Source organism: Nicotiana tabacum, chromosome 18 (assembly GCF_000715075.1).
Source record: "Nicotiana tabacum cultivar K326 chromosome 18, ASM71507v2, whole genome shotgun sequence".
In the NCBI taxonomy this organism is placed as follows: Eukaryota; Viridiplantae; Streptophyta; class Magnoliopsida; order Solanales; family Solanaceae; genus Nicotiana; species Nicotiana tabacum.
In genome coordinates this window covers 102888170-103032348 of record NC_134097.1, presented here as the reverse complement: position 1 = coordinate 103032348, position 144179 = coordinate 102888170, and the positions used below count along the sequence as shown (strand labels likewise).

The 144179-nt window shown below is 40.4% G+C and overlaps 3 protein-coding genes and 1 long non-coding RNA gene across 8 annotated transcripts; 3 read left to right on the top strand and 1 right to left on the bottom strand.

Annotated features, from left to right (window-relative positions):
- The first annotated feature begins 80984 nt into the window (after window positions 1-80984).
- On the top strand, window positions 80985-83160 carry LOC107784001 (uncharacterized). The gene is made up of 3 exons (XM_016605047.2): window positions 80985-81176; window positions 81581-81907; window positions 82626-83160. Exons 1-3 carry the CDS (start codon window positions 81101-81103, stop codon window positions 82778-82780), a joined length of 558 nt encoding a protein of 185 aa, XP_016460533.1. The 5' UTR covers window positions 80985-81100; the 3' UTR covers window positions 82781-83160.
- Window positions 83161-90185: 7025 nt separating this feature from the next.
- Window positions 90186-99162, top strand: LOC142172953 (uncharacterized). Its single transcript, XR_012702219.1, has 2 exons — window positions 90186-90779; window positions 98103-99162. It is a non-coding gene; the product is annotated as an uncharacterized LOC142172953 (long non-coding RNA).
- Window positions 99163-99574: 412 nt separating this feature from the next.
- On the top strand, window positions 99575-118907 carry LOC107784000 (uncharacterized). 5 transcript variants are annotated; one of them, XM_016605044.2, is made up of 5 exons: window positions 99575-100076; window positions 101329-101504; window positions 117230-117345; window positions 117591-117773; window positions 118189-118907. In XM_016605044.2, exons 3-5 carry the CDS (start codon window positions 117279-117281, stop codon window positions 118656-118658), a joined length of 720 nt encoding a protein of 239 aa, XP_016460530.1. In that variant the 5' UTR covers window positions 99575-100076; window positions 101329-101504; window positions 117230-117278; the 3' UTR covers window positions 118659-118907. The 5 variants fall into 5 exon arrangements, with proteins under 5 accessions (XP_016460530.1, XP_016460528.1, XP_016460527.1 ...); XM_016605042.2 differs by having other exon boundaries at window positions 101284-101504; window positions 117250-117345; XM_016605041.2 differs by having other exon boundaries at window positions 101284-101504.
- Window positions 118908-119883: 976 nt separating this feature from the next.
- On the bottom strand, window positions 119884-121249 carry LOC107783999 (actin-depolymerizing factor 7). Its single transcript, XM_016605039.2, has 3 exons — window positions 121110-121249; window positions 120304-120563; window positions 119884-120178 (listed from the first exon to the last, which is right to left on the bottom strand). Exons 1-3 carry the CDS (start codon window positions 121110-121112, stop codon window positions 120028-120030), a joined length of 414 nt encoding a protein of 137 aa, XP_016460525.1. The 5' UTR covers window positions 121113-121249; the 3' UTR covers window positions 119884-120027.
- Between the last annotated feature and the right edge of the window lie 22930 nt (window positions 121250-144179).

Sequence of the window (144179 nt, the reverse complement as noted above, 5' to 3'; positions counted from 1 at the left end):
TAGTCCCAATAATTAAATTTAACTGAGACTTTTTGATCAGGATGAGTATATTCTCGATTCTTAAGGGTACTCATACCCCATTCATCTGCAGGTATAACCTTTTTGATAATAATTTTTGAAAAACTATAAGTTTTCTTGATATCAGATCCATGTTAGTAAAAAACCTTAGAAGCTAAGTTTAACACTATTTTTTTAATGAATATCATTAGGAAGAAGACTACTGTTAAAATTAGTAGAAAAGAAGAATATGACTTGCCTCAACAATTAGATCTACTTAATAAGTGGACTATACTATTAGTAAAGCCTAAGGTAATATACTAGTTAGGAACATTCGAAATAATAGGTTTAAAACAAGTAGTTAAAACTATTGAAGAGACGATCACCGTAGATAGTGATCATGCTACGTTGAGGTTATTATCTGAAAGTGATTTAACCCCTTGTAGGGAATCACATAGATTTATACATATAGGCTTAATACAAGTCTCCTTTAAGACACTTACTTTAAGAGGCTTACCTGAAAGCTTTATAGCAGCTCTCAGAGATGGCAGAAATCAGAACTGGAAAAAGTCTCTTATAGGGACTGTGCAAACCAGTTTGGCTTATGGCCCTGTTTACTTTAATGCTTACCCCAATTTGCAGATTTCTCTTAATGATGAGAATTCTTTAAATGCTTTAATACTTAGTATTAAATTGCATGGTTATGACTATTTGCCTGGTACAGAAGTTATATGTATATGTTATAGGATTTATTATAAACAATTGTATACTTTGAATCCTATGTGAAAAATCATGGATTTTAAAAATGAAATTATTCTTATAGAAACCAACTTTGGTAAATCCAAAGTAACTACCAGAAGGCCTATTAAATGGGATGAAATAGATTTCCCTAAAGAATGAGTCATAGAGGAAGTTGTTGCACCTCAAAACAGTGGTAATACTGAGGTTACAAAAATAGAACAAACCATATATGGCACTGTTAAGATCAGGTTCAATGAACCAATACAAACTGATAATATCAGTTTATCATCTAGATTCACTAGATCAAACTCCTCATACATTTCTCCGATTGATTATGTGGTAGATTTTCTATCTAGAGCATCCACATCACAAATTAGAGAAAGTAATAGAATAAATGATATTTGCATCGGCAGTAATAATATCGTCAAGATTAATACAGATCTTGAACCAACTGCTTCCGAAATGGATTTTTCAAATGGTGTTAATAATGGGTGAAAACCAAATAGATTTTAGTCCGAGTTCACCGGCAAGAAAAATAATTTTAGAAGAATTTCTTAAACCCAGATGGGCTGTTTTCAGAAAATGGTTTCATGAAAACATGACTCCTGAATTGATACAATTCTTTAGACATGACTTTTATACAGACATTAGCAAGAAAAATAAAATTATTGCTTTTGTTTCATGGTTTATGTCTAAGCATGTTTATAACTATATTTCTGTGCTAGAAAGAGATTATACGCTCACAAATTGAAATATTGTCAATTCTATTTTTTCACCCCAACAATCTTTTCATATAGGGAAAAGGATAAAATTATGTATTGCACTGCTTTTTCAAAAATATTTGAAAATGAAGTTGCTGCAATAACTGCAAAGAATTTGAATACTATGCTTACTTAGAACAATTATACTAACATGTAATGTGAGTATTCTGGGTGAACAGGTCATTAAAATCCATGAGAAATTGGACAAGCTTATAGTTGAAGTCCAAAAATCCAACAAAAGGATACTAAAGGTAAAAAGAAGATTGCTATTACCAGTATCCAACCACCTCCTGAGGTAAAAGACTTTAAATTAAAAAGTCTGGATGACGTAAGTCTAGAAAATATTGAAGAACTTCTTGTTAAGAAGTTAGGTGAATTTAGAGTTAGTCCTCTAATTTAGAGCAGGCATCTACTAGAAATCTGAAAGTAGATGACGAGATTAATAAAATCTCTGAAAAATATGCTCGAAAACCCTATGAAAGAATGTTTTACTATACTAGGCCAACACCCCAAGATGTTCTGATAAAAGAACAAGATAATGACCATTACCACCAAGGTTATAGTGGGTTAGATATCTATGAATGGAACATAGATGGTCTTGCCGAAAAGCAAATTTATACGATAGTACATAGAATTCTTATGTACAGTACTATCTGTAAAGTTAATAAGAATACAGATAGGGCAATTGCAGAAATGATTATTGCCGGATTTACTGGTCAACTGAAAGGCTGGTGGGATAATTATCTCACCCAAGACCAGCGCTTTCAAATAATGCATGCAACCAAGACTGAAGATGATAAGATTGTTCAAAACTCAGTCTATTCTTTAGTCATGAATATCATTGAACACTTTTCTGGAAGATGGTCTGATAATAGTGAGACCATTAGGACAATGCTCCAGAATTTGAGGTGTAAAACCCTCACATCTTTTAGATGATATAAAGATGTTTTCTTATCTAGAGTGATGGAATTGCCGCCCTTATTTACTGAAAGGATTCGAAAAGTCCTTAGAGGCACATGAATGAGTATTGATTATAATAATTACTCATATGGTAAACTATTTAGTGTATGCACTCAGGAAGGTTTAGCTCTGTGTAATGAGATTAAGCTAAACCAACTAATCAAGAAACATTGTCTCACTGAGAGACAACAATTAGGTGAATTTTGTGAACAATTCGCCATTGATGTACCATCCAGAAGAAAGAAATCCCGTAAAAAGGATTTCAAAAGAAAAAAGGGTTCGCTGGAAAAATAACACAAAAAGACCCGAAAAAGAAAGGCTTTTCATAAAGCCAGAAAGGGTTTTATTAAATCAAAAAACCCTCAGGCCTGTTATAAATGTGGTAGAGTAGGCCATTATGCAAGAGATTCCAAGATCAAAGAACTGGATTTAGATGATCATATCAAAGATTCTTTATGTAAGATTCTTCTGAATTCTTCTCCAGAAATATCTGATACAGATGAAGGAACTCCATCAACAAGTGAATACCTAAGGGTCCTTCATGAAGAAAGTTATACTTCATCTTCTGAAGAAGAGCAAGAGTCCTGTAACAAGGGACAATGCACAAATCATTGTTGTAATATCGACGATGAACTTTTAAATATCTACTCTCAATTTAGGGATTTAAAGTGAATGTTTTGTCTAATGACAATTTGATTGATTTACTAAGGGTTACTAAAGACCCTGAATTAAGGTCCCAGCTAATAGATAAAATTCCTACAAATCCAGAGGTAGGAACAGAGGTGGAAGAAATTCCATCTCAGAAAGGACCTTACACCATGTCTGAAATCAGAAAGATGGTGAAAAATAAGTCCCAGCCTAAAAGGCTTGCTACTATCCAAGATTTAAATACTGAGATAAGTTATCTCAAAAAAGAAATCTCGGAATTAAAAGCTTCAAACGTAGCTTTAGATGAAAGAATTTTCAGATTAGAAAATTCTGAGGGGATTAATACAGATCTCGGTGTTAAGATTACTGAGATAGATAATATCCCTAGTTCTTCATAAGAAAAGACTGGTAGTACTTTATTGGTAGTAATGGATTTTCCTGAAGATGAATTTTTAGAAAAATTACAATATTTTATCGCTCAATTGTTTTTAATAAAAATAACTCTTTTAATTGATTACAATTTCAAAAAGAGTTTGTCGCTCTATTTGATAGTGTAGCAGATCTAAATTGTGTAAAAGAAGGGGTTATACCCTCTAGATATTTTCATAAAATCACTCATCGTTTAAAAAATGCTAGTGGTGGTGCAATGGGTATTTCATATAAATTGCCCAAAGCTTATATTTGCCAACAAGACACATGCATTCCTGAGAGTTTTATTTTGGTAAAAGATATTCAACAAGAAGTAATACTTGGAGTCCCATTTTTTATAAAATTAATGCCTTTTTTATATTAGGATACAAAGAGTTTTACTTGTACTTATAATGGTAAGAGTATCACTTTTGTCACAACCCGGATTTCCCACCATCGGGTGTCGTGATGGCTCCTACTATCGGAGCTAGGCAAGCCAAATATTTAAAACACTTTTCCTGCTTTCTTTCAAACAATATAATAAACGAGACAAAATTTAAGCGGAAGACTTTAAATCTAAAGCAACTGAAAACCAAAAGTGCGGAAGTTTAATACACATCACTACCCAAGGTCTGGTGTCACTAGCTCACGGACTACTACAGAATGCTACAAACAATGTATGAAAGGAAATACATCATGTTTGTCGGATACAAGATGAACAAACGAAAACATGGAAAGGGGCTTCGGCTTGCGAACGCTAGCTAGGCTACCTCGAGAGTCCCTCGACTGAAAATAGCTCCCAGAAGTCCTACTGCTGTGGTCCGTAAGCTGCTCCCTGATCTGTGCACAAAAATGCACAGAGTGTAGAATCAGCACAACCGACCCCATGTGCTGGTAAGTGCCTGGCCTAACCCCGGCGAAGTAGTGACGAGGCTAAACAGGACCTACCACAATTAATTTGTACAGATATATATACAAGTGCAAGAAAACAATAACAAGATAATACAAGGTAAAGCTAGGAGGGGACATGCTATCGGGGAGTAACAGATAAAAATGAAATATCGGAAATAAACAGAAGAAACTCCAGTTCCCATGATATATATATATAGTGGACGGCGTGGCATACGATCCCATAATATCATATATAAGTGGATGGTGTGCCACACGATCCCATAATATCATATATAAATGGACGGCGTGCCACACGATCCCATAATATCATATATAAGTGGACGGCATGCCACACGATCCCATAATATCATATAAAAGTGGACGGCGTGCCACACGGTCCCATAATATCATATATAAGTGGACGGCGTGCCACACGATCCCATAGTATCATATATAAGTGGACGGTGTGCCACACGATCCCATATTATAATTCGAAACATCTGATTTTGTAAGGAGAGTCCCATTAGGAGAAATCAACAACATATCACTCTAACCCGGCAAGGGTACAACTAACAACCCAAAATATCCCGATAAGGGAGAGTATATATATCGGTCTACACATCCCGGCAGGGAGTAATCACAACACATTCTCTTTTTAAATCCCTTCTTCCTCAACTAACACATTCATGTTCGAGCTAACGCTCCAAAAGTACACCAATCACAATTTTACCTCAACCGTTCACATTATATGAAACTCATCAAATAAACAAGGAGATTGTGTCACGTTATTCGAATTAAAAGCAATTAAGACTCACGGTCATGATAGACTCCGGTGCATAGATAACCGTCACCGAGCCTATACACCGTACTCCACATTAGCAAGTAGCAAATAACATTCTAATCCTATTCCCTCAAGCCAAATCTAGAACAAACACTTACCTCGAATGCTCCAAACTTAACTCACGCTTCTAGTATAGCTTTAGCTCTTGATTCTACCATCAATCCGCTCGAATCTAGTCATAAGTTACTTAATCACATTAAAAATTACTAACCACTCCCCATGCATGAAAATAAATTTTATAAGGTTTTTCCCAAAATGGTCAAAAACACCCCCCGTACCCACGTGGTCGAAACTTGAGGTTCGGACCAAAACCCGGTTACCCATTCTCCCACAAATCCAAATATATGATTTGATTTGAAATTGGACCTCAAATTGAGGTCCAACTTCTCAATTTGTAGAAAACCTATGTTCTATCCAAAACACCCAATTTCCCCCATGAAAATCTTTGATTTGAAATTGAAATCATGTTAAAAGATGTCAAGGAATAAAGAAATTAAGTTAGAAATCACTTACCAATCATTTTGGAGAAGAAAAGTTGTTTGAAAAATCGCCTCTTAGGTTTTGGGTTTTTGAAAAGTGGATAAAATGACTGAAAATCCCGAATTTATATATATATGCTGGGGGCTGGCGCGGACCGCGCAGAAATGCACCGCGACCACATGGCTGATAGCGTGGACCGCGCGGAAATGTACCGTGGCCGTGCCGAGGGAGGGAAGAAGTGGGCTCTCTGAACCCACCCAGCGCGGACCGCACTGATTTGGTGCGCGGCCGCGCTGGTCGACCTGGCTATCGACCCTATGAACCCCCACCACGCGGACCGCACAGAAAAGCACAGCGGCCGCGTGGCTACCAGCGCGGACCACGCGGAAATGGCCGCGCTGGACCTGCAACACCTGAACCTGCATTTTTTTTTAAGTCTAAGACCTCCCGGGCCCCACTCAAAACTCACTCGAGCCCTCGGGGCTCCAAATCAAACACATATATGATCTTAAAAACATCTACGGTCTCATTTGTGCGATCAAATCGACAAAATAACATCATATACATAGAATCAAGCCTCAAAACACATGATTTTCTTTCAACTTTCATAAAACTCAAATTCCTTATTTTAAGTCCGAAACATGTCATATGATGTCCGTTTTTAGCCAAACTTTACAGATAGTGCTTAAAACATATTTAAGACTCGTATCGGGCGTCGAAACCAAAATATGAGCCCGATACCACAGTTTTCTGATCAATTTCCTTCTTTATTTTCCTTAATTAATTTCAGAAAACAATTTCACACAAAATTTCATTTCTCGGGCTTGGGACCTCGGAATTTAATTCCGGGCACACGCCCAAGTCCCATATTTTTCTACGGACCCTCCGGGACTATCGAATCACAGGTCCGGGTCCATTTACCCAAAATATTGACCGAAGTCAATATTATGCATATTAATATCAAAATCCATCAAATATTTCACATAATTCACATATCCTAACATAAAAACTTTCTGGCTACGCGCCCGAACTACGCACGTAAAACGAGGCAACTAAAAGCGAGGTTTTCAAGGCCTCGGAAGCGCGGAACAAGGAAGAACTACGGTGATGACCCTTTGGGTCGTCACATTCTCCACCTCTAAAACAACCGTTCATACTCGAACGGACAAAAGAAAGAAGTACCTGAGTTGGGAAATAGATGAGGATAATGGCCCCGCATATCGGACTCGGACTCCCAGGTCAATGCCTCAGGAGGCTGACCTCTCCACTAAACAGGCACCGAAGGAAAACTCTTCGACCTCAACTGTCGAACCTGCCGGTCTAGAATAGCCACCGGCTCCTCCTCATATGACATATCCTTGTCCAATTGGACAGTGCTGAAATCTAACACGTGCGATGGATCTCCGCGATACTTCCGGAGCATAGATACATGAAACACGGGATACACAGCTGACAAGCTCGGTGGCAAGGCAAGTCTATAAGCCACCTCTCCCACACGATCAAGAATCTCAAATGGACCGATGAACCTTGGGCTGAGCTTGCCCTTCTTCCCAAATCTCATCACGCCCTTCATAGGCGATACACGGAGCAATACCCGCTCCCCAGCCATGAAAGCAACATCTCTGACCTTGCGGACTGCATAAATCTTTTGTCTGGACTGAGCTGTACGAAGTCTATCCCGAATAATCCTGACCTTGTCCAAGGCCTCCTGAACCAGATCCGTACGCAATAATCGAGCCTCTCCAAGCTCAAACCATCCAACCGGAGACCGACATCGCCTACCATACAACGCCTCATACGAAGCCATCTGAATGCTGGACTGGTAGCTGTTGTTGTAGGCGAACTCTGCTAAAGGCAAAAACTAGTCTCACGAGCCTCCAAAATCAATGACATAGGCTCGGAGCATGTCCTCAAGAATCTGAATAGTCCTCTCGGACTGACCGTCCGTCTGGGGATGAAATGTTGTACTCAACTCAACCTGGGTGCCCAACTCTCGCTGAACCGCTCTCCAGAAATACGAGGTAAACTGCGTACCCCGATCCAAAATGATAGATAGCGGCACCCCATGAAGGCGAACAATCTCCCTGATATAAATCTCGGCTAACCTTTCAGACGAATAGGTGGCTGCAACGGGAACAAAATGCGCTGATTTGGTCAGCCTATCAACAATGACCCAAACTGCATCAAACTTCTTCCGAGTCATCGGAAGCCTAGTAACGAAATCCATCGTAATCCTCACCCACTTCCACTCGGGAAGTGCAATCCTTGGGAAGTCCCACTTAACCTGCTGACAATTCAAACACCGAGCCACATGCGCAATGATGTCTTTCTTCATCTTGAACCACCAATAGTGCTGCCTCAAATCCTGATACATCTTCACGGCGCCTGGGTGAATAGAATACCGAGAATTGTGGGCCTCCGCTAAGATCAACTCTCGAATCCCATCAACATTGGGCACACAAACTCGCCCCTACAATCTTAATACGCCATCATCATCTAAGGTTACTTTCTTGGCACCTCCACACTGCATCGTGTCTCTCAAGACACATAAACGGGGATCATCGAATTGCCGATCACGGATACGCTCCAATAATGAAGAGCGAGCGACCGTGCAAGCTAATACTCGACTAGGCTCAGAAATGTCCAACCTCACAAACTGATTGGCCAAAGCCTGAACATCCAAAGCAAGCGGTCTCTCACCGACCAAAATATAAGCAAGACTGCCCATACTGGCTGACTTCCTACTCAAGGCATCAGCCACCACATTGGCCTTTCCCAGGTGATATAAGATAGTGATGTCATAATCTTTCAACAATTCCAACCACCTCCTCTGCCTCAAATTCAACTCCTTTTCCTTGAACAAATACTGAAGACTCCTATGATCCGTGAACACCTCACACGCCACACCATACAGATAGTGCCTCCAAATCTTCAATGCGTGAACAATGGCTACCAACTCCAAATCATGCACTAGATAGTTCTTCTCATGAACCTTTAACTGCCTCGAAGCATAGGCAATGACCTTGCCATCCTGCATCAACACTGCACCAAGTCCAATACGAGATGCATCACAATATACTGTATAGGGCCCTGAACTTGTGGGCAAAACCAACACCGGTGTCGTGGTCAGAGTTGCCTTGAGCCTCTGAAAGCTTACCTTACACTCATCTTACCATCTGAACTGGGCACCTTTCTGGGTCAATCTGGTCATAAGGGCTGCAATGGATGAAAACCCCTCCACAAACCGACGGTAGTAACCTGCTAACCCTAGGAAACTCCAAATCTCCGTAGCTGAAGCTGGTCGAGGCTAGTTCTTGACTGCCTCTATCTTCTTCGCGTCTACCTGAATACCTGCTGTTGATACGACGTGACCCAGGAATGCGACCGAACCCAGCCAAAACTCGCACTTCGAGAACTTAGCATACAACTGAATACCCTTCAGGGTCTGAAGAACCGCGCTGAGGTGCTGCTCATGCTCCTCCTGACTGCGGGAGTATATAAGAATATCGTCAATGAAGACTATCACGAACAAGTCCAAATAAGGTATGAACACTCGGTTCATCAACTCCATGAACTCTGCTGGGGCATTAGTCAATCCAAATGACATGACCAAAAACTCATAGTGCCCATACCGAGTGCGAAATGCTGTCTTAGGGACATCAGACGCCCTAATCCTCAGCTGGTGGTAGCCAAATCTCAAATATATCTTTGAAAACACCCTCGCACCCTGAAGCTGGTCGAATAAATCGTAGATCTTCAGCAGTGGGTACTTGTTCTTAATCGTCACATTGTTCAATTGCCGGTAATCAATGCACATCTTCATCGAACCATCCTTTTTCTTCACAAATAGCACCGGTGCGCCCCAAGGAGAAACATTGGGTCTAATGAAACCCTTCTCAAGCAAATCCTGAAGCTGACCCTTTAACTCTTTCAATTCTGGCGGCGCCATACGATACGGCAGAATGGAAATGGGCTGAGTGCCCAGAGCAAGATCAATACAAAAATCAATATCCATGTCGAGCGGCATGACCGGCAGGTCTGAAGGGAAGACCTCGAGAAACTCCCGAACAATAGGAACAGAATCAATAGACGGGACCTCAACGCTGGAGTCGCGAACATAAGCTAGATAAGCTAGACACCCCTTCTCGACCATGCATCGAGCCTTCACATAAGAAATAACGCTACAAGAAGAATGACCAGGAGTCCTTCTCCATTCTAAACGGGGCAAATCCGGTAAGGCTAAGGTCACGGTCTTGGCATGACAATCCAAGATCGTATGATACGGGGACTACCAATCCATCCCTAATATGACGTCGAAATCCACCATATCCAAGAGCAACAAGTCAACACGGGTCTCAAGACCCCTGAATACCACAACACATGAACGATAAACCCGGTCCACCACTATAGAATCCCCCACAGGCGTAGACACATATACAGGAATACTCAAGGCCTCACTAGACATAACCAAATAGGGTGCAAAATAGGACGACACATATGAATACATAGATCCGGGATCAAATAGCACAGAAGCATCCCTATCACAGACCAGAATAGTACATGTCATCACAACATCTGATGACTTAGCCTCTGACCTGGCTGGCAAGGCATAACAACGGGGCTGGGCCCCACCTCCCTGAATCTGCTGCTGGCTAACCCCTACCTCTAGCGGTCTTAGCTCCACATCTAAGACCTCTACCTCAACCTCTATGTCCTCTACCCCCGCCTCTAGCTGGCTGGGCAGGCTGTGGGGCAATTGGTGCCTGGATCATCGGGCGAGGACCCTGCTGCTGCGAGCTGCTGGAAGCTCGAGGGCAATATCTGGCAATGTGACTCACATCGCCGCAAGTATAACAAGCCCTCGGCTGCTGAGAAAAATGAAGTGGTGGTGCACTGATAGGTGCTGATGGTGAACTGAAGAGCTGCTGGTCAGAATACTGTGGCTGAGAACCACGACCACCTGGTGTACCATGAAAAGCCTGGAGAGCTGACTGAAAGGGCCTCGAAGGATGGCCTCTACTATAAAAATCCCTACCTCCAGACGAGGTACCACTGAATCTACCAGAATAACGTGGCCTCTTATCAGACCCATGACCACTTCCCTGAGCAAGTGCCATCTCTATCCGGCGGGCACCATCTGCCGCCTCCTAAAATGAAATCTCACTACCGGCACTCATGGCCATCTGAACATGGATCGGCTGGGCCAACCCATCAATAAACCTCCACACCTTCTCTCTATCGGTGGGGAGTATCACAATGGCATGACGAGCAAGATCAATGAACCGGGTCTCATACTGGGTGACCGTCTTAGGACCCTTCTGGAGATGCTCAAACTGCATGCGAAGAGCATCTCGCTGAGTAACTGGAAGAAACGTCCCTAGAAATAACTCTGAAAATTGATCCCAGGTCAATGATGGCGACCCTGCTGGACTGGCTAAACAGAAATCCCTCCACCAAGTCTTGGCGGATCCTGCCAGGCAAAAAGTGGCGAAGTCGACCCCATTGGTCTCTACAATGCCCATAGTCCGTAGAACCTCATGATAGCTGAATATGAAATCCTGAGCATCCTCTGAGGGGGTGCCACTATATGTGGTTGTGAAGAGCTTGGTGAAACGATCAAGCCTCCACAAAGCATCCACGGACATAGCCGCACCATCGCTGGACTGAGCCGCAATACCTGGCTGGGCTGCCACAGCTTGCTGAACTGCCACGGCTGGCTGAACTGCTGGAACCTGAGCCTGAGGAGCTACCGGCTCTGGAGTACGAGTATCGGGAGTCTGAACTCCTCCCCTAGCCTGAGATGTGGCTGGAGCTATGGGAAGCAAACCCGCTCTAGAAATTCCCTCCATAAAGCCTACCAATCGGACCAAAGCATCCTGAAGCACTCAAGTGGCTATGAAACCCTCTAGGACCTAAGCTGGGCCCACCGGAGCTGCTGGAGATGGGACCCCTTCGTCGTAGTCCACATGAGGCTCCACCTCTAGGACTGCCGCTCGGGGCTGAGCTCTACCCCGGCCTCGGCCTCGCCCCCTGCCCCTGATAGGAGCTGCTGCTGGGGGCTCGGGCTGCTGCGCGGTAGAAGAAGAAGCACGTGTCCTCGCTATCTGCGAAAGAACAGAGTGGAAAGACAATCAATACTTGAGAAACAGAATCGCACGACAAGAATGAACAAGGTGAAGTTTTCCTAACTCAGTAGCCTCTGCGGGATAAATAAAGGCGTCGCCGTACCGATCCCTCAGATTCTACCGAGCTGTCCGTGAGTTGTGAGACCTAAGTAACCCAGGGCTCTGATACCAACTTGTCACGATCCGAATTTCCCACCATCGGGTGTCGTGATGGCGCCTACTATCGGAGCTAGGCAAGCCAAATATTTAAAACACCTTTCCTGCTTTCTTTCAAACAATATAATAAATGAGACAAAATTTAAGCGGAAGACTTTAAATCTAAAGCAACTGAAAACCAAAAGTGCGGATGTTTAAAACGCATCACTACCCAAGGTCTGGTGTCACTAGCTCACGGACTACTACAGAATGCTACAAACAATGTCTGAAAGGAAATACATCATGTTTGTCGGATACAAGATGAACAAATGAAAACATGGAAAGGGGCTTCGGCCTGCGAACGCCAGCAAGTCTACCTAGAGAGTCCCTCGGCTGAAAATAGCTCCCAGAAGTCCTACTGCTATGGTCCGTAAGCTGCTCTCTGATATGTGCACAAAAATGCACAGAGTGTAGCATCAGCACAACCGACCCCATATGCTGGTAAGTGCCTGGCCTAACCCCGGCGAAGTAGTGACGAGGCTAAACAGGACCTACCACAATTAACTTGTACATATATATATACAAGTGCAAGCAAACAATATCAAGATAATACAAGGTAAAGCTAGGAGGGGACATGCTATCGGGGAGTAACAGATAAAAATGAAATATTGGAAATAAACAGAAGAAACTCCGGTTCCCATGATAAATATATATATATATATAGTTGATATATATATATATATATAGTGGACGGCGTGCCACACGATCCCATATTATCATATATAAGTGGACGGCGTGCCACACGATCCCATAATATCATATATAAAAGTGGACGGCGTGCCACACGATCCCATAATATCATATATAAGTGGACGGCGTGCCACACGATCCCATAGTATCATATATAAGTGGACGGCGTACCACACGATCCCATAATATAATTCGAAACATCTGATTTTGTAAGGAGAGTCCCATTAGGAGAAATCAACAACATAGCACTCTAACCCGGCAAGGGTACAACTAACAACCCAAAATATCCCGACAAGGGAGAGTATATATATCGGTCTACACATCCCGACAGGGAGTAATCACAACACATTCTCTTTTTAAGTCCCTTCTTCCTTAACTAACACATTAATGTTCGAGCTAACGCTCCAAAAGTACACCAATAACAATTTTACCTCAACCATTCACATTATATGAAACTCATCAAATAAACAAGGAGATTGTGTCACGTTATTCGAATTAAAAGCAATTTAGACTCACGGTCATGCTAGACTCCGGTGCATAGATAACTGTCACCATGCCTATACACCGTACTCCACATTAGCAAGTAGCAAATAACATCCTAATCCAATTCCCTCAAGCCAAAACTAGAACAAACACTTACCTCGAATGCTCCAAACTCAACTCATGCTTCTAGTATAGCTTTACCTCTTGATTCCACTACCAATCCGCTCGAATCTAGTCATAAGTTACTTAATCACATTAATAATTACTAAATGAACCACTCCCCATGCATGAAAAATAAATTTTACAAGTTTTTTCCCAAAATGGTCAAAAACACCCCCTGGACCCACGTGGTCAAAACTCGAGGTTCAGACCAAAACCCGGTTACCCATTCTCCCACGAATCCAAATATATGATTTGTTTTGAAATCGGACCTCAAAATGAGGTCCAACTTCTCAATTTGTAAAAAAACCTAGTTTCTATCCAAAACACCTAATTTCCCCCATGAAAATCTTTTATTTGAATTTGAAATCATGTTAAAAGATGTCAAGGAATAAAGAAATTAAGTTAGAAATCACTTACCAATCGTTTTGGAGAAGATAAGTTGTTTGGAAAATCGCCTCTTAGGTTTTGGGTTTTTGAAAAGTGGATAAAATGACTGAAAATCCCGAATTTATATATATATGCTGGGGGCTAGCGCAGACGGCGCAAAAAAATACACCGCGGCCGTGTGGCTGCCAGCGCGGACCGCACTGATTTGGTGCGAGGCCGCTCTGGTCGACCTGGCTACCGACCCTCTGAACCCCCACCATGCGAACCGTACAGAAAAGCACTGCGGCCGCGTGGCTGCAAGCGCGGACCGCGCAGAAATGGCCGCGGCCGCGCCGGGCCTGCAACACCTGAACCTGCATTTTTTTTTAAGTCTAAGACCTCCCGGACCCTACTCAAAACTCACCCGAGCCCTCGGGGATTCAAACCAAACACACATATGATCTTAAAAACATCTTACGGTCTCATTTGTCTGATCAAATCGCCAAAATAACATCATATACATAGAATCAAGCCTCAAAACACATGATTTTCTTTCAACTTTCATAAAACTCAAATTCCCCAATTTAAGTCCAAAACTTGTCATATGACGTCCGTTTTTAGCCAAACTTTACAGATAGTGCTTAAAACATATTTAAGACTCGTACCGGGCATCGGAACCAAAATACGAGCCCGATACCACAGTTTTCTGATCAATTTCCTTCTTCATTTTCCTTAATTAATTTCAGAAAACAATTTCACACAAAATTACATTTCTCGGGCTTGGGACCTCGGAATTTAATTTCGAGCACACGCCCAAGTCCCATATTTTTCTACGGACCCTCCGGGACCGTCAAATCACAGGTCCGGGTCCGTTTACCCAAAATATTGACCGAAGTCAATATTATGCATATTAATATCAAAATTCATCAAATGTTTCACCTAATTCACATATCCTAACATAAAAACTTTCCGGCTACGCGCCCGAACTGTTCACGCAAAACGAGGCAACTAAAAGTGAGGTTTTCAAGGCCTTGGAAGCGCAGAGCAAGGAAGAACTACGGTGATGACCCTTTGGTTCGTCACAACTTTTGAGTTTATAACTAAGCCAGTTCAAAGATTTTTGAATGAGACTATTTCAAATAATATTTCTTCAAAAGTCAATAAAATTGAATTTTTGAAAAATGAGATTTGTTCCATTACTATAGAACATGATTTAAATAATCCCAAGCTAGTAGAAAAGATTAATTTTCTCAAAAATCAATTTGCTGCTTCTATATGTGGTGACCTTCCGAATCAGTTTTGGAATAGAAAGAAGTATATTATAAGTCTTCCTTATGAAGAAGACTTTTCTGAAGATAATATCCCTACAAAGGCTCGACCTTGTCAAATGAACTCCGATTATTTGGAGTTATGCAAGAAGGAAATTGATTCCTTAAAGTAGAAGGGTTTAATTAGACCTTCAAAGTCCAAATGGTCTTGTACTGCTTTTTATGTTAATACGCATGCGGAACAGGAACGAGGAGTTCCTAGATTAGTTATAAATTATAAACCCCTTAATAAGGTGTTAAAATGGATTAGATACCCTATCCCCAATAAAAAGAATTTACTAGATAGACTTCATGATGCCATTATATTTTCAAAATTTGATTTAAAATCAGGTTATTGGCAGATTTAGATATCTGAATCAGATAGATACAAAACTGCTTTTAATGTGCCAATGGGCCAATATGAATGGAATGTTATGCCCTTTGGTTTGAAAAATGCCCCCTCTGAATTTCAAAAAATTATGAATGATATTTTCCTTCCTTATACGGATTTCATAATTGTTTGTATTGATGATATTCTAGTATTTTCAAAAAATATAGAATCTCATTTCAATATCTTGATCTATTTAAAAAGATTATTATACAAAATGGTTTAGTAATATCAGAACCAAAGATGATGATTTTCCAAACTTCTATTAGATATTTGGATCATAACATTGAAAAGGTTAGAATAATTCCCATTAATAGAAGTATTGAGTTTGCCTCTAAGTTTACTGATATTATTACTGATAAAACTCATCTTCAGAGATTTTTAGGAAGGTTAAATTATATCTCACCTTTTATAAAGGATCTGGCTAAGGATACTGCTCTTCTTTATGAAAGATTAAATAAGAATCCTAAGTCTTGGACTGACAGTCATACTGAACCAGTCAAGAGAATTAAACAAAAGGTTAATAACCGTACCTTTTTAACTCTCACCAATCCTAGTTGGGCAGTTGTAGAAGCAGATACCTCTGATATTGGTTATGGAGGAATATTGAAACAATGTTCTCCAATAGATAAACAAGAATATCTTGTTCAGTTTTATTCTGGTAAGTGGAATAGTTCCCAGAAGAATTATGCAACTCTAGCTAAGGAAATCCTTACTATTATCCAATGTGTTATAAAATTTCAGATTGATTTATATAATCAAAATTTTTTGATTAAAACTGATTGCCAAGCTGCAAAGTTTATCTTTAATAAAGATTTTAAACATGATGTATCTAAACAAATATTTGCAAGGTGGCAAGCTTTATTAGCCCCTTTTGATTTTGAGATAATATATAAAAAAGGGTCTGATATACCCTTCCTGACTTTCTTACAAGAGAATATCTTAACTCATAATTCTTTATTTTATTCTACAAATTATAAGGCCTACATATAGACCTCCTCGAGGAAGAGGACGAGTAAGGGCTTCTATTGAAAACAGGGGGAATAATATTCTCGCACAAATGGGAAGCCAAAAATTAATTGTTGCTAATATAGCAGAAGGTAATACAAATAATCCTTTATATAAGGAATTCATGGATTTTATACAATCCAAGAAAAGTGAGGGTACATCATCTAATGTACCGACCTATTCCTCAGTTATTTTAGAGGATAGCAATGAAAACCTTGAGGTTTATAACCGAAAGGATACAAAAGAGTTATTTATTCTTTTGGAACAATCCGACCTTAAATGGAAGGAAAACCCATGGCAATTAATGACCAGATACTTTGATTCAGCGTCATACGCTACTCCTTCTTATAAATACAGGATGCACTATGAGATTATACTCTCAAAAACAGGATCAACTTAAATTCAGCATTTTTATCCTGCCAATACGAAGAAAACTTATAGTTTTTCAAAAATTATTAACAAAAAGTTTATACCTGCAGATGAATGGGGTATGAGTACCCTTAAGGATCGAGAATATACTAATCTTGATCAGAAAGTCTCAGTTAAATTTAATTATTGGGACTATGTTGAAAATTTTAATAAAACTTTCCTCTATGAGAATCCTAATAGGAAACACTCATGGTTTATTAAGCTATGTTCTAATATGAACAGTCAGCAAATTCCAAATTGGTTCTTTAAATGGTGGAAATCATATGGTCCATCATTAGAAATACTTCCTCCTCTATTTAAGAGTTTATATACTCAATGGGTAGATATATCTCCCAATATTATTTCATTACAAAAAGATAATATCTTTTACGATGAAATTGCCGCCATGTATTTTTTCATAGAATTTTCTATCCCTTGGATTATGAAATGGGATGTAAAAGTTGGTTATACAAACGAATGAGTTCCTTGCCTCCAAAGAATTGTTTATAACAAATTCTGGACAAAGTTAGTACAAACGATCCAGCAGGGAAAAATTTTTGGGGAAAAATTGATTCAACAAATCAAAGACTGTCACGACCCAATTCCCGAACCAAGTCGTGATGTCGCCTCTCGTGAAGACAATGCCAGCCAGACCAAAATGGGACACCTCTTTAAGCAGTTAATTATCATAAACAGTAATAAACATAATATAATATCCAAATATTGTGAAAACTTTAACGATAACAACAGTGGAAACCATCCCGACACAGCCAAAATCGGGGTGTCACAAGTCATGAGCTACTACAGAGTCTACTATAGGTCTACAAAGTACGGAATTAGATATAACAGTCTGAAGAAAACATAAATGATTGAGGATACGAGGGACAAGGGGCTACGGATGTCAACAGCTACCTCGTAACTCCAAATCACTGCTTAGCCTGGATGGAATCAGCGCTCAGGTGCGAACTCTGCTATACCTGAATCCGCACACACGATGCAGGGAGTAATGTGACTACTCAGACTCAGCGAGTAATAATTATAAATAATGGCTGAAAGTATGAAAACATGTAAAGGCACAAAGCAATACATATCAAGCAGTAAAAATCACTTAAAGCAGTAAATAAGTGAAGAAATCAAATGATATTCCTTTTTAAAATAGGTAATTTAACAGGTAAATAACAAGTGGAAATCCGCCCCTCGGGCACAGTATCAATCGCTCAGTATAGTATCAGCCCCTCGGGCTCACTCTCAGAATATTATCAGCCCCTCGGGCCCACTCTCATAATAGTATCATCCCCTCGGGCTACCTCACAATCACTCATATCACCCCCTCGAGCATAGCATCAATCACTCCGAACAATGGGTACCCGCGCTCACTATGGTATGCAGACTCCGGAGGGGCCCCTTACGACCCAAACGCTATATCAAGCCACCTCGTGGCATCATCACTCGGCACTCGGCCTCACATCACTCAAGACACCTCGTGGCATATAGAGTATCTCAGTCCCTCGGCCTCGTATCACTCAACATATCCTCACATATGGCCCTCGGCCTCACTCAGTCCAAAATCATCACAAGCCCCTTGGGCATTAGTAAAACAGTAGTTCTCAGCCCAAAACATGATGTAGAAATATCATTTAAGTTTCAAATCTGAGTAAAAGGGGCTGAGTTTGTAAAACAGTAGATATCAATAGGACTGAGTGCAATAATAAGTCAAGCAGTGAGGAAACAATGATAAAAATCCCCGAAGGGTTCAAATAGTTGGCACGAAGCCCAAATATGGCAATAAGCCCAAATCATGATGATAACAAATGAATTTCAGTCAAATATTCGGTAAAATCATCAATCGGGATGGACCAAGTCAGAATCTGCAATGGTCAAAAACACCCCCAGACCCACATGGTCGAAACTCGAGGTTCGGACCAAAATCCGGTTACCCATTCTCCCACGAATCCAAATATATGATTTATTTTGAAATCGGACCTCAAATTGAGGTCCAACTTCTCAATTTGTAAAAAAAAACCTAATTTCTATCCAAAACACCTAATTTCCCCCATGAAAATCTTTTATTTGAATTTGAAATCATGTTAAAAGATGTCAAGGAATAAAGAAATTAAGTTAGAAATCACTTACCAATCGTTTTGGAGAAGATAAGTTGTTTGGAAAATCGCGTCTTAGGTTTTGGGTTTTTGAAAAGTGGATAAAATGACTGAAAATCCCGAATTTATATATATATGCTGGGGGCTGGCGCGGACGGCGCAAAAAAATACACAGCGGCCTTGTGGCTGCCAGCGCGGACCGCACTGATTTGGTGCGAGGCCGCGCTGGTCGACCTGGCTACCGACCCTCTGAACCCCCACCATGCGAACCGTACAGAAAAGCACTGCGGCCGCGTGGCTGCAAGCGCAGACCGCGCGGAAATGGCCGCGGCCGCGCCGGGCCTGCAACACCTGAACCTGCATTTTTTTTAAGTCTAAGACCTCCCGGGCCCTACTCAAAACTCACCTAAGCCCTCGGGGATTCAAACCAAACACACATATGATCTTAAAAACATCTTACGGTCTCATTTGTGCGATCAAATCGCCAAAATAACATCATATACATAGAATCAAGCCTCAAAACACATGATTTTCTTTCAACTTTCATAAAACTCAAATTCCCCATTTTAAGTCCGAAAACATGTCATATGACGTCCGTTTTTAGCCAAACTTTACAGATAGTGCTTAAAACATATTTAAGACTCGTACCGGGCATCGGAACCAAAATACGAGCCCGATACCACAGTTTTCTGATCAATTTCCTTCTTCATTTTCCTTAATTAATTTCAGAAAACAATTTCACACAAAATTTCATTTCTCGGGCTTGGGACCTCGGAATTTAATTCCGAGCACACGCCCAAGTCCCATATTTTTCTACGGACCCTCCGGGACCGTCGAATCACAAGTCCGGGTCCGTTTACCCAAAATATTGACCGAAGTCAATATTATGCATATTAATATCAAAATTCATCAAATTTTTCACCTAATTCACATATCCTAACATAAAAACTTTCCGGCTACGCGCCCGAACTGTGCACGCAAGACGAGGCAACTAAAAGTGAGGTTTTCAAGGCCTTGGAAGCGCATAACAAGGAAGAACTACGGTGATGACCCTTTTGTTCGTCACAACTTTTGAGTTTATAACTAAGCCAGTTCAAAGATTTTTGAATGAGACTATTTCAAATAATATTTCTTCAAAAGTCAATAAAATTGAATTTTTGAAAAATGAGATTTGTTCCATTACTATAGAACATGATTTAAATAATCCCAAGCTAGTAGAAAAGATTAATTTTCTCAAAAATCAATTTGCTGCTTCTATATGTGGTGACCTTCCGAATCAGTTTTGGAATAGAAAGAAGTATATTATAAGTCTTCCTTATGAAGAAGACTTTTCTGAAGATAATATCCCTACAAAGGCTCGACCTTGTCAAATGAACTCCGATTATTTGGAGTTATGCAAGAAGGAAATTGATTCCTTAAAGTAGAAGGGTTTAATTAGACCTTCAAAGTCCAAATGGTCTTGTACTGCTTTTTATGTTAATACGCATGCGGAACAGGAACGAGGAGTTCCTAGATTAGTTATAAATTATAAACCCCTTAATAAGGTGTTAAAATGGATTAGATACCCTATCCCCAATAAAAAGAATTTACTAGATAGACTTCATGATGCCATTATATTTTCAAAATTTGATTTAAAATCAGGTTATTGGCAGATTTAGATATCTGAATCAGATAGATACAAAACTGCTTTTAATGTGCCAATGGGCCAATATGAATGGAATGTTATGCCCTTTGGTTTGAAAAATGCCCCCTCTGAATTTCAAAAAATTATGAATGATATTTTCCTTCCTTATACGGATTTCATAATTGTTTGTATTGATGATATTCTAGTATTTTCAAAAAATATAGAATCTCATTTCAATATCTTGATCTATTTAAAAAGATTATTATACAAAATGGTTTAGTTATATCAAAACCAAAGATGATGATTTTCCAAACTTCTATTAGATATTTGGATCATAACATTGAAAAGGTTAGAATAATTCCCATTAATAGAAGTATTGAGTTTGCCTCTAAGTTTACTGATATTATTACTGATAAAACTCATCTTCAGAGATTTTTAGGAAGGTTAAATTATATCTCACCTTTTATAAAGGATCTGGCTAAGGATACTGCTCTTCTTTATGAAAGATTAAATAAGAATCCTAAGTCTTGGACTGACAGTCATACTGAACCAGTCAAGAGAATTAAACAAAAGGTTAATAACCGTACCTTTTTAACTCTCACCAATCCTAGTTGGGCAGTTGTAGAAGCAGATACCTCTGATATTGGTTATGGAGGAATATTGAAACAATGTTCTCCAATAGATAAACAAGAATATCTTGTTCAGTTTTATTCTGGTAAGTGGAATAGTTCCCAGAAGAATTATGCAACTCTAGCTAAGGAAATCCTTACTATTATCCAATGTGTTATAAAATTTCAGATTGATTTATATAATCAAAATTTTTTGATTAAAACTGATTGCCAAGCTGCAAAGTTTATCTTTAATAAAGATTTTAAACATGATGTATCTAAACAAATATTTGCAAGGTGGCAAGCTTTATTAGCCCCTTTTGATTTTGAGATAATATATAAAAAAGGGTCTGATATACCCTTCCTGACTTTCTTACAAGAGAATATCTGAACTCATAATTCTTTATTTTATTCTACAAATTATAAGGCCTACATATAGACCTCCTCGAGGAAGAGGACGAGGAAGGGCTTCTGTTGAAAATAGGGGGAATAATATTCTCGCACAAATGGGAAGCCAAAAATTAATTGTTGCTAATATAGCAGAAGGTAATACCAATAATCCTTTATATAAGGAATTCATGGATTTTATACAATCCAAGAAAAGTGAGGGTACATCATCTAATGTACCGACCTATTCCTCAGTTATTTTAGAGGATAGCAATGAAAACCTTGAGGTTTATAACCGAAAGGATACAAAAGAGTTATTTATTCTTTTGGAACAATCCGACCTTAAATGGAAGGAAAACCCATGGCAATTAATGACCAGATACTTTGATTCAGCGTCATACGCTACTCCTTCTTATAAATACAGGATGCACTATGAGATTATACTCTCAAAAACAGGATCAACTGAAATTCAGCATTTTTATCCTGCCAATACCAAGAAAACTTATAGTTTTTCAAAAATTATTAACAAAAAGGTTATACCTGCAGATGAATGGGGTATGAGTACCCTTAAGGATCGAGAATATACTAATCTTGATCAGAAAGTCTCAGTTAAATTTAATTATTGGGACTATGTTGAAAATTTTAATAAAACTTTCCTCTATGAGAATCCTAATAGGAAACACTCATGGTTTATTAAGCTATGTTCTAATATGAACAGTCAGCAAATTCCAAATTGGTTCTTTAAATGGTGGAAATCATATGGTCCATCATTAGAAATACTTCCTCCTCTATTTAAGAGTTTATATACTCAATGGGTAGATATATCTCCCAATATTATTTCATTACAAAAAGATAATATCTTTTACGATGAAATTGCCGCCATGTATTTTTTCATAGAATTTTCTAACCCTTGGATTATGAAATGGGATGTAAAAGTTGGTTATACAAACGAATGAGTTCCTTGCCTCCAAAGAATTGTTTATAACAAATTCTGGACAAAGTTAGTACAAACGATCCAGCAGGGAAAATTATTTGGGGAAGAATTGATTCAACAAATCAAAGACTGTCACGACCCAATTCCCGAACCAAGTCGTGATGTCGCCTCTCGTGAAGACAAGGCCAGCCAGACCAAAATGGGACACCTCTTTAAGCAGTTAATTATCATAAACAGTAATAAACATAATATAATATCCAAATGTTGTGAAAACTTTAACGATAACAACAGTGGAAACCATCCCGACACAGCCCAAACCGGGGTGTCACAAGTCATGAGCTACTACAAAATCTACTATAGGTCTACAAAGTACGGAATTAGATACAACAGTCTGAAGAAAACATAAATGATTGAGGATACGAGGGACAAGGGGCTACGAACGTCAACAGCTAGCTCGTAACTCCAAATCACTACTTAGCCTGGATAGAATCAGCGCTCAGGTGCGAACTCTGCTATACCTGAATCTGCACACACGATGCAAGGAGTAATGTGACTACTCAGACTCAGCGAGTAATAATTATAAATAATGGCTGAAAGTATGAAAACACGTAAAGGCACAAAGTAATACATATCAAGCAGTAAAAATTACTTAAAGCAGTAAATAAGTGAAGAAATCAAATGATATTCCTTTTTAAAATAGGTAATTTAACAGGTAAATAACAAGTGGAAATCCGCCCCTCGGGCACAGTATCAATCGCTCAGTATAGTATCAGCCCCTCGGGCTCACTCTCAGAATTGTATCAGCCCCTTGGGCCCACTCTCATAATAGTATCATCCCCTCGGGCTACCTCACAATCACTCATATTACCCCCTCGAGCATAGCATCAATCACTCAGAACAATGGGTACCCGCGCTCACTATGGTATGCAGACTCCGGAGGGGCCCCTTACGACCCAAACGCTATATCAAGCCACCTCGTGACATCATCACTCGGCACTCGGCCTCACATCACTCAAGACACCTCGTGGCATATAGAGTATCTCAGTCCCTCGGCCTCGTATCACTCAACATATCCTCACATATGGCCCTCGGCCTCACTCAGTCCAAAATCATCACAAGCCCCTTGGGCATTAGTAAAACAGTAGTTCTCAGCCCAAAACATGATGTGGAAATATCATTTAAGTTTCAAATCTGAGTAAAAGTGGCTGAGTTTGTAAAACAGTAGATATCAATAGGACTGAGTTCAATAATAAGTCAAGCAGTGAGGAAACAATGATAAAAATCCCCGAAGTGTTCAAATAGTTGGCACGAAGCCCAAATATGGCAATAAGCCCAAATCATGATGATAACAATTGAATTTCAGTCAAATATTCGGTAAAATCATCAATCGGGATGGGCCAAGTCACAATCTCCAGTAGTGAAAGACCCCACGCTCATCATCTATCGTATATCTTGCCTCAATAAAGCACTACGATGTGCAATCCGGGGTTTCAAACCCTCAGGACATCATTTACAACCATTACTCACCTCGAACTGGCTAATTCTATAGCTCGCGATGCCTTTGCCCCTCGAATTGGCCTCCACGCGCGTCAAATCTATCCAAAATCAGAACGAATACATCACAATATGCTAAGGGAACAAAGCCCAAGCGAAAACATTCGAAAAATATCAAAAATCTTGAAATTAGCAAAATCCGAGCCCCGAGCCCACATCTCAGAATCGGGTAAAATTTACATTTTCAGAATCCTCATACCCTCACGAGTCTAACCATACCAAAATTATCCAATTCTGATACCATTTGGTCCTTCAAATCATCATTTTACATTTTTCAAAGGTTTAACAATTTTCTTCCCAAATTCCATCTCAAATCACGAATTAAATGATAAATTCAGTGATAGATTCATGTATTCTAGCTATATCTAAGTTAAAATCACTTACCCCGATGAATTTCTTGAAAAACCTTCGAAATATTGCCAAAATCCGAGCTCTCTAGGTTAAAATATTAAATAAAACCCAAGACCTCGTATTTATAGGTACCCCTCAGGTTTTAGCTACCGCGGGCTGCACCAAAATGACCGCGGCCGCGCCCGGCATTGTGCGGTCCGCACGATGCCTACCACGCCCGCGCCCGCTTTTGTGCGGTCCACGCGACGCCTACCGCGGACGCGCCCACTCTTGTGTGGTTCGCACGACGCCTACCGCGGCCGCGCCCGCTCTTGTGCGGTCCGCATAGAACTCAAAGCGGGCGCACTTATTTTTGTGCAGACCGCGTGAGTGAGTTCTGGGGCTTGCAACCCCTGTAGACCTGCTACAACTATGATTTTTGCACTAAAACATCCCGGAACCTACCCGGAACTCCCAGAACTTTGAACCAATTGCACTAACACATCCCATGACATCGTTCAAACTTGCTCAAAACTTCGGAACGCTCACAACAACATCAAATCTCCAATTTAACATAGGATTCAAGCCTAAGAACTCCAAGAACTCTTAAATTATGCTTTCGATCAAAAGATCTATCAAATCTCGTCCGAATGGCCTGAAATTTTGCACACACATCCCAAATTACACAATGAAGCTACTGCAACTCTCGGAATTCTATTCCGACCCATATATCAAAATCTCGCCTATCAACCGGAATTTGCCGAAATATCAATTTCGCCAATTCAAGCCTATGTCTTCTCTACAACTCCGAAACCCATTCTGATCGCGCTCCTAGGTCACAAATCACCTTGCGAAGCTAACCGAACCATCAGAACTCACTTCTGAGCCTTTTAACACATAAGTCAACACCCGGTTGAGTTTTCCAACTTAAGCCTTCTTAAAAGAGACTAAGTGTCTCATTTCTTACCAAATCCTCTCCGAACTCGAACTAATAAACTCAATCACATAAAACATGGATAATGAAGCGTAAAGAAACTGAAATGGGGGAAACAGAGCGGTAACTCATGAGATGACTGGCCGGGTCGTCACATCCTCCCCAACTTAAACAAACGTTCGTCCTCGAATGAGGCAAGAAACATACCTGAAGCATCAAACAGATGAGGATATCTGCTCCGTATCTCCCGCTCGGTCTCCTAGGTAGCCTCCTCCATGGGCCGACCTCTCTACTGCACTTTCACTGAAGTTATATCCTTTGACCTCAACTTTCGAACGTGGCGACCCAAAATAGCTACTGGCTCCACATCAAAGGTCAAATAATTATCCAATTGAACCGTGCTGAAGTCCAAAACATGAGACGGATCCCCAATATACTTCCGGAGCATAGAAACATGAAATACCGGATGCACACTCGATAGGCTAGGTGGCAAAGCAAGATCATAAGCCACCTCCCCAATCCTCCGAAGCACCTCAAAAGGCCCAAGGAACCGAGGACTCAACTTGCCTTTATTCCCAAACCTCATAACACCATTCATGGGCGAAACCTTTAGCAAGACCTTCTCACCGACCATGTAGGACACATCTCGAACCTTCCGGTCTGCATAACTCTTCTGACGCGACTGCGTTGTACGAAGCCTCTCCTAAATCACCTTCACCTTCTCTAAGGCATCCTGAACCAAATCTGTCCCTAATAGTCTAGCCTCGCCGGGCTCGAACCAACCAACTGGAGATCTACACCGCCTCCCGTACAAAGCCTCATATGGAGCAATCTGAATACTCGACAGGTAGCTGTTGTTGTAAGCAAACTCTGCAAGTGGTAGAAACTTATCCCATGAACCTCCAAAGTCAATAACACAAGCACGCAACATGTCCTCCAATATCTGAATAGTACGCTCAGACTGTCTGTCCGTCTGAGGATGAAACGCTGTACTCAACTCTACCTGAGTACCCAACTCTCTCTGCACGGCTCTCCAAAACTGCGAAGTAAACTGAGTACCTCTATCTGAGATGATGGAGACCGGAACACCATGCAACCGAACAATCTCCCGGATATAGCTCACTGCCAACCGCTCTGAAGAATAGGTAGTACACACAGGGATGAAGTGCGCAGACTGGTCAACCGATCCACAATCACCCAAATAACATCGAACTTCTTCAAAGTCCGAGGAAGACCACTCACAAAATCCATGGTGACCCTCTCCCACTTCCACTCGGGAATAACCATCTGCTGAAGCAAGCCACCCGGTCTCTAATGATCATATTTCACATGCTGACAATTGAGACACCGAGCTACAAATCCCACAATATCTTTCTTCATTCTTCCCCACCAATAGTGCTGCCTCAAATCCTGATACATCTTCGCGACACCCGGATGAATGGAATATCGTGAGTTATGGGCCTCCTCCAGAATCAAATCTCTAAGCCCATCCACATTGGGCACACAAATCCGGCGCTGCATCCTCAACACACCATCATCACCGACGGTCACATCTCTGGCATCATCATGCTGGACTCTGTCCTTAAGGACAAGCAAATGCGAATCATCATACTGGCGCTTTCTAATACGATCATATAAGGGAGACCGAGAAACCACACATGCCAACACCTGACTGGGCTCCGAAATAGCCAATCTCACAAACCGATTGGACAAGGCCTGAACATCAACTGCAAGGGGTCTCTCCCTAACTGGAATATATGCCAAACTCCCCATACTCACTGCCTTTTGGCTCAATGCATCGGCCACCATGTTGGCCTTTCCTGGATGGTACAAAATAGTGATATCATAATCCTTAAGCAAATCCAACCATCTCCGCTGCCTCAAATTAAGATCTTTTTGCTTGAACAAATGCTGAAGACTGTAATGATTAGTGAACACCTCACAAGATACGCCATACAAGTAATGCCTCCAAATCTTCAATACATGAACTATGGCAGCCAACTCCAAATCATGAACGGGGTAGTTCTTCTCATGGGGCTTCAACTGACGAGAAGCATAAGCAATAACTCTACCCTCCTACATCAACACACAACCAATCCCAACTCTCGAAGCATCACAATACACAGTATATGAACCTGAAGTTGATGGCAAAACCAACACTGGAGCTGTGGTCAAGACTGTCTTGAGCTTCTGAAAGCTCTCCTCACACTCGTCCGACCATACAATGGAGCACCCTTCTGAGTAAACTTGGTCAAGGGCGATGCAATGGATGAAAATCCCTGAACAAACCGGCGATAATAACCTGCCAACCCAAGAAAGCTACGAATATCTATGGCTGAGGACGGTCTAGGCCAACTCTGAACAACCTCTATCTTTTTTGGGTCAACCTGAATACCGTCACTGGACACCACGTGTCCCAAGAAAGCCACTGTACTCAGCCAAAAATTACACTTGGAGAACTTCGCATAAAGCTTCTCCTCCCTCAATCTCTGCAACACAACTCTCAAATGCTCCGCGTGCTCTTCCTGACTACGCAAGTACACTAGGATATCATCAATGAATACTATCACGAACGAATCAAGATAAGGCCAAAACACACTGTTCATCAAATGCATGAATGCTGTTGGGGCATTGGTTAGCCCGAAAGACATAACAAGAAACTTATAATGACTATATCTGGTCCTGAAAGTAGTCTTAAGAATATCTGAATCCCTGATCTTCAACTGGTGATAACCTGAACGGAGACCAATCTTGGAGAATACCCTCGCTCCCTGAAGCTGATCAAATAAATCATCAATGCGAGGCAAAGGATACTTGTTCTTAATTGTTACTTTGTTTAATTTCCTATAATCAATGCACATTCTCATCGTGCCATCTTTCTTCTTCACAAATAAAACCGGTTCACCCCAAGGGGACACACTAGGCCGAATGAACCCCTTATCTAGGAGTTCCTGAAGCTGTTCTTTCAATTCTTTCAACTCTACTGGTGCCATACGATATGGCGGAATAGAAATGGGCTGAGTGCCTGGCACCATGTCAATACCAAAATCAATGTCCCTATCCGGTGGCATGCCCGACAGGTCTACAGGAAACACATCGGGAAATCCCTCACAACTGGGACAAAATCGATACTAGGAGTCTCAGCTACAACATCCCTTACAAATGCTAGATATGAAAGGCAATCCTTCCCAACCATATGCTGGGCCTTCAAGAAAGAGATCACTCTACTAGGGATATAATCAATCATACCACGCCACTCGATCCGCGATACACTCGACATAGCCAAAGTGACTGTCTTAACATGACAGTCTAGAATAGCACGACATGGAGATAGCCAATCCATGCCCAAGATGACATCAAAATCCACCATGCTCAATAGCAATAGATCCACTCGGGTCTCCAGACCCCCAATAGTCACCACACATGACTAGTATACACGGTCTACAACAACAGTATTGCCCACTGGGGTAGATACATGAACATATAAAGCAAGAAACTCACGGGGCATACCCAAATAATGAGTAAAGTATGATGACACATAAGAAAAGGTGGAACCGGGATCAAATAATACAAAGGCATCTCTGTGGCAGACTGAAACAATACCTGTAATGACAGCATCCAAAGCAATGGCGTCGGATCTGCCCGGGAGTTCATAGAAAGGGGCCTGACCGCCCCCTGATCGACCTCCCCCTCTGGGGCGACCCCTGGCTGCCTGACCTCCACCCATAGCTGGCTGGGCGGATGGTGAAGTAACTGGAGAAGAAGTCGAGGGTTGACCCCTCTGCTGGGACGAACTAGCAACATGACGAAGACACTGCCTCCACATATGTCCAAACTCTCCACACTCAAAACAACTCCCAGCTGCTGGAGAAGGGGACTAAAGGGAACCCCTCGCACCGGAGTGAGCAGCTGATGTACTCAGCATAGAAGAACCCTGAGCTGATGGGGCACGAGATGAACTCTGGGGTAGAAGGGCACTAAGTGATGACTGGCCCCGATGAGATCCATGATGACCATGACCTGAAGATGCCCCACGATACTCTGGGCGGGCTGACTGAGCAGGCTTGAAAGAACGGCCTCTACCACGCTGAAACTGGCCCCTCAAAGAAGCACCACTATAACTGCCTGATCCTTGAGGCTTCTTGGCCTCCCTCTCCTCTTGATCCTGACGACGAACCGTCTCAATCTCGCGAGAGATATTGACCACCTCCTTGAATGTAGCACCCAACACCCTCTCTCGGGTCACAAGAATATGGAGGTGATAGTTAAGGCCATCAACAAATCTCCTGATCCTCTCATGATCTGTCGGAACCATCCAAATGGTATGACGAGCCAATTCAGAAAACCTCGGCTCATACAGTGATACAGTCATATCCCCTTGTCGCAACCACTCAAACTGTCTACGCAGCTACTCTCTTCGGGACTGCGGCACATACTTTTCCAAGAAGAGAGTGGAGAACTGCTGCCAAGTAAGGGGCGTTGCTCCAACTGGCCTACGCCTCTTATACGCCTCCTACAATGTAAAGGCAGCCCCAGTAAACTGAAAGGTGGTAAATGCCACACCACTAGTCTTAAGAACCCCTATTGTATGGAGCATCCGCTGACACTTATCAAGAAAACCCTGGGCATCCTCACCCTCGGCACCACTGAATGACGGAGGCTGGAGTCTACCAAACCTCTCAAGACGATGTTGCTCATCATCCGGCATAACTGGCACAACAAACTCTTGAGTTGGTGCAACCGGCTGAGCTGGAGGAACCCCTGGTATCTGTAGTCCCTGCACTACCTGCTCAGGTGTGCGAGCAGTGGGGGTCTTATTGCCTCCCCCAGCCTGTGAAGTAGTTGCCGCTATAGTAGATAAAACTGCCTGAGCCAGACCAGTGCAAACTAATAAGATCTGTGCCAAGGTCTATTGAAGACCCGGAACCATGATAGGCACAGCTGGTGCTTGAACTGGTGTTGCAGTAGCATCCATAGCTGGAGCCTGATCCGGAGCCGGGGCAGCTGGTGGGTCAACAGGTGCTGCCCTCGCTGCTTTGCCTCTTCCACGTCCACGACCGCGTCCACAGCCTCTGATGGCCTCGGTGGGTGGCACTGGTGGTCGTCCACCTCATCCGGTAGAGCGAGTCCTCGCCATCTGCGAGAGAATCGAATAACAGAAGTTCAGCATTAGGATCAACAAGTTCGCACGACAGGAGTTTCAACAATATGCAGTTTTTCCTAAAGGTTCTACAACCTCTCGAGGATAAATACAGACGTCTCTGTACCGATCCGCTAGACTCTACTAAACCTGCTCATGACTTGTGAGACCTATGTAACCTAGGCTCTGATACCAACTTGTCACGACCCAATTCCCGAACTAAGTCGTGATGGCGCCTCTCGTGAAGACAAGTCCAGCCAGACCAAAATGGCACACCTCTTTAAGCAGTTAATTATCATAAACAGTAATAAACATAATATAATATCCATAGGTTGCAAAAACTTTAGCGATAACAACAGTGGAAACCATCCCGACACAGCCCAAACCTGGGTGTCACAAGTCATGAGCTACTACAGAATCTGCTATAGGTCTACAAAGTATGGAATCCGATACAACAGTCTGAAGAAAACATAAATGATAGAGGATAAGAGGGACAAGGGGCTGCGGACGTCAACAGCTACCTTATAACTCCAAATCACTGCCTAGCCTGGACGAAATCAGCGCTCAGGTGCGAACTTTGCTATACCTGAATCTGCACACACGGTGCAGGGAGTAATGTGAGTACTCCGACTCAGTGAGTAATAATTATAAATAATGGCTGAAAGTATGAAAATACGTAAAGGCACAAAGCAATTCCATATCAAGCAGTAAAAATCACTTAAAGCAGTAAATCAGTAAAGAAATCAAATGATATTCCTTTTTATAACAGGTAAGTTAACAGGTAAATAACAAGTGGAAATCCGCCCCTCGGGCATAGTATCAATCGCTTAGCATAGTATCAGCCCCTCGAGCTCACTCTCAGAACAGTATCAGCCCCTCGAGCTCACTCTCACAATAGTATCAACCCCTCGGGCTACCTCACAATCACTCATAACAGCCCCTCGGGCATAACATCAATCACTCAGAACAATGGGTACCCGTGCTCACTGTGGGTGTGCAGACTCTGGAGGGGCCCCTTACGGCCCAAGCGCTATATTAAGCCACCTCGTGGCATCATCACTCGGCACTCGGCCTCACATCACTCAAGCCACCTCGTGGCATATAAAGTATCTCAGGCCCTCGATCTCATATCACTCAGCATATCCTCATATATATGGCCCTCGGCCTCACTCAGTCCAAAATCATCACAAAGCCCCTTGGGCATTAGTAAAACAGTAGTTCTCAACCCAAAACATGATGTAGAAATATCATTTAAGTTTCAAATCTGAGTAAAAGTGGTTGAGTTTGTAAAATAGTAGATATCAATAGGACTGAGTTCAATAATAAGTCAAGCAGTGAGGAAACAGTGATGAAAATCCCCGAAGGGTTCAAATAGTTGGCACGAAGCCCAAATATGGCAATCAGCCCAAATCATGATGATAACAATTGAATTTCAGTCAAATATTCGGTAAAATCATCAATCGGGATGGACCAAGTCACAATCCCCAGTAGTGAAAGACCCCACGCTCATCATCCATCGCATATCTTGCCTCAATATAGCACTACGATGTGCAATCCGGTGTTTCAAACCCTCAAGACATCATCTACAACCATTACTCACCTCGAACTGGCTAATTTTCTAGCTTGCGACGCCTTAGCCCCTCGAATTGTCCTCCACGCGCGTCGAATATATCCAAAATGAGAACGAATACGTCATAATATGATAAGGGAACAAAGCCCAAGCGAAAACATTCGAAAAATATCAAAAATCTCGAAATTAGCAAAACCCGAACTCCAGGCCCACATCTCGGAATCGGGTAAAATTTACATTTTCAAAATCCTCATACCCTCACGAGTCTAACCATACCAAAATTATCCAATTCCGATACCATTTGGTCCTTCAAATCATCATCATTTTTGAAAGGTTTCACAATTTTCTTCCCAAATTCCATCTCAAATCATGAATTAAATGATGAATTCAGTGATAGATTCATGTATTCTATCCAGATCGGAGTTAAAATCACTTACCCCGATGAATTTCTTGAAAAACATTCGAAAAATCGCCAAAATCCGAGCTCTCTAGGTTAAAATATTAAATAAAACCTAAGACCTCGTATTTATAGGTACCCCTCAGGTTTCAGCTACCACGGTCGCGCCCACTTTTGTGTGGTCCGCCCGATGCCTACCGCGGCCGCGCCCGCTTTTGTGCGGTTCGCGCGACGCCTATCGCGGATGCGCCCACTCTTGTGTGGTTCGCACAATGCCTACCACGGCCGCGCCCGCTCTTGTGCGGTCCGCACAGAACTCAACGCGGGCGCACTTATTTTTGTGCTGACCGAGTGAGTGAGTTCCGGGGCCTGCAACCCCTGTAGACCTGCTACAGCTATGATTTTGCCATTAAAACATCCCGGAACCTACCCAGAACTCCCAGATCTTCGAACCAATTGCACCAACAGATCCCATGACATCGTTCAAACTTGCTCAAAACTTCGGAACGCTCACAACAACATCAAATCACCAATTTAACATAGGATTCAAGCCTAAGAACTCCAAGAACTCTTAAATTATGCTTTCGATCAAAAGGTCTATCAAATCTCGTCCAAATGGCCTGAAATTTTGCACACACATCCCAAATTACACAATGAAGCTACTGCAACTCTCGAAATTCTCTTCCGGCCCCTATATCAAAATCTCGCCTATCAACCGGAATTTGCCGAAATATCAATTTCGCCAATTCAAGCCTAAATCTTCTCTACAACTCCAAAACCCATTCCGAACGCGCTCTTAGGTCACAATCACCTCTCGAAGCTAACCGAACCATCGGAACTCACTTCCGAGCCTTCTAACATATAAGTCAACACCCGATTGACTTTTCCAACTTAAGCCTTCTTAAAAGATACTAAGTGTCTCATTTCTTACCAAATCCTTTCTTAACTCGAACTAATCAACTCGATCACATAAAACACGGATAACGAAGCATAAAGAAGCTAAAATGGGGGAAACGGAGCGGTAACTCATGAGACAACTGGCCGGGTCGTCACAAAGACAAAATTGAAGAATATGTCAAACAAGAAAGGACGAATATCAATGAAGGAGAAATCAGAACTTTCCAACAAGTCACCAAAAAGCTCCAAATGAAGAAGGGATCCATATCCAAAAAAGAAATCCTCGCTTCATACTTCGAGGAGATAAAGAAAGATCGTGCACAAAATTTTGAAGCAAAAATAGGGGATGATATATCTATGACCTCACTAGCAACTACTTTAGATGAAGAAGCATGCACAGTAGGAGAAGCTTAAAGCATTACAAACACAGAAGTAAATATGGAAGAAATTGAGGACTTCCTTGCAAAACTGAAATAAATCACAGAAGAATCTTCTGCGAAGAAAAACGACAAAGGAAAAGATAACGCATGAAGATAAGAAGGCCCCACCAATGGATTATTGGGGTAATAAGACGAAACTTTAATAAAGTAAAGGGTCCCTCTATTATCGGAAAGAATCTACTTTTATTATAGAGCATCTTCTTTTTTATCTTGTCGGCCACACTTGTAATTATTTTGTTGGCCAATTTTACTTTTTAGTTTTGTTTGTTTGTAGACCGATCCATTATATAAGGATCATTTTTCCATTCTCTAGAGGCAGACGTTAGCCAACATTAGAACTCTCTGCCTTCTCTCTAATTTATCTCTCTACTTGTAAAAAAACCCTTCTGTAATAATTTTTCCAAGTTTGAAATAAAATCAAAAAGGTCGCTTGGCCACAACTAAGGTAAGTGTTAAACTTGGTTTTCAAAGGTTATTTACTATACATGCTTCGTAATTAGGAGTTTACTGTGTCAACCCGATGGGGTTTTGGGTTAAGAACTATATAGACCATGCAGTTACCAATCTCGACAGTAGACCTTGGTTAGGCCAACCTAACCGGTGGGGCTCGTAAACCCGTTTTAGGCAGGTGGCCGTTGTAGGGTTGTGAGGAGCCTCGTGGTTTAAGGTTTACTGTAGAGTTTAGTAGTTGGCCAGGACTGGTGTTCTTTTAATTCATTTCCTGAGCCCCATGTCGAAAGCTATATATATATATATATATATATATATATATATATATATATATATATATATATGTATATATATGTACATATATATGTATATGTATATATATGTACATATATATGTATATGTATATATATATCTGTCACGACCCGAATTTCCCACCCTCGGGGTCGTGATGGCACCTACTAATAGGAGCTAGGCAAACCAACTTAAATTACCTTCCGTTTAACACACATTCTTTTCCATAATTATCAACATGTAATAAAGGCAACATAATTAAAAAATTCAAACGGAAGTCTTAACTTATATAAAAACTGAATAGAAATGCGGAAAGTTTAACATAATCTTCTACCCAAGATTGGTGTCACAATGCTCCCGAACTTCTAAGATTTACTAAATACAATCGTCTGAAAGAAAATTATAAACTGTTTGTTTCGGTATAAAAGATAACAAACTGAATAAAGAGAGAGAGAGACTCCGGTCCTGCGGATGTTAGCAAGGCTACCTCAGTGTCTCTGGACTGAAGTCAGCTCCCGATCAAATCCTACTGCTGAGGTCCAAATGTTGCTCCTGGATCTGTGCAAAAAGATGCATAGAGTGTAGCATCAGCACAACCGACCCCATGTGCTGGTAAGTGTCTGGCCTAACCCCGGCGAAAGAGTGACGAGACTAGACAAGACCTACCAAAAACAACCTGTGCAGATCTATGCAATAAAAGGAAATATATAGAATTTAAATAGCTAAGAGGGGGGAGCATGCTATGGGGAGCTAGTAGTTTCAAATAGAAATCCTCAATAACAGAAGGAGTAACAAAGCCAGAATGTCAACAAGAATCAAAAGTCAACAATTTGTACGGCATCAACCTTCGTGCTTTTACTCTCGTCCTCACCAAAACAATACACGGCATCACCCTTCGTGCTTTACTCTCTTCCTCACCCAAACAACAATCACAAGGCAAACAGGTTAAGGAAATCTATAACCTCGAAGTAAATCAAATAAGAACAAGTAAGAAAAGAAACAACATAACTCGGATATCAACAAAGAATCAGAAAGCAGCAAATACACGGCATCACCCTTCGTGCTTTATGCTCTCATCCTCACCAAAGCAATCATATAAATGAAATATGCACGGCAACACCCTTCGTGCTTTTACTCTCTTTCATCACCATATAATCAACAAAATCAGCACGGAATGGTACATCGTGCGGCACGGCATCACCCTTCGTGATTTACACTTTTTCCTCACAATAGCAAACAATGCACGACATCACCCTTCATGCTTTATCACTCTTCCTCACCCAAGCAACAACCACAAACAAGGGGCAAGGGAGTAGACAAATAATGATAGAAATCCCGGCAAGGGAATACAAATAAACAGTTAACTCCTAGCAAGGGAGCACAATTAAGCAGTTAAAAAACCCGGCAAGGGAACAATATCAATAATCTCAGCATCCCGGCAAGGGAGATAGTCAACAAAGCAACAAGCAACCCGACAAGGTAGCAATTCAATAATTCTTTCTCTTTCTTTCACTTTTACCTCTTATCTTACTTTACCACCTGAGCCAATGCTCCAAAGGGGTTCAATCATTTCATATACTTTCACACTTTATGATATACTCGAGCCAATGCTCCAACAATGTACAAATCATAATTCTTCCTCAAACTCTTCACCTTATATGAAATTTATCAATTTAACAAGGAAGAGGTATCACAAAATCCGAATAAACACGAATAAGACTCATGGTCATGCTAGACTCTGGTGTATAGATACTCGTCACCATGCCTATACACTGTACTCAACAATTAGCAAATAGCAAACAACACTCTAATCCTATTCCCTCAAGCCAAAGTTAGAACAAACACTTACCTCGGTCCAAAGAATAGCAATCAACCCTCAAATACCGCCTTTCCTTTATAATCCGACTCCGAAACAACGATATCTAGGCATAATTAATTCAATAATATCAATAAAGACTCGATAACAAAATCTCATAGCTTAGATATGAAGTTCCTAGCATTCTTCAAAAAATACCAAAATTCGACCCTGGGCCTACATGGTCCAAACACGAGGTTCGGACCAAATTCATATCACCCATTCATCCATCGCCCAAATATATAATTTGTTTTCAAATTCGACCCCAAAACGAGGTCCAAGTCAAGAAAAAGTAAAAAGCCCTAACTCTACCCCACTCCCCCAATTTCTACCCTAAATTACATGTTTTAATCCAAGAAATTCAATAGATGTTGATGAAAATGGAAGAGAATAAGTTAAAGATTACTAACCCAAGAGTTTATGGTGAAAGAATGCTTTAAAGATCGCCCTAGAACTTTGGAGAAGAAAGAGTTTGTGAAACTTTGTAAGAATCCTGTAAGGCTACTATTCTGGATTTTAAAATTTAACTGGGCGAATTTGGCCTATGCGATCGCGGACAAAGGAGTGCGATCGCATAGAGTAAATGGGACAGGGCTCTGCGATCGCGAATGACACTATGTGATCGCATAAAGGAAATAGTGAAGGCTGGCTAACACACTGGCAGAGGAAATAATGCGATCGCGTAGAGCAAAATATAGGACCTCTCAGGCCAACACTATGCGATCGCATAGAACAAACTAAAACCCTGAAAATTTACACTATGCGATCGCGGACATAGATATGCGATCGCATAGTACAAAAGACAGGACACCAGCAGACAACAGTTCTGCAATTTTTCTAAGTCTAAAACCATTCCGAAACACACCCGAGCCCTCGGGGCTCCTAACCAAACACATGCACTAACTCAACAACATCATACGAACTTATCCGTGCGATCAAATCGCCTAAATAACTTCAAAAATAATGAATCAAACCTCAAAATCAAGAGTTTTTCTCAAACTTCATAAAGTTTCAAATTTCGGAATTCAAGTCCGAATCACGTCAAACGACGTCCGATTTCAACCAAATTTCACAGAAAGCGCTTAAACCACATATAAGACCTGTACCGGGCGCCGGAACCAAAATACGGGCCCGATAGCAATGCTTTCTAATTCATTTTTATTTCAAATTTTTATATTAAATTTCAGAAAATAATTTCTTTTAAAAATTCATTTCTCGGGCTCGGGACCTCGGATTTCGATTCCGGGCATACGCCCGAGTCCTATATTTTTCTACGGATCCCCCGGGACCGTCAAATCACGGGTCCGGGTCCGTTTACCGAATATGTTGACCAAAGTCAATTTTAACTATTTTAAAGCCACAATTTATCAAATTTCACATAATTTAACACATAAGCTTTTCCGGCTACGCGCCCGGACTGCGCACGCAATTCGAGGCAACTAAAGGTGAGGTTTTCAAGGCCTTGGAAGCATGGAAAAAGGGAGAAAACCGGTGATGACCCTTTGGATCGTCACATTCTCCACCTCTAAAATAACCGTTCGTCCTCAAATGGACATAAGAAGGAAGTACCTGAGTCGAGGAAAAGGTGAGGATAACGATCCAACATATCGGACTCGGACTCCCAGGTCGATGCCTCAGGAGGCTTACCTCTCCACTAAACATGAACCGAAGGAAAACTCTTCGACCTCAGGTGGCGAACCTGCCGGTCTAGAATAGCTATCGGCTTCTCCTCATAAGCTAAGTCCATGTCCAACTAGACAGTGCTGAAATATAACATGTGGGATGGATCGTCGTGATATTTCCGAAGCATGGACACATGAAACACTGGATGTACGACTGATAAGCTCGGTGGCAATGCAAGTCTATAAGCCACCTCTCCCACTCGATCAAGAATCTCAAATGGACCAATGAACCTAGTGCTAAGCTTGCCCTTCTTCCCAAATCTCATCACGCCCGTCATAGGCGACACTCGGAGCAATACCCGCTCACCAACCATGAAAGCCACATCTTGAATCCTTCGATCTGCATAGCTCTTTTGCTTGGACTGAGCTGTACGAAGTCTATCCTGAATGATCCTGACCTTGTCCAAAGCCTCCTGAACCAAATCTGTACTTAACAACCGAGCCTCTCCCGCTCAAACCATCCAACCGGAGATCGACATCGCCTACCATACAATGCCTCATAAGGAGCCATCTGGATACTCGACTGGTAGCTGTTGTTGTAGGCAAACTCTGCTAAAGGCAAGAACTGATCCCACGAACCTCCAAAGTCAATGACACAAGATCGGAGCATATCCTCCAATATCTGAATAGTCCGCTCGGACTGCCCGTCCGTCTGAGGATGAAATGTTGTACTCAACTCAACCTGGGTGCCTAACTCTCACTAGACTGCTTTCTAGAAATGCGAGGTAAACTGCGTATCTCGGTGCAAAATGATAGATACCGGCACACCATGAAGACGAACAATCTCCCGGATATAGATCTCAGCTAACCTCTCGGATTAATAGGAGACTACCATAGGAATGAAATGCGCTGACTTGGTCAGCCTATCAACAATGACCAAAACTGCGTCGAACTTCCTCCGAGTCTGCGGAGCCCAACAATGAAGTCCATAGTGATCTGCTCCCACATCCACTCGGGAAGCTCAATCCTCTTAAATAAACCACTAGGCCTCTGATGCTCATACTTAACCTGATGACACTTCAAACATCGAGTCACATAGGCAACGATATCCTTCTTCATTCTACGCCACCAATAATGTTGTCGCAAGTCCAGATATATTTTTGCGGCGCCCGGATGAATAGAGTACCGGGAGCTATGGGCCTCCTCTAAAATCAACTCTCGAAGCCCATCCACATTAGGCACACAAACTCGACCCTGCAATCTCAAAACTCCATCAGTATCTAAGGTGACCTGCTTGGCACCTCCACGCTATATCGTGTCCCTAAGGACACATAAATGGGGATCATCAAACTGCCGATCATGGATACACTCTAATAACAAAGAACGGGCGACCGTGCTAGATAATACTCTACTAGGCTCAGATATATCCAACCTCACTAACTAATTGGCCAAATCCTGAACGTTCAAAGCAAGCAGTCTCTCGCCGACCGGAATATAAGCAAGACTGCCCATACTGCTGACTTCCTACTCAAGGCATCGGCCACCACATTGGCCTTTCCTGGGTGATTTAGGATAGTGATGTCATAATCTTTCAACAACTCCAACCATCTCCTCTACCTCAAATTCAACTCCTTTTGCTTGAACAAATACTGAAGACTCTTATGATCCGTGAACACCTCACACGCCACGCCATACAGATAGTGCCTCCAAATTTTCAATGCATGAACAATGGCTGCCAACTCCAAATCATGCACTAGATAGTTATTCTCATGAACCTTCAACTGCCTCGAAGCATAGGCAATGACCTTGCCATCCTGCATTAGCATTGCACCAAGACCAATACGAGATGCATCACAATAGACTATATAAGGCCCTGAACCTGTGGGCAAAACCAATACCGGTGTGGTAGTCAGAGTTGTCTTGAGCTTCTGAAAGCTCGCCTCACACTCGTCCGACCATCTGAATTGGGCACCCTTCTAGGTCAACCTGGTCATCGGGGCTGCAATAGATGAGAACCCCTCCATGAACCGACGATAGTAACCTACTAACCCCAAGAAACTCCGAATCTCTGTGGCTGATGCTGGTCTAGGCCAGTTAATGACTGCCTCAATGTTCTTTGGATCAACCTGAATACCCTCTGTTGATACAACATGACCCAGGAATGCAACTGAACTCAACCAGAACTCACACTTCAAGAACTTAGTATATAACTGACTATCCCTCAAGGTTTGAAGAACCACTCTAAGATGTTGCTCGTGCTCCTCCCGGCTGCGGGAATATATCAAAATATCATCAATGAAGACTATTACGAACAAGTCCAAATAAGGCCTGAACACTCGATTCATCAAATCTATAAAGGCTGCTGGGGCATTCGTCAACCCAAATGACATAACCAAGAACTCATAATGCTCGTACCAAGTGCGGAATGCTGTCTTAGGGACATCGGATGCCCTAATCCTCAACTGATGGTAGCCAGATCTCAAGTCAATCTTTGAAAATACCTTGGCACCCTAAAGTTGATCGAACAAATCATCAATCCTAGGCAGTGGATACTTATTCTTAATTGCAACCTTGTTCAATTGCCGGTAATTAATGCACATTCTCATCGAGCCATCCTTTTTCTTTACAAACAAAACCGGCGCACCCCAAGGCGATATGCTGGGTCTAATGAAAGCCTTCTCAAGCAAGTCTTGAAACTGCTCTTTCAACTCTGGCGGGGCCATGCGATATGGCGGATTATAAATGGGCTGAGTGCCCGAAGCCAAATTGATGCAAAAATCAATATCCCTATCGGGTGGCATCCCTGGCAAGTCTGATGGGAAAACCTCAGGAAACTCACAAACCACGGGCACAGAATCAATAGAGGGAATCTCAGCACTAGAATCACGAACATAAGCCAAGTAGGCCAAACACCCCTTCTCGACCATACGCCGAGCCTTCACATACGAAATAACACTGCGAGTAGAATGACTAGGAGTCCCTCTCCACTCTAAATGGGGCAAATCCGGTAAGGCTAAAGTCACAGTCTTGGCATGACAATCCAAGATCACATGATATGGGGACAACCAATCCATCCATAATATAACGTCGAAATCCACCATATCTAAGAGCAACAAATCAACACGGGTCTCAAGTCCCCTAAACACCACAACACAGAAACGATGAACCCGATCAACAACTATAGAATCACCCACTAGTGTAGATACATACACATGATTACTCAAGGCCTCAGTAGGCATAACCAGGTAGGGTGCAAAATAGGACGACACATATGAATACGTAGATCCAGGGTCAAATAGCACTGAAGCATCTCTATCACAGACTAAAATAGTACATGTAATAACAGCATCGGATGACTCAGCCTCTGGCCTGGCTGGCAAAGAATAACATCGGGGATGGGCCCCACCTACCTGAATCACATCCCTGGGGCGATCGTCTGCTGGCTGAACCCTACCTCTGGCGATCTGAGCTCCACCACTATGACCTCTACCTCCACCTCTATGTCCTCTACCCCCACCTCTAACTGGCTAGGTAGGCTGTGGAGCAACTAGTGCCTGAATCATAGGACGAGGACTCTGCTGCTGAGAACTACCCGAAGCTCGAGGGCAAAACCTAGCAATGTGACCCATATCACCACAAGTGTAACAAGCCCTCGGCTGCTAAAACTGCTGACCCTGTCGCCCTGAATGACCACCTCGGAAACTCTGAAGCGGCGGTGCATTGATGGGAGTTGGTGGTGCACTGAAGGACTACTGATCCAAATAATGCGTCTGAGAACCACGACCACCTGAGATACCATGTGATACCTGGAGAGTTGACTGAAAGGGCCTAGGAGGATGGCCTCTACCATACAAATCTCTACCCCCAGACGAGGTACCACTGAATATGCCTGAATGACGGGGCCTCTTATCCGACCCATGATCACCTCCCTGTGCCAGAACCATCTCAACTCTGCGGGCCACATTGGCCGCCTCCTGAAATGTGATCTTGCTCCCAGCCTCCTTGGCCATCTGAAGAGGAATCGGCAGAATAAGACCATCAATAAACCTTCTCACCCTCTCTCTCTCGGTGGGAAGTATGATGAGAGCATGGCGAGCTAAATCGATGAACCTGGTCTCATACTAGGTAACAGTCATGGAACCCTGCTGGAGGCGCTCAAACTGCCTCTGATAGGCCTCTCTCTGAGTAATGGGAAGAAACTTCTCTAGAAACAACATTATAAACTTCTCCTAAGTCAAAGATGGCGATCCGGCTAGTCTCGCTAAGCAATAATCCCTCCACCAAGTCTTGGCGGATCCAGACAACCGAAATCTAGCAAAATCAATCCCATTGGTCTCAACAATACCCATGTTTCTGAGAACCTCGTGGCAGCTATCTAGATAATCCTGGGGATCCTCAGTAGATGCACCGGCAAAAGTAGAAGTGAAGAGCTTGGTGAACCTATCCAGTCTCCACAAATCATCGGCGGATATAGCCGCTCCATCGCCGGTCTGAGCTATGGCACCCGAATGAACTACCCCAACTGGCTGACCCGCTGGAGTCTGAATCTGGGGAGCTACCTGCTCTGGAGTGCGTGTAGCAGGAGTCTGAGCCCCTCCTCCAGCCTAAAAAGTGGCTGGTGCTACAGGAAGCAAACCTGTATGGGTGACTCTCTCCATAAGGCCCACCAATCGAACCAGGGCGTCCTAAAGAACTGGGGTGGCAATGAAACCCTCTGGGACCTAAGCTGGGCCCGCCGGAGCTGCTGGAGCTAGAACCTCCTCATCATAATCAACATGAGGCTCCACCTTTGGAACTGTTGCTCGGGGCTGAGCTCTGCCCTTGCCTCGGCCTCTAGCATGGCCTCGCCCTCTGCCCCTAATAGGAGCTGCTGCTGAAGGCTAGGGCTGCTGCGCGGTCGATGAGGAAGTGCGTGTCCTCGCCATCTGTGAAAGAACAGAGTAGAAATTTAATCAGTATTGGGGAAACAGGACCGCATGACAAGAAAGAACAGATGTGAAGTTTTTCTAACTCAGTAGCCTCTGCGGGATAAATACAGACGTCTCCGTACCGATCCCTCAGACTCTATCGAGCTTGTCCGTGAGTTGTGAGACCTAAGTAAACTTGTTCTCTAACACCAACTTGTCACGACCCGGATTTCCCACCCTCGGGGTCGTGATCGCGCCTACTAATTGGAGCTAGGCAAGCCAACTTAAATTACCTTCCGTTTAACACACATTCTTTTCCATATTATCAACATATAATAAAGGCAACATAATTAAAAATTTCAAGCGGAAGTCTTAACTTATATAAAAACTGAATAGAAATGAGGAAAGTTTAACATAATCCTCTACCCAAGATTGGTGTCACAATGCTCACGAACTTCTAAGATTTACTAAATACAATCGTCTGAAAGAAAATTATAAACTATTTGTTTCGGTACAAAAGATAACAAACTGAATAAAGAGAGAGAGAGACTCCGGGCCTGCGGACGTCAGCAAGGCTACCTCGGTGTCTCTAGACTGAAGTCAGCTCCCGATCAAATCCTACTGCTGAGGTCCAAAAGTTGCTCCTGGATCTATGCAAAAAGATACACAGAGTGTAGCATCAGCACAACCGACCCCATGTGCTGGTAAGTGCCTGGCCTAACCCCGGCGAAGTAGTGACGAGGCTAGATAGGACCTACCAAAAACAACCTATGCAGATATATGCAATAAAAGGAAATATATAGAATTTAAACAGCTAAGAGGGGGGAGCATGCTATGGGGAGCTAACAGTTTCAAATAGAAATCCTCAATAACAGAAAGGAGTAACAAATCCAGAATGTCAACAAGAATCAAAAGTCAACAATTTGCACGGCATCACCCTTCGTGCTTTTACTCTCGTCCTCACCAAAACAATACACTGCATCACCCTTGGTGCTTTACGCTCTTCCTCACCCAAACAACAATCACAAGGCAAATAGGGTAAGGAAATCTATAACCTCGAAGTAAATTAAATAAGAACAAGTAATGAAAGAAACAACATAACTCGAATATCAGCAAAGAATCAGAAAGCAACAAATACACGGCATCACCCTTCATGCTTTACGCTCTCGTCCTCACCAAAGCAATCATATAAATGAAATATGCACAGCATCACCCTTCGTGCTTTTACTCTCTTACCTCACCATATAATCAATAAAATCAGCACAGAATGGTACATCGTGCGGCACAGTATCACCCTTCGTGCTTTACACTCTTTCCTCACAATAGGAAACAATGCACGGAATCACTTTTCGTGATTTATCACTCTTCCTCACCCAAGCAACAATCACAAACAAGGGGCAAGGGAGTAGACAAATAATGATAGAAATCCCGGCAAGGGAATACAAATAAACAGCTAACTCCCGACAAAGGAGCACAATTAAGCAGTTAAAAAATCCGGCAAGGGAACAATATCAATAATCTCATCATCCCGGCAAGGGAGATAGTCAACAAAGCAACAAGCATCCCGACAATGGAGCAATTCAATAATTCTTTCTTTTTCTTTCACTTTTACCTCTTATCCCACTTTACCACCTGAGCCAATGCTCCAAAGGGGTTCAATCATTTCATATACTTTCACACTTTATGATATACTCGAGCCAATGCAACAACAATGTACAAATCATAATTCTTCCTCAAACTCTTCACCTTATATGAAATTTATCAATTTAACAAGGGAGAGGTATCACAAAATCCAAATAAACACGAATAAGACTCACGGTCATGCTAGACTCCGGTGTATAGATACTCGTCACCATGCCTATACACCGTACTCAACAATTATCAAATAGCAAACAACACTCTAATACTATTCCCTCAAGCCAAAGTTAGAACAAACACTTATCTCGGTCCAAAGAATAACAATCAACCCTGAAATACTGCCTTTCCTTTATAATCCGACTCCGAAACAACGATATCGAGGCATAATTAATTCAATAATATCAATAAAGACTCGATAACAAAATCCCATAGCTTAGATATGAAGTTCCTAGCATCATTCATCCATGAGCCTGAATATATAATTTATTTTCAAATTCGACCCCAAAACAAGGTCCAAGTCAAGAAAAAGTAAAAAGCCTTAACTCTACCTAACTCCCCCAATTTCTACCCTAAATTACATATTTTAGGCCAAGAAATTCAATAGATGTTGATGAAAATGGAAGAGAATAAGTTAAAGATTACTAACCCAAGAGTTTATGGTGAAAGAATGCTTCAAAGATCGCCCTAGAACTTTGGAGAAGAAAGAGTTTGTGAAATTTTGTAAGAATCCCGTAAGGCTACTATTCTGGATTTTAAAATTTAACTGGGCGAATTTGGCCCATGCGATCGCGGACAAAGGAGTGTGATCGCATAGAGTAAATGGGACAGGGCTCTGCGATCGCGAATGACACTATGCGAACGCATAAAGGAAATAGTGAAGGCTGGCTAACACACTGCGATCGCAGAGCAAATAATGCGATCGCGTTGAGCAAAATATAGGACCTCTCAGGCTAATACTATGCGATCGCGGGAGGAACTATGCGATCGCATAGAACAAACTAAAACCCTAAAAATTTACACTATGCGATCGCGGACATAGCTATGCGATCGCATAGTACAAAAGACTGGACACCAGCAGACATCAGTTCTGCAATTTTTCTAAGTCTAAAACCATTCTGAAACACACCCGAGCCCTCAGGGCTCCTAACCAAACACATGCACTAACTCAATAACATCATACGAACTTATCCGTGCGATCAAATCGCCTAAATAACTTCAAAAACAATGAATCAAACCTCAAAATCAAGAGTTTTTCTCAAACTTCATCAAGTTTCAAATTTAGGAATTCAAGTCTGAATCGCGTCGAAGAACGTCCGATTTCAACCAAATTTCACAGAAAGCACTTAAACGACATATAAGAGCTGTACCGGGCACCGGAACTAAAATACGGGCCCGATAGAAATGCTTTCTAATTCATTTTTATTTCAAATTTTCATATTAAATTTCAGAAAACAATTTCTTTTAAAAATTCATTTCTCAGGCTAGGGACCTCGGATTTCAATTCCGGTCATACGCCCGAGTCCCATATTTTTCTACGGACCCCCCGGGACTTTCAAATCACGGGTCCGGGTCCGTTTACCCAAAATATTGACGAAAGTCAACTTTAACCATTTTAAAGCCACAATTTATCAAATTTCACATAATTTAACACATAAGCTTTTCCGGCTAAGAGCCCGGACTGTGAACGCATATCGAGGAAACTAAAGGTGAGGTTTTCAAGGCCTCTGAAGCACGGAAAAAGGGAGAAAATCGGTGATGACCCTTTGGGTCGTCACAACATCTATATGTATATATATATATATATATATATATATATATATATATACATATAGATAGATATATAGATATAGATATAGATATATAGATACATATAGATATATATATATATACATATAGATATATATATACATATACATAGATATGCATATATATATATGTATATGGATATGGATAGGGCTGAACGCCACATCTATATGTATATGGATAGGGTTGCACGCCACATCGATATATATATTGGATCGGGCTGAACGCCAAAGCGATATATGGATCGGACTGCATGCCGCTGCTAAAATTAGACTTGAGGTGTGCCATAAGCAAAATTAGATAACCCATCGCCCTCGGATAATTAGTACTAACTCTTTAAAATCGAGGTGTGCCATCAATTAAACTTTCCATGGCCCTCACAAACCTTGTGATTAATTTGGAATTTCGTAGTTGCTTTAGGCGAGCTATTTTAAATTAATTTTCTTTTATTTTATTAAATCCGGGTGCACATTTCATGTGACCCAATTTCAAACAACGTTAAATAGAACATGTCGCGAACCACGGGTGCATTTCATGTGGCATGGTTCAAGGGATGTTTTAAATAACGTTGAATCTTCCTAAAAATAATTAAAAGCGGTTAATAAAGTTAAAATACACCATAGGCTAAAACATGTAATAAATCGGATAATAGGCCAATTAGTAATAGTTTAAGAGACCGTGCTAGAACCACGGAACCCAAAAATACATAACACCTTCTCCCAGATTTACAGAATTCCTTACTTAGAATTTTTGGTTCACAGACTTCAAAAGGAAAGTCGAATTTCCTCGATTTGGGATTTAAAATAAATTGGTGACTTGGAACACCAATTAAATTATTCCAAGTGGCGACTATGAATTAAATAAAATAATTCCATTTCGAATAATGTCATTTAAAATGAAAAAACTCCCTTATATCCCCCCTCGGGGTGTAGGAAAAAGGAGGTGTGATAACAACAATTGAGTCTGCCTTAGTACTCAACAAGAAAATCTAGGTATATCTAGAGAAATCATCAATTGGGGTCAAGAAATAACTCTTACCATCACACGGAGGTACTTTGTAGGGACCCCAAACATCAGCATGCACAAGATTAAAAGGATGAACAGAACATGTATTACTGAGAGTAAAAGGTAATTTTGATTGTTTGGCAAGTGGACACATAGTACACAGACGATATTTCAGTTGTACAACTTTTAAGCCATTAATAGTTTTCAAGACTTTCAAAAGAGAATGGACTAATTTTTATGCCACAAAAAAGTATCGTCACAAGTCTTATTCATTATATAACTACTAGGTTTATTACTTGAACTATTTACAAGTGAATGATGCAGACATTTATCCCCTTTATTCACTGGCTGGTGTGAGGAAGATGATAGACCATTTGCTTGTAGAATGTAGAGACCATGCCCTTCTCTGCCAATTCCTATCAACTTCCCACTAAAGAGCTACTGAAATAAACAGAAGTCAGGGAAGAATGCAGACAAGCAACTTGTCTCCTTAGTGATTTTGGAAAAAGACAATTGATTGTACTTAAACTCTAGAACATACAAGACATTGTGAACTGTTCTATTGTGATGACCCGCCCGGTCGTCTTAATAATTAACGTCCCGATCCCCTATTAACTGCTTTTTTCAAGTTTATTTCTGCTAATGTAATTTGCCGGGATGTTCGGTTTTGAGTTTCGGAGAGTTTTGGGACACTTAGTTCCTAAATGAGAGCTAAAGTGTTGGAAAGTTGACGTAGTCGGAACAATGTGAATATGGCCTCGGAATGGAAATCCAATGGTTCCTTTAGCTCCGTTCGGTAATTTTGGGGTTAGGAGCGTGTTCGGATTGTGTTTTGGAGGTCCGTAGCTAAATTAGGCTTCAAATGCCGAAAGTTGAATTTTGGAAGTTTCTGGTTTGGTAGTAAGATTTTGATCCGAGGGTCAGAATGGAATTCCGAGAGTTGCAGTAGTTCCGTTATGTCATTTTGGATGTGTGTGCAAAATTTCAGGTCATTCGAAAGTGGTTTGTTTGGATTTTTTATCAAAAGCAGATTTTGGGAGATTTTTGAAACTTAGGCTTGAATCCGATATGTTTTGATTGATTTGGTGTTTTTTGAAGTGTTTTGAAGTTTGGTAAAAGTTTGAAGGTTTTAGGATATGTTGATGCCTTTGGTTGAGGTCCCGGAGGCCTCGGGTGATTTTGGATGGTTAACGGGAAGTTTGAGGAAATGTTGCAGCTACCTTTCGTTGCTGCTTCTGGTATTTTCGCATCTACGGTTTGGGGACCGCAGATGCGGAACCGCAGAAGCGAAATTTTGGCCATCTCTCCAGGAACCGCAGATGCGGTATATTTTTTGCAGAAGCGGTACCACACCTACGAGTAAAGGCCGCAGATGCAGTGTTTGGCCTTTAGGTAGAAAGTCACAGATGCGACATTTGTTTCGCAGAAGCAGGACCGCAGATGCGGTCCCATGAATGCAAATGCGGAAATCGCTGGGCAGAACATATAAATAGTTGCCTTCTTGAATTTTAGGGATTCTTTCACCATTTTCATCCGGGTTTGAAGCTTTTGAGAGAGATTCTTAAGGAAAATAAAGGGAAATCACTTGGAGGTAACATCCTTGACTTCATATCTCGTTTTTATGTGATTAAAGACCTAATTAGTAGTGAGAAATTTGGGGAAAAAAAGGTTAATTAGGGCTTGAGTTTAAGAGGCTTTTAAATGAGGATTTGAGGGGTCAGTTGGACCCCGATTTCAGTGTTCTTGTTATGTATGGACTCGTGAGAGTACGAGGTTTCTGAAAATGTAAATTTCACCTGATTCTGAGACGTGGGTCCGAGGGGCATTTTGGTCATTTTACATAATTTAGCGTATTAGCTTAGAATTTAATTGTAGAATCAGTTTTTTAAAGTGTTATTTACATTATGAAATTGAATTGAATAGATTTGGGCCATTTGGAGTCAAGTACTCATGGCAAGAGCGTGGTTTCAGGTTGATTTTAAGCTGGTTCAGGTAAGTGACTTGCCTAACCTTGTGGGGGGGACCTTCCCCTTAGGATTTGCATATTTGGTAATTGAAATGCCATGTACGTGAGGTGACGAGTGCGTACTTGTGCTAATTATTGGAAATCCAGTTTTCTTAAGTAATTACTAGTATGTTTCCTTTCCTGTTGCTATTTCTTGCACTATTAAGCCTGTTGTTATCTTAGGGAAGCATGTTTAAGTGACTTAATTTGCTTTATTTGATTCAACCTTGCCTTACTTGAATTCTGTCAACATGCTAGGCTAGAATCACTTATTGCCTTAATATGAAATTTTGCCATTTTTGTATATCTTCCTGCTACTGCTGTGTTTTTATTTTGGGACTATGGATGTGGGATTCCGGTAGCTCCCCCTTGTCTGTTTACTTGGGACTGCGAGTTAGATTCTCGGTAGATCCCCTTGCAAATTTACTTTGGGACTACGAGTTAGATTCACGGTAGATCCCCCTGCATATTTACTTTGGGACTACGGGTTAGATTCCTAGTAGATACCCCTACAAAGTTCTATGGAACTACGGGAATGCACCCGGTAGATTTCCCCAGTACTGGTATTTACATTTGGGACTACGGAACGAGATTCCAGTAGATCCCCGTGCACTATGAGTTGGACTATGGGATGGGATCCCGGGAGATCTTTCGGACATATGTATATGATGGACTACGGGGCGGTATCCCGGGAGATTCACTGGATATGTAAGGATGGGACTATAGGACGGTATCCTGGGAGATCCCCGATTGCTACTATTGGTGCTGAGCTGTATTTCCTTTCCATGTTACCTTGTTTTGTATTGTTGTTGATGTTCTGTTCATTCTGTGTTATTTTACTGCTATACTTATTTATGTTGTTCCGTTCTATACTGTTGATCTTTATATTTTATTTAACCTCAGTAGGGCCCTGATCTTCCTCATCACCACCCAACCGAGGTTTGACTTGGCACTTACTGAGTACCGTAGTAGTGTACTCATGCCTCTTCAGCACATGTTTTTCATGTGCAGATCCAGGTACCGCTGATCAGGTCTATTATCCTTGAGGGAGGCGACCACTCTAGAGACTTCGAGGTACATCTGTCGTGTCCACAGACCAAAAAGTCCCTTTCTATTCATGCTTTTAGTATTTAGCCCTTCTGTACATTCCTGTTCTTGTTAGACATTCCGGAGTTAGAGCTATGTAGTATTGATCTTAGCTTGTGATTCATGGGTTTCTAGGTCTTGGATTTTTGTTTGGTATTGAGAGTTAAACATGGTGTATGCCGAGTGGCACATTTAAACACTTTTACTTCTTTATTTTTGTTTTAAATTGTTTACTTTCGCAAATTTTGGTTTTTCTTCCGCAAATTAGGCTTACCTAGTCGTAGAGACTAGGTGCCGTCACAACAGTTCGCGGAGGGTGAACCGAGGTCATGACAAGTTGGTATCAGAGCTCTAGGTTCATAAAAGTCATGGATCACAAGTCGGTTTATTAGAGTCTCGCTGATCGGTACGGAGACGTCTATACTTATCTACGCGAGGCTATGTAACCATTAGGAAAAATTCCACTTCATTTGATTTCCTTGTCGTGCGATATTTTGACATCACCATTCTATACTTCTGTCTTCTATTCTCTCACAGATGGTGAGGACACGTGCTACTCGGGATGATCAGGCACCTGCGCCCCCTACTGCAGCCGTCATAGGCCAGGGCCGGGGTAGAGGCCGAGGACGCGCACGTGGTGCAGCCAGAGCACCTGCGCGAGCTAGCGCCGAGGTACCACCAGCGGATCCAGCCGGAGTCCAGGCACCTGACACGCCTATTGCTTCTACCACTCCAGCTCTTCAGGAGACTTTGGTACAGTTCATGAGCATGTACACCACTTTGGATCAGGCAGGGTTGTTTCCCCTTGCTGCAGCTACATCTCAGGCCGGGGGAGGACCACAAACTCCTGCCACCCGCACTCCTAAGCAGCGAGTGCATGTTGAGTAGGTCCCTGAGATTATTCTTGTACCGCCTGCAATGCGAGCTCAGCCCGAGGACAGGGCTGCTACTTCCGAGGATGAGTAGTTAAGGCTTGAGAGGTTCAGGTAGTACAAGCCTCCTTTATTTAGTGGTCTAGCATCGGAGAATGCTCTGGGATTTCTTGATGAGTTTTATCACGTTCTCCGTACCATGGGCATCTCAGGATCGAGTGGGGTTTCTTTCACTACATTCCAGCTTCGAGGAGCCGCTTAAGGGTGGTGGCGCACCTATGAGCTAGACAGTCCAGATGAGGCTGCTTCACTGACTTGGGCCCGGTTTTCAGATCTGTTCCTGAATGAGTTTGTTCCTCAGAGCCTCAGGGACGCATGGCGTGCAGAGTTTGAGCATTGGCGCTAGGGTGTTATCACTGTTTCAGAGTATGTTGTCCGTTACACCAGCTTGGCTAGACATATACCAGCCTTGGTTTCTATTTTTCGTGAGAGAGTTCGCCTATTTATTGAGGGCCTTATTCCTAACATCAGATCTAGCATGGATCGTGAGTTAGAGATAGATATTTCTTACCAGCAGGTGGTGAGCATTGCTAGGATGATTGAGGGTATGCATGCTAGGGAGAAAGAGGAGAGGGAGGCAAAGAGGTCTCGAGAGTCAGGCCATTATTCTGGTGCCCGTACCCCAGCTGCAGGTCGTCATGGCAGGGGTTATATGAGTCGCCCTATTCATTCGGCTCTTCCAACATCCAGTGGTATTCTAGCTCTCCTAGACCCCAGGAGCCTTATTATGCACTATCGGTATCTAGCGCGCCTCCTGCGCGGGGTGCTTTTAGAGGTCAGTCCAGCAGACCTGGACTGATCTAGTCACAACCACCACACCCTCCCAAAGCTTTTTTTGAGTGTGGAGACACACATCATATGGTGAGGGATTGCCCCAAACTTGGGAGGGATCCACCTCCACAGACTTCTTAGCCACAGCGTGCCCCGCAGAGTTCTCAAGCTATGGTTACCGCTCTAGTTGCTACCCCACCTGCTCAGTCAGCTAGAGGTGGAGGTCGGGAAAGTATAGGTCTCCCTAGAGGGGGAGGCCAGGCTAGATACTATGCCCTTCCTACTCGTACCGAGATTGTTGCCTCCGATTCTGTCATCACAGGTATTATATTGGTTTGCCACAAAGATGCATCAGTTCTATTCGATCCAGGCTCTACTTACTCTTATGTGTCTTCTTATTTTGCTCCGCATTTGGGTGTATCTCGGGATTCTTTGAGTTCTCTTGTTTATGTTTCTACTCATGTGGGAGATTCTCTCGTTGTGGACCGTGTTTATCAGTCGTGTTTGGTTGCTCTTAGTGGCTTTGAGACCAGAGCCGATTTATTGTTACTCAGTATGGTTGACTTCGATATTATCTTGGGCATGGATTGGTTGTCGCCCCATCATGCTATTCTTTATTGTCATGCCAAAACCGTGATGGTGACTACGCCAGGTGTACCGCATGTTGAGTGGAGGGGTACTTTAGATCACACTCCCAGTAGAGTTATTTCTTTTCTTAAAGATTAGCATATGGTTGAGAAAGGGTGTGATGCATATTTAGCTTATGTGAGAGATGTCAGTATTGATACCCATTCAGTTGATTCAGTTCTAGTAGTACGGGATTTTTCCGATGTGTTTCCAGATGACCTTCTAGGCATGCCTCCTGATAGAGATATTTATTTTGGCATTGATCTGTTGCCGGGCACTCGGCCCATTTTTATCCCCCCGTATCGTATGGCTCCTCCTGAGTTGAAGGAGTTGAAGGATCAGTTACAGGAATTGCTTGATGAGGGTTTTATTCAGCCCAGTGTATCATCTTGGGGGTGCTCCTATCTTGTTTGTGAAGAAAAGGGATGGTTCTATGCGTATGTGTATTGATTATCGTCAGTTGAACAAGGTTACAGTGATGAACTGTTATCCTTTGCCTCATATTTATGATCTGTTTGACCAGCTTCAGGGAGCACAGGTGTTTTCTAAGATTGACTTGCGCTCAGGTTACCATCAGTTGAAGATTCGGGAGCCAGATATCTCGATGACTGCTTTCAGGACTCGGTATGGTCATTACATGTTCCTTGTTATGTCATTTGGGCTGACCAATGCCCCAACAGCCTTTATGCATTTGATGCACGGTGTGTTTCGGCCGTATCTTGACTCATTTGTCACTGTCATTATTGATGATATTCTGGTGTATTCCCGGAGTCGGGAAGATCATGAGTAGCACCTGAGGACTGTGCTTCAGACTTTAAGAGAGAAGAAGTTATATGCTAAATTCTCGAAATGTGAGTTTTGGTTGGATTCAGTGGCATTCTTAGGCCACGTGGTATCGAGTGAGGGTATTCAGGTGGATCCTAAGAAGATAGAGGCAATGCAGAGTTAGCCCAGACCATCCTCAGCTACAGAGATCCACAGTTTCCTTGGTTTGGCGAGTTACTACCGTCATTTTCTGGAGGGGTTTTCATCAATTGCATCCCCTATGACAAGGTTTTCCCAGAACGGTACTCTGTTTCAGTGGATGGAGGAGTGTGAGGCGAGCTTTCAGAAGCTCAAGACAGCTTTCACCACAACCCCAATTTTGATACTGCCTATAGGTTTGGGGTTTTATATGGTCTACTGTGATTCCTCGAGGGTTGGCCTCAGTGCGGTGTTGATGTAGGATGGTAGGGTGATTGCCTACACATCTAGATAGTTGAAGATACATGAGAAGAACTACCCTGTTCACGACCTTGAGTTAGCTGCCATTGTTCACGCCCTGAAGATTTGGCACCATTACTTATACGGTGTGCCTTGTGAGATTTATACTAACCATTAGAGCTTGCAGCACTTGTTCAAGCAAAAGGATTTAAATTTGCGCCAGAGAAGGTGGTTAGAGTTGCTAAAGGACTATGATATCACTATTTTGTATCACCCAGGCAAGGCCAATGTGGTGGCCGATGCTTTGAGTCATCGGGCAGAGAGTATGGGGACTTTGGCTTATTTACCAGCATCAGAGAAGCCTATAGCGGTGGATATTCAGGCCTTAGCCAGCCAATTTGTGAGATTGGATCTTTCGGAGCCAAGTCGGGTTCTATCTTGCGTGGTTTCTCGGTCTTCCTTATTTGATCGTATCAGGGAGCGGCAGTATGATGACCCTCATTTGCTTGTCCTTAAGGACAAGGTTCAGCACGGTGATGCTAGGGATGTGGCTATTGGTGATGATGGGGTATTGAGGATGCAGGGTCGGATTTGTGTACCCAATGTCGATGGGCTTCAAGAGTTGATTCTAGAGGAGGCCCATAGTTCGCAGTATTTCATTCATCCGGGTGCCGTGAAGATGTATCAGGATTTGAGACAGCACTATAGGTGGAGGCGAATAAAGAAAGATATAGTTAGATTCGTAGCTCGGTGTCTCAACTATCAGTAGGTGAAGTATGAGCACCAGAGACCGGGTGGGTTGCTTCGGCAGATAGAGATTCCGGAGTGGAAGTGGGAGTGGATCACTATGGACTTTGTAGTTGGGCTCCCACAAACTTTGAGGAAGTTTGAGGCCATTTGGGTGATTGTGGATCGGTTGACTAAATCCGCTCATTTTATTCCTGTGTGTACTACTTATTCTTCGGAGCGGTTGGCAGAGATTTATATCTGGGAGATTGTTCGTCTGTATGGTATTCCAGTTTCGATCATTTCAGATAGAGGTACCCAGTTCACATCATAGTTCTGGAGAGCCGTTCAGCATGAGTTAGGTACTCGGGTAAAGTTGAGTATAGCATTTCACCCTCAGAAGGACGGACAGTTCGAGCGCACTATTCAAATTCTTGAGGATATGCTCTGTGCATTGTGATTGACTTTGGAGGGTCTTGGGATCAGTTTTTACCATTGGTGGAGTGTGCTTACAACAACAGCTACCGGTCCAACATTCAGATGGCACCATATAAGGCTTTATATGGTAGGCGGTGCAGATCTCCGGTAGGTTGGTTTGAGCCGGGTAAGGTCAGACTACTGGGCACAGACTTGGATCAGGATGCTTTGGAGAAGGTTAAGGGGATTCAGGATAGACTCCGTACGGCCCAATCCATACAGAAGAGTTATGCGGATCGGAAGGTTCGTGATGTTTCCTATATGGTTGGAGAGCGGGTTCTGCTTTGCGTTTCACCTATGAAAGGCGTCATGAGATTCGGTAAGAAAGGAAAGTTGAGTCCGAGATTTATTGGCCCTTTTGAGATATTGAGGCGTGTTGGGGAGGTTGCTTATGAGCTTGCCTTACCTCCCAGCTTGGACGGAGTTCACCCGATATTCCATGTTTTAATACTCCGGAGGTATTATAAGGATCCGTCACACATGTTGGATTTCAGTTTAGTCCAGTTGGACAAGGATCTATCTTATGTTGAGGAGCCAGTGGCAATATTGGACAGGCAGATTAGAAAGCTGAGGTCAAAGAACATTACTTCGGTAAAGGTTCAGTGGCAATGTCAGCCGGTCGAGGAGGTAACGTGGAAGACCGAGCAGGGTATGCGCAGCCGTTACCCTCATCTTTTCACTACTTCAGGTATGTCTCTACGCTTGTTCGAGGATGAACGAATGTTTAAGTATAGGAGGATGTGACGACCCGACCGGTCATCTTGAGAATTAACACCCCAATCCCCTATTAACTATTTTCCCCAAGTTTATTTCTGCTAATGTGATTTGCTGGGATGTTCGGTTTTGAGTTTTAGAGAGTTTTGGGACACTTAGTTCCTAAATGAGAGCTTAAATGTTGGAAAGTTGACCGTAGTCGGAACAGTATGTATACGGCTTTGGAATGGAAATCTGATGGTTCCGTTAGCTCCGTTGGGTGATTTTGGGGTTAGGAGCATGTTCGGATTGTGTTTTGGAGGTCCGTAGCTAAATTAGGCTTAAAATGCCGAAAGTTGAATTTTGGAAGTTTCCGGTTCGATAGTGAAATTTTGATCCGAGGGTCGGAATGGAATTTCAAGAGTTGCAGTAGTTCCGTCATTTTGGATGTGTGTGCAAAATTTCAGGTCATTCGGAGGTGGTTTGGTTGGATTTTTTATCAAAAGCGGAATTTGGGAGATTTTCGAAACTTAGGCTTGAATTCGATATGTTTTGATTGATTTGGTGTTGTTTGAAGTGTTTTGAAGATTGGTACAAGTTTGAATAAGGCTTTAGGAAATATTGATGCCTTTGGTTGAGGTCCCGGGGGCCTCGGGGTGATTTTGGATTGTTAATGGAAAGTTTGAGGAAATGTTGCAGCTGCTTTTCTTTGCTGCTTCTGGTATTTTCGCATCTGCGGTTTGGGGACCGCAAATGCGGAGCCACACAAGTAGCTAACCGGCCGCAGAAGCGAAATTTTGGCCATCTCTCCAGGAACCGCAGATGCGGTATATTTTTCGGAGAAGCGGTACTGCACCAGCTTGTAAAGGGCTGCAGATGCGGAGTTTGGCCTTTAGGTGGAAAGTCACACATACAAAATTTGTTCCGCAGATGCGGTCCCATGACTGCAGATGCGGAAATCCCTGGGCACAACATATATATAGTTGCCTTCGTAAATTTGAGGGATTCTTTCACCATTTTCATCTGGGTTTGAAGCTTTTGAGAGAGATTCTTAAGGAAAACAAAGGGAAATGATTTGCAGGTAACATCCTTGACTTCATAACTCGTTTTTATGTGATTAAAGATCTAATTAGTAGTGAGAAATTTGGGAAAAAATGGTTAATTAGGGCTTGAGTTTAAGAGGCCTTTAAATGAGGATTTGAGGGGTCATTTGGACTCTGATTTCAGTGTTCTTATTATGTATGGACTTGTGAGAGTACGAGGTTTCTGAAAATATAAATTTCACCCGATTCCGAGACGTGGACCCGAGGGGCGTTTTGGTCATTTTACATAATTTTGCGTATTAGCTTAGAATTTAATTGTAGAATCAGTTGCTTGAAGTGTTATTTACATTATGAAATTGAATTAAACAGATTTGGGTCATTTGGAGTCGAGTACTCGTGGCAAGAGCGTGGTTTCAGGTTGATTTTGAGTTGGTTCAGGTAAGTGGCTTGCCTAACCTTGTGTGGGGACCTTCCCCCTTAGGATTTGCATATTTGGTAATTGAAATGCATTGTACGTGAGGTTACAAGTGCTTACTTGTGCTAATTATTGGAAGTCCATTTTTCTTAAGTAATTACTAGTATGTTTCCTTTCCTATTGCTATTCCTTGCACTATTAAGCTTATTGTTAGCTTAGGAAAGCATACTTAAGTGACTTAATTTGCTTTATTTGATTCAACATGCCTTACTTAAATTCTGTGCAGCATGCTAGGCTAGAATCACTTATTGCCTTAATATGAAATTTTGCCATTTCTGTATATCTTCCTGTTGCTGCTGTGTTTTTATTGGGACTACGGATGTGGGATTCTGGTAGCTCCCCCTTGTCTATTTACTTGGGACTATGGGTTAGATTCCCGGTAGATCCCCCTGTACATTTACTTTGGGACTATGGATTAGTTTCCCGGTAGATCCCCCTGCACATTTACTTTGGGACTACGGGTTAGATTCCGGGTAGATCCCCCTGCATAGTTATATGGAACTACGGGAATGCACTCGGTATATTTCCCCAGTACTGGGTATTTACATTTGGGACTACGAAATGAGATTCTGGTAGATCCCCGCGCACTATGAGTTGGACTACGGGACGGGATCCCGGGAAATCCTTCGGACATATGTATACGATGGACTACGGGATGGTATCCCGGGAGATTCACTGGATATGTAAGGATGGGACTACAGGACTGTATCCTGGGATATCCCCGATTGTTGATATTGGTGTTGAGCTGTATTTCCTTTCCATGTTACCTTGTTCTGTATAGTTGTTGCTATTCTGTTCATTCTGTTTTATTTTCCTGGTGTACCTATTTATACTAATCTGTTCTACATTGTTGATCTTTATATTTTATTTAACCTCGGTAGGGCCCTGACCTTCCTCGTCACTACCCAACCGAGGTTAGGCTTGGCACTTACTGAGTACCGTTATAGTGTACTCATGCCTCTTTTGCGCATGTTTTTCATGTGCAGATCCAGGTACCGCTGATCAGGTCTACTATCCTTGAGGGAGGCGACAGGTCTAGAGACTTTGAGGTACATTTGTCGCGTCCGCAAATCAGTAAGTCCCTTTCTATTCCTACTTTTAGTATTTAGCCCTTTTGTACCTTCCCGTTCTTATTAGACATTCCGGAGTTAGATCTTTGGAGTATTGATCTTACCTTGTGATTCATGGGTTTTCGGGTCTTGGATTTATGTTTGGTATTGAGAGTTAAACATGGTGTATGCCGAGCGACACATTTAAACACTGTTACTGCTTTATTTCTATTTTAAATTGTTTACTTCCGCAAATTTTGGTTTTTCTTCCGCAAATTAGGCTTACCTAGCCGTAGAGACTAGGTGTCGTCATGATGGTTCACGGAGGGTGAACCGAGGTAGTGACATCTATCTTTGAAGATTGAGGACTATCCTGATTTATTAATAGAGACTTGACCACTTGTAGGTAAGAGTACATTACTTATGGACTCTTTAGGGATATCAGAATACTTATTAAGCAAAGCCATATTGTGTACCATATGATTAGTGGCACCTATGTCTATTTTCCAGTTAGTATCAACTTGAGTAGACAACAAGGTAGAATAAGTACCTGCAGTGTCAGCTTTGGCCACATTAGCCATAGGTGCAAATTCATTTTCTTTGTTGAGAAGCTGCAAAATCTAAGAGTATTGCTCAGGAGTGAAGAACTGAGCTGGTGAAGGAACTCCAGGTTGAGAGAAATGTCGACCTCCTGAATATTGACCACTTGTACTAGTTACATTGTTGGAATATGTGTTGCTATAGGTCCTCCTTTCTTCTTAGGTTTAAAATCTGTTGGATAACCATGCAATTTGAAGCAACTTGCCCTGGTGTGTCCCTTGTAGTTACAATAGTCACATTGAACCAAGGCCTTGCCAGAATTTTTCTTTTGTCCGTAACCTCCTGCTGAAGTTTTATCGCTCAGCAAGGCTATAGGATCAGTAACTTCAGCACCAATACCAACAGTGATTCCAGCACCATTTTTTCTATAACTCTCAACATTAATAGTCATGACATATGCTTGATTGATGTTAGGTAATGGATGAGTCATAAGAACTTGATCCTTAGCATGTTCAAATGATTCATTTAAACCTGTCAAAAATTGGTACAATTTTTGTGTCTGATAATGTTCTGCATGTCTTCTAGACTCAGGATAACCACAAAAGGAGGAGGTGCTAGGGCTTCGTACTCATCCCACAATTCTCTAAGTTTGGAGAAGTATATGGACATATATGACACATCATGAGTCAAAATAGCAATTTCCTTGTCAAGAGAGCATCCTCTACATGCGTTTACTTTATCAAACCTTTCCTTAAGATTTATCCACACCTTGTGTGCATTAGATGTGTAAATCACAGTACTAATGAAATTTGGTTAAACAATATTCATAATCCAAACTAAAACAACTGCATTACATCTATACCACAGTTCATGTAGACTATGATCATACATTTCCCTCCTATAGGTACCGAGAACAAAGCCTAGCTTATTTTTCCCTGCAATACAATTTTCATAGATCTACTCCAAATTGAATAATTTTTAGATCCTTGAAGTTGAATAGAGATTAGTGTTGAACCTTGCGTGTTTGATGAATGAATGTATAAAGGATGATTGTGATGAACTAGATCCATGTCATGAAGATTTGGGGTTGGAGTTGTAGCCCTGAGCAGCAGAGACGGATTTATCTTCCTCAATTGCCATTACGTTTCTTCAGATAACTTAGTTATGTTACTGATTTGGAACCACAACAAGCAATTAGAGATGAATTTCATAGTAATTTGTCGAGATCCAACTGAAATCAACAAGTTCTAGAAACCCTAGTGTCACGACCCCAACCCCGGTCATGATGGCACCCAACACGATGTTAGGCAAGCCCAACCAATTACCACTCACAATCCCTTCTTATTAGAATTCATTACCAATTTTCAGAAATAGATACCAATTTAATATAAGTAGAAGTCTGAAATAAAATATTGAAATATGTGGGGGGCCATAATTAATCTCTACAAATGCCCAATGATCTGGTGTAACAAGTCTGAGCCTCTAATACAAGGTTTCAACAACCTAATGCAGAAATATGTCTAAAATGCGGAATAGTAAAGAAAGATATAGGGAGAAATTGGGTCTGCGGACGCCATGCTGCTACCTCGATAACTCCGATGAAAAACTGAACGGTAGGAAAGCTCGCTCTACACCTCAGGGACAACTGTACCTACACATACGGTGCAGGGAGTAATGTGAGTACTCAGACCCAGTGAGTAATAACAATAAATAATGACTGACGATATGAAATCACGTAAAGGCACTAAGCAGTTCTATATCAAAGTAGTAAAACCATTTAAAGAGCAAGTAGTAAAGAAAATTGAATGAAACTCTTTGACCCAGGTGAAAACATGTAATTTGACAGGCATTAGTCCAGTATAAATTCGCTCCTCGAGCATTTCTGTTCATTTAATTATTTCTTACCCTCAATACTCAATTCATATACTTTTTACAATAACCGAAATCGAAACATATATATATACCGTTGCGGCGTACAACCCGATCCGTATATCGTTGTGGCTCACAGCTCGATCCATAATAATAATAGTCAACTGCGCTCACTAGGGGTGTTCAGACTCCGGAGGGGCACCTACAGCCCAAGCGCTATATTGTTGTGGCGTGCAGCCCGATCCATATATATATTTTTACATATTTGCCTCGGCGTGCAGCCCCATCCATATAAGTATTTGTTGCGGCGTGCAGCCCGATCCAATATATGTATTTGCATATTTGTTGCGGGCCACAGCCCGGTCCATATAAGTATTTGTTGCGGCATGCAGCCCGATCTAATATATATATTTGTTGCGGCGTGCAGCCCGATCCAATATCATATATAATATCCTCACTATTGGGTCCTCAACCCCTCTCAGTCATTATAATCACAGCCTCTCGGGCACAATAATATAAGGTAGGGATCTCAGCCCACATATTTCTCTCATTTATGGTTAACATTTCATAACCCGGTTCATATCATTTTTAAACAATTAGAAACATGACAGAGGATATGATTTTTAGCAAATAAGTGAGGAAAACCAGTCAAAAATCACATAAGGGTTCTTCAGGTCGGTACAAGGCCCCAAACATGGCAACTAGCCCAAGTCAGGATGACAATGCATAAGTCTCAGCCAAAATGTAGTGAAAATATCAATTGGGATGGACCAAGTCACAATCTCCAGTAGCAATGAACCCCACGCTCATCACGCAACGTATGTCTCATCTCAGTATAGCACTATGTTGTGCAAAATCCGGGGTTTCAAACCCTCAGGACATCATTTAAAATTACTACTCACATCAAACTGGCCAAAGCTCTAGCTCGCTATGCCCTTTCCTCTCAAATTGGCATCCTCATGCGTCGAATCTGACCAAAATCATAACGAACATGTCACATTATACTAAAGAAACAATACCCAATCAAAAACAATCGAAAAATATCAAAATTCTCGAAATTGGCAAAACCCGAGCCTCGTGCCCACTTCTCGAAATTCAGAAATTTTTACATCAACGGGTTCCTTATCTCCCCACAAGTTCATACATACCAAAAGTTCTCAAATATGACCCCAAATGGTCCTCCAAATCCCCAATCAAAATCTCAAAATCCCAAGCCCTATTTCTTCCATTTTTAGCAAGAATTCAATAATTTTCTAGGTGGATTTCACAATATAAATGAGTTTTTATGTCCGAAATTCTTACCTCCAAACGTTTCTCCTTGAATCCCTCTTAAATATCCTTCAAAAAGCTCTCAAAATGATCAACTATGGCTGAAACATTGACCCAAATCGCGGACAAGAGGACTTAAAAACATTCTGCCCAGGCTTCATCGAGGTGTACCTTGCGTTGTGCAGGTTGTACATCCTCTTACCATTTTCCCTGCTGAACTCCTTCTGTTAAAACGCCTATAACTCTTTGTGTAAATATCCAAATGACAAACGGTTTAAATATTTAAATACTAGACTCGAAGATCTTTCATTTGATAGGTTGTACACCATATAACTCTTTATATATTTCGAGATATGAGCTTCTAAAGTGCATTAGAAAATTCTCTCAAAACTGATCCACCAGCCATATTCGATTCATCATAACTTTCTGGAAACTAGAATGCAAGGGCTACAACTTTCATGTTTTACACTTTTTCTGATTCCTTATATATTTCAAGATATGAGCTTCCAAACTGGACTCATCGCACCAAAATTTTTCTGGTGCACAACTGAAGATAAACAAAAATCTACAACTTTTCCAATGATGAAATAGTCCGTTTAACCACCCAAAACTCACCCGAGGCCACTGGGACCTCAACCAAAAGCACCAACACATCCTAAAATATCATCCAAACTTGTTCCAATCATTAAAACACCTCAATTAACACCAAAACCATCAAATTACATCGAATTCAAGCCTAAGTTCTTCTAAAACTTCCAAAACACGCATTCGATCAAAAACCCAACCAAACCACGTCCGAATGACCTGATATTTTGCACACATATCCCAAATCACCTAACGAAGCTACAGCAACTCTCGGAATTTCATTCCGACTCCTGGATCAAAATCTCTCTTATCAACCGGAAATCGCCAAAATACTAACTTCGCCAATTCAAGCCAAATTCTACACCGAAACTCCAAAACCACTTCCGATCACACAAGATACGGATAACGAAGCATGAAGAAATAGATAATGGGGAAAATGGGGCAGTAACTCATGAGACGACGGACCGGGTCGTCACATCCTCCCCAACTTAAACAAACACTCGTCCTCGAGCGAGTCAAGAAACATACCTGAAGCCTCAAACAGGTGAGGATATCTGCTCTGCATCTCCCGCTCGGTCTCCCAGGTAGCTTCCTTCACGGGCCGACCTCTCCACTGCACTTTTACCGAAGATATATCCTTTGACCTCAATTTCCGAACCTGACGACCCAAAATAGCCACTGGCTCCACATCAAAGGTCAAATCATCATCCAACTGAACTGTGTTGAAATCCAAAACATGGGACGGGTCCCCAACATACTTCCGGATCATAGAAATATGAAATACCGGATGCACACTCGACAAGATGGGTGGAAAAGCAAGCATATAAGCCACCTCCCCAATCCTTCTAAGTACCTCAAAAGGTCCAATGAATCGTGGACTCAACTTTCCTTTCTTTCCAAATCTCATAACACCCTTCATGGGCGAAACCTTCAGCAAGACCTTCTCACCAACCATGTAGGATACATATCGAACCTTTCGGCCCGCATAACTCTTCTGGCGCGACTATGCTGTACGAAGTCTTTCCTGAATCACCTTCACCTTCCCTAAGGCATCCTGAAACAAATCTGTCCCCAATAGCCTAGCCTCGCCGGGCTCGAACCAACCAACTGGAGATCTACACCGCCTCCCATACAAAGCCTCATACGGAGCCATCTGAATACTCGAATGGTAGCTGTTATTGTAGGCAAACTCTGCAAGCGGCAAAAACTCATCCCATGAACCTCCAAAGTCGATGACACAAGAACGCAACATGTCCTCCAATATCTGAATAGTACGCTCGGACTGTTCGTCCGTCTGAGGATGAAATGATGTGCTCAACTCCACCTGAGTACCCAAATCTCTCTGAACGGCTCTCCAAAACTATGAAGTAAACTGAGTACCTCTATCTGAGATGATGGAAACTGGAATACCATGCAACCGAACAATCTCCCGGATATAAATCTCTGCCAATCGCTCTGAAGAATAGGTAGTACATACAGGAATGAAGTGCGCGGACTTGGTCAGTCGATCCACAATCACCCAAATAGCATCAAATTTCTTCGAAGTACGTGGAAGTCCAATAACAAAGTCCATAGTGATCATCTCCCACTTCTACTCGGGAATAACCATCTGCTGAAGTAAGCCACCCGGTCTCTGATGCTCATATTTCACCTACTGACAATTGAGACACCGAGCTACAAATCCCACAATATCTTTTTTCATTCTTCTCCACCAATAGTGCTGCCTCAAATATTGATACATCTTCGTGGCACCCCGATGAATAGAATATCGCGAGTTGTGGGCCTCCTCCTGAATCAATTCTCTAAGCCCATCCACATTGGGCACACAAATCCGGCCCTGCATCCGCAACACACCATCATCACTGATGGTCACATCTCTAGCATCATCATACTGAACTCTGTCCTTAAGGACAAGCAAGTGCGGATCATCATAATGGCGCTCTCTGATGCGATCATATAAGGAACACCGAGAAACCACGCAAGCCAACACCCGACGGGGCTCCGAAATATCTAGTCTCACAAACCGATTGGCCAAAGTCTGAACATCAATTGCAAATGATCTCTCCCCAACTGGAATGTATGCCAAACTCCACATACTTACTGCCTTTTCGCTCAAAGCATCGGCCACTACATTGGCCTTTCCCGGATAATACAAAATAGTAATATCATAATGCTTAAGCAACTCTAGCCATCTCCGCTGCCTCAAATTAAGATCATTCTGCTTGAACAAATGCTGAAGACTGCGATGATCTGTGAATACTTCACAAGATACGCCATACAAATAGTGCCTCCAAATTTTTAATGCATGAACTATGGCAGCCAACTCCAAATCATGAACATGGTAGTTCTTCTCATGGGGTTTCAACTGACGAGAAGCATAAGCAATCACTCTACCCTCCTGCATCAATACATAGCCAATCCCAATTCTCAAGAATCACAATATACGGCGTATGAACCTGAAACTGATGGCAAAACCAACACTGGAGCTATGGTCAAAGCTGTCTTGAGCTTCTGAAAGCTCTCCTCACACTCGTCCGACCATACAAATGGTGCACCCTTCTGAGTCAACTCGGTCAAGGGTGATGCAATGGATGAAAATCCCTAAACAAACCGGCGATAATATCCTGCTAACCCAAGAAAGCTACGAATCTCTGTGGCTGAGGATGGTCTAGGCCAACTCTAAACTGCCTCTATCTTCTTTGAATCAACCTGGATACCCTCACTGGACACTATATGTCCCAAGAATGCCACTGAACCGAGCCAGAACTCACAGTTAGAGAACTTCGCATAAAGCTTCTCCTCCCTCAATCTTTGCAACACTACACGCAAATGCTCTGCGTGCTCCTCCTGACTACGCAAGTACACTAGAATATCATCAATGAATACAATAACGGATGAATCCAAATAAGGCTGAAATACACTGTTCATTAAATGCATGAACGTTGCTGGGGCATTGGTCAGCCCGAAAGACATGACAAGAAACTCATAGTGACCATATCTAGTCCTGAAAGCATTCTTAGGAATATCTGAATCCCTGATCTTCAACTGGTGATAGCCCGAACGGAGATCAATCTTGGAGAACACACTCGCTCCCTGCAGCTGATCAAATAAGTCATCAATGCGAGGCAAAGGATACTTGTTTTTCACTGTTACTTTATTCAATTGCCTGTAATCAATGCACATTCTCATTGTGCCATATTTCTTTTTCACAAATAAACTGGCGCACCCCAAGGTGACATACTAGGCCGAATGAACCCCTTATCTAGGAGTTCCTGAAGCTGCTCCTTCAACTCTTTCAATTCTGCTGGTGCCATACGATATGGCGGAATGGAAATGGGCTGAGTGCTCGACACCAGGTTAATACAAAAATCAATATCCCTATCCGGCGGCATGCCCGACAGGTCTGCAGGAAATACATCGGGAAAATCCCTCACAACTGGGATAGAATCAATATTAGAAGTCTCAGCTCCAACATCTCGCACAAAAGCTAGATATGACAGACAACCCTTCCCAACCATACGCTGGGCTTTCAAGCAAGAAATCACTCTTCTAGGAATATAATCAGTCACACCACGCCACTCGATTCGCGGTACACCCAGCATAGCCAAAGTAACTGTCTTAGCATGACAGTCTAGAATAGCATGACACGGAGATAACCAATCCATGCCCAAAATAACATCAAAGTCAACCATGCTCAATAGAAATAGATCAACTCGGGTCTCCAAACCCCCAATAGTCACAACACATGACCGGTACACACGGTCCACAACAACAGTATCGCCCACCGGGGTAGATACGTGAACAGGTAAAGAAAGAAACTCCCGGGTCGTACCCAAATAATGAGCAAAATATGAGGACACATAATAATTGGTGGAACCAGGATCAAATAATACAGCAACATCTCTATGGCAGACTGAGACAATACCTGTGATGATAGCATCTAAAGCAATGGCATTTGTCCGGCCTAGAATAGCATAGAAATGGGCCTGGCCACCGCCTGATCGACCTCCTCCTCTAGGGCGACCCCTGACTGCCTGACCTCCACCCCTAGCTGGCTGGACGGGTGGTGAAATAACTGGAGCGGAAGTTAAGGGCTGACCCATGTGCTGATACTGAACATCATGAAGTCGAGGACACTATCTCCTCATATGCTCAAACTCTCCGCACTCGTAACAACTACCCGGTGCTGGAGGTAGGGACTGAAGGGAACCTCTGGCACTAGAAGGACCAGTAGAATGACCTGCCACGGAAGAACCCTGTACTGATAGAGCACGAGATGAACTCTAAGTTGGGAGGGCGCTTAGTGAAGGCTGACCCTACTGAGAACCATGATAACCACGACCTAAAGATCCCCCGCGATACTCTGGACGGGCTGACTGAGCGGGCCTGAAAGAACGGCCTCTACCAAGCTGGAACTGGCCCCTAGACGGAGCACCACTGAAACTAACAGAACCTCAAGGCCTCTTGGCCTCCCTCTCCTCTCTATCCTGCTGGCGAGCCGTCTCAATCTCCCAAAAAATATCAACCACCTCCTCAAATGAAACACCCAAAACTCTCTCTCTAGTCATCAAGATACGGAGATGGTAATTAAGGCCATCAACAAATCTCCTGATCCGCTCACGATCAGTCGGAACTATCCAACTAGCATGAGGATCCAACTCAGAAAACCTTGCCTCATACTGAGACACAGTCATATCTCCCTACTTTAGCCACTCAAACTGCCTATGTAGTTCCTTCTTGCGGGACTGCGATACATACCTCTCCAAGAAGAGAGTGGAGAACTCCTGCCAAGTAAGGGGCGCTGCACCAACCGGCCTACGCCTCTCATATGCCTCCCACCAAGTGAAGGCAGCCCCAGTAAATTGAAAAGTAGTAAATGCCACACCACTAGTCTCAAGTATCCCTATTGTACGGAGCATCCGCTGACACCTGTCAAGAAAACCCGGGGCATTCTCGCCCTCAGCACCACTGAATGACGGAGGCTGGAGCCTGCCAAACCTCTCAAGACGGTGCTTCTCATCATCTGGCATAACTGGTACTACAAACTCCTGAGCTGGTGCAATCGGCTGAGCTGGAGGTGCCTCCGGGGTCTGCAATCCTTGTACCACCTACTCAGGTGTGCGAGCAGCGGGGGTCTGTTTGCCTCCCCTCGCCTGTGAAGTAGCTGCTGCTGTGGTAGCTGAAACTGCCTGAGCTAGGCCAGTGCAAACTGTCAGGATCTGAGCCAAGGTCTCCTGTAGACCGGGAATCACAATAGGCACTGCCGGTGCCTGGATTGGAATTGGGGCAGCTGGTGGATCAATAGGTGCTACCCTCGCTACCCTGCCTCTGCCACGACCACGACCGCGTCCATGGCTTCTGGTGGCCTCAGTGGGTGGCACTGGTGGTCGCCCACCTCGTCCAATAGCACGAGTCCTTGCCATCTGAGAGAATAGAATAACAGAAGTTTAGATCTCGGATCAACCAAAGTCGCACGACAAGAATTTCAAGAATATGAAGTTTTTCCTAAAGGTTCTACAATCTCTCGAGGATAAATACAGACGTCTCCGTACCGATCCGCAGACTCTACTAAAACGGCTCATGACTCGCGAGACCTATGTAACCTAGGCTCTGATACCAACTTGTCACAACCCCAATCCCGGTCATGATTGTGCCCAACACGATGCTAAGCAAGCCCGACCAATTACCACTCACAATCCCTTCTTATTAGAATTCATTACCAATTTTCAGAAATAGATACCAATTTAATATAAGTAGAAGTCTGAAATAAAAGATTGAAATATGTGGAAGGCCATAATAAAATCTCTACAAATGCCCAATGATCTGGTGTCACAAGTCTGAGCCTCTAATACAAGGTTTCAACAGCCTAATGCAGAAATATGTCTAAAATGCGGAATAGTAAAGAAAGATAGAGGGAGAAATCGGGTCTGCGGATGCCATGCAGCTACCTCGATAACTCCGATGAAAACCTGAATGGTAGGAAAGCTCGCTCTACACCTCAGGGACACCTATACCTACACACACGGTGCAGGGAGTAATGTGAGTACTCCGACCCAGTGAGTAATAACAATAAATAATGGCTGACGGTATGAAATCACGTAAAGGCACTAAGCAGTTCTATATCAAAGCAGTAAAACCATTTAAAGAGCAAGTAGTAAAGAAAATTGAATGAAACTCTTTGAACCAGGTGAAAACAGGTAATTTGACAGGCATTAATCCAGTATAAATTCGCTCCTCGAGCATTTCTGTTCATTTACTTATTTCTTACCCTCAATACTCAATTCATATACTTCTCACAATAATCGAAATCGAAACATATATATATATACTGCTGTGGCGTACAGCCCGATTCGTATATCGATGTGGCGCATAGCCCGATTCGTATATCGTTGTGGCGTACAGCCCAATCCATAATAATAATAGTCAATTGCACTCACTGGGGTGTGCAGATTCCGGAGGGGCTCCTACAGCCCAAGCGCTATATTTCTGCGACGTGCAGCCCGATCCATATATATATATTTACATATTTGTCGCGGCGCGCAGCCCGGTCCATATAAGTATTTGCTGCGGCGTGCTGCCCGATCCAATTTATGTATTTGCATATTTGTTGCGGCGCGCAGCCTGGTCCAATATCATAAATAATATCCTCACTATTGTATTTGCTGCGGCGTGTAGCCCGATCCAATATCATATATAATATCCTCACTATTGGGCCCTCAACCCCTCTTAGTCATTATAATCACAGCCTCTCGAGCACAATAATATAAGGTAGGGATCCCAGCCCACATATTTCTCTCATTTATGGTTAACATTTCATAACCCGGTTCATATCATTTTTAAACAATTAGAAACATGACTGAGGATATGATTTTAAGCAAATAAGTGAGGAAAACCAGTCAAAAATCACATAAGGGTTCTACAGGTCGGCACAAGGCCCCAAACATAGCAACTAGCCCAAGTCAGGATGACAATACATAATTCTCAGTCAAAATGTAGTGAAAATATCAATTGGGATGGACCAAGTCACAATCCCCAGTAGCAATGAACCCCACGCTCATCATGCAGCGTGTGTCTCATCTTAGTATAGCACTATGTAGTGCAAAAATCGGGGTTTCAAACTTTCGGGACATCATTTAAAATCATTACTCACCTCAAACTGGCCAAAGCTCTAGCTCTCTATGTCCTTGCCTCTCAAATTGGCCTCCTCGCGCGTCGAATCTGACCAAAATCACAACGAACATGTCACATTATGCTAAAGAAATAATACCCAATTGAAAACAATCGAAAATATCAAAATTCTCGAAATTGGCAAAACCCGAGCCCCGGGCCCACTTCTCGAAATTCAGAAATATTTACATCAACGGGTTCCTTATCTCCCCACGAGTTCATACATACCAAAAGTTCTCAAATCCCACCCCAAATGGTCCTCCAAATCCCCAATCAAAATCTCAAAATCTCAAGCCCTATTTCTTCCCTTTTTAGCAAGAATCCAATGATTTTCTAGGTGGATTTCACAATATAAATGAGTTTTAGGTCCGAAATTCTTACCTCCAAACGTTTCTCCTTGAATCCCTCTTCAATCTCCTTCAAAAAGCTCTCAAAATGATCAACTATGGCTGAAAAATGGACCCAAATTGCAGACAAGAGGATTTAAAAACATTCTGCCCAGGCTTCATCGAGGTATACCTTGCGCTGTGCAGGTTGTACATCCTCTTACCATTTTCCCTACTGTACACCTTCTGTTAAAACGCCTATAACTCCTTGTGGAAATATCCAAATGACAAACAGTTTGAATATTTAAAAACTAGACTCGAAGATCTTTCATTTGATAGGTTGTACACCATATAACTCTTTATATATTCCGAGATATGAGCTTCTAAAGTGTATCAAAAAATTCTCTCAAAACTGATCCACCAAACCAGTCGATCTCTTTCTAATAACAAGATTTCAACTTTACTCTCAAGCTTATACATGTCTTCCAATAAACAAAAACCTTATCCACTAAAACCCAATTAACCTTTTCTTTTACTATTCATTCAATTTTATTCAGTTTTACCAAATCATAACCATATAGAGAAATAGCAAGATCTACATCGACAACTATAGAAAAGCTAATTCCCATAAGCTTAATCCAATGAGGAATTGATGAGAAATCATTGCATGTATAAAAAAACCGAAAAAATCGCAGAGAGCACATCTAAGATTGCATAACGGAAAGTATCTCGTCTTTCTCTCTCTAGCTGCAATGAACAGTAGCGACGCAACAGTTCACCGGCCATAACTCCATATTCCGATAGTGGAAATTCACCAAATTGGTCTCAAAAGAACCCCCTTCTCTTTGCGAACAATCCACAGCTAGTTTTGTCCTCAAATCCATAGCCAATTTTTTCAGATCTTAATTTTCATTTCGCGAATACTGTAGCAAGCAGAAATTTTTACTAAATTCATCTGCTTCTTCACGTCAATGGATCTTTGAAGATCTTCATGGATGCTGCGATCTCTCCCCAGCCTTTGACTGTGGGAGAGGCAATCCAAAACAATCAAGAATCAGTTCCTAATCATAATACCAAGCAGTCTTATGCATCGCATCTACTGTCAAAACAAACTGCCTCAAAATCTTCAAAATTGGAGCTATGTCCAGTTGCGTTTGTACATGGAGAACCAACTGTAGAATTCACCATTGAAGAGGTGAATGTTTTCACTATGGAAGAAGGTTTACAACTCATTCCAAAATAGTTTGACGTCAAAGGTTACTGCAATGTTGGACAGCTTGAATATCGACATATCCTGGTAAGGTTTGATCTCTTTGAAGATTTCGTTCAAGTTTTGTCAAGGTCTACAGGTTATATTAAGTCAAAGGGAGATGAATTCTTCTATACATCATTCCCATGGACGATGGGATTTAATCCACGTGAAGAAACCTCAAGGGCAGTCGTTTAGATTTCAATGCCTGATCTTGCTGCAAATTTATTTGCAAAGAAATCCTTAATGTCCATAGCTGCAGCAGTAGGTAAGCCTTTAGCTGTGGACAAAGCGACACAAGAACGAACGCGACCAAGTACGGCTAGGGTTAAGGTGTTGCTAGACTTACAGGGTAAGCATCCTAAGAAAGTTAGGATTCATATTGTTGATGGAAATTCAGGAAAAAACATTGAACATTATCAGGAGATTGTGTATGATAATCTTCCAAAATATTGTTCATGTTGTAAACATCAAGGGCATGAGGAAAGATCATGTCGTTAGAGGATTGAGAATAGTAAGGAGGATGTAGTTGAGAGGGATGCAGATGCAGTAGAGGATCTGGGCAGTGTTGAGAAATTACAGGGTGATGCTAGGGAATTTCTTAATTCAAAGAGGGTTTTACAGCTAAATGGTGAAGCAGAACAACAAAGATCTGAACAGGAGCAGGTAGTGCAAACAGTAGGAGGAAAACAAATAGCTACTGTGGACAATTGTAGAATGGTGAATCGTGCAAGTGAAGTTAATGTTGCAGGGTTTATAGCAGCAGCACATCGAGTTAATATTGACTCTGAGGATGCAGGGCGAAATGTTGTTTCTAGTGCAATTGTTCCAGTTGCTGAAGCCATTGCTAAATTTACTCAGGACCTGAAGGCCGCAAAAAATACTGTGGTTGATCAAGATTTAGCTGGAACTTCTAAAGGTTCATATTTTGAACCTGGGCTGATGGATGACAGTGCTTTAGCTGCAGCTGTTCGAGCACTCTTTGCCAAGAAGAATCCAGCAGTAACAGTTGCGTCAACTGCTGCAAATTTAATGGAAGCTGCTGATCGAGATGGTGAGTCTGTGCAATTTAAGTCTATGGCAGGTGGTGTTAGAGGTGATATGGGGCAGAATTCAGATGCTAAGCCTCCTATTAGTGTAACTAAAGATGCGACTTTGAATGATACTGCAATACCATGTCAAACTGGTGCAGCTTCTACTGTTTCGAAGTTGGATGATACTGTTGCAGATGATCGTGGAGCTGCTGAAGTTAAAAATTTGAAGGCTACTGTTGCATTGAAGGGAGCTAGTGATCAAGATGCTGATGGGGTTGCTGAACCAACAGCTGATCGAGCAACCAATGCAAAGAATCATGCAACAAATGTGTTTGTAGGAAAAAAAATCTGGAATTGAAGCAGCTATTATACGTTCAAATGTGGGGGCTACTGTTGCATTGAACACAACTGGTTATCGAGCTACTGTGGGGGATCCCAAAATGAATGCTGCAGCTGATATTGTTGGAAGATCATCAGGTCTAATGGCTACAGTCGTACATGTTGAGGGGCAGGTATCGAATACTCCAAGGCAAAAGGCTACATTTCCATGCAACTCAGATAGAAAGAGCAAAAACTGGGCAGTGGTGAATAAATTGACTAACAAGAAGCAAGCTACAGGTGCGCAAAATCAGATTGTTCCATCAAATGTTATTGGGGTCTCGAACTCTTTTGATGCTTTGGTAAATGAGGGTGAGCATATTACGAAGGAGGCTGAAAATAGGGAGCAACAGATGGATGATGACACACGATCAATAGTTGGAAAAACCAGCTCTACAGGTAGTGGGAAACAGCAGATAAATGCAAAGGACATAGGTGCTCGACTTGAGATTGCAACTGTTGATAATCAATCTGAGGTAACTAAATGGTAGAGAATGCCCTGGCAGCTATGCTGACGAACACAACTTCAAAAAATGGGCAACCACAAGCCCCAGGCAGTAACACACAGCAGCAAACTTTCACAAACACAGGGGATCGGATAATTATTTCGAAGGACATTGTTCTTGTTGATGTGCAAAAGGCAGAAGCACACAACTCCAATGCTCCTAAGTTGCATTTTTCCAATCCTAATATAGAAAATATAATCAAGGATGCCCAGTATGAAATGATGATGAAGCCTACTTTGCTGAAACAACCGTTGGCAACCTTGAACACCTCTGTATATGATATCCTTCTCAATCTGTGTAGTCGTTTGGGGATTTTGAAGGTCAATCTGGGCAGCTTATGTTGTCAACGGGGAATAACAACGAAGTTATACAAACAAATGTGAGGCTTAAGGCTATTAAATCAAAACTGTGGCAAGATCAACGAGAGGAAGATGAAGAGGAGGACTGGGGCGATGGTTTTGCAGGTTACTCACTAAAGAAGTTGACGAGGAGGTGTATCAAGAGAGTGCAGTTGAGGAGCTTGACTCTCTAGTTAATTCAAAGTCTCATGGGAAAATTGCAGCAGTCCGCACGAGCAAATTAAACCTCCATGCTCCTGCATTTGTTCCGAGAATGTATCCTAGTGCTGCAATTCCAATTACCCCAGCTGGAATTTTGCCTCAAGATGTAGCAACATCTTCGAAGCAGCTTACTATAGGTGCTAACAGCAGTTCCCCAATTACAAGTCCAAGTCAAGCTGAAACAGCAGGTACAAGGCAGACTATTAAAGTTGCATATCCTACAGCTGATCGAGCAAATTCTGGGCAGCAGCAATTGGTGACCACTAAACCAGTTATTTCAGAGGAGGGGAGAAAGCTTTTGGAAGCTATGGTAAGTTCCATACCTGTAAATTCTATTACATCTAGCACAGGTCCTGTAGGTAGGAATAACAACAAATTACAACACATTGGACAACAACAAAGTAAGGCAATGGTGGCAACTGGAGAATCTGCCTTGATGTCACTAGATACGATTCAAAATGAACCACAACCTATGAATATAGGGAGAGAGTTTTTTGAACAAGTAGAAGAAGAAGCAATGTTACAACAGTGTAGAGCATAGGCAGCAAGAAAAGGGGATCTATCACCAATGCATAGCGGCAAAGGTAAAAAGACTCATACAAGGAATAATAGTTGGGACGACAAGGTTAGTGATTTTTTAAATGTTAGGCGACCTCCAATGAGAGTTGCCAAACAAAAGAAGGTCACCACAACTACATCTACAAAGTCCAATCGTTCAAAAAAGAAGTCATGAATTTTGAATACATCTTGAAGAGCTGGGACAGTGATGAAAAAGAGTTAAAAATTGAAGAAATTACAAGTTCGGACAAGAAGGGACAACACTTTAATTCCTTCATCATTTTATTCTACCATTATATTAGTATTCTCATTTGTAATATCATCACAGAGTATGTTATAAACTCTGTGATGATCATTGAATATTTGGTACTTTTCAGTTCTTATTTTTTACATGCATGCTAGTAGGTGAAGTTTTTTACGCCTCAATAGGATTAGTAAGGTAAGGTTTAGCTCGGTTTGTGTTGCCTTGGTCCAATGCCTTTGGAAAATATCCACACGGCTATGAGATTATATGCCCTCGTGAGACTTTTGCCGGCAACTACACCATGAATCCTCTACATGAGTCTGCCATCATAAGGCAATGTGAGGTGCAGAGGAGTGATTATATAGCCAAGGCATATGGGTAACAATACCGGTGCTATTGTCCCCCTTATTTGTACTTTTCCTAATTGTTGTATTTTCTTTCTTTTATTAATAAAAAACTAGCCCTAGGCGCTTGCCTAGCGGATTGCCAAAAACAAACCCATATTCGATTCATCATAACTTTCTGATAGAATATCCAAATCATGAATGGTTTAACTTTCTAGAAACTAGAATGCAAGGGCTACAACTTTCATGTTTTGCACTTTTTCTGATTCTTTATATATTTCAAGACATGAGCTTTCAAACTGGACTCATCTCACCAGAAATTTTCTGGTGCACAGCTGAAGCTAAACAAAAATCTGCAACTTTTCCAAAGATGAAATAGTCCGTTTAACCACCCGAAATTCACCCGAGGCCACTGGGACCTCAACCAAAAGCACCAACACATCCTAAAACATCATCCAAACTTGTTCCAATCATTAAAACACCTCAATTAACACCAAAACCATCAAATTACATCGAATTTCAAGCCTAAGTTCTTCTAAAACTTCCAAAACACGCATTCGATCAAAACCCCAACCAAACCACGTCCGAATGACCTGAAATTTTGCACACATATCCCAAATCACCTAACAAAGCTACAACAACTCTCGGAATTCCATTCCGACTCCCGAATCAAAATCTCACCTATCAACCGGAAATTGCCAAAATACTAACTTCGCCAATTCAAGTCAAATTCTACACCGGACCTCCAAAACCACTTCCGATCACACAAGATACGGATAACGAAGCATGAAGAAACAGAAAATAAGGAAAACAGGGCAGTAACTCATGAGACGACGGGCCGGGTCGTCACATCTAGGTTGTAGAGGAACTTTTCAGATGAAGAAATAGCTCGATCTAAGAACATATACACTTCTGTAATACTCCTCCATAGTAGCTGAGCTGACCGATTTACCAAAGCTCTAATACCATGTTGATTAGCTCAGCCATGGTCAATGAGAGAGAGAGAGAGAGAGAGAGAGAGTTTCAGAGAAGATTGAGAGAGAAACAGCTCCAATGATAAGCTCTGATGTACAGAGACAACATGAAAATCAACTTCTATATATTTCCTGCCTCTTTACTCTTTTATATACTAACCGACTGACAATGGCATATTAACTAATTCAACTAAATCTTCTCTACTTAACTTAATACCTAACTGACAGCTGTACATTGCTAAGTGACAGCTGTATCACCACTAACTTCCACCAAAATTAGATAAAACTTTATGACAGTGTGGAAATAACATCACAAATAATTTCCAAATTCTATTGCTAAAAAGATTTTGACCGTAGTTTTGCAATCACCAATTAAATATAGGGAAAATATGACTAGGTAGAAATTGTATGTCAATTAGTTAATGCTATTTGAATACTTCATTTTAAGTAAAAATATTTATCTGCCTAGATTTTAATGGATAAAAGCAGGGTCGGCCCAAGGGTAAAGCTACTAAAGCAGCTGCTTTGGGCCTCGTAATTTTTGGGGCCCCAAATTTTCTTAATAGCTATATATTAATTTATTTTTAGAAGAATATTTAGTGTTTTAAATGAGAAAGTACAGATTTTCATAGTAATTAAGTAAGATTAGATTGTTGATCATAAATTAAGAATTTTTTTATATATTGGAAATTATTTTCTAGATCATAAATTGAGAAAGAAGTTGATTGTTAATTCATAATTCAAAAAAAGGTTGAAACTTTAATACAATCTCAAAATATGCCGTTGATAAATTTTTAGAAAACAATAAAAACCTTAAATTAGAAAGTAAATCTCAAGAGAAATTAAATAAGTTAGATAAAATTATTAATAACTCAGCATAAGATAAAGTTAGAAATATAGAATTTAAAAGAAATTATATATGAACTTTTATATATATATATAAAAGGTCTCTCATTGAAATTTCGCTTTAGGCTTCCATGTTTATTGAGCTGCCCCTGGATAAAAGTATCAATAAATAAGATAATGAACGTAAAAAGTATCGCCAATAGGTATATATAAGTCCCCTAGTTTCACCAAACAGCTACAGATTTCCAAAGGAAATTCAGATTAAATCCTACTTTCGAAAATAGCAGCAATAAAAAAAAGGAAAATTTCACATAAGAATAATTGGGCTCCGTACGTTTTAATTTTATAGCTCATATTTCAATTTACAACTAACTAGCCCAAAAATAATAGGCAAATACTCAACATTCAACTCCATAAGGTTCTCGAAATTACTATTTAATTTTTAAAAAAGATTGCTCAAGCTTTTAAGTTAATTTTCGAATCAGTAATTGTGACTCAAATATTAGTTCAACAAACCAAATTCATTTGGGTGGTGAAAATTAGATTTTTAACAAGCTTAAATATGTAGGTTAAATTCTGAATTTGATTTTGTCAGAATTATGGAGTGGGCATTATTTAGACTTGTTAAAAATAGTATACGGAGGTTGTATATAAAATTTGAAGTCATTTAATGGAGATTTGGACTGGCTTTGAACAAGAATTGCAACAGAAAATCGTGGAAGAAGTTCGTTTACAGACGCTTGTATAAAAGTGTATAAAAATGTATAAGATGTGTTTATACACTCGTATACACTATTATACAAGATTATACAAAAAACTGACTTCGTCTTCTTCCTTGCGTTTTTTCTGAAATTTAAGTTAAATCTTGCTCAAATCTACTCCAAATCACTTCAAATTTAAATTTTGAACTCCTTTTGATATTTTGAATCAATTGGAACAATACCTAATCCAAACAACTAACAAACTCAAAAAATCCTATTTTTGAAATCAAAGCTTTGAATGGCCTTCAATGGTGGATTTCTACTCTTCAATTTTCTTACATTGGAACCAGGTGGCACAGGGGGAGAAGCAGTAATGTCGGACGACCCCTTGAAGTATATGTAGAAGATGTGAGAAGAAGAGAGAGTGAAAGCAATGCTTGTGAGAATAAATTTAACTTCATAGCTTTTAGAAGCATTGGTTGTAAGAACACAGATTTTGAATTTGTCAGTGCTTTTAAAATATATACAATATAGGTTAGGTCGGATAAAACTTAAAAACATAAGCCATTTTTTGTTATAGTGTGAAGTCATGTGTGTTTTCTTGTAATTCTTTCTTAAAAAAAATAGTAGCAATATTAGATATTTAGAAGTCCAACGAGCCTCATTATTACGAGTAGTGACAGTATATGGTCTCTCGTCTGCGCCTAACCGTTGACAACAAAGTCCTAATTGACTATCGACTTTAATATGGCCCGTAAATTATGGGTCACCAAAGAAGTCTGAGCTTCATTTTTGTTATAATTTTCCATGGAAAATAGAATTATTGAATACGATACAGACAGTAACTTCAAAAAAAAAAAAAAAAAAAAAAAAAAAAAAAACCAGCAAGTCGATAAAAAATAGAATCTAAGCTTTTAGTTTAAAAAGGTTAATTATTTATTTTTGGATGAATTTAAATAGCGCAAGAGCTTTCTGCATTAGCAATGTACATTTAACATGTTATGATAAGTAATTAAGTATTAGTACTTTAACCAGTTACTTATTGATAAATGTCAATTTAACTTGATGATGATAAAAGTTTGCATATGTACAAAAACAGAAATTGGACGATTTTGTATTAGTTAAGTCCACGTCTGATGTTTAGCTTAAAGTATATATATTTTTATGTATATCGCCTCATATCTTACTCTTGTTTCGTGAATTTGGGATGTTAAATGCTATGAATTATATTAATTTGAAGTGTTTTTAATTGTAGGAATGATTCGGGAGCATTTGGGGGCAAAACGTGCAAGATTTGAAGCTAAAACGAACAAAATCGGAAAAGGAAGCCAGGTGGCGCCAGACGCCAAAAATAGTATGCACAAATTTGGGGGTGCTGTGGAGGGCGCCTGGCGCCGGTGACGCAAATTGTGTCCTATTTCGCCCGGAACACGGTTTATTCGACCCTAGACTTATTCAACACGTATAAAAGGAAGACTAAGCCTAATTTTGGAGGGGGAGACGCACTTTGGAGCAAATATACACGCAAGAAACATTGAGGAGCAAGAACATCTCGGTATTCTTCATCCTTTCTAGTATTTTTCAATTAATCAAAACTTATGCAATTGTTTGATTACATCATGAGTGGCTAAACACCCATTGTTCTGGGTTGTGATTTAGCAATGAATATTGTTGTTTGACATTAACTTAACCTTAATTATAATTCACCAACATATGGTTGTTTTTTCAATTCTGTGTTTAATTGCTTAATTGTCTGGCCAGCAGTTAGATTCTATTTACTATCTATGCTATGCTTGGAAAAGCCGTGTTTAGATTAGAGAAGAATTGAACAGAGCACGATCTTAACCCTCAGGGGGAGCAGATTTGTGGTTAGGATAGGAATATACCTAGTCACTGTGCTTATTTAAATATCGTGATCTTAATGCATTCTTAATAGATTGATTTCATAGGGATATAGGCGTTAATCTATTGAGAATAGGTGAGTAGTACTTCGGGAGAAGACTATGAGAGCATTTATCGATTAATTAGCAACCATGAGTGAATTATACGAAAGGGAGAGTTAATTAGAACACAATACGAATAGTGAATCGATCACAACTCTGGAATATTTGTCTCTACTGAATACACAACAATCAACTCGTTACTTGATAATTTAGTTATTGTTTAGAATCGTAGTATAATATAATCATATTATTGGAAGTTGATTCTAGCTGGATTGAATAACAATTTTAGCGATTTAGTGAGTAATTTACACAAGTCCATGTGGGTTCGACACTAAACTTATCATTATATTACTTGTCGACCACGTATACTTGCGTGTGCGTTTGGGAGCAACAATTGCCTTTTGAGTTCGTCGGCTAGAATAGATGTTTTGTCAAAAGATGATCAGAAGCCATTTCGTACATTTTTTAAGGTTTAATAATTAGGTTTAAGTTTTATATACTGACCTAAACTATAGTTATATCATCAATTCTACAATTTACTACTTTGACTAATAATCTAGAGTAAATGGTAAGTCACATCCTGTTATGATAAATTAATGATTTTCTTTCGATGTATGTAACTTAAATCTTTAATATTTACTCATGAAAACTACTCCATGCATGTCACCAACACTGACACATCTCTAAAAAGTTTTAACGGGAGAATAGAGAGAACGTGTTCAAGAGGGAGTGTTGTAGGAAAATAGTCGAATTGTCACTATAACCATAACGTGAGTTCAACGCAAAAACTACGATGTGAACTGTGCACGATTAGAGAGGTCGTCTCCTTAACTTTCATTTATGCAATCTAATGCAAGCAGCCAAAGGAGGAGCAAGAGGGCCCTAAACAATTAATCGTTTTTATGTATGATAAATAATAAGGAAAATTGTGAGTCCGTCAAACTTAGTAGGCGTTTGGACATAAAATTTGTAGTAAAATAGTATTTGAAGTTAAGTAGAAAAATGGTATTGAAGTTTAAAATTATGTTTGGATATACAATTCACTTGAAAAAATATTTGCAGTTTTGTGAGTGGGAAAAATAATTTTTCTGAAAATTTTGAAAAAGTTTGAAAAACTCATTTTCTAAATTTTTTTAAAAACTTACAAAATTTTATGGACAATCACATTTTCAAATTTATTTTTTGAAAAAAAGAATTTTTTTTATGGACAAACAAGGCCTTAGGTTTTCCAAAAAAACATATGCCATGTGGCAATGATACCAAGTCCGCCATTGATGACGAAGTCATGCCTTCACTGCTGGAACTTTCTTCCCTTTCCTCCCTAGCCAATGGGGGTCAATTAACTTCATAAATTCTAAGTCTTCCTTGGGTCCCACCATATGACTTCACAAAATTCCCAAAGTGTTGGGAGTGTGTAGCTTAGTTTGGTTGAACTTAACAGTATAAATAGGGCTTCCCATTTGTATAGTTTTGCATCGACTAGTTCTTGGAAAACCACAATAAAGGAGAGTAGAAAGCCAAAAATAGCTATATAGAAGAATTTATAGTATCATCAGTTGTTGCTAAAATTTTCACCATGGTTGCTTCATTCCACAGCTTTACTTTGGCTATTGTTGCTTGTGCACTTGTCTTCTGTGTGCAAGTCACTCTAGGTCAGTTGTCCGTGCAAAGAAAGCCGTTTTTTTCCACAAAAATATTTATTTTTAACTATCTATGTAGTCAGGGACGGAGCTAGAAGGTTAAGTACGAGTTCAGCCAAACCTAATAGCTCTAGTTCAAATCATGTTATTAAAAAATTTACTAATATGTACAAAAATTAAATTCAAAGGTCAGTTACTAACACCTGATGTCACTGTATTAGAATTAGAACTTATAAAGTTCAAATCCTTGTTCCGCCTCTTTATAGTAGTAATCAATGTTTTTCCATAATCTTTTGAAATACTAAACATGAGAATTTTATTGCAAAGCGTGCTCTGTAGGGAGCATAACATTTTTTCTAGAATCGTTTAAGTTACATTACGATTAAATTAAATATTGTGTGATAATATATATGCAGGGAGCATAACATGCGAGAATCTAAACAAGGACTCATGCACTTTTGCGATATCAAGTACCGGGAAGCGTTGTGTGTTAGAGAAACATCTCCGAAGGAGTGGTGAAGAAGTATATGCATGTAAGACGTTGGAAATTGAGGCTGATAAGCTCAAAAACTGGATTGAAACCGACCAGTGTATTCAGGCTTGCGGTGTTGATAGGAATACCCTCGGAATTTCTTCTGATTCTCTCCTCGAGTGCCACTTTACCCAGAAGCTGTGCTCCCCTCAATGCTACAAACATTGCCCTAATATTGTTGATCTCTACTTCAACCTTGCTGCTGGCGAAGGTATACAATTGAAGTATTTAATTGTAAATATTACTCCTTCTGTTTCAATTTATGTGAACCTATTTCTTTTTTGGTCCGTTCCAAAAGGAATAATTCCTTTTTAAATTTGGAAATAATTTAGCTTAAACTTTCAATTCTACCCTTAATGAGAAGCTTTTATAACCACACAAATACTCTGGGTCTCTTTTTGATTTGTTTAGACCCACAAATTCAAAAAGTCTTCATTTTTTCTTAAACTTCGTGTCCAGTCAAACAAGTTCACATAGATTGGAACGGAGGGAATAGTTCATATAGGAGACTTACCGATTTCTCCTTGCGGAAGCAAATCTGAGCAACCACGGTTTGAGTTCATAAGAGGGATGAATTGCCTTGTTTCCAAAGCTTAAAGATACTCTTTAAGATGCAGAAAATATTCTCTCATTGCAAACACTAACCGTCATATCTTAGTAGAAAAATAACGTCTTTTCTAACACCATAATGGTGTATTTATATGTTGTAAGTAGGATTTAATTAGGAAAAGACAAGCTAATATATCAATTGGTTATATAGCACCCCTTATGTGTGGACCTGACCCAATAATATTTTTCAACATAATAAACTAAAATGAATAAATATGTATATTCTTTCTCTAATTAACAGTTAGAGATGAATCATAAAATCCGAAATGCAAAATCAGTTTTGCCATCTCTTAATCATTTGTATGCGCTTGATTTGGCAGGTGTATATCTTCCCAGATTGTGTGAAAAACAAGGTGGAAATGCACGCCGTGGAATGGCGGAGATCAAAAACTCGGGAATAGTTGCACCAGCACCGGAATCGGGAGTCAAGCCCGTCAATTTTATGATTACTCCGGCAATGGCTCCAGCTTCCTAAATTGAATTAGCTTAACTATATAAGAGTGTGAAATGGACATGTTCCAATTATTATTTTATTGCATGAAATAAAGATTTGGTCGCCCAGTTACCATATAGTTTTGTAACTTTTGATCTACGCCATGTTATTGTTCGAGCGTCAACAAGTGTTAAGTCGTAAAAGTCTAAGGTGTGGTTATTTTGGTCTTTAATTTGAGAATAATATTACTATTATATGTTTCATTCTGGCTAGAAAGAGAAATCAGAAGAAACAACTCTTGATAATTGGATTAGAACTAGAAGATATGTTGGGCCTTAGAGATTCATAGCATTCCCTCAGCTCAGCTTGTTGTAATGGTTACTTTCCTACACGATATATAAAGTATATAGTACTATTACATGATAGCTAGTTTTCTTTGAGTCATGCTACGCAGTATCAATACAATGGTATGAATCTCTCATTTTTTTTAAAAGATAAAATAATTACTCTAAAATAGTCCATTTGGTCATCGCAAGACCATCAGCATATAGGCCTTAACTTGTCCAAAACCTTTTTCAAACTATTTGGGAAATGTTCGAAACTAGCTAAGCTGGAAAATTTTATTACAATTAGTTAATTCGTAAACTCAATTTACACTCAGCAACAAAAAGAAATATTACTCCCTATAGTCAAATTTCATTTAAAACTCCCCAACCCATTATATGGAGATGTCTAATTAATAATCCACCTCCCATAAAAAAAACAGAAAAGAAAGAAGAACAAGAAAAAAATGGGAGGAGGTCGCAAGAGGTGGCCAGAGAAGAAGAAACAGGGTTCAGTAAAATAGTCGCCGGAAATTATTTCGAAATTTGTATAATTTAGGCTTTTCACCCGTTTGTAAGATTTGACAAACACACACACATACATCTCCACAAAATGGTTTTAGTAAGCACTTTTTCTATAACATGAAGTTATCATTTAGCACCCGCAACAATGGTATGCCAAAATGAAAAAATGTAGCAAGTTTAAATTTGATACTATTTACCCTAAAAATGAGTAACAATTAAATTAGTACGCGCGGTTTAAAATATATATGATTTACTTCAACACTAATGATTAAGAACAACAGGCAAATGAGTTAAAAGACAAAATAAATGATCAAACCGATCGCAATGTGATGACCAAGTCTGATCTTAGATTGAACAGTGGAATTCTTCCTCGATTGGATCTTCGGTACAGGCTCGGTTGTGAGTAAAGAACAAATGAACAATGCTTTGAACAATAGTTAGGAGACAAAAGCAAATTTTTATTGCTTTGATTTGCATGTCACAATGTTTCAGAATAAAGAGAATCTTTCCCTTTATATAGTAGGGGAATTTCAGTCCTAGTACAAGTCTAAATAAGGTAAAAAAATTCTTTTCCCGGTAAATGTCGATCTACAGTTGATACTGAACAAGATTCACGCCGTAATATCCGGTTGATGGCGAATATTACGGCCGCCTACTTGTCATGCGTAACCGTTCTCCGCATTTCCCAAAGTCCAGAAGCTATACTTGGTCTGGGTCCATTATTTCACCCTACCCGATCTTAGATACATCGTTTGTTCCTCGGGGTTTCGATATGAGGGGTTCTTGGCCTCGATTATAATCACGTCGAGCCATGTTTTCCCCCTATTTTCACATCGGGGAATCGGGGAATCGGGGAAAACTCAGCCCCCGATTTTACCCGTACATAGATAGTCCCCTCGTTTCCTGAAAAGTAGATTTATCGAAGCGATGGGAAGCAATAAATTAACCCTGGTTTCTTCTTTCGTATGCTAGAACTGAATTGACAGTTCAATGAAACATCCCATCAGTCGTGTCATTCTGACTTCAGATACCTGTCAGTCGTCGGTTGGCCATCCCGAATGCGAAACGTCACGCATTGATTACCCTTTCTCTATAAAAGCTTCAATCTCTTTTTCACTTTCCGATTCTAGAGCTCCATAACTTACCCTCGTATTCCTAACTCCTTCCAACCCTTCGTATATTGTTTTCCAGATCTTCATATTTCCATCTTCAAATCTTCATACTCCTTCCTCAAATCTTCAAATTTGACATTCATACCTTCATCATTATCTTCAAATCTGTATCTTCACCTTCAAATCTTCATCCTCACCTTTAAATTTTCATATTTTCAGAATCCGATGGCGAAAACGTCCAAATCTGTGCCACAACAGGTCGTTCCTTCAACTTCTAACCTGGCCACGAATGCCAAGGTAGCCGTTTCTGAGGTGGTCCTAGAACCTCCATTAAAAAGCTTCATCCTCGGGGGCTGCTCCATTGAGAACGACTTCAAAGTCGAGAAAGCCTCCAACCAACAAGACCTAGGCGAGGGGCATGGAGGTATATATGCTCCGTTACCAAGGATACACTCCCTACAACTCGGGAGGACTGCCACTGGGAGGGCAAGGAGGTGGTCATCCCCGGGCCCAATAAAGACATTACCACTCATGTGGAGGGGTATCTAAGTACTTACACTTACCCCTGCACGCTTTCCCCAGTGGACCTTATAATCCTCAGCTTCTGTAAAAGGTACAACATCTGCCTTGGGCAGATTCACCCGTCCTTTTGGAGGATCATAATCCTCTTCCTCCACTTTGTCAACAACATCGAATCACCTCGGTGTACCCTCGACCACCTACTTCTTCTCTATAGTCCCTACGTTATATGAGGGGGGTTGATCAAGCTCGTCTGTCGAGCAAGAAAAGCTCCGTTCTTGAGCATTGATGAATATCGAGATCAAGGTTGGTAGGGAAGATTCGTTCGGGTGAAAACCGAAGATCTCATTCCTCCCAAATTTTTACCGTCCCCTGAAAAGTGGAACTCAGCCCGTAAGTTTCTTTCTTTCGTGAGTACTTGGTACTTCTTTTGTTCTTTTTCTAATTGCATATGCCTATCGTTATGCAGCGATCGCCCAAGTTCCCAACGCAGTCCCCCGATTCAAGGAGTGGATTGAGGGGATCTACAAACAGATGTTGTATTTGGAGCGCAAATGGCACAAGCTTTCAAAGGGAAAGTGGGAGGCCCGTTACTATGGTGATTGCTCCTCCCGAATAAGTCTATTTTCATATTTAACCTCTACTTATACTAAGTATTTTTCTCTTTTATAGATTTCCCCAAGACCACAGAACTTTGGCTATTAGATGTGGACGAGGCCCCATCCTCGCTTGCTAAACCCTCCGCTCTAGAACAGCCCGTAGCTGCTGCACAGGAGGAGAAAAAGAAGAAAAAGTGGAAATCATCTGGCTCCCCGGACACCGAGGTTAAGAAGAAGAGGTTAACTATTCGAGTCCGAAAAAGCAACAAAAAAGGTACCCAAGCTAGGGTACCGGACCCCGACTCCCTCTTCTGGCTCAGGGATTACCCTGAAGACGATGAACTAGAGTTCGTCGCTCATGGGTCGACCATTGATGAAGGAGAGCAAGCGGAAACCAGGGAAGGTAGCCGAGAGGCCGATCCTCCAAAAGGAAGATCAGAGAACACGGCCACCCGAGAAACTATCCATGCCTCAAAGGAAATAGCCGGTGTCATTGACATCGTAGAGCCACCATCTTATGGAGAGTCCATGTTCGGGGAGGCTCAGGCCGATAAGGAGAAGTCAAATGAGATGAAATGGGGTGCAAACGAGGCCCTCAACTTGTTTTTTGATGACATGGACATCGGCACGCTGGAGGATTATTCCGGGTTTGGCCACCTGGAGATCTCAAAAAAGGATGTGTTGTCGGGGGTAGGGGAACCGAGCTTGAGCCCGAAACTGGTGAGGTAGTTCCCTACTCCTAGTATGGACCCCGACCGTAAAATAAGGTCGTGCTTACTATCCCAGCAGACACTTGAGTGTTGTCCGCTCTGGTGGATGTGGCCAACTATCTTTGTTGCCTGGTGATCGAAGAGGACCATGAGGTACAATAGGCACTAAACTAGGTAAGTTGTCTATTCCTTGTGTCCTTTGAGAATCTTGCTTAGCATCAGCGTGCTCTTACAATCTTGTCATTTTGTTTTTTAGGATTTGGTGCTCCATCATGAAAGCTTCCTTCAGTCTTGAATGGAAGTCAGCCAGCTCGAGCTAGATCTCAAAGAGCAAGTCCAGCAGAAGGACATGTATAGGGTTCTTAGTGAACAAAAAGATGAGTCCCTCAAGAATCTCCCCATTCTTCGAGTTGAGCTGGAGAAGGCTCAAAAGGAGGCGTTGTCCGCCAAATGGAAGCATGCCAAACTAGTTGAGAAGGTAGGATATTTGAGGTTAAAAACGAGAGGTTACGCGTAGTGACTAATAATGCAACCTCGCAGGTCCACGAGAAGATAGACCAATTGACCAGCTCCGGGCCAACATGAACAAGCTCAAAGCTTCGGCCGAGACACTGAGGAGTAAGATGGTCCTCCTAGCCTCAGAAAAGAAGGCTACGAAAGAGGAGTTGGCGTCAGTCAAGTACCAGCTCCGGGTGGCAAAAGATAAGGCTGACAAGTGGTCTCGACTAAATGACGAACTCTGGGCACAACTGGATTCAGCCGTCTTGGAACGGGACGACCTTGGCCGGGAATATATTGCGCTGAAGTCCAAATTAGAGGCAAGCTTGATTGATTCCTCCAAGGTCGAAGAAATGCTGGCCCAGTATAAAATCGATATGGAGATAGTTGAGGCCCGTTTAAGAACGAAGGACGAGTATGTAAAGCGGTTGTCCAAGAGGGAGACCCTTGAGGAGATTCACGCTCGGGGATTTCATCTGTCAACTGAGATTGAATAGGCCAAGAGGCTTGAGGCTGAGGCAAAAGAAGTTTATAAGTCTGAAGGTTCTGGTGCCTAGTCGAGCCCTGGTGAAGATTAGGCAGAGATGCATTAGCCCATTTTTGTACATTTTTTTGTTTATTTTGAGGCCATTTTTACCATGACTTTGTAAATACTTTTTGAAATATATATATATATATATATATATATATATATATATATATATATATATAAGATTCCAAAAATCTAAGTTTTACTTTTAAGCATCTATTTGTAAATTTTTTATTCGTGGATTGTAATTAATGTCTTAGCATAGAAATAGACGTAATGGGGAGCATCCATTCTCCGGAAGCCTGAATGAGGCCTGGTTTTGATTGTAACTCCGAATTGTTCGTGGCTTCAAAATTTCGATAAAAACGAAGATTTTTAAGACATTTGAATGTTTTAGTCTTATAGGATAGTGTTTTGTCGAGGGTAACCCTTTAATAGGTTTTAATCATTCTTAAGGGCCTTACTTCTGAGTACGGACTTCGGACATCTCCGAACTATTTTAGGTTTGCTGTAGCCTTTCATGTTCGGGCCCTGCCTAATAGGCTCGGTGCCTCCGGATTCGATAGCCCAGGCCCTCTGATTTTTTATCGAACGATAGTCTCCGAGTCGGGGTAGCCCGTGGGCTTTAGGATTTAGGATCCGTAGTGAGGCATCGATGGAGCGAAATGCATAGTGATAAAGTATAAGAAAGCAAAGATTTCTTTCATTGTATTATATGTTGAGTACATAAGCGGAGGCGCGTAAGCCTTGTGCCATGTCTAGAGTGGGCTACATGGGTACACTACGTTTGACCGTTTAACCCTTACAACGAATCCTAACTATCAATTCTTGGCTAATATTAAGTGATAGCACCTTCTGAAGATCCTAACCTAGTGAATAATGGCCTCTAGTATTTGAGGCCGAACTTGTGAGGGCTCGAATACTATTGGTTCGGTGTAGATGACCAGCAACTCCGGCTTTAGGACGGTCTTCGAAACTAAGGTAGCACATTTTACTGTTGCCTGGTTGAAAATATTGCCTTAAAGCCCACTTAGGGAAAAAACGGGATAAAGAGAAAAAGAGTATAACACGTGCTTTTAGACCTAATAGTCACGTTTACCCTTGGACGAGTACCTACATAAGTTAGTCCGTAACATAATGAAATTAAAAAAGGAATTGAGATTGTACCTTAGCAGTAGTACCGCTTTAAGTGTGACACATTCCAGCTGTTCAGTAATTGTACATTGTCTACGACTCGAGTTTATACGAGTCGTTACCGATTATTCTGGCAACTCTATGTGGTTCTTCCCAATTCGGGACAGTTTCCTGTCATTTGGGTTCTTGGTGTGTAGCGTTTCCTTAACACCAAGTCCCCAACTTGAAAATATGGTTAGCTCTTCGGTTGTAGTACCTCCCTACTCGCTGCTTCTGGGCAGCTTCTCGCCTTTCGTCCTATAATTTCAGGCTCGTAGTGATATTTCGGTAGCACACTGGAACCTGAGACTCGGTTCCCCTACCTATACCGAGATTAAGGCTTCTGCTCAGTAGACTAGAGAGAATAAGGCCGCTCCGGTACTCGACTTCGAAGTTGTTCGGTTGGGCAAGATTTTCTTTCACTTTCCTTTCAAATCGGTCAGTCTCTTTTTCAAGTTTTGGAGTATAGTTTTGTTCGTTGATTCCACTTGCCCGTTCCTCCTAGGGTGGTAAGACATGATAATATCTTTTTTATTTGTGGTCTTCTAAAAACTTACTTACCTTGCTGCCGACGAATTATTTTCCGTTGTCGCAAACAATCTCAATCGGTATCCCAAATCGACATATTATGTGATCTAGATAAAGTCGATGACCTTTTTCTCCCGGACCTTCTCAAATTCTTGAGCCTCGACCCAATTGGAAAAATAATCGTCCATGAGTAGTGTGTATTAGTCTTTATCGGGTGCCCATGGCAGGGGACCGACGATGACCATCCCCCACTTCATAAACATCCATGGCGATAGGACCCGGTGAAACATCTATCCCGGTTGATGAATCATTGGGGAGTGTCTTTGACGCTCGTTGCATTTCCGTACGAAGTCTTTCGCATCTTTCTCCATTTCATTCCAGTAGTAACCAACTCTGATTAGTTTCTGAACCAGGGATTCTACATCCGAGTTATTCCCACAAGTACCCTCGTGGACCTCTCTTTTGGCATATTCGGTCTCTCTCGGACCCAAGCACCTAGCTAGTGGGCCGAAGAATGATCTTCTAAACAATTCCCCTTCGACTATGCTATGTAGACATCTAATTTTTGACCCGCCACGTCTTCAAGCTATATTAGCAGATTCACATATTTTATATATTTATTTGAGTTATTTGAATTTTTCTAGGATTCTAATACACTAATTTTATTGTTATTTAGTATTTAAAAAAAATCAAAAAACATAAAAATAATTTCAAGTCCATTTAATTTAAGGTTAATTAGTACTTAATGTAGTAATGCTATTTTCACCTATTTTTATTTTTTATTTTTATATAATCTTGAAAAATACCAAAAATAGTTTCACAATATAATACTTATTATTTTAATTAATTAGAGTTAGTTATGTATTTTATAGTATAGCTTTTACATTAATTGTAGAAAAGAGTTAAGATTTTGGTTTGGAAATGCCCAATTTTGGATAGCCCAAAACATTGAGCCCATACCCATTTTTCATTTTGCCTAACCTAATTCCTACTCCCTATAAAAGAAGGCTTAATTTCCTAAAGCTAGGAACGAACTCCGATTTTCCAAGAGAAAAGGTAGAAAGCTGCTGCCTTCTTCTACATTTCCTTCACTTCCAAATACTTCACTGATTCCCAACAAACCCATTTTCACATTCACTCATTATTCTGACTTTTCATCCTTCAACTCCACCTCCCAGAAATCGGTCTTGTTCCACTTTGTTAATCAACTTTCAATCCCTCACATCGTCCCTTCTTCTCCCTATTTCTCCAAAACACCATCATCTCAGCTCAAAAATTCAGCAAGAGCAGCCTCTGAATTGCAGCTCGAAACAGCCCCCTTTCACCCAAAAGACTGGTTTCATCTCCTTCAAAAAACAGCAGCAAAAATCCATAAAACCTGCTCCGAACCCAGCTCAAAACAGACCCATAAAAGCACAAAGTGAGCAGCTCCAAAGTTGAGTGAAGCGAAGTCGTCGAGTCTTCCGTTCTAGGTCTTTATTTGACGCTTATTCAAGAATTAGAAGTTGTTCCTGTTTAAAAAAAGGTTCATTTCTTAAACTCTTAAGTTTTGGATATTTATTTTGGCATATGACTCTGTTTTATCTATTTGTTCTTCACTCTTATCATGTTAATTTATTTCTAAAATCAATTTTTGTTTGGGAGCGTGATAGCTCAGCAGCTTCTTTTTGCTATTGTTGTTTTCATTCTTAGTTTTCATAGCTAGCCTATAATTTAGTTAGATGTAGTTTAAATCTTAAAATGTGCTACTAAATCTTATAAGTGTGTTATTACATTAATATGCATAGTGGACACTTGGTTTGAAATTTAGGAAGATAATAATTAAATTACACATATACTTAGTTGCCTATGGTCCACTAGAAGGGAGCTATTCCACTGTTAGACCAAATTCACATGAAATCTGAACTCAACAATTTGAGGTTAATCATTATGTTAAGCATTCAATAGTTTGACTAAGAATCACTCCATTTATTATTCTCATAAAAACAATGAATGAGTTGAACGTATAGCAAAGACAATAAAAGAAAAAAAATGAAATTTTGTTAAAAGCATTTTTTTCCACATGAATGTATTATCCTTAATTCAATAGCTTCACCGGTAATCTCAAAGATTAGAAACATAATTTAAGTGTGCTAGTGGCTTTAGGCATGATTAATATTAAATCATCACGGCTATGGGTATAGTTCCCGTGGCATAGTCGTGATACGTAAATCTTCAAATCTGGGTGCGCATTTGATGTGACCTGACTTCAATTTCCAACAAGGTTAAATAGAACGTGTTGTGAACCACGGGTGCATTTCATGTAGCGTGGCTTACGATGTGTTTTAAATAACCTTGAATTTTTCCGAAATATTAAAAGCGGCTAAAAAGTTAAAACAAAATGCACAATAGGTTTAAAACGTGTAAAAATCAGATAATTAGGCCAATTATAATAGTTGAGCGACCGTGCTAGAACTACGAAAGCCGGGAATGCCTAACACCTTCTCCCGGGTTAATAGAATTCCTTATCCGGATTTCTGTGTTCGCGAACTGTAATACATAGTCAATCTTTTCTTCAATTCGGGATTTGGACCGGTGACTTGGGACACCATAAAATTATCTCAAGTGGCGACTCTGATTTATAATAAACTGATCCCGTTTCGATTGTCACTTTAAATTTGAAAAAATTCCCCTATACCCTTCCGGGTTAGGTAAAAAGGAGGTGTGACAGCTCTGGCGACTCTACTGGGGAGAAGAACCCAGAATTTTTGGTTCAGGATTTAAGAATTCGAGTTTAAAATAGCTGTTATAGTTGGCTTGTTTTATCTGATTTTTACATGTTGGGCCTAATGTGCTAAATGCTGCTTTTACCGCTTTTATATTGTTTGGACTGTATATAAATTGCTACGAAACCCTCTTCTCTCTGAGTTCTCTAAATCATCTGGGAAGTGTGCACTTCGTGTGACTTCTTTTCTATTAGAGTCATATTCCAATTTTAGAACGAGGTTCGGACAAGTTGCAAAGCTGGTGAAGCTTCTGTATTCCCGGTACGCTGCCCCCCAGCTCGAGCCGTCCGCTTGGGTAAGTCAGGTTTAGAACAATACACCCAGGTTCTTAAACCTAAAATAACATAACCTCATGTTGGATCCCTAGTAGGAATGTTTGTTTGCATCACGTGCATTTGACTTTGGAGACTCAACACAGGGGTTGGGTCTGTTTAGGATAGGTGTACCCACAAATCAAAAGACCATCTTGATGCATCTTACGTGCTACTTGTGTATCTGTCTGTTTCGGCTTGCATGTTGACTGGCTTCTAGAATATGGAAAGAAAATAATAAATAAAAAAAAACAGAGTGAGAAGTAGGTATTTGGATTGTCCTGAAACTCTGCCGAAATTTTGAAAAAAAGAAAAGAAAAGTCATTTCAAAATAAGTCAATTTATGTTGCGTCAAAACGGTCGAATTACGCGGGTGATTCTTACTGGATGTGAGATACGTAGGCAAACCTCATCAGTTCCGGCCCACCATTTTCAAAAAATCCAAAATATTTTCCTTTACTTCTTTCTTTAGAAAGTCTTTCTTTTAGACCCTAAATTTTTAAAAAATACAAAAATATTTTCTTTTAATGTTTCTCAAAATCCAAAAGCATCTTCATTCTTCTCTCGAAAATTAAAAAGAAAATTCAAGGTTCAAAAATATTTTCTCTTTTCTTTAGAAGTATTTCTTTCATAAATTCAAAAATAAAAGTCCAAAAATCCAAAAATATTTTCTTTCTTCTTTAGAAGTTTTTCTTTCGAAATTTCCAAAAAAAAAAGTAGAAATTCAAAGAAAAATATTTTCTTCTTCAGAAGTCTTTCTTTCAAAACTTTTTAAAAAAACAAACAAATCAAAATTGAAAAAAATATAAATTCTTCTTTCTTTCGGAAAAAAATCAAAATCCAAAAAAAAAGAGTTAGTTTATTTTTTTTATTCCCGATCTTCCTGAACTACGCAAGATCTGATTCATGTTTCCACATGATACGTAGGCAACCCACATTAGGTTCGATCACCATTAAAAAATGAAGAAATGAAAAATATTGATAATAATAAGGACCGACTGAGTCCATTATAACATGTTTTGTTTTGAATTTTGAAGAAAGTTGAGGTGGTCGGTTTGTGGTAAGCTGGAAACACAAGATCCAAGGAAAAATGATAACTGGCATCGAAACTGTTACAAGTGCTCAAGAGACTCAGGGTCGGAGGATTCAACAAGAGTCTACTGTGTTTGAGAAAAATAGAATACTAAAACAGCAAATGACCGAAATGTGTCAAGCATGGGCCAGGGGTCAAGGACATCCTCGTCATGAGTCACCATTTGCTACACAGCAAGAGCAGTACCACTCGTACTTGTTTGATCTTCCTGCAAACATTGAGAAGCCTGCCCGAAAGATGGTACAGGAAAAAATGACCCAAAGAGTGAAAAGCTTAGAACAACGGTTGAAAAACATGCAAGGGTTGGCAGGTCAAAAGAGTGTTGCCTTCAAAGATCTATGTATATTCCCCGATGTCCACTTGCCGCCTGGTTTCAAGGCTCCCAAATTTGAAAAGTATGATGGACATGGAGATCCTATAGCCCACCTGAAAAGGTATTGCAATCAACTGAGAGGTGCAGGAAGAAATGAAGAATTGTTGATGGCTTATTTTGGGGAAAGCCTTACGGGAGTAGCCTCCGAATGGTTTATGGATCAAGACATGTCTCGCTGGTATGTCTGGGATGACATGGCATAGGCCTTTGTCAAAAATTTCCAATACAACATTGACATTGCCCCGGACCGTAATTCCCTTTCAAATCTGAAGAAGAAACCAACTGAAAGTTTCAGGGAATATGCCATTAAATGGAGAGAGCAAGCGGCCAGAGTTAAGACACCCATGGATGAGCACGAGTTAATCACTGTCTTCCTTCAGACTCAATAGCCAGATTATTTTCAAAACATGATGTCCGCAGTGGGTAAATCCTTCTCGGAAGCAATCAAAATGGGGGAAATGATTGAGAATGGTCTTAAGACAGGCAAAATTATAAGTCAATCAATTCTCAAAGCCGCAACTCAGGCTGTCTCAATTGAATCTGATAATTTTAGTGACACAAATGAGAAGCACGAAGAAATCATGATGATATCAGGGTCAAGAAGAGATCCTGGGAGAGCATCTCGAAGGTATGAGTAACCTCATCAGGTTTCCCATGATTCCCCTGAATACTATTATCCACTTCAGAACCCTCAATACTCTGTTGATGCACCTCAGTATGTTGCCCGGCCACCAAGACAACCCAGAAGGCGAGCACCAGCACCGCAAAATCTCCACCAGCCTCTACAAAATTTTCAAATGCCCTATAACCCACATCCAAGCCAGGGGTATAGAAGGGAACAAAGGCTGAAAGATAATTTTACACCAATAGGAGAGTTTTATGCAAGCTTGTTTGAGAAATTAAAGCAGTATGACATAATTGCACCTATTCCTCCAAATCATGTGGATCCCCGTGCAAGAAGTTTTGACCCTTCTAAAAGGTGTGAATACCATTCCAATGCCCAGGGGCACAATGTTGAAAGCTGTCGGGATTTGAAAAGAGAAATAGAAAGGATGATCCAGGAAAACCTGATTGTGATCCAAGACAGTGACACCCAGAATATCGCGCAGAATCCTTTACCTGCACATCATGATGCACACTTTGTGGGGATGATTCCTGGTGACATGGAGTATGAGAATCCTCTTGGGAACTTGCTAACTGAAGTTAATGATGTTGAAATTAGAGAAGGCTCTACTGATTCTGATGAACAAATTTGTGGCTAAATGTCAAGCCTAGCAATTGAAAAGTCATTCCCTCCTCACTAGGAAAGAATCTTGGTAGCTTGTTTTGACGTTTTTTCTATTATCTGGGTTATTTCAGGGTTGTGATCCAGATTTTATTTATTTTATTGAGTCAAACCCTTCTATCCCTCCATTCTATTTGTGTGAGTCTTGTCTGTCTGTTCTGTTGCTATTTTCATTATTCGGGTTATTTTAGGGTTGTAACTCGTATTTTAGGTTGCTTGTTTAGTTGTAAAACCCTTTCATCCTTTACTCAATAAAATACAGTTTGCCCTTTTGTGTCATTCTATTCCTAGTTCTTTTCTCGCTAGTTCTAATGACATGACATGCATGCGAAAATTTTGGCCAGATCTTAGGAACTGATTTAATCTAGAATTTGATAACTAAAAAAATACTTTTGAGGATGAATAAAGAGTTATAATACTTTGGAACTAAGGTCGAGTAAAATTCACCTTCAAATCATTGTGAAGATCGGGCTTGAGGATGTTTAATCAATTGAAGTTTGTTGGAAAGTTTGACATTAAGGGATGGAAAGTGTCTTGTGACCACGACACACCAAGAAGACAGTCATGTTCATCAATGCTGTGATCGCGAAAAGATACTATGTTTGGCATTCTCGAGGCTGAGAGGCCCTTTTTCTGCTACACAAACACTTTATATCCTTCGCTACCCCTTTTGAGCCTGTGTTGTTTTCTTTGACCACCTCTTTTGGAATCAAGTTTAGAGTCAAGAGTCAAAAACAAAAAGTACATGTCCCAAGAGTACAAACTGGGGCAATAGAAAAGAACTGGAAAAGGTCCATGCCCCCAGAAAATAGAAGTTGGGGCAACTTGTTTTGAAAAAAAGGAAAAGAAACAAAAAGATAGATGAAAAAAAAGTTAGGTCAGATGTTTGAACTACGTTAGACCTTATTCCTTTTAAAAAGGATACGTAGGCAGCCTCACGGTTCGGTCCAACCAAATAAGAATTCAAAAAAAATCCCTAGTAGTTGAAACTGGGGCAGAGATTTTATTTCACTTTTGAAAGAGTCGATTACAAGAGTTGTAAGTCTGCAACCCCATATTTTTTAGTCTATTTTGAGCCTTTATGACGTCCTTTCTTTCCAACCCTATCCAAAATCCTTCCAAATAAAGACCTCCCGATATGCCTTCAAGAATGCCAAGAAAAGCATGCAATGAGCAACGGTTGTCACACGATATATAGCATTGTCAAGTTACTCACAAAAAGTGAGAAAAAGAAAAAGAAAAATGAGAGAGTCTTACTAGTGAAAACCTTCACGGGCATTGTAAGGAGACGGTAAGCAGAGATGAATAAATGAGAGAGACTTGTTGGTGAAAAATCCTCAGGCACTACTTGTCGAAAGTGAGTCATGAAGCTGATGCGAAGAATTGGCATAAACAAGCCCGACATCAAAGGTCATAAGAATGGTAAAAGGGAAGATTGGATTAGTTTGGTAGATCGACCGTTAAGTCCAAAATGCATGTCATGATCATTAAGGCTAGTTATTGAAAAAGAAAAAAGAAAAAAAAAGGAAAAAAGAACTCTTCCTTCTGTCCTTCCGACAGGGGCATTGCATGGTAATACTTGTTTATTTGCATCATTCTGTCCTTCACTCTGAGTCGGTCCTTGTCAAAACAAGCAAGAAAAGATTTTAAAGTCTGCTACCAGCTTTTCAGTTGCACAAAGTGAATTTGGCCAGCACACTCAGTTGTTACTGTCAACATGCCTTAAGGATTCATGCAAAAGCTCCCCCCCAAAATACTCTTGTCAGCCTGCTTGGCGCAAACAAAGATAACTGGTGATTCTCTCTAACAGACAAGTTGCTCAAAAAGTAAGAAGTCATTCAAGATATCAGAAAATATCACCTAAGCAAAGATCTCCAGTTGGGATAAGACTGATTGAGCCACAAATACAAATGGTACAGGGTGTAAAACAAACAGGGTTAATGCAGAGCAAAAGTCTCTTGAGACCAACTCGAGTCGATTGAGTAAAAGCCAAGCTGCCCAAGACTCAAGGCCACAAACCGACCACAACTTTTAAAATTGACAAATTTTCGTTGTTTGAACAGGAACAAAGCAGTGCAAGGAAAGTGGTTTCAAAAAAAGGAGAAAAAAAAAGAAAAAAAAGGGAAAAAAGAGAAGAGAAGAACCGACAAAGGGAAGTTTCTCAAATCTTTGCCTTTATTTGTCTTGCTAATGTGCATAAAATGTTGCCATTGTACTCATATTTTTCCTCCTAGAATAAAAAGCCTTGGTCTAATAGAATCTTTCTCCTAAGATAGAAAACCTAGTCTGAGGAATTTTCTCATAGGATAGAAATGTTAGTCTGATGAATCTTTCTCCTAAGATAGAAGACCTAGTCTGATGAACTTTCTCCTAGGATAGAAATCTTAGTCTGATGAATCTTTCTCCTAAGATAACAAAAAAAAGAACCTAGTCTGATGAATCTTCTTCTAGGATCGCAATCTTAGTCTGATGAATTTTTCTCCTAAGATAGAAGATCTAGTCTAATGAACTTTCTCCTAAGATAGAAATCTTAGTCTGATGAATCTTTTTCCTAAGATACCAAAAGAAGTAGAAAAGAGACCTAGTCTGATGAACTTTCTCCTAGGATCAAAATCTTAGTCTGATGAATCCTTCTCCTAAGATAGAAAACCTAATCTGATGAATTTTCTCCTAGGATAATATTTTTTTTTAAAAAAAGGAGGTCTGAATTTAAAAAAAAGAAAAAAAAAGAAAAAAGAAGGAAGTCTGGATTTGAAAAAAAATAGGGTCAATTTTTTGTTTTCTTAAAAATCAGGGGTCCCGCCTAGAGAATAGGTTCAGTTTCTACTTTAGTCAAGCTTAGTTTATAGTTTTCCGCAAGCTCAATCACTTTTAGGCGACGTACATCCTAGTCTAGTCTTTAGTTTACTCATCATTGCATCAATAGTATAAGTGGTTTACAATATTTCTAACAACTCACAAATTTTCCTAGTGCAAACTGAGGTAGAAAATTTCATTTATTTTTTTTGGTTTTGATTACAGGCACCCACATGGAAAACAAGGGAACATAGAAAGTTTCAGCAATCAGGCACCCACCTGGAGAACAAGGGAAAATGGTTCAAGTTTTGAAGGAAGATAGGTCAAGTCAGCAATCAGGCGCCCACCTGGAGAACAAGGGAAGGCAACTCAAGTTTCTAGGGAAATCAGTGTCGAAGGAAGACAAATCAAGTTTCAAGGGAAAGCAGTTTCGAAGGAAGACAGTTCAAGTTTCAAGGGAAAATGGTTCAAGGTGCAAGGAAAAATAGTGTCAAGTAACAAGAGAAGGCGGTTCAAGTTTAGCAATCAGGCACCCACTTGGAAAAAAAAAAGAATTCAATTCAGAATGCAATTCAGGTCAGCAACAAAAGAAGCTTGCATCAAGAATGTGAGTTAGTAGTCCTAGATGATCAACAGAAGTTAGTCACAATCCAGATAAAAACACAAAAAAACAAAAAGAAAGACAAGAAGTGAATCCAAATGTAGAAGTTAATGAAAGATGTGAGCTGCTCAAGACAGGGCTGAGGTCACAAGCTCTGAATGTCCCGTCTTTGTTTGAAAAGCTGAAGAAGATTGAACCAACACCTGCGGCTAACAAACATCAAGATTCAGATCAGGGTCCGCATGAAGAACCAACCAAGACTCAAGATCAAGCTTCAGAAGACTCATAGATAGGAATCTTGTAACTCGTAGCTGATAGGCTTAGTTAGTCTTTTTTATTTTTTATTTTGATGTAATAATGGGACCGCGGACCAGAACCTCAGAGGATAGGCACCTCGACCGGCTCTCCACATTGGTAATTCATCATCTCACTCACCTCTGAACTACACGTGGTCTGATTCCTTTATAGCCAAGGATATGTAGGCAGCTCAGATACCAAGGCTCGGTCACCTTCTCTTTTCTCTTAGCTTTTGGTCTCCTTAAATAAGGGTCGGGTCAAAAAACCTGTCTAGTCGTTCTTTGTCTGAAACTTCGTATTTCCAGTCAAAGAGGGGCAGCTCTAGACATGTAATTTTTGACACGCCACGTCTTCAAGCTATATTAAGAGTTTCGCATATTTTATATATTTATTTGAGTTATTTAAATTTTTCTAGGATTCTAATACGATAATTTTATTGTTATTTAGTATTTAAAAAAAATCAAAAAACACAAAAATAATTTCAAGTCCATTTAATTTAAGGTTAATTAGTACTTAATGTAGTAATGTTATTTTCACCTATTTTTATTTTTTATTTTTTATTTTTATATAATCTTGAAAAATACCAAAAATAGTTTCACAATATAATACTTATTATTTTAATTAATTAGAGTTAGTTATGTATTTTATAGTATAGCTTTTACATTAATTGTATAAAAGAATTAAGATTTTGGATTGGAAATGCCCAATTTCGGATAGCCCAAAACATTGAGCCCATACCCATTTTCCATTTTGCCTAACCTAATTCTTACTCCTTATAAAAGAAGGCTTAATTTCCTAAAGCTAGGAACGAACTCCGATTTTCCAAGAGAAACCGTAGAAAGCTGCTGCCTTCTTCTACATTTCCTTCACTTCCAAATACTTCACTGATTCCCAACAAACCCATTTTCACATTCACTCATTCTTCTGACTTTTCATCCTTCAACTTCACCTCCCAGAAATCGGTCTTGTTCCACTTTGTCAATCAACTTTCAATCCCTACATCGTCCCTTCTTCTCCCTATCTCTCCAAAACACCATCATCTCAGCTCAAAAATTTAGCAAGAGCAGCCTCTGAAATGCAGCTCGAAATAGCCCCCTTTCACCCAAAAGACTAGTTTCATCTCCTTCAAAAAACTGCAGCCAAAATCCATAAAAACTGCTCCGAACCCAGCTCAAAACAGATCAATAAAAGCACAAAGTGAGCAGCTCCAAAGTTGAGTGAAGCGAAGTCGTCGAGTCTTCCGATCCAGGTCTTTATTTGATGCTTATTCAAGAATTAGAAGTTGTTCCTGTTAAAAAAAGGTTCATTTCTTAAACTCTTAAATTTTGGATATTTATTTTGGCATATGACTGTTTTATCCATTTGTTCTTCACTCTTATCATTTTAATTTATTTCTAATATCATTTTTTGATTGGGAGCGTGATAGCTCAGCAGCTTCTTTTTGCTATTGTTGTTTTCATTCTTAGTTTTCATAGCTAGCCTAAAATTTAGTTAGATGTAGTTTAAATCGTAAAATGTGCTACTAAATCTTATAAGTGTGTTATTATATTAATATGTATAGTGGACACTTGGTTTGGAATTTAGGAAGATAATAATTAAATTACACATATACTTAGTTGCCTATGGTCCATTGGAAGGGAGTTATTCCACTGTTAGACCAAATTCATATGAAATCTGAAATCAACAATTCGAGGTTAATCATTATGTTAAGCATTAAATAGTTTGACTAAGAATCACTCCTGTTATTATTCTCATAAAAACAATGAATGAGTTAAACGTATAGCAAAGACAATAAAAGAAAAAAATGAAATTTTGTTACAAGCATTTTTTCCACATGAATGTGTTATCCTTAATTCAATAGCTTCACCGGTAATCTCAAAGATTAGAAACATAATTTAAGTGTGCTAGTGGCTTTAGGCATGATTAATATTAAATCATCACGACTATGGGTATAATTCCCGTGGCATAGTCGTGATACATAAATCTTCAAATCCGGGTGTGCATTTCATGTGACCCGACTTCAATTTCTAACAAGGTTAAATAGAACGTGTCGTGAACCATGGGTGCATTTCATGTAGCGTGGCTTATGATGTGTTTTAAATAACCTTGAATTTTTCCGAAATATTAAAAGCGGCTAAAAAGTTAAAAAAATGTACAATATGTTTAAAACGTGTAAAAATCGGATAATTAGGCCAATTATAACAGTTGAGCGACCGTGCTAGAACCACGGAACCCGGGAATGCCTAACACCTTCTCCCGGGTTAACAGAATTCCTTACCCGGATTTCTGTGTTCGCGGACTGTAATACAGAGTCAATCTTTTCCTTGATTCGGGATTTGGATCGGTGACTTGGGACACCATAAAATTATTCCAAGTGGCGACTCTGAATTTTAATAAAATGATCCCGTTTCGATTATCACTTTAAATTGGAAAAAACTCCCATATACCCTTTCGGGGGTAGGTAAAAAAAAGGTGTGACAAGCTAAACTTGGCAGCTTTGGTGCGCAGGGCTTTCGATTCCTTGGGATGTGATGGCAATTTTCTTGTCTTCAGGCAGTCTACGCATTTGTTTCTCCAATCCCAAGTCAAACTTGCCGAGTTTACTTTGGCGTGACCTTTTTCTATGACCGAGTTCATCAGTTGTACCACTACCACCGAGTCGAATTCATCGGAGTCGACAGATGACCCCAAGTTGGCCAATGCATCAGCCTCACTATTTTGATCCCGAGGTACGTGCTACAGAGTCCATTCATTGAATTGATGTAGGGTCACCTGCAATTTGTCCATGTACCTCCGCAATCATTCCTTTTTTACTTCGAACATTTCATTAACTTGATTTACGACAAGAAGGGAGTCATATTTGGCTTCGATCACTTTGGCCTCAAGGCTCTTAGCTAGTTCTAGACTTGCAATTATAGCTTCATACTCGGCTTTATTGTTAGTCACTTTCACAGTTCTAACGAACTGTCTAATTACGTTACCGCATATGGTTTTAATACGATACCGATCCCTGACCCTCTTGCATTGGAGGCACCATCCGTGAATAGGGGTCTAGATCCTCGAGCCAGTCCCCGAAGTGAACAGCAATTCCCTTTCGACCTCGGGTATCAAGATTGGCATAAAGTTAGCCAAAATCTGAGATTTTATGGCAGTCTAGGGTCTATACTTGATATTATACCCGCTAATCTCTACGACCCATTTGGCTAGCCGGCCCGAGATCTCGGGCATATACATGACATTCCTCACTGGGTAAGAGGTCAGGACATATATAGGGTAACATTGAAAGTACGATTTTAATTTCCTAGAAGCGCTTAGTAGGGAGAATGCTAATTTTTCTAGGTGATCATACCTTGTTTCGGTATCGCTTAGGGTTATACTAACATAATAAATAGGAAATTGTGTACCTTTTTTTTCTCGGACTAGGACACTACCTACCGCCACCTCAAAAATCGCCAAGTAGAGGTACATCTATTCATTTGCCTTCGGAGTGTGCAGCAAGGGGGGCTTGATAGGTAGCGCTTGAGTTCTTCCAAAGCTTGCTGGCATTCCGGAGTCCAATAGAAGTTCTTCTTCTTTTTCAATAGTGAGAAGAATCGATGACTCTTAATTGACAATCTCGAGATGAACTGGCCCAAAGCGTCTATCTGCTCGGTCAGTTTTTGTACTCCCTTGACGTTGTTGACTACGGTGATGTCCTCCATGGCCTTTATTTGTCGGGGTTGATCTCTATTCCCCGATTAGATACCATGAATCCGAGAAAGTTGCCCGAGTTGACCACAAATGCGCACTTCTTCGGGTTTAGCTTCATGTTGTACTTTCTCAATATGTCGAAGGTTTCCTGCAAATGTTTCAAATAGTCCTCTTCTCGCAAGGACTTAACCAGCATATCATCAATATAAACTTCCATTAATTTTCCTATTTGTTCTTCGAACATCCCGTTGACTAGGCATTGGTATGTGGCACCGGAGTTATTTAATCTGAGTGACATTACATTATAGCAGTAGGTGCCTAATTTGGTTATGAAGAAGGTCTTTTCGTGATCATCTGTCTCCATTCGAATTTGGTTGTACTCGGAGTAGGCATCGAGAAAACTATGTATCTCGTGTCCAACCGTCGCACCGATCATTCGATTGATGTTAGGCAAAGGGAAATAATCCTTTGGATATGTGTTGTTCAGATCCTTATAATCTAAACACATCCTTAGTTTATTACCTTTTTTCGACATACCACTACCTTAGCTAACTAATCCAGGTATTTAAGTTCCCGGATAGAACCTATTTTTAGAAATTTGGATACCCCGCCCTTGATGAATGCATGTTTAATCTCGGGCTCTGGCCTTCTCTTCTGCTTAACCGGATGTATCTTTGGATCCAAGATCAACTTGTAAGTGGTTACCTCCAGTAGGATCCTTGTCATATCTAGATGGGACCAGCCAAAACAATCGGCATTAGCTGTAATAAAATCAATAAGTTTTTTCCTGAGCTCGGGGGTTAACCCTGTGCCCAGGTATACATTTCGATCCGGTAGTTGATCGATCAATATAACTTGCTCCAGCTCCTCGATCGTTGATTTGGTGGCGTCGGGTGCAATGAATGATCTCGAGACACTGTAATTGTCCTCATCATACGCTCTGTGCTCTTTGTTTTCCCGGCTCATTCGAGGCCAGTATCATTGATTGATATTTAGTTTCTTATTTTTTGGTTGGTTCCGCGCTTTTTGATGTTGAAACCACACGTATCGATCACTTCATCGACATCGAACATTTCCCCTGCGGTTGGCTGTTCTCCATAGACCATTTTGACTCCTCTTGGAGTGGGAAATTTCAGCGCCTGGTGTAAGGTCAAAGGCACCACCCTCATTTTGTGGACCCATGGCCTTCCAAGCAAAGCATTGACCTCATATCCCCTTTGATCTCATAGAACTTTGTTTCTTGGGTGGTCCAAGCGGTGTTTACCGGTACAGTTATCTCACCTTTTGTAGTCTCGCACTCCATGTTTGTCACGACCCAATACCCGAACCCGGTCGTGATGACGACTCTCGTGAAAACAAGGTCAGCCAGACCAAAACGGAACATTTCTTTTAAATAGTTAAATATCATAAACAGTTCTAAACAAAATATAATAGCCATAATTTGCAGAAATAACGATGACAATAGAATAAACCATCCCGACACATCCCAAATCGGGGTGTCACAAGTCACGAGCATCTATTAGAGTATAAGTACAACTACACAGTCTGAATTATACAAAATAGGACTGATAAACAAAAGGAAGAAATGCGGTGCCGCGAACGCTGGCGGTCACCTTGCTAAACTCCGATAACTTAGGCTCCGATCGGATCAAAACCCACTACTGGGTGTTTAAATACCTGCATCTGCACACAAGGTGCAGAGAGTAAAGTGAGTACTCCAACTCAGTGAGTAATAAAGGTAAATAACAACTGAGTAGTAAGAAATCACGTAAGGCAACCAACATGCTGTAGAGAGGCAGTGAAAACCCTTTGAGAAAAATAGTGAAGCTGTGAAATCTTTAGAAATATCTTAACTCAGTTTAAAACTCTTTTGAAAATGACTTTCTCAACAGTTACGCAAATGAATACAAAACAAATAGTGTAGATAAGCATGGAAATCCTCCCCTCGGGTGCAACACTCAATTAACAGATAATGTCAGGCAATCAAATAGATATCACATGAAGTAGCACAACAACAGATAATGGCAGACAAATGAAATAAAGTAAACACATAGAATAGTACCAACACCGTTGCGGCGTGCAGCCCGATCCATATATAGCTGCGGCGTGCAGCCCGATCCATTTATCGTCGACGATGCTCACTGGGGTGTACAGACTCCGGGAGGGGCCCCTTACGGCCCAAGCGCAATATCAAGCCATCTTGTGGCATCAAATCTAGGCCTTCGGCCTCATATAAATCAGTATCTCACTACTACAGCGTGCAGCCCGATCCAAGAGTATCCTCACAATACAGGCCCTCGGCCTTACTCAGTCAAAATTCACATAAGCCCCTCGGGCAACAGTAAAACATGATGTTCAACCCAAAATATTATTTAAAATACCATTCAAGTGTTAGAGCAGAGTAAACATGGCTGAGTTTGGAAAACAGTAGAAAATAACATGACTGAGTTCAACTATATAATCAAACAGTGAGGAAATATCAAACAACAATCCCCGAAGGGTTCAAATAGTTGGCACTAGGCCCAAAGATGGCATTCAGCCCAAATAATGATGATAACAATTAGTTTTCAGTTAAATACGCGGTAAAATCATCAATCGGTACGGACCAAGTCACAATCCCCAATAGTAAAAGACCCCACGCTCGTCATCCAACGCGTTCTCACCTCAATACAGCACTACGATGTGCAAATCCGGGGTTTCAAACCCTCAAGATATCATTTACAATCATTACTCACCTCGAATCGGCGAAATCTCTAGCTCGCGATGCCTTTGCCCCTCAAATCGGCCTCCACGTGCGTCGAATCTATCCAAAATCAGAACGAATACGTCACAATATGCTAAGGGAACAAAGCCCAAACGAAAACAATCAATAAAGGGCACGATTCTCGAAATTACCAAAACCTGAGCCCCGGGCCCACGTCTCGAAATTTGACAAAATTCACAAAACTAGAATCCTTATGCTCTCACGAGTTTAACCATACAAAAATTATCCAATTCTGATATCATTTGGCCCTTCAAATCATCATTTTACATTTTTGAAAGTTTTCACCATTTTCTTCCCAAATTCCATTCCAAATCACGGATTAAATGATGAATTCAATGATAGATTCATGTACTCTAGCCAAATCTGAGTTAGAATCACTTACCCCGATGAATTTCTTGAAAAACCTTCGAAAAATCGCCAAAATCCGAGCTCTCTAGGTCAAAATATCAAATAAAATCAAAGACCTCATATTTATAGAGTACCCCTAAGATTTTAGCCACCGCGGGCCGCCCCAAATCGACCGCGGGCCGCGCTAGCCAGTGCGGTCCGTGCAAAAACAACCGCGGACGCACAGGCCTTCCTCTGCAGTGATAGGCTTTAGTATTTGGACCATAACGTTCGCTAGATATGTCTAAATTACGATAAGCTACAACTTTCGTTTTTGAATCACCTTAAAATTCCTTGTAGATCAAAAGATATAAGCTTCCGAAGTAGGACAAACGGGAAGGTTCTTCACCGCGGTCGCGCCCACTTTTGTGCGGTCCGCGCGACGCCTACCGCGGCCGCGTCCGCTTTTGTGCGGTCCTCTCAACACTCACCGCGGGCGCACTTATTTTTGTGCGGACCGCGTGAGTGAGTTCTGTGGCCTGCAACCCCTGTGGACCTGCTACGGCTATGATTTTTGCACTAAAACATCCCAAAAACTACTCGAAACTCCCGGAACTTCAAACCAATTGTACCAACACATCCCATGACATCGTTCAAACTTGCTCAAAACTTCGGAATGCTCACAACAACATCCAATCACCAATTTAACATAGGATCCAAGCCTAAGAACTCCAAGAACTCTTAAATTATGCTTTCGCTCAAAAGGTCTATCAAATCTTGTCCGAATGACCTGAAATTTTGCACACACATTCCAAATAACACAATGAAGCTACTGCAACTCTCGGAATTTCATTCCGACCTTTATATCAAAATCTCATCTATCAACCAGAAAGCGCCGAAATCTCAATTTCGCCAATCCATGCCTAAACCTTCCACGGACTTCCAAAATGCATTTCGATCACACTTCTATGTCCCAAATTACCTAACGGAGCTAACCAAATCATAAAAATTTCAATTCGAGATCAAATACACATAAGTCAAATCTTGGTCAAACCTTTCAAATTTTAAGCTTTCAACTGAGACTGTTCTTCCAAATTCATTCTGATTAACCTGAAACCCAACACCAACGATTTATATAAGTCATAATACACCACACAGGGTAAGTCATGCCCGAGAACTAGCGAGCGAAGTGCAAATGCTTAAAACGACCGGTCGGGTCTTTACATCCTCTCCCACTTAAACATACGTTCGTCCGCGAACGTGCCCAGAGTTGTTCTAAAAGCCATCCAATCACTGAATAACCTTACCATGCATATACCCGGGGGTGATACCACGTTACCCTATCTCATATAGGTCCGATAACACACAGTAATTGAAATTTCACAACCCAATCTAACTCATAAGCCTTAGAACCACATTTCCACTTCTGAAATCATTCACAAGATCAGAATATCATATCTATATTCAGAATAAGTCCGAACAAGCTATAATTACCCATACTTGCAATCTCAGATGCAATCATTTGATATACCACATGACTTAAACACTCGTAATGATAACTTCTAATTACAGCAACTGCACACAGCACCCGAATACCAATAGAAAAACTCTTATCAACTATAGTCTCACCCCAACACTTTCATATACTGCCAATGATCACAAAAAAAAATGCGGTAAGCCATAACCATTTTCCCAGATCAATCATTCATGAAGCCGCTTCCCTTTTTGGCTAATACCACAGCAAGTTCCGGACTGAACCTCGGTATTATCCTTCCAACAAGCTGAAATCAAAGCCGTTCGTATTCATTAATGATCCCGGCAATCTCCCCTAATCCAACACACCACTCTGGTAACATGACACGTCAATAGAGGCCTAAGTCACGACTTGCATAATCGCGCACCAATAAGCAACGGTCCGAACCTACTCAAATCATGAAAATGACTTAAATGAAAGAGTTGTACCTCAAGCTCACCAGATCCACCGCAACACAAGGCTGAGGACCCATTTCACATCATCGAAATAGAACACACGAATCTAACTCGAAGGATCATGCCTCCATAGAATCTTCGTTGCAATGCACGATTCTATCCAACCACTGTTCCACATGGAACACCTCAAGCCATTATGCTCAAAATCGACAATCACTCACAATTTGACAGTGAAACAAATAACATATACCACACAAACCCGATAGGACATAACCGATACGCCATTCACCGAGCAACACCCAATTACTTTTCCCCGCTCGACTTCCACTATGAACCCCAATAGAACCACACCATATGTGCCCATAACCCAAAAATCATAACGTCTCGCAACATAGGAAGGCAACTCATAGATCTCCCAGATCACTAGTAAGCTCAATAACGGTCGCATCAACCTGTCCCTCAACAATACAGTTTGGGGCCAACTAAGCTGACTCCGCTAGAACACGCATCCACATTGGCCTGCCAACGAACTCCTTATCAAGGAAGCCTAAAGCTGCTCCTTTCACTACTAAAACTCCTGCTGGAGCCATACGATACGGTGCCCGACACCAAGTCAATACCGAAATCAACAACCCTGCCCGGCGACATGCCCGGCCACAAGAAACACATCCGGAGAGTCCTTCAACACCGGAACTGAATCAGTGGTAGAATCCTCTGCACTGACATCCATCATGAAAGCTCAATTAAGAAAGGCAATCCTTCCCAGCCGTCTGCTGGGTCCTTGAAATATAAATCACTCTATTAGAACATAATCCGACGCACCTCGCCACCCAACCCGTGGCATTTCCGGCATAGCCCCAAGCGCAATAGCCCAGAATAACGCAACACAGAGACAACCAGTCTGAACCCAATATCACGTCCAAGATCTAATCTACCAAACCACAAAAGATCCGCCCGGGTCTCCAAATCCTGGTAGTCGCTAAACAGTGCCGATACACATGATCCACAACAACAACATAGCCTGATTATGAGAACCTCCATCTCAAAATCCATATGGCCCATGAATCACCATATCTGATCCCAATTTCGCTGTCCACATATATGCTACACCTTTAATACCCAATCATTTCATGAGAGATACTCTAAAATTCTTCTGTGCCACCAAGCAGACTCGAATATCAGCAGTCGATCTAGCCAGAAAGTGACGCAATACTATCGAAGTGCCATCAACTTAATCACATTGCCATTTTCCTAAAACATACACCCTCGCCAAATCACCTCAGTTAGCATTACCATTTCTTTAAGCATCCGAAGATCATTTCTCAAATCATCTGAAATTGCCCGTGCTGCCTAAGAATTTCTATGACTTTCCGCTTAGAATTGAACTGTAACCTTACACACGCGATTCTCAATCCTTCACGACATACTGCATAACTCGTACCATCCTAGGATAACCATGAGAACTCCATATCCCTTCCGAATCACAAGCAACTATGTATTCCACTAACCAAGAACTCCCCATTGATTCCATCTAGAAGAGAACCACTATACATCCCATTCTCCTCACACCAATAGGAAAAATATACCTCTCTAACTGTGGTGGAAACCATCAAGAACTCTCCGCGTTCCCTTTGCACAAATCAGACATGTCAGGACTGAATCCTTCTAACTCAACCAAGCTAAGCAAGCCATCAAAACCTAAGAGCATCGCCGCAAAATACCTGAAAGAACTTATTACCTCGAACACACACCAGGAATTAGTCATATCCTTACCATACCGATTCGGTCTACTATAAAGCTACCCCATCTATCTAAATTTCCTTCTAATTCATCTTCAACTTGATATTCTTTCTTAATTATTCCCAAAAGCACTACATTCGAAATACTTCGCTCTGAAGAACTTCCTGCGGATCTAAATCCGTTACCTCCTAATATTAATACATAGAATCCCACAATTAATATAGAAAACACCACAAGTCTTGACGTCTTCCAAGGAAAACTCAGTTTCTATCCATAAGTACAACTTTAAAGCCTCCAATATTTGCATGTAAAATTTTGAACACAATAGGACCATTCTCTAGAGGCATCCACTCTACTCAAACCGCAGTTAGATTGATTAAATGAACCGAACAACCTGTGCTTCATTTACACTCCGACACTACAGAATGTGACCTCATTTCAATATAACCAAGCAACATCCTGCCCCATGCACCGAGCATTCCTTACCAACCACAACTCAAGTCATTCCCCGATTCTCGTACACCCATAAGGCATAACATAACCTTTATTGAAATTTTCTTTACTCTAGCCATAACTGATTCGCAAATACGCCTCAAACTGTAACCATTAGAGCACATAACCGTGCAATTAACTATTCAATAGCGGACTCCCCCCACTTGGATCAAAGCCATAGATCGAAACACGCACCATAACTTATAACGCGTATACTTTATTGCTTCCATAATACCATAGTGAGATTAGACTCAGTCCTTCATAAGCTCTTGAAACGCCGACCATCGGGTACTTTAACTCTATGCAAATCTCGCATTCACTCTCATAGCAGTTAAGCCCACTCTATTAAGTGACCCAAATTTAAATTTCAACATATATGTTTCACTTATGAATGAGATCTTCTAACAGACAACATAAGGATCACACAATCTCAGAACACCATAGGAGACAACCCGCCTGCTTCACCTCAATATAACATTTCTGTATACCTTCCACCATTATACACATTACATAGTCGTTTAATCTTCCTGAGTCTGAACTCATACCGCAACATGAAATTTACTTCACTCCAACTAGGAGACATGAAAAGATTCTTCACTCACCCATAACTCGGGGCTACACATCCAATTACAATGGAAATCAAACAATTAATGGCTCATCTATCATCCAGCAGACCATCCTCTCCACTTCCGAGTCATATAGATACATCTCGCAGTACTAACATACTCATCACGTAGCTACCCAGCCGTTATTCACACCAATAGGGGCAATACCAAACGTATAAGTTCAAAACACTTGCTCCCACAATCAGCACCTCGGTGCTCTAGCCATAGGCAAAGATCCGGCCTCAAGTCCTCCAGACTGGCCTAACATCAACTCACAGAGATTGCATCTCGCCCATCGATCAGGGGATCATAAGCCACCAAGGCACATCTGATACTGAGTGTTCATGCGCACATGCGAACGCATGGAAGGAATTTCAAGAGTTACTTTTCAAGCTGAATCAAGGACGCACGATAAGAATTCAAGAATGTGAAGTTTTCCTAAAGGTTCTGCAGCCTCTTGAGGATAAATACAGACATCTCCGTACCGATCCATGAGACTCTACTAACCCTACTCATGACTCGTGAGGCCTATGTAACCTAGGCTCTGATACCAACTTGTCACGACCCAATTCCCGAACTCGGTCGTGATGACACCTCTCGTGAAGACAAGGCCAGCCAAACCAAAACAGAACATTTCTTTTAAACAGTTAAATATCATAAACAGTTCTAAACATGATATAATAGCCATAATTTGCGGAAAATAACGATGACAATAGAAGACCATCCCGACACAGCCCAAACCGGGGTGTCACAAGTCACGAGCATCTATTAGAGTATAAATACAACTACACGGTCTGAATTATACAAAATAGGACTGATAAACAAAAGGAAGAAATGCGGTGCTGCGAACGCTGGAGGTCACCTTGCTAAACTCCGATAACTTAGCCTCCGATTGGCTCAAAACCCGCTATTGGGTGTTTAAATACCTACATCTGCACACAAGGTGCAGGGATTAAAGTGAGTACTCTAACTCAGTGAGTAATAAAGGTAAATAACAACTGAGCAGTAAGAAATCACGTAAGGCAACCAACATGCTGTAGAGAGGCAGTGAAAAACCCTTTGAGAAAAATAGTGAAGCTGTAAAATCTTTAGAAATATCTTAGCTCAGTTTAAAACTCTTTGGAAAATGACTTTCTCAATAATTACGCAAATGAATACAAAACAAATAGTGCAGGTAAGCACGGAAATTCGCCCCTCGGGCGCAACACTCAATTAACAGATAATGTCAGGCAATCAGATAGATATCACATGAAGTAGCACAACAATACATAATGGCAGACAAATGAAATAAAGTAAACACATAGAACTATACCAGCACCGCTGCGGCGTGCATCCCGATCCATTTATCGTCGACGGCGCTCACTGGGGGTGTGCAGACTCCAGGAGGGGCCCCTTACGGCCCAAGCGCAATATCAAGCCATCTCGTGGCATCAAATCTAGGCCCTCGACCTCATATAAATTAGTATCTCACTTCTGCGGCGTGTAGCCCGATCCAAGAGTATCCTCACAATACAGGCCCTCGGCCTTACTCAGTCAAAATTCACATAAGCCCCTCGGGCAATAGTAAAACATGATGCTCAGCCCAAAATATTATTTAAAATACCATTTCAAGTGTTAGAACACAGTAACATGGCTGAGTTTTGAAAATAGTAGAAAATAACATGACTGAGTTCAACTATATAATCAAACAGTGAGGAAATATCAAAAACAATCCCCGAAGGGTTAAAATAGCTGGCACTAGGCCCAAAGATGGCATTCAGCCCAAATAATGATGATAACAATTAGTTTTCAGTTAAATACACGGTAAAATCATCAATCGGGATGGACCAAGTCACAATCCCCAATAGTAAAAGACCCCACGCTCGTCATCCAGAGCGTTTCTCACCTCAATACAACACTACGATGTGCAAATCCGGGGTTTCAAACCCTCAAGATATCATTTACAATCATTACTCACCTCGAACCGGCAAAATCTCTAGCTCGCGATGCCTTTGCCCCTCAAATCGGCCTCCACGTGCGTCAAATCTATCCAAAATCAGAACGAATATGTCACAATATGCTAAGGGAACAAAGCCCAAGCGAAAGCAATCAATAAAGGGCACGATTTCTGAAATTACCAAAACCCGAGCTCCGGGCCCACAACTCGAAATTTGACAAAATTCACAAAACTAGAATCCTAATGCTCTCACGAGTCTAGCCATACGAAAATTATCCAATTCTAATACCATTTGGCCCTTCAAATCATCATTTTACATTTTTGAAAGGCTTCACCACTTTCTTCCCAAATTTCATTCCAAATCACGGATTAAATGATGAATTCAATGATAGATTTATGTACTCTAGCCAAATATGAGTTAGAATCACTTACCACGATGAATTTCTTAAAAAATCTTCAAAGAATCGCCAAAATCCGAGCTCTCTAGGTCAAAATATCAAATAAAACCCAAAACCTCGTATTTATAGAGTACCCCTCAGATTTCAGCCACCGCGGGCCGCATCAAATTGACCGCGGTCCGCGCTAGCCAGTGCGGTCCGCGCAAAAACAACCGTGACCGCACAGGCCTTCCTATGTAGTGACATGCTTTAGTATTTTGACCATAACTTTCTCTAGAGATGTCCAAATTGAGATAACTTTACCTTTTTGGACACTAGCCACGAAGAGCTACAACTTTTGTTTTGTAAATCACCTCAAAATTCTTTGTAGATCAAAAGATGTGAGCTTCTGAAGTAGGACCAGCGGGAAGGTTCTTCACACTGGCCGCGCCCACTTTTGTGCGGTCCGCACAACACTCACCGCAGACACACTTATTTTTGTGCGGACCGCGTGAGTGAGTTCCGTGGCCTGCAACCCCTGTGGACCCGCTACGGCTATGATTTTTGCACTAAAACCTCCCGGAACCTACCCGAAACTCCCGGAACTTCAAACCAATTGTACCAACACATCCCATGACATCGTTCAAACTTTCTCAAAACTTCGGTACGCTCACAACAACATCCAATCACCAAATTAACATAGGATCCAAGCCTAAGAACTCCAAGAACTCTTAAATTATTCTTTCGTTCAAAAAGTCTATCAAATCTCGTCCGAATGACCTGAAATTTTGCACACACATCTCAAATGACACAACGAAGCTACTGCAACTCTCGGAATTTCATTCCGACCTTTATATCAAAATCTCACCTATCAACCGGAAAACGCCAAAATCTCAATTTCGCCAATCCAAGCCTAAACCTTCCACGGACTTCCAAAATGCATTCCGATCACACTCCTAAGTCCCAAATCACCTAACGGAGCTAACCAAATCATAAAAATTTCAATCCGAGATCAATTACACATAAGTCAAATCTTGGTCAAACATTTCAAATTTTAAGCTTTCAACTGAGACTGTTCTTCCAAATTCATTCTGATTACCTGAAACCCAACACCAACGATTTACATAAGTCATAATACACCACACGGGGTAAGTCATGCCCGAGAACTGGTGAGCAAAGTGCAAAAGCTCAAAACGACCGGTCGGGTCGTTACAATGTTGAATCCATTTAATACTCGGACCGTGAGTACAATTTGATCCTGTAACCCTAGTTGCTATACGACCCTTGATCTAATGATGTTGTCCGAGCTACTCGAATCAAGCAACACACGCTTAACCCCAGATTTATTTATAAGTACAAATATTACTAGTGCATCGTTATGAGGCTGTACGATGCCCTCGGCATCTTTGTCGCTGAATGAGATATATCCTTCTGGGACGTAATCTAGGGTACATTTTTATCTCGTAATAGACACTTTAGTACATTTTATCATCGGCCTTTGGGGGACATCAACTCCCCTAATGATCATGTTAATTACGTGCTGAGGCTCCTCTTTTTTGACCTGCTTGTTGGCATCTCTATTTATGAAGTGGTTTTTAGCTTGCTCGCTAAGGAATTCTTGGAGGTGCCGATTGTTGAACAATCAAGCAACTTCTTCTCTTAACTGTCGGTAATCTTCGATCCTATGACCGTGAGTGATATGGTACTTACACACCAAATTAGGATCTCTCTAAGAAGGGTCGAACTGCAACGGTCAGGGCCATTTGGTTTCATTAATGTGCCCTATGGTTGACACTATTGCTTGCAGAGTTCACATTAAAATTATACTCCGATAATCTTGGTGCCTCCTTACTCTCGAGCGGCCTGTCAAACATGCTCTTGCTCATCAGGCCCCGGTCGCTCGGTCCTTGATCATTCCTCATCTCGTTCCTTGTTGGGTGGTGCCCGGGTCCAGTTCCCCTCTAATCCACTGTGTACGGGTGATATCGATCTCGGACCATCATCAACTTATGATCTATGGTTCTCTTAGATCTATTATCGGTTCTGATGGGATAAACAGATCCCTAAGGGGCCCAGGTGACTACTGGGTACTCCACCAAGTTTTTCTTTAGCTGTTGAGAGGCCATAGAACTTCGTGGGTTGAGCCCTTGAGTGAATGTTTGAACAACACAATCATCTACAACCGGTGGCAGATTCATCCATTCCATTTGGAACCTCGACACGAAATCCCTGAGCATCTCGTTATCCCTCTGTCTGACTTCCTGGTCTCTACCTTGATGGGTCCGGCATGGGCCTTCACAAAAGCATCTACAAGCATAGCAAATGAGTCGATAGAATTTGAAGGCAAGTTGTTATACCATATCATTGCTCCCTTGAACAAGGTTTTCCCAAATATTTTTAGCAACACTGACTCGATTTCATCGTCTTCTAAGTCGTTCCCTTTGATCGCGCATGTATAGGAGGTTACATGCTTATTTGGATCTGCAATCCCATTATACTTGTGAATGTCGGGCATTCGAAACCTCTTCAGGATTGGCTTCGGTTCTACTCTTGGTGGGGAAAGGCTTCTGAATAAACCTTTTTGGAGGTCGATCCCTTTAATATTGGAGGCACTCCAGGAATTTGATCGACCTTGGAGTTGTATGTTTCCACCTTCTTGTTGTTGGCCTTAATCTTTTTGTCGCCTGACTCTACCTGTTTTGTCAATGCTTCGAGCATCTTCATCACCTCGGAAGTTTCCCTGGGTTTGAGCTAATCCAGTTCCACGGTTACTTGTTCGTCCCTTTGAATATTCTCCTGGGATTGCTCGAGTTCGACGCTTTTAGAGACGTGGCTTTAGTTCTGCAACTGTGCTATCACCGCTTGTTGAGCCTGCAACATTTTGAAGATCAACCGCAGGTTCACCTCATCACCTTCACCCTCGGGCGCTTCTCGAGCCGCTGGCCAGGGTCCCCTACGAATGCTGTTTTCAGGATCAGTTGGTAAATTGATGTTGATAGCCACCTGTGAGTTAGCATCGACCGGGTCGGAGGCTGGGACATCATTGGATCGACAAGAGGCACATCACTACTAGGTATCACGTTATTATTCTCGCCATGTTTGGCCTGACTCAGCGTCAACATTAAAGTGCACGGACTGAGAGTTTGACATCTTTGGGCTAACCTGGAATCAAAAATTTTAAAGAACAAGCGTAAAATAGGGTGTGTTATGAAGATTTGTATCAAATTGGCACTATTATCCTTAGTCCCACGGTGGACGCCAAACTATTTACCCAAAAAATGAGTAACAATTAAATTTTTACGCGGTTTAAAGGATATGTGATTTAATTCAACACGAATGATTAAGAACAACATGCAAGTGAGTGAAAGACAAAATAAATGATCAAACCAATCGCAATGTGGTGACCAAACCTGATCTTAGATTGAACCGTGGAATTCGTCCTCGATTGGACCTCTAGTACAAGCTCGATCGCGAGTAAAGAACAAATGAATAATGCTTTAAAAAATAGCTAGGAGACAAAAGTAAACTTTTATTACTTTGATTTGTATGTTACAATGTGTGCGAATAAAGAAAACCTTCCCCTTTATATACTAGGGGAATTTCAGTCCTAGTACAAGTCTAAATAAGTTAAAAATCTTCTTTTTTCGGTAAATATCGATCTACAGTTGATACTGAATGGGATTCTCACCATAATATCCGGTTGACGGCAAATATTACGACCGCCTACTTGTCATGCGTAAGCGTTCTCTGCGTTTCCCGAAGTTTGGAAGCTATACTTGGTCTGGGTCCGTTATTTCACCGTGCCCGATCTCAGATACATAGTTCGTTCCTCCAGATTTCAATACGAGGGGTTCTTGGGCCTCAATTATAATCACATCGAGCCATGCTCCCCCTCCCCCTCCCCCCGGGTTCCACATCAAGGAATCGGGAAAAACTCAGCCCCAATTTTACTCGTACACAGGTACATACAATGTCTTCACTTTATATACACCACAATTTTGACAAGGTACAATGTCTAAAATTATTTGTTATAGAATAGAAAACGAGTTAAAGATCTACATTTAATCTAAGAACTTTCAAATTGTTAATAAACCTAATCTGTAGAAAGTTATAAATTTAAATAACTAAAATTATACTAGTAAAAGATAAATACTTTAATATATATGCTCGATAAGAACAAAAAAGTTAGCATTATTTTTCAATTGTATGTAGTGCTTATTAAATAACATTAACAATTGACTTAACTGGGAAAAAGTTATAAAAGTAAAATTCATAAAATCTTCTATATCTACCATTAATAATATCTCAAAAAAAAAAGAAAAAATTAAATGAGTTGAATATCTAATGGTCATGGAAGATAAGAAGGGGAACTTGTCTAATTTCCTTGGGAAAGGCCAATAACTTTGGCATAGAAGGCCACGTCCCAAGTGGTGTCCTCTAAAGTCGTAACGTGTTTTGCTCACAGAGCGCCACCCCCCATGCAATCAAAAAAGTCCAATAGCTCCGTTTCCCCCTATAAACCTTACTCTTTCGTCTTCTCTTTCTATGTATATAAGACTGCGAGTTGTTCTTCTCCTAACTCGCAACCAAACAGTCGCTAATATAATTCTGCAGAACACGTTTACCTCTTTTGAGCTTTAACTATGGAGGGACAGCAACGTAGTGGCCATGCTTATGAAGATGTTACTCACCCAACCGCGTTGCACTCAGGTGATGATTTTGAGAATTTATAAAAAATTTAAAATAGGATTTACATATTTAAAACTATAAAAAAAGTATTAAAAGTTATAAGATTTAAGGATTCAAAATATTTAAGGCGTGTGTAAAAATTGTAATGAAGAAAAATTTCTTTAACTCTCTGGATGGAATTTATGGGACAGAGGGAATAATACTCTAAAATCTGTAACAACAGTTAATTTCTTTTTATTTGCGTCGTGACTTGTGATATATTGCAGGGGATGAAAGACATGGTCAAAATCCGGTTCACGGCCAAGGGAAAGTAGAAGATGAAGGGGCGCAGGGAACCAAAATAGGACTTCCAACAGTGTTAGACGATGACCCTAATGCACCAAAAGATCGCCCTGAGGACAAAGCTTCTTCTAATTATCAGAGCAAAGTCACTGATCCTACAGGCGACAGTAAGTTTCTCTTTGACTGATTTTGACTGATCTCAAATTTGGTAGTCACTAATTCCCATATCATATCGCGGTCTACACGTTTTCAGGAATTTGAAATAGAGTCTGTAAAAAAACTTTACAATATCATGTCACATAGTAATCTGCTTCGTTATGGGGCACAGAGTTTGTGAAAGAAATGAAACTTCTGAAATTTTAGGTTTAAAATAAGTCCTAGACATTTGTGTCACTATAATTTATCTTGTTAATGATTAACTGATAATTCTAATTTATAAGTCCAAGTACATAAAAGTGACAATTCTTTGTTAGACCGACTAAAAAGTGAAATGAGAGAGGCCGGAGGGAATGTTTTATGGAGAGTCTGCCTTTGGATTACCTAAAAGTTGATTTTTGTTGAAATATTATGCGTGTGTAACAGATAAGGAGGCGGCGGGAATTACACCACTAGTTCAGTCATTCGAGAAAATGAGTGTGAATGAAGGAATAAGGCCAGAGAAAGGAGCAGGGGAAGTTGGCGGTACAGAAGAAGAGGGGAAGAGTAAAGCAACTGATAAAGGAGTGTCAATGAAGAAGTACTTGGCAGAGAAATTTAAGCCAGGAGAGGAAGATAAGGCACTTTCTGAGGTGATAGCAGGCACACTTTCAAAACACAAGGATAAACCTGAGGGAACAGAGGAAGAAAAGCCAACAGGGAAGGTTAAGGAATCAGAGGAAGTAACCAAACAAACAGGACCTAAAGATGAACATGGGGTTGCTGGTGCGGCTACACACGGTGAAGGTTCAGGAAAGAGTATTGTAGGTAGGATTAAAGGTGCTGCAAGTTCGTGGTTTGGCAAAGGTACTGGAAAATCAGTACCACAGAGCCCTACGGTCTCAGATAGTAATTAAGTGGTTTTTATGTTTGATAGTGATCCCTCTTTTCAAATTGTGTTCGAAAAAGCTGTTGTATATGCTGGTTGCGTCTTTCTTTGTTTGGTATTCTGTTTGTTTGAGCACGTCTAATCAGTTGTAATTAGATAATGAGATCTGATGTTGTTCTGGACTGGATTGGGTCGGCCATGTCGGCTATGTGCATTTATCTCTTTTGTATATTCACTTTCGATGAATTATGTCATAATGATCTTGTGTGGCTGTTTGTATATGAACCAAGAGTAATAAGAGTATGTAGTTCGGCTGACTGACTGGTTTTACAATATAGAAAATGGATGAAAAATTGTAGCTAGCAATCAATGGGATGAATCGCATCATCCATGTCAAATAACATTGATATGGATAGAAGAAGCAAATCAGTGTAACTAGGAGCTCATTGACGACATCACCTTTCTCTGTAATATGTCAGTTTCAGTTGTTCTAACTAGGGGTGGCAAACGAGGGTCGGATGAGAGCGGGTTGAAAATGAATAAGATAAAAAATGAATAAATTATTTGGTCCGATTCATATTTAAACGGATAAAAAACGGGTAACCGGCGGATAAAAAACGGGTAACCGGCGAATAATATGGAGATTCATATTATCCATATATCTTTTTGAATATGATATTTTTAGGAGAAATTTTAGCCAATTAAATTTGAGGAATCCCTAATTTGAAGTTTTACAAATGTAAAAGTTAAATCCATTAGTTATATATTCGTTATCCATTTTTCAAGTGGATAATATGGTTCAAATTCACATTTAACTCATTTTTAAAAAGTTTATTAACCAACTTATTTTTTAATAAATAATATGAGTGAATAACTATTTTTTTAAAACTATTTTGCCACCGCTAGTTCTAACTATCAGTACTTTCTTGTGCACCATTTTAATCAAACACGTAGTTGAATAGTACATTCAATAATGTTGGTTCTGTAAAATGCATCGAATTGACATACACGCTAGTATATTGCCGCAACACACGGATTACACAGTAAAGTACATAGTATTACATCACAATACTAGATGAAATCCATACCGGAATATTTACTTATCTAAAGCTGACGGAAGGAACTTACCTAAGCATAGCTCGCTTTCTCTCAAATACATAAAGGAATTCCTCATATGAGTGAAAACTTGCTAAAAGAGCCTTCCATTAATCTTTGAAGGTCTTTGCCCTACTTATGGTATCAGTCCTGCAGCCTATTAGAACTTTGTGTTTTTATTGATCGAGTGTGTGATTCGAACACAAACAAGAGATAATTAAATAAATTAAATGGAAATAATACAACACTAGAGTTCAACTGCGTTGAAAGGAGGCTGGAATAGGTAATTATTAAGCTGAGATTCAAAGTGCTCGTGACTTTATAATGTCAAAGCTCATTTCACTGGGATCCGTTGCTTGCAATTCGACTTGAATTCCATCAAGTTCTCTCTTGAATCTATCCTTTGAGCTTGCATACACCATCTTCATCCTCACCTTTGATGTGTCAGGTGACCTAAAATCCATGTTAAAAAATTATCAGAGAGAAGCTAATTAAGGCAGGTGATGTATATTGCTAGAAACAGGACAAGACAATGCGGGTGATGTCAAATTTGAGTTAGCTAAATAATTATATGGTACCAAGCAATGAAGAAAATCTTGCTTTTCTGGCAATTTTCAGTAGTGATGAAGTCGAAATCAAAGACAGCATAGCGGCACTCATCGGCAGGCAGAGAGTTAGTGAAATCGTCATAGTTTTCTTCAGGATTTCCAAGCTTCTCCACAACCACTTGTTGGCCTTCAATCTTGAATACTATGAACCTGTAGTTTCTCTTTGCTTTTAATTCCAAGAACTTCAGCTTACACTCGTCTAGCACAGCCATTCCAGACGCAGCATTTGCCTGCCCAACAAAAATTTAATGACATAAAGAAAAACGAAAAGAGAAAAACAAGGGTAGTCTGGTGCACAAAGTATTTCGTAGTCTGGTGCACCCATATTCCCTCGTGCAGTAAATTTTAGCTAAACTAAATAAATGCATATACCATGAGTTCATAAATTAGAAAACAAAAAAAAGCAATAAGCGTAGCATAGCAAATCCATTAAATCCAAACAAGGGCAACCAATAGTTCCCTTTTTCAAGACCAGAAATATGGCAAATGGATAATAAAAGGACTAGTCTTTTTCCTCTGTTTTAATCACAGCATTCTCTTTTAGATTATCTCCTTTCATATTTCGAGCTCCAAAATGCAGCTTTTAGAAATATCACACTAGGCATTATAATACTAGAAGCTTTTTACGCAGAAGATGATCAAAGCACTAGTTGGGAACATTTTAAATGCAACATCATCAACATCGCGAAAGCAAAAGAAAACAAATATATGCTGTATAATGTATCCAAATTAAAAGGGTCTTGGAAAGGTAAAAGCCGAGAGAGGAAGAAGAATACCATGATGTCGTGCAATGAGGAAGTAAATTAAGGATCTCTACAAATTGGATAGGAAAAAAGGGAAGGAAAAAATGGAGAGGATTGAGTTGTATGTAAATGGATAGAGATCCTTGAATTCGTAAGATTGAAGACAATAGCAGCTTTATAAAACAAGAGAGGATTGCGGAGAATAAGAGAATTTTGTGGGACAAAATAAGGGCTCAGAATTTTTTTAAACCTTTTTAGAGGTTCAACATGTCCACCACCACTCTTCCTTCCTCATGTCTGCCGTTGAAGTTATGCTGCACATGATGCCCCTTCCTGCCCTCCAAAAATTCATTATATACATGATATTATATATTGAGTTTTATGGTTAGCGATATTTACATTGTGATGCAATTTGATTAGATACAAAATTTATAAATAAAGACTTTTTGAACTTGTGGTTTAGAATAAATATTTGCGTAATTATTAATAATCTCATTAAGCGTAAAATATAAATGATAAAATTAAATTCTTTCGAAACATAGAAAAATATTACTCCCTCCGTTTCAGATTATGTGAATCTATTTCCTTTTTGGTCCGTTCCAAAAAGAATGATCCCTTTCTAAATTTGGTAACAATTTAGCTTAAACTTACAATTCTACCCTTAATGAGAAGCTTTTATAACTACACAAATACTCTAGGCTCCTTTTTGACTTGTTTAACACTACAAATTCAAAAAGTCTTCATTTTTTGTTAAACTTCGTGCTCAATCAAACGTGTTCACATAAATTGGAACGGCGGGAGTATTCTTTTTAGGACAGTTTAAAAATAAGCTCATACATAAATTGGGATAAGAAAATTACTTATATAATATTAGTGAATCCAACTTCACCGGCATCACCTAGATCTAGGACAATAATCTTACCAAGAATCCTCCCTCTCTTGGCTCTTCCCCGTCCGCTACAATATTCACAGTCCCACCAACCCCAAAAGATGGAGAATTTTTTTTTAAGAAATAGAAATAAATAAATAAATAATAAGCCGTTCTCGTTAATTGATGAGTATCCCGTTAGTAATAAATGCAACCATTTAATTAAATGTCTCTTGTTCATTTATATAGTTAAGCTAATGTAAAATGTGATGAGGAATATAATCTCAATTTAATTAAATACAAGAATATCAAATCGAGGTAAATGAAATCAAATACTATTAGATTAACTGTGTTAGGACTTCTATGAAATTTTGTAAAGCATATTAGGACTTGTTGGTCCTAACAGGGAATAAAACTCCAGGACAAGGAGAAATAAGACTATGTGTAACATGCCTCCCTTTAGAGTTTAGACCTGACATGTCTTTGTTATTATAAAGAGAAATACAAAATTCAACTGACTTCCGCACTATATCATTTCCATGAAGAAAACCACCAAGGCACTCATGAAATTATATACTTGATATGGTTGACCTTACTAATAAATGTCAAGCACAATTAATAGAGAAGGATATATAGTTTTCATCTTACATTACACATGAAAAGAGATAGGAAGGTATTTGATTGCGAGAAGAAAGAGGTAGGTAGAACCGTAGAACTTCAAAGACTGCTGGAAGACGATGGGCTCCCAGTTATTAACCATGTGCCCGATTATTATAATTTACTCCTATTAGTAGTATTATCTTGGTTACATTAAAGTCAAAATAATCCATTAGGTATTAGTTTCCGAGAGTGGCAAACAAATACTATTAACTTGTCAGGTCCCAACTTATGTTACAACTAGTAAATTTATAGACATAATTGAAATTTAAAATATTTTTCTTAATTAGTTGATATAAAAAAATAAAAATAAAATGTATATGCAGGAGCCACTTTTTCGTCTGAACCATTAGCTTTAACTTTTTTTTTTTTAAGCTAATGACCAGAATACTTTATATCAAAAGCATAAGAAGTTTAGTTATTACATAATACAGGAGTAGATCGCATAACAATTTTTCCGAATATGTCTTTATTAAAAGTATGTAAAATAAAGTCCGGGGGAGTTTTCCAGAATATTGTATTGTCTCCCTCCGTTGTTGATGGTTGCATGGAACATCCATACTTTGCTAGAGCGTCAGCCACAAAGTTGCCTTTCCGATATATATATGAGTTATAGCCTCCAATCCAACAACATCAAAAAGAAAACTGCAAACATTAAAAAGATGTGAGTATCGATGTTGTTCAAACTTAAATACATTACATAATACCTGCGAATCTGTTTCCACTATAATTGAAAGAGATTTTTTTTTTGTAAATGAGAGTTCCAGTCCTGCTAGTAGTACAAGCAGCTCAACATGAAGGGCGGATATTGCAGTGCAAAACACACGACCCATGAACCATTGTGGTCTCTGATGAGCTCCCCTCCCCCCAACCACTAGTTTGGTTATTTGGATCATAAGCACCATTAATGTTTAGCTTGTAAAGACTCGTAGGTGGTGTTAACTACTTTATTGGTACTTATAACCTGGGTTTTGAGGTTGTTGTAATCAGAGTGAGTGATACAAATTCTGCTACTTGTAGAATGATTTTTTTGTGGTATATAGTGGCTGAATTATGGTTGAAGAGGTTTAAGTTCCTGTTAATCCATATGTTCCAGAGGAGTAGGGTGGAGTATGGAGTTTTAAAGGAAGCATTTGGTGTGTGGGTGGTAGTGTCTTTGTTGCACTTATCCTTCAGCGAATTGGCAAGGTTGTGTGCTTGATGTATGCATAAGTTGAACAAAGGCCATAAATGGGCAGGAGTGTTTGCATTCAAAGAAATGTGGTTTATGTCCTCCACTGTATTTGGGCAAAATTGACAAAAGTTTGATTGAAGTATTTTTTTGGTGTACAGAAAATCTCTAGTAGGGAATTTGTGGTGTACAAGTAGCCACAAGAAAAACTTCAGTTTATTCAAACACTTGAAATGCCAAAGCCAAGAGTTATTTACAGTGTTGGGTTGTTGAAGTTGATTGGTGATCTGAAGTTGGAGCAAATAGGCCGACTTGGTAATAAAATTGCCAATGGATGTTTGGTTCCAGAATGATTGGTCGGTTTTGTTAGTTGAGAATGAAATGTAAATGCGGTTAATTTGTTCTACTTTATCGGGATGTAAGGACAAGGATAATCTTTCCAGCAACCACGAATGGTTAGATAGAATTGATTATACTGTCAATTGTTCCTCCATATGGTGTAGGGGGCCCTGGATCGTGTTGCGCAAACAATTATGATTTGGAAGTCAGTTGTCATTCTAGAGGTTGATGTTTGTTCCATCCCCTATGTTCCAAGAGAATCCTGCTTGGAAGTGGCCATTGGCTTTGGTCATACTTTTCCATATGTATGAATCAGGTGGCTTGACCTAGTATGTCCCTACTCGTCTATGCTGAACATATTTTGCTTGAAGAATTTTTACCCACAAGGAGTTTTCACTCCTATGGAAGTACCATAGTAACCCTGCTAGCATTACATGATTTTTATCAATTGTTTTATATAGTCCCATCCCCCAAGTGATTTTGGTGTGGCTACAGTCTCCCTTTTAGCAAGGTGTACTTTTCTTTTTTCTGGAGTTGCTCCCAAAAGAAAATTTCGTTGGATATGCTCTATGTGATTCCTAGTGGATATTGGTAGTAGATTGTTTTGTATGGAGGAATTAGGGATGGTGGCCAAGACTGAGTGTATGAGGGTGGTTCTTCATGCCATATTGAGAGATTTTGCTTTCCACCTTGAAAGTTTGTTGTTCATTTTATCGATGATGAATTGATAATTCTTGCCTTTGAGGAAGTGGTTTATTAGGTGAAAGCCAAGGTATTTACTAAAATTAGTGGACCGACAAATGTTTAGAGTACTAGTTAAACAATCTTGTGTGGGGATGAGAACATTTTTGGTGAAGAATACTTTGGATTTGGAGAAGTTCGTTTTTTGTCCTGACTAGAGTGTAGTGAATTGAATATATTTATAATAGTGTTGGCAGTATGTAGGTCATCACGTGAGAATAACATAAGATCATTCGCAAAAGAAGGTGTGAGATGGGTGGTCTAAATTTGCTAATCTTGACTGGCATCCAGTCACCATTGTTTGTTGCTTGGTCAATTTGTTGAGATAATGACTGCATACAAATGATAAAGATGCAGGGAGAGAGGGGATCTCCTTGGCGTATTCCTCTCGATGGTTCAAAGAATTTTGTGGGTTTGCCATTTATCATGATAGAAATGGAGGAGGAGGACATACAATTTATGATTAGGTTAATAAGGTTGGTGGGAAAGCCTAAGTTGTAAAGTGATTTGCGGATGAAGGATCATTCAAGTCTGTCAAATACCTTTTCTAGGTCTAGTTTAAGTATCATGTTGCCCATGCGTCCTGATATGCATTTCAAAGAATGGATTGCTTCTTGCACTATGATTGCGTTATCAGCAGCCCTTTTGCCCGAAAGGAAACTGCACTAATTAGGATTAATTAGGCATTTGAGGAATGGAAGAATCCTAATAATAATAATCTTAGTGATGGTTTTATAAACAGTGTTACAGAGGCTGATTGATCTATATTGACATATGTGCTCAGGTTCTTAACTGGAATGAGAGCGTTAAATGTGGTATTTATCTCACTTGGGATAGTTGAAGATTCAAAAGTATCTTTGCAGAATTACAGCAGACCTAGTGGAATTCCAGTATTTCTTTAAAGAATTAGATGTAGCCTATCCCGCCCAGGGGCTTTAAGAGGTTTGAAGGACTTAATTGCTCGATTTATTTTTATTTAAAAACTATGCCTGGATAGTTGGGCCCTGTCCTCTTCTGATACAGCGTACTCATAGAGTTCGTGGTTTGTATTGTTACTATTTGTAAGCTCAGTTGAGTAAATAACATTGTAGTGATTTAGGATAATTGAATTGATTTCTTTGTGATCATAGGTCCAGTTACCTATAAAATCATTTAAGCCTAGTATCCTATTATGTCTTCTCTGTTGGATAGTAAAAGTGTGGAAGAATTTAGTGTTAGTGATACCCTCATTTAGCCATTGCACTCAGATTTTAGCTTCCAAAAATCTTATTCATTCTTCATGACTAAATAATATTGGGCACGTAGGTTATTTTCAAGGTTTTGGTGAAAGTACGATTTGATGGAATTGTCCATTTCTTGAAGACCTGCAAGTCTTTCTAGTAGCACTTTTTTGTGTGGAATATATTGCCAAAAGTGGACTTGTTCTATTCCCTTATGTGGGTTGTAGAAAATTTAAGAGCGTTGTGGTATATGGAGGAATGTTCCAGTGACGGTTAACAATGTTGTTAAAATTCGGTTGGCTAAGCCACATAGTTTCCATAAATTGTTAGGTCTGGCTGTTTTTTAAATGGAAAACAAAAGTGGACAATGATCTGAATGGTTTCGAGAGAGGTGTATGATTGTGGAGTCGGGGTATAGACTAAGACATGAGGGTTTTGCATAGAAGTGGTCTAATCTTTCCAGAGTTAAGTTGCTTTTAATACACCTTAGGTTTGACCAGGTGAATCTGGAACCCGTAAAGCCCAAATCAACCATGTTGATATTTTGGAGACAAGTTTGTAGTGCATTGGCACAATTATTATTTATAGGGTTTCCACCAAATTTATCAGCGGCAGAAATAATTTCATTAAAGTTCCCACAAGGGATCCAAGGTTGTGCATATGATGCTGAAAGCCACTCTATATTGTCCCACAATATTTTTCTATTATTAAACCGAGTACTAGCATAAACCATTGAAAGAATCCAGGGTTGGCTTGATGGACTTACTTGGAAATTTGCATGTATCTCCTGATTGGTGACAACAATGGGGTCCACCTGAGCAATTTTATGTTTCCCTGGAATATAATCATTCTACCTAAATAGCCAATAGTGTCTACATGGAGCATGTTAGTGAACCCTAACTCCAGCATTAGTGCCTCGTGGGCTGGCTCCTTTATTTTTGTCTTAGTGAGACAGACCATAGTGGGATTGTTCCATGAGAGGACTGCTCTGAGGTTCCTTTGAAAATCAGCTCTATTGTCTCCCCTACAGTTCCATAAGAGTATCTTCATTAAATGACTACTTTGTGTTGATCTCTCTCGGTGATCCCTCATGGGGTTCAGAGCAAGATACAGTTGTTGGTAATTGAGGTCTTCTAGTGGTGGTGCTTGCTCCCTAATAGTTGGAACCATCACAATGGAGTAAGATAAGGGATCTATGGGGTATATCCTCATGTTTATACCCATCTTCATAACCAGTTGCGGAACATTGTCAAAAAATTTTATTTCTGAGTTTTTGGGCAAGGTGAGGGTCAGAGACTCCATTATTGTGATGTTTTAGAGAACTTGATCGAGGGTGATTGCTTAAAAGGGGCCTATGTCCATTGTCCCCTATTGTGCTGGTGGTGTTTCCAAATATTGTAACTCCTTTAAGAGAAACTGTGATAAGAGTGGTATAACTTGTTCTTCCTCTTGTGGTTTAGGCGAAGCGTGCTGGGGAACCATAGTTGGTGATGAGCCCCATGAGTTGGGTGGTGGGGGTATATTCCATTGTGGAGGTGGGTCTGTTGCCTGTTGTTTGGTTGCCGCCGGTTGTATGTCCAAAATCTTGTTGTTGAGTTCCAGGGCAATAATTTCTTGGGCTTGCAGTAGTTGGTATGCATGTTGCATCCCCATGTTGGAATGCAACCTTTGGGAGACATAATGTGACAGGGTGTCCGTGTTCCCCATTAATAGTGTCATTTGTTGTATTATGAAGTCGTAGTTCAAGTGTCGTGGGAGGTTTTGAGGTGGTGCTTCCTCCTGTGGTTGAGGTAGCGATGCTTGAAGTGTTTGGCTGTACTACTCCTGGTGGTGTAGGCAGAGATTCTTTTTGTAAGCCAGTGAAAACTGGTTGGAATTGTAATATCTATTCAAGGGGTAGCTGTAGCCCATCAAAATAAATGGGGCTTGAAGGTAAAAAGTTTGAGTTACAAAGTAGATTTGAGTATATTTTGTACGAGAGAGGTGATGAGTTGGGAATGTGGCCTGCTAGTAATGAGCATCATTCCCTAAATTTCTCCTGCTGGGTTCCTCGTAGCTCCGACATATGTTGTTTATCAGAGGTGAGCGAGGCTTTTTTCTGGTTAGGTGTTCGAGAGATTTTTGCATTGGGTTATGGAGTGAGGTTGTTTGAAGTAGTGGTGATATAGCGGAGGTGGGATGCGGGTGTAAGTATAGGCAGTGGTAGGGGGTCATCATTTTGATGGGGGGTTTTATGAGGTTTTACCGGCCGACATCTGAATGCTCTGTATCAGAATCGGGCAGAGGTAAATTTGGAGTTGCAGGCACCTATTGTACATTTAATGCACTAAAAGTATTGATTATTGGTACCCTATTTGGGGTGTATGTAGTGGTTAATATCGAGGGTTTGATTATTTGGTAGATATATTCGGGTTGGATATATTTGAAGTTGTTTCTTCAATAATAATCTGTGGGACTGGGTTACTTTTTTGGATAAAATATTTGGTGAAACATTTGTTTCAGTAGGTAAATTTATTGGGATATTTATTTCAGGTGGTGTAGTAATAGTAGTGGGGTTATTTGAAAATTGTTTGTTGGAAAGATTGTTTTCGAATTATAGGGGAACAATGGTGATTGGATTGTTTGGGGGGGGGGAGTGTAGGTGTGCGGGTAGGGATTACTTGATTTTGTATAGACATACGTGTGTTATATGGTAGTGTCAAATGTTAGTGGGTCTGAGAGGATAGAGAAGGCGTTGTGTGTAGGGATAAAAGATGTGGCCAGTGTTTTTGTGGTGTTTTTTCCACCTTTTTTTGATGAGTCGTCAGCCGCCATGTTCGAGACCGACGTGGATCCTTTACCTATAAGTGTATTCCTGTGCTCATTTTGTGGTGGTGTAGATTCCACCTGGCTATGTGGATTTGAGTGATGTGGCTTGACATAAGCGGGAGAGATTGACTGAGTGTTGTGGATACTATGTAATTTTTTGGGGGACTGGGGTTGATTAGTCGCGCCGTTTAGTCGTGTTGGTCCTATAGATGTGGTTTCTACTCCGATGGTTTGTTTTTCCCCATCTTCTTTGACTGTAGATATCACGACCCAAAATCTAACGCAAGTGTCGTGATGACACCTAGTCTCTAAGAGTAGGTAAGCCGATTACTAACAATGGTTAAGCCAGTTTTAACAATGATAATTTGAAATATAGTTTAATATAAATGCCGAAACAAAAGCGGAACAAGCCCGCGCGTCAATAATCACAACAATCTTCGAAGACTAGTAATACAAAGTCATGAACTCTAGATAAGTACATGGAAAGATCTCAAAGATCAAAATACAGTACTGTTCAAAGGACAAGCTTAGAGTACAATATAAAGAAAGGACTCCAAGGGACTACGATGACTATTCAACTCTACCTTGAATCCTAGCGATCAACAAGCTAACTTTGCTCGGGTCTGATATCTCCAATAACTCACTATGCATAAAAATATGCAGAAGTGTAGTATGAGTACACAATGGTTGGTACCCAGTAAGTATCAAGACTAACCTCGGTGGAATAGTGACGAGGTACAAGTCAAGACACTCACTAGACACAAAACCTACGTAGAATCTCAATATAAAGCTAACAATGGAAAGAATATTAATATAAAGCTAACAGTGTCAACATGTTACATAAATAATAAAGCAATAAGAACACCGTGAAAAATCATTGAAACCAATTAAGGAATGCAAAGGACAACTAATTAATCAAGCCGTTCTAACACACGCTTCACAAAGAAATCACTTCGTGATACCTTATCTCATAGTCATATGTCTCAACCCACCATCGTATACTCACGGCACCTTGTGCCCACATCTCAAATCACAACCGCATGGACAACTCACGTGCCAATATCTCAATCCGTTGGACATGATCACAAGTTCATATTCACAATCTGCCCAGCATGGTTACAGGCTCACAATCACAATCCGCTCAGCATAGTCACAAACTCACAATCACAATCTGCCCAGCATGGTCACTATCTCATAATCACAATCCATCTGGCATGGTCACAAGCTCAATAGAAACATGAAAACAGATAATACAAGAACATATGAGCATGATTAATAAATGTTAGGGTTCATACTCCTGAGCTAGTATAAGTGGCATACTACGGTGTATGTTTGTGCGAGTGTACTACTGCAACCCAAGTCAAAAAGTAATATTAAAGACAACGAGTAACTCATCGAAGCAACAAAATAAGTCACGTAAGGTGTATGACATACACAAAGAAAAACACATCATTGCACGAAAATAACTAACACAATGTCCCCTAGCCATCACGCATCATCTCGAGCATTGCCACCCTTATCTCTCCGATAGCGACCCATATCACTCCACCCTGACAATATAATTAGCCAGCTATATCACTCTTATAGCCACCCGTATCACTCCGTATAATAGTCACCCTTATCGCTCCATCTCGATAATAACACAATAGCCACCCGTATCACTCCGTGTAATAGTCACCCTTATCGCTCCATCCCGATAATAGTCACCCTTATCACTCCGTATTCAACAACAATGAGATTCCACTCTTATGCCCCGCATAACAGCAATAGTGAAATACCACCCTTATACTCCGCATAATAACAACTAAACCACACAATAATTCACGTGTGCTCACATCACAACAACATGGCATATCAACTCGTATCACAAGTGCCCATGAGCCACAACCTTTCCAAAGATCCAACATTAACAATATATCTACAACAAATAGCCCATGGCTCAACACAATGTGTATAGAATCTCAATAACAACAAAATGAATAGGAAAGTAACTCAGCAAAGAACAACGCCCCATTTTAAATAAAAATTCAATTAAAATAGATTAATGATTTTCGATAACCTCAATTCCAATTAATTATTTAAGGATCTCAATAGTGAAAGTATCTATGAAATGGCATCTTCAGATTCTAGTGTATGAATAGGCTAACAAATGAAAGAGATTACACGAACTAGTACTACGTCTAAATGCATGAGAATAACCTGGCAACAAAAGGATATTATGTAACAACAATTTCAACTAAGAGTAACTTCACAATAAAAGAAATCACATAATGATAAAAGTGATAGCAACTTGACATAAAGTATATAAGAGCAAACTCGACAAATAAATACGTGGCATGTAATGACAACTTCAAATAAAGCATGTCATAGTAGACATGACGAATGAAAGATATAACATGTGCTAACGAATTCCAAATAACTACATGAAAGAAGCATAAGAGTCTAAATCGGTCAATTTCCATATATAAATATGAGCATGTATTCGTCACCACGCGTACACGACTTTCACATGACACAATTAGCACAAATGACTCAAATCCTCAGGGCTAATTCTCCCACACAAAGTTAGGCAAGATACTTACCTCAAAGAAGCTAAACCAATACTAAAATGACCTTCTAGCGTGAAACAACCTCCGGACTGCTCAAATCTAGCCAAAACAACTCAATATCATAAATAAAAACCATAGGAAACAATTTCGTATAATAAGGCTTTAATCTTTAATGAAAACTAAAAAGTCAACCCAAAAAGTTAATTTCGGGCTCGCACTTCAAAACCTGATAATATTCATAAAATTGAAACACCTATTCCGATACGAGTCCAACCATACTAGAATTATCCAACTCCGACATCAAATCGATCTTTAAATCCCTATTTTAATTTTTTGAAAGTTTATAAGAAAATTCTCATTTTCTCCCATTCAAATTACTAATTTAATGGTAAAAACAAATGTGGAATCGCGAAATACAATCAAATCCGAAAAAAAAAATACTTATCCCAATACAACACGTGAAGAACCCCTCCATAATTGCTCAAAACCGATGTCTATAACTCAAGATATGATAAAAATGGCAAACCCGCAAATTATAAACATCTTTCCCAGCACTTCCACTTTTGTGGACTCACAGTCGCATATGTGAAGCTGCATCTGTAGAATATTCAACGCAGATGCGCAAACAACAAAAATAACAACTAACTGCACCTACGTCCGAGATACCGCATCTACGAACAACCAAATGCACCTCCGCAGTTGCTTTTGAGACAAAAACTCCGCATCTGCGGGACCTTCCAATCCAACTCAAAATCGCACATGCACATACACACTCGCACTTACGGAGCCGCATTTGCGGGAGTACCATCGCAAATGCGTAAAGCCTCAACTCCCCATCAGCTCACTTCTGCGCCTTTTCGTCCACACTTGCGACCATCGCACCTACGCCTAGTGGTCCACAGGTGCGACCACACTAGACCTCTGCCAAAACCAGCCTCACTCAACATGATCCAACTGATCCGAAACTTGTCCGAAACACACCCGGGCCCCCCCGAACCCCATCCAAACATACCAGCAAGATCCATAACATAAAATGGACCTTTTTGAGGCTTCAAATCACATAAAAAACATCAAAACTACAAATCACACTGATCTCGTCCAAGTTCAAACCTCAATTCAAGGTTCTGAAACTATCGATTGCAATAGTAATACCGAATAAGGAGTGGGGGTCGAATTCTATAGGGAGCTATACATAGGATTTAGGAGTATAGATTGTAGTGTATGAGTATGAACTATCTCAATTTACAGTTCCACAAATTGGTGTTTGTTTTATGTCCATTCTAATTTAAGTTTGCAAGATTAAGTAATGAAACTAAGAAATTGTTTTAGTTGTTGTTTTTCAAATGATGTAAAAGGCTTAGGGCTATGACCTTCAACTAGGTGTTTGCCTAATGAGACGTAAACTTTAAAGCTTTTCAACTAGGTTTTTGCCTAGTCAGGGTGTATTATAGCTATCAAGACTCCAGTACCCACTCAATACCTTTCGGTCAGAGGGTGATTTTCCCAATTTAGATTTCTCAAGTCCAAATGGGTATTGAACAAAACGGTTAATACAAATCTCAAGTTGGATTTTACTATCTCTAGATTCAACCCTTTAATTGGGACTATCAATCTCTTGATTTACCTCAATTTCTTGTTAGCCAAGTTTTCCTAGACTAAGTCTCTCTTTCTCAAGTAGAGACTAAGTCAAATAGGCATGAACAAATGTTTGCAACCATAAATTCTACAATTAAAAGCAAGAACAAGGATAGATAATAAACACCCAATAATAAACAAGCAATAAATCAAACACCCATTAAGTTTACACTCTAGGGTTGGGTCACAACCTTAATAAAAATCTAGCTACTCATGCTTAAGACAGAAGAAATAGAAGAAAAGATAATTAAACATATATTGATAATTAAAATAATGAAATATATGTTCAAAAAGCTCAGGATGGCAAAAACTACAAAAGAGAGTAAAGAAAAACGGCTACTGTAGCTGCTTATTTCAAAACTTGACCTAAAAGAAATGAACTCTTGTATTTTTACAGGGCTGGAAATTAATGCCCTTTCAAAGGTTTTGTGGCCGCACAATTTCATGTGCGGTCCGCACTTTGTTTCAGCCTGGCAGGATTGGAAACATATGGCCACATAATTCTAAACTACGGCTGCTCTTCTCTCTTTCTGCGGTCCATATGTTTTTGGCTCTTCTGGGGACCGCACAAATGTGACTATAGCTGCGCAGCTAATCTTCTGCGGCCGCACAATAATTGCGCGGTCCGCACTTCTGTTGAACTTGATATGCAGGTTCTCTGAACCTTTGCTCTTGCCTAGCTTCTGCAGCTGCACATGTCATGTGAAAACTGCACTTTGTACAACTCTCTAATAGGATTTCCTTCCAATCTGCGGCCGCAGATGATAATCTACGGTCCACACTTTAATCTTTTGTGCCTGTTTTTGTCCTTGAGTTAAGGTTACTTCTTCTTGAGTTGGATTACATGTGGGGAGCTCATTTTCCAATATTCCTGCAAAAAAGCATATTTTATCAGTTTTCGGGAATACAATTCAATGCTTTTGGACTAAAACAAAAGCTAAAATGCGCTAATAAGTAGTCAAAATTCCCATGTATCAACTCCCCCAAACTTAAGCTTTATCTTGTCCTCAAGAAAATAAGGTAATTCCCACCTCAACAAGTTAAGAGCTATTCCAGCTAATCAAAGATGCATCAATCACACATCAATCGGGACCAACAATTGCCCACAACACTTATGAATTATCAACAAGGCAATGAGTTGAACTTTTAAGCGCAAATAGTTCTAATGTGACACTTAAGTATCAAGAGTTGTCTTTGTTCATCAAAGAAGATCGCTCTTTCATATAGGTCATTGTGGATCCCAAACTCATCCTCATCTACTCTCTACTAGCATATCTCACTTAAGAATGTGGCACTTAATTCAAAGATTTGTGAAAGGTTGTCTCATCTCTCTCAAAAGAATGTCGCTAGTACGGCTCTAAGTACCATATGCTTGCCCCTCATATAAATTACCACTAATGTAAGCTCACTCCGCTTAAAAGCACGTAGGGCTTTTACGGAATGAAATGAAGGCTTTTTGGATTAAAGTTGGATATGCTATGATAGAACGTGTTCATCTTTTCTTAAGCACTCCATTTTCTCTTATCGGGTCATGCCAACTTTTCGAGGAATTTTCTTTTTTCATAGGGGAACTAGAGATACTTAGCATCACTCTTTCTTTGTCATGACATTAATTTTCTCCTTCTTTGCTTTTTCCATGCTTTTCATCATTACTTTTCTTTGAATCCCTTCAACTCTTCAGCTTTTTCACTTTCTTATTGCATTTTTTTTACCTTTTATTCTCTTCATTTATTTTCTCTTTTGTGCCTTGATACCTTTTTCAAACTCCTCGTCTCACCCCAAACTTTCATTTTTAGCCAATTGTTTCACGAGAGTGTTAAGGAAAGCTTGGGTGCCAAGAGATGGTTACAACAAAACTGGTAAAGTCTTGTAACATGGTTATAAAATGAGAAAGGTTTTAGGCTCAAATGGGTTGACTAGGGATAACAACATTGGTGGGTCATGGAAAATTTCAAACGGGTCAAAGAGAGCCTACAATCACTTCTCAAGCCAAGTAAAACTTAAAATTTCGCCTAGAAACACATTCGGGGCAAGTTCCAGACCATTCGCACGGATACTTGGATTTGCAACAAAAACATATCACCTCTCACGTGGATGGATTGTTAAAGAGGATAGAGTCAAGGGCCCACAACTACCATATTCAAGATTGAAAATCACTATGGTTCGATTAAATCACTGGATGATTGCCTAAGTCAACACAAAAGTCAAAAGGTCACTAACTAGAGCTATTTCGTTCCAAAAAGTTTGTTTTTAACCATAAGCATGTAGTTAAGTGTGTTGGTACCAAGTGAATCATGCTTGATTCTTCGAGATTGACTCAATTAGGTCTTTTATGTCTTTTATTCATTATTACTACTATTCTTACCTAAATACCAAAAAGGACTCAATCCCTTAAGAAGGTTGTCATACCATCCATCGTTGGGAAGATTCACCCGGTTCACACAAAAACTACATTTGGAAAGAACCGTGGTATTAAGAAAACCAAAGATTCATTGTTCACTAACAACAACAACAACAACGACCCAGTAAAATCTCACATATGGGGTCCGGGGAGGGTAGTGTGTATGCAGACCTTACCCCTACCCCGAGGGGTAGAGTTATAGATTAAAACATAAAAAATAAGTTACTAAATTAAAAAGAAGCTATTAGATTAAACAAGAAGCTACTAGATTAAACATAGACTAATAAGAAAATAGAATAAAGAAGCTACAAGGTAACTACTGAAAGCATAATGAATATACATAATGAGAGAGGAGAAGAGAGAATCTATACATCAATAGAGAATGGAGAGAATATATATACAAAATAAAGAGAAAGAAGAAAATATTGTCAGTTACAAACCAAATGTCTAAAAGTCATCAAAATAGCAAATAAACTCAACCCCCTAAATAAAAATAAGCATTGTCCCCAATGCTTAACAAAATAAGAATAAAGAAGGGTAAGAGTAAAAAGGACTCCCTATGTGGCCTTGGACATCTCCATGTCCATAGCAGCGTCACCGCCTTAGTCTCCTTAACTGGATCTCATCATCCTCGCTCTGGAGTAACTGGGTGGGTCAACATCTGGCGCACCGCCTCAGTAGTGTAGGAAGCCAGGTCTGGCTCCTCAGACTAGCCAGCTGGTGCTACTAGAACTGATGGTGTTGCTAGATCTACTGGTGCTGGTGGATCTGACACCATCAGCATATCAAATGGAAGATCGCCAGCTGCTACAATCATGGTGTTAGGGGACTAGCTCTTTGACATCAGGCATGGCGTGACTGTGGCAAGGATTGGGTGTGATGGTCTTGCCATTGGCCTATGTGCAGGCAAAACGATCATGAGGGCAATGGACAAGACAATGTCATGTGGGCTGTTGCAGGCAAGTATTGTCCAAGGTCTTGGGGAAGGAAAGACATGCTTGGCAAAGGCTTGACAAGACAGTATGGGCAAAGTTGGGGCAGCATGGCACGACATGCACGCCAAAGTCAGTAGCACAGGTACTTCGGGTTGTGGTAGTGCCAAGTACGGGCTAAGCTAAATGCGGCGATGCGGAATGATGGCAAAGGCTTTCAATAGCTAAGGAAAAGCTATGTGAAGGAAAATACAAGTAATGGCATGAGGGAAACAAAGGTTGACATGGGCAAGGTAGAAACTCGGCCTAGGCAATGTGCGGGCAGCAGTGGCGTCGGGCGTGTGCGACAAAATCATGGGCGGTAGATTGCAGGAAAGGCATTGGTGCGGAGCAATGTCAAAATGAGCCAAGGCTGGGCCCAATGCCAGCCTTGGGCATACATTAGCTGACCAAGTCAAAGGGCACATGCCAAAGTAGATGGCGGTTTCCTTTTTGTAACCACCTTTACCCATGTCTGATTTATGCTTGTATCCACTATCATTTCGTGTAGAACATGACCTAAGTAGTTGGGGTTGTCAACTACAAGATAGGAACAGACTTAGTCTTAGCCCGACAAGTGGCAAAAGCTGTAGACAACAAGTGTCCATGTGTTGTCAAGTCCTAAAGGCTGCCTATGTGCTATAAATAGGTGCCTTTGGACTTAGTCAGATTTTAAGTGCAATTTCGTGTGAAGTTTAAGTGGGAAACAAGAGTGAAACATGAGGGTTTCTAAGTGTTTCAAAAGGGACTATGGCTAGGCATTGGCCAGGTCTTAGTGTTGGCTAAAGAACAACTTTTGTTCTTTGTCAAAAATGGGGCTGTGTTCGAATTGTGATCATAGTCAAGTGAGGGCTTCTTTGTAAATTTTCGAAATTAATATAATGGTTGGGATTTTCCCGTATTTGATTGTGTTCTTTTGAATGTACTTCCAAAATTCGTTTAAGGCCAAACTTGCTGAAAATTTGGCTAAGTGTTGGGAAAGGCTGAGTCAAGTGCGCAACTTAACTGCCGCACGAGTGAGACTTTGGACTGACCAAAAATGTCCCCGTGACAACTGGTATCAGAGCAAATCAAGGTTCGTGGCGGTGGCAAGACGACCAATAGCGGATTTCGTGTTGCTATTTGAGAACATGGTGTTGATATCCAATTTTTCCCAAATATATTTTTTCAAATGCATATACACCTCCAAAACTATGCATTAACATCAATTAATATTTTTTCATAATTTCTGCATTTTTAAGGGTTTTAATTAATTTATCCTAGTATTTTTTTATTTATATAAACAATTACTAATTGCATCACAAATAGTTTTATAATAATTTTGTGGCTTAATTTTATCATTTATATTTGCACTAAGTTTTAATTATTGCACAAATAGCCACATTTGCATTTTTGGGATTACAATTACAATTACTTTGCAATTACATCCCTTGCACGTATTATTACATTACTTTACGAGAAAATAGCATTTTATATTTTTTAAATACTAGATAATTATTTTAAAACATTTCTAGACATGAAAATCACTTTTTATAATCTGTTAACTATTTTTATTTTTTTTCAATTAAATGTGTATTTAACAAATGGCCTCTTTTATTTTCGAACCTAGCCCAATTTCAATTCCCTAATCCCAATTCAATTAAAACCAGCCCAAACCAATAAAATTCAACCCGGGCCCAAACCTCTTTAATCTTGGCCATTGATCACAGAGATTAATGGCCATTGTTTCCCTTTTCCTTTTTTAGTCCCAAACGACCCCTAAACCTTAGTCATTTGTCACCACCGGCCGCCCTGAAACCCTCTCTTCTCTAGTTCTCTCTGAGACCAAACTCTAACCCTAGCCGTCGCCACCCAAAACTAGCCCTAATATCCTCGATTCCTACTAGTTCCATAGATTTCTATGGCTGTTTGAGACTTTTACTGACTTCCTACTTGCCCTGGTTGCCCGATTTTGCTATTTCATGGAAAGATCTCGAAGAGATCTAGCAAGATCTTGTTCGAGACTCTTCGAGGGTCCGCCTATGGTCTGTGAGTGTTACTATCTCGATGTTTGTGGCTCAAAACTCTGGTTCAAGGCCAAATTATCTTTACCCCTTTCCTTTTTCCTCAAAACCCTAATTTTAGACATGAACCCATCCAGATCTTTGTAGATCTAAAGCGATTATGAGTCCGCCAACAATTTTCCTTTAAAAGTTCTCTTGTTTCTTTGTTGTTGATCGATTTTTAAGCGCTTTGTTATATTAGGTTTTTGTTTTCTCGTTATTTGTTGGTCGAATACCTATGCATCTGAAGTGTTTTCAAGTTTCCATGACCGTTTTCCCTAAGAATTTTCTGATTCCCTACTGTTAATCAACTCTAAGTACTTTTCAAAATTAGGGTTTCTGCTTCATCTATTTTTGCAAAGGTTTTTCTGAAATTTCTCATGTTTTTGTTTAATCTTTATATAAATACTATGTTCCAGGCTTGATTACTTGAATGCTCATTGTTTTAGTTCAACATTTTTGTCCATTATTGTTTGAATAATTGTCTGATTAGCTAAATTATTTAGGGTTTCATTCTTTGCTGAAATAATTTACTGATTTCTACTTGCTTTCCTTAGTCCAGAGGTTCTTATTGGTGTCTGTTGCCTATTTATGGGTTGATTGACCCTTGATTGGTCTCTAATTACCTATGATTGCCTTATTCATGTGATTGATTGCTTGATTTATTGGTTCTAACCCTAATTGGCTGTTAAACCCACTTCTTGCCTTATTTGAACCACAACCAGAGTTATTTATGTTTATAATCTCCTAATTTTATGTCCATATCAAGCTTGCTTGATTATTTGATTACTTTCCTTACCTTAATAAATTATCCGTATGGTTTAGGGATTCTTACTGATTCCTTATTTGGTATGATTTGGGTTCCTTACCCCAATTAACCCCCTTTTTTGCTGTGACTATTAGGTGATTACCTCTAATTAAGGGGTCTATTCCGGACTCCCTTACATGAATTGATTCTATGATTATTTGATTGACCCCTAATTGACTGACTTTTGGTTATCTTTACCGTATTTTGCTCTACTTCCTAAGTGCTATATATAAACTCTTATTTTACCTCTCATGACACGAACAACAGTTCATAAACACACTCACACACAAACTCTGCTCTTATCTCTCTCAACTTGTGTTCATTATTTGTCCAGTCGGCTGAAAGCCAGGACTAGACTGTTGAATCCTGCTACTTTACTTTCTGCTTCTGCTTCTTTAACTGGCATACTCTCACTTTACTATCATGCAAACCTCTATATGATTTGATCTGTGTGCTTCCTATTCCCAGCATGTCCATTTTATGTTACTAAATCAGTAGGATCTTTATATCAGCCTGTTTATCTTTAACTAGACCTGTTTGATTCATGCTCATTATTCCTAGTCAGTATTTGTACTACTATTCAATTAGACTACATGCTTCCTGCTATTCAACTTAACCTATATGCTTCCTTATAATAACATGCCTACTTTTGTCTTAATGGAACCTATGTGTCTACTACAATAACATGTTTACTTCTATGCTGACTGCAATACCATGTTTACTTCTGTCTGATTGAACTGATGTGTGTCCTGCTCTCAATCTATTTATTCTTGCTTTAGTTAGACTTCTGTGTTTCCAGACTCATGCTTATTTATTCTTCACTAGCATATCCATTCTATCTTATGTTCACCTCTGACCAATATGAGTCCCCAGTCTACTACCCCTCTGTATGTGACTGAATGCTCACAAGTGACAGTTAATTAACTAAGTTGAAACTTTAGGTTACCTTGTTTCTGTCTATTATTTGACTGCTGGGACCTTTGTTTGAGTTACAATGATTGAATGACCCTGTTTTCTCCTTACTTCTTGAGAATCCAAAACTATTTTCTTTAAAAACTACCTCTTGTTTAAAACTCATATTCCTAGAACACCTAAGGTCTTGCCCCTCTAGTGTAAGCATTGCTTAGGAGTTCTTGAGGCTCCTCTGAACTTTGACACACTGGAGTTGTCTTTCCAAAACATGCTCACAAAGGGTTACTTTGAAGGTTTCCTGGTATGAGCATTGCCCGACGTCCCTGAGGTCCTTGGGAACTTTGGCACACCAAGATACTAGTGGATGCACTTTGAGGTTATGACATTTTTGGACTGTTTGAAGGCCTGGTCTGCCAGGTTTGTCTTTTGAGCATATATTCAGGCTCCCTATAGTTTTAGCAATTTCACTTCTGTAGTTTATTATTAGTGTTGGTCTGTAATAATAACTCTTGCACAAACAAATATTGGGGATATTAGTAAAACCGGAGGGACTTTTATATATCTTTTGTGGGAATCGAGTAGAAACCATGCTCATAAGACTGTTATGATTATCTACATGAATTAGAAGCCATGCTTACATGATTGTTATGCGCATTAGAAAACATGTTTATAGGTTCATTATGCTATTTGTTCTAAATTTCCATTCTAAAGAAAAAATATTCTGCATTCTCACACTTGCATTAAATATCTGGTTCTTAGGTCATTTATCAATTGTGCCTTAATAATCATGTTCACAAACTTTCCTATGTGCATTAGAGATCATGTTTCTAGGATTTTTACTGCACTTGCTTAACAACCATACCTATAGTTTAAACGCATAAAAATCAGTTATGTCACCTAGCCTATAAGGAATAAGCATAAAAACAATATCAACACATAGACATCATACTCGTAGAGATAAAAATGTAAAACCAGTTCTGTAACGCCTGTGATCATTCTTCAGCACCTAGACAACATATAGGTCCAATAAATAAAATCTGTCTGCCAATTACTGATTCAGAATTATGGTCTCTATTAATGTCTAGATGACATGTTACTATTGATCCACGCCTAGGCAAGCCTATAGGTAATCAAGGTCTAATAAACTGTGAAACTATGCTTTGCTTACTTTTGACTGCCCAGATTCAACATGTTTTAAAATCAGCAGGCACATTGATTAGGTTTTTGCCTTAACTCAATGCTGCATATTCTCTGCTTGTCATGTTCACCTAGATATCCTGCTCTAGGACCTCTTTGAAATATTTAAAACCTATTGTTTGAGACGTGCACTTGCTTGCTCTATTTGTGGAGGTAAAATGTGAACCTTTTAACCGTTCTATCCTTGGTCCAGTCCTACGTGTTTTGTTTGTCGCCTAGAGTTTTCTCCTTTAAGTTACTGTAGGAGAGTCTAGATCTACCTTAACTAGAAGTCCTAAATACCTCCAGGACTATATAAGTAAAGGGACGGGTAGTGCACGCATAGGATACATCTTAAGGTTGCTAGAATGCTTTAGGCTATGACCAAGGGGAGGGTAATTGGGTAGTAAAAGGATACGATGACATGTGCATTAATGCTACGTGTAACCCCTCTAGTTGAGGAAGGCTTATCGGTTATTGTACAGATGTGATCCTATAGGCTAACAAACCTAGGACTTCCCTCAACTTATTTACATATGTGTGATTAGATTGCCTATCTGTTAAATTTCCTTTATTTACATGTGTGTGCTTAGACTGCTTATCTGTTAAATGAATAATTCACATAATTTGAGTTCGACTGGGTGTCGCACCTCCTTTTTCTCGCGAAATCGGGTTTATGACATTTGGAGGGCAACTCGTTCCTTTTGGGATCTGGGTTTTGCATTTTGAAGAGTCGCCACCTAATGATTAAGGTACATTAGGACACCAATAGAGATTCAATTCTGAGTTTGTTTGAATAACCAGAGATTGGGTAAGGGCTTGAAGTTATCCCAAGGGGAAGGTGTTAGGCACCCCTCAAAATCTACTAATATGGTTCCCGGCTAGACATTTATTGTGAATTTAGCGAATAGACAGGTATTGGCTCAAATATTAGGGGGATTTAAATGCATAAAAGAAAGAACATTTGAAAGAAGCGTTTTAAAAGGAAAGAGTTTGCAAATAAAGGAAAAATGGTCCTAGGTTTATATTTAATATGGATCACCCCACACAATGTCCGGTAATCACTCCTTAATGAGGGGATACACGTGACATTATCGCGTGATCATCATATCTATATCTACCCTTCCCACCCCGTTAAGGTATTAAAGCGCAGATTGGTCTCGATTACTTATTGCATGCTATTACCCGTCCCATTCCTATCAGTCCCAGAGGCACTTAAGACTGCTAATCCTAAAAGGGAGGGATATTAGGATGACTTGAGGTTTCAAAGGTAAAAATCTAAGGCGGCATACAAAATATATAGAAGACGGCACGTTAAAGGGGAATCACATAACACATAAGGCTCAAGTATACCTCGTCAAACAAAAGCACATAACTAGCATGACTTGAACATACTTTTTGGGTCTGATTAAAGCACATAAAGACGAGGGAAGTTAATTATTGAGGCAGATTAGTTTATTACATAACTCAGATAAGAAGTCTGAATCAAGACTGCCTGCTGGTTGTAGCAATTAATAGAAGCAGATGCAGTTTACAGTTATTACTCCAAGGCTTGCCTAAGTGTTTAGACGTAGTCCTATAGACATGATATATACTGAGTTCAGAAGGTGATGAGACAGTAATAACTCAAAATGAAGTGTTTGAGATCCTATAGGCATGCTTGCTAAACCTTGTTAAGTAAGGGAATTAGATTATTAAAAGAGATGCAAAATGTATAAAATTAAATTAGACTGAATACAGATTCTACAGTTAATAGTATCTACCATTACAGATTTTAATCCCTATGAATATGATATCTAACATCGAATGTGAATGATTCGAATCAGAATTATTTAAGAATCCCTATAGGCATGATTTCTATGCGTTACTGATTTTAATGCGTTACTGGATTATAACCACTTGGGCCCTAAAACATGGTATCTAAATGGTGACAAATGCGTAGGATTTTAGATGATCCCTATAGGCAGATTATTTAGATGTGAAGTTGAACAAGAAGTACTATAGACATGGTTTCTAAATGCAATTTGAATATGTAGAAATTTAAAATAGTCCTATAGGCATGGTTTCTACGCTTGACATACATTAAATACCCAACCCTTTTCACTAGCCAACCCCAAATGTTTATTACAATTTATTACAAATCAGGAATACTAAATATTAAATACAGCAGGAAAATACAAAGAAAAGAATTACAACCAGAGGAAGCCTGATTCTTGACTTCATATATGAGTTATGAGATAAAACAACTCAAAGACCCTGATCCAATACCTTTCTCAGACTTGAGTGTGTCAGAGTTCCCTAAGTGCCTTAATAGGACCCCGGGTAGTGCTCATACCCAAGTTTCATAACAAGAATAGGGAGAAGTGTAGTGGGGAAATGCCAGCCCTCATGTGTCCAAGTTCAGAGGGAGCTCATGGGTCCTAAGGCAAGGCTCACATGAGGGGGGCAGAACTTAAGTCTAAGAGGAGAGTGAAAGTGCAGAAACAGAGCTTTTAAGAACTAAGGAAGTAAAGAAGAGGGAAAGAGGTGTTGGGAAACAACCATTAACACTTCAAACAAGTTGATAATTTTACATCAAATGGGGCAGGGGTTTGGAATCCATTGCAAGGAGCCTATGTACTTAGGCATAAGTTAATTCTGGGCATGCACATCAATAGGGAGTGCTGTCATGCTTGTAAAATCAACCAGAACACACAACATATAAGGGTAACAGGGAGGTTATGATCCTAGAAAGACCAAGTTTGAGTCATGTTCAGCAATATTCAATGTTGTCATACCCCAAACAAACCATAAGTATCAAACACA

Excerpts from the sequence above, each read along its gene's own strand:
- LOC107784001 (XM_016605047.2), top strand. The coding sequence starts at position 81,101 with ATGGTTGCTTCATTCCACAGCTTTACTTTGGCTATTGTTGCTTGTGCA. Across the intron at positions 81,177-81,580 it reads CTGTGTGCAAGTCACTCTAG|GGAGCATAACATGCGAGAAT; the intron begins GTCAGTTGTCCG and ends ATATATATGCAG. Across the intron at positions 81,908-82,625 it reads CAACCTTGCTGCTGGCGAAG|GTGTATATCTTCCCAGATTG; the intron begins GTATACAATTGA and ends TTGATTTGGCAG.
- LOC107783999 (XM_016605039.2), bottom strand. Across the intron at positions 120,179-120,303 it reads AAGATTTTCTTCATTGCTTG|GTCACCTGACACATCAAAGG; the intron begins GTACCATATAAT and ends CATGGATTTTAG.
- LOC107784000 (XM_016605043.2), top strand. The coding sequence starts at position 117,279 with ATGGAGGGACAGCAACGTAGTGGCCATGCTTATGAAGATGTTACTCAC. Across the intron at positions 117,346-117,590 it reads CCCAACCGCGTTGCACTCAG|GGGATGAAAGACATGGTCAA; the intron begins GTGATGATTTTG and ends GATATATTGCAG. Across the intron at positions 117,774-118,188 it reads CACTGATCCTACAGGCGACA|ATAAGGAGGCGGCGGGAATT; the intron begins GTAAGTTTCTCT and ends CGTGTGTAACAG.